At 37.5% G+C, this 144179-nt stretch overlaps 1 protein-coding gene across 9 annotated transcripts; it reads right to left on the reverse strand.

The window, feature by feature from the left end:
* Positions 1 to 18154: 18154 nt before the first annotated feature.
* On the reverse strand, positions 18155 to 105358 carry IKZF1 (IKAROS family zinc finger 1). 9 transcript variants are annotated; one of them, XM_081969797.1, is made up of 9 exons: positions 105181 to 105358; positions 86862 to 86915; positions 70836 to 70955; positions 41603 to 41662; positions 36519 to 36773; positions 27664 to 27831; positions 26321 to 26446; positions 22345 to 22479; positions 18155 to 20037 (listed from the first exon to the last, which is right to left on the reverse strand). In XM_081969797.1, exons 1-9 carry the CDS (start codon positions 105326 to 105328, stop codon positions 19331 to 19333), a joined length of 1773 nt encoding a protein of 590 aa, XP_081825923.1. In that variant the 5' UTR covers positions 105329 to 105358; the 3' UTR covers positions 18155 to 19330. The 9 variants fall into 9 exon arrangements, with proteins under 9 accessions (XP_081825923.1, XP_081825916.1, XP_081825915.1 ...); XM_081969790.1 differs by lacking the exon at positions 41603 to 41662 and having other exon boundaries at positions 22375 to 22479; XM_081969789.1 differs by lacking the exon at positions 41603 to 41662.
* Positions 105359 to 144179: the final 38821 nt, after the last annotated feature.

Raw genomic sequence — 144179 nt, forward strand, 5'->3', positions numbered from 1 at the left:
TAGTTTTCCAGTAAGTTACAGCATATCAATCATTTATCTTTCTCTATCAATTCTCTTCTGTAAAATGCTACTTGAGTTGAGATCCATCGAGGTATTTTGAGACACAGCCTACATTTATATCTGTTCCATATTTTCTTGAAGGAACCTTAGATGTCTTCTAGTTCAATTCCTTGCCCAAGGCAGAAGACTTTATATCACTGCGGATAAATGGTTGCCCAATCTTTTCTTGAAAACCTCTAGTGACGGAACACCCCCAAGTCCAGGAAGCAAGCTGTTTCATTGATCAATCATTCTCATTATCAGGAAATTTCTCCTTAGTTCCAGATTGGTTCTCTCTTTAACAAGCTTCCACTCCTTGCTTCCTGTCTTGTTGTCAGGTGTTTGGGAGAATAAATCACCTGCTCTTTTCTGGGTATGTTATAATTCAGATGACCCAATATACTGATGCAAATATCTCCCCTGCTAGGAGGTATAAAAAGTATATTGACAAATGTTCAGAATGCTCATTTTTATTCACTACTAAAATAAAAAACTTGCTATCCCATGCCTGGGAATTAAGTGAAATATAAAGGAACACATAAAACAGTATCAATATATACTAACCGGCATTTTATTATTGCCTTTTTTCCTCATAAAATAAACATGAGCTTAGAATAAATCTGCACTCTGTGATGATCTTTCACTAATATAAGCATTTTGGTATTGTCTTGTAAGAAGCCATAAAATCTGCTGGTGAAGCTAGTGAAGACAGGTGACTATCTAATATATCTGTATTCCATTATCTCTTATTTAAATGCTACTACAACTGAAAAATAGCATAATTTTGCAAAATATTGACAACTGCCACAAAACAGGATATGATTGCAATTTAAAGGAAATGATGCAGATGAATCTATTTTAATGAATATGTTCAAGAGATGCACAAATATAATTCTTCTTTATTCTTTTTGCCTGATTAAACTTAGAGAATAAATGCAAAACTGTCTTTTATGTGGTTGAATAACACCCAGCACTATCTTTACTCGTACACAATCCCCTTTTCTAAATTGTAATGATTCAGCAGTCTTGGAAAGATGAACTTTCATTAACAATTAAGCTAATTGCTGTATTGGGGTCAGGAGATCCTGAAATAATCTGCATTTTCATTAAAAAAAAAACTAAGTACATTAAGATGCAGAATCAGTATGATAATCCCCCCAATGGCCAGGTTCCTAAAAAACAATAGGTTAAAACTAGAAGATTGTTTGGGCATACTTTGAATGAAATTGAAATATGAAATAGTGAAACTGGCTGCTTCTACAAATATAAATTCATGTTAAATACTGCACATACTTCTTGTTGGTTTGTTAAATCACTGATTTTTCCATGAATTGGATTATTAAATATCAGAAATGTTTCAGATGCTGTATTGGGGTCAGGAGATCCAGATTCTAATCTATCCTCAATTACAGAAACTTTCTGAGTGACTTAAGCCAGTCCAGTGGTAGTTGCCCTTACCGTTGCTGCCAGTACGCTGATTGCAGTTTGTTCATGCACACGCTGGACATGCGCTGTATACGTGCTGGATATGCACTGTGCACGCATGCGCAATCCACCACCCCTGTGACAACCAGCTGCTTGTTGGGGCTCGCGCAGGCACCGCATGCTATGAGCACACTTTGCTGTTTGCCATAAAAACAACTATAGAGTGCAGGCAGGCAGGTGGGCCAAATAAGCCACCGTACCGGTACGTCTCCACTGCTCCTGGCCACTACCGATATGGCCATACCGGGCTGTACCCGAGCAACCCACTTCTGAGCCAGTCACTCTCATAATTCTTGACAGTATTGTTTTGGGGAATAAAATGTAAGATAACTCTCTTGAAAGTGATGTTGAATTCCTTGAGATAGATCGTAAATAAATACGAATAAGTATGGGCTGCTGTACAGATTATGCATGTATTTTGTGTTATTATAATTTTGCCACCTTAGTTTAAATATCTATTTTTTTCTGGAAAAAGCAGAAAAAAGAGAGTAGAAGATCTCCAGAATGAGGATCACCAGTTGACAAGAGGGAATCTTATTTGATTTGCTGTGTGTTCTCTCAGAATTAAATCAAAAGGAATTGTCCTCAATGGAATGGCTTTCATTATTGAATCCAATTAAGACCTTGAGGAAAATGTGAGCCAATTTTGAAATGATCCCATATCAAAAAAAGACTGGCAAACATCACCTGAATACTTCTCATGCTAACATTGTCTATGTTATCAATGCATCTGTCTCCTAGGTGTGTGCTCTAGTCTAATGTAACTGGGAAGTTCTGTGAAGTCACAGTTCCTATAATCAAAATATGATGGATGGCTTTTTCAATTGACTCTTGATTAAGTCTGGTAGATTGTTAGAGCCCAGAACTTTTTCATCCACAACCATTCCTGTAGATGCCTTATGGCTATCTATAAGGAAAGAGGAGAGGAGAAGTGAGGTGAGGAAAGACCACCCTTTTATCCCTCAGCATTTTCTTTCATTTAAAAAGTTAGGAAACAAATTTTTAAAACAAAGTATTTATAATTAAATATACTGAAATTATTTATTCTCTTCTGTGACAACAATTTCAACAAGCAAATGTCAAAAATGCTTCCATAAATGTTGCTTGGAAATTGCCAATCAGCATTTTCCAGCCATCCTATAAGGGAATGCCAAAACAAGGAGTTAGCCTGGCACCGTGACTCCAATCCATCTTTCTCTTGGTTATCTTTCACAGCAATTGGAAGACAAATTAAGCAAAGCCAGCCATTGTTGGGGCATTTAGTATTTAGCAATGGGAAGCTTGAGCAGTTATGAAAAAGGGCTTTCTGCAAATGAGATGCACTGGAAGAAGTGCTGCAGAATTTACCACTGTATTTTCTCTGGACCTTTGTGTTAAAATAGCTGCACCAATTATTTATTTGAGGCTCAACTCATGGTGCGACTCCTCTACAACTGAAGCCCAGATCACCTATTGGCCACCTTTCTGCATACAGGCTCCCCTTCTCAATCTTCACTGGAGCAACATTCTTAGATCCCTCCATGGATCTGAAAAGTGTTGTTTTGCACCAACAACTAATTATCTCCTAAATATCATGAGGCCAGGAATAAATTACTGTTGGAACTAAAGAAGGTAACCACCTTCAGAACAGATGCTTCTTTACATCTATTTGCTGCTTCTTTTCTATTGCCAAATACTTTAGGTACCTAGGAATGCCTAGGAATTTGGTTTAAGTTGTTAAAGTAACTCACATTGCAAAATGTTTTCAAAGTGAAGTGGTCTGATGGAAAAGGCTATAGATTTTTCTGTTTATGTGTGTAGGTTTTGCCATAAGTGACAAGTCTCTCATTTCTAAATTACTGTAACAATTTTGAATAATCTGCCAGCAGATGGAGGCATTTTCTCAAATAAATGCCTTCGGCAGTTACAGGTGCCTGTTAACGTTAAAAGTGCATTAGTTATTTCCATTTTCTACTCTGAAAATAAATGAAAATAGAGGGGAGTGCAAATGAGTGGACTAAAATGAAAAAAAAATAAAGAAATAGAATCAGTATGTTTGTGCACCTGCACAAACAGGAAGCACATCCAAGAAAATTAAGAAGTGAGATTACTGTTACAGAACTTGATGGAACATTTCAAATTTCTGCCAGACTTAACTAACTTAAAAGAACATGCTATACTCGTAGCTCTTAAAAACACAGATTCTTAAAAGTATGTAATTAGCATTGGTTTAGACACTGACTATGAGATTGAAGAATCAGATGAGTACATTTAATAGCAATAGCACTTAAACTTGTATACTGCTTCATAGTGCTCTACAGCACTCCCTAAGTGGTTTACAGAGTCAGCATATTGCCCCCCAAAATCTGGACCCTCATTTTACTGACCTTTGAAGAACAGAAAGCTGAGTCAATCTTGACTCGAGTATAACTTGTTCTAGATTTCACATATTGTTAGAAGTAATTACTAGCTAAAAAAGCCTTCAAGGAAAATGAAACATCTTTGAAGGTGTCCCTTGTCTTTCATCCATATATTTTTTAATGGCTTGGAAACTGATACTAAACTATTTTGCAGGGATGGAGGAAGTGAGCATCCGAAACTAGATACAGTGATGCCAAAGTAGCAAAATGTGTTGTGATGTCATAACTGATGACCAATTCCGCCCTCCCAAAATTGTGTCACAACATCACCTGCAAATGCACAAGGGGCATAGTTGGTGCTCTACATAGTTTAATATAGATTCATAATTTAATCACCTAGGCAGAAACAACAAGAAAACCATTAGGCTGAAATTGCAATAAGAAAGCTTTCAGTTGAGTATTCAGAAGGCCTTTCCTAAAAACATTCTAGAATATAGGCCATGGATGATGACAGCCAGTGGTGGGTTCCGGATCCTGTTGCAACTGGTACAACAGGGCCTGGTGGCCACCACATGAACATGCGCAGCGTGCGCACACACACATGCAGTGCGCACATGCATCTTCACCTCCTGAGACACTCCACGATGCCTCCGTGATGGTGCAGCTGTTCGGCAGAGCATTGCGCAGCGCCATATGCTGCGCACACGTGCGCAATGTCCCGTTTCCTTCAAATATAGGTAAGGAACGAGGGTGGGCAGGTGAGCCCTCTGGAGCACTGTACCGGAATGATACCCGGTGCTCCTGGCAGGCACCGGTACACCTGTACCGGGGCATACTGCCTGCAACCCACCACTGATGAGAGCATTGCTAGAACGCACGGTGGCCAGCTGAGTGCAGCATTTGCCTGTAATGAAATGAAGCAGATTCCATCACAGAATGGGGAACATTGCAGATGGGGGGCGGGATTATTGGTGGTTGGGAGCAGGTGGACAAGGTGCCCTTCAGAAATGATGAGTGGGCATCATTTAAACTTTGCTGGGCAGCTGATTATGTCTTGGAATGCAGCAGTTGGCACTGCTACACTTCTGCTCTTGCAAAGAAGATGCTCTTCTGAATCGTTTCAGAACCCCTATTATATTATATCTAAGATGAAAACATATCCTGTGTTTGGAGATAAATTGTTGGAAAAAATAAAATGAGAGAACTATTATCTTCATGCCCTTTTAATAATATCCCATGAACAGTTGATTTAATCTGAACCTCTGGTATTTAGCATTACGGCAGGCATATAGTTCTTTCTCTTTTTCCTACTCCTTGATTAGCTGACAACTTTTCAGAGAACATCCACAAATATTTACAGATGTATCATAAGCACCAAAAGAATCTCCCGCCTTAACTCTGCACATTATGAAAATTCAGCATAGGAATTCCTATGCAAAGTAATACTTAACCATTCATTTAATATTCTTTGAGGTGTATAACTGCTTTTGCAGAATATATTTTGGATGGATATTTTGGCAGAGAATATTGGTTAACACTGTACAAAATCATTCATACAGAAAAACCTTATTCAATAACCTTTTTGTATGTTAGAATATTTTAGGTGGGTCACCTTGGGATAAAATAGTGAGGTTCCATAAGACATGCTTTGACATTTCCTTTGTGATTGACATGTCTTTTCTGGTGCTACTGTTTCATTGTAAGAGAAGTTGTCCCTGACAAAAGTTTTTATTCAATCAAGTGTTTATACAACTGTGTTTTTCTGAAAATAAGACAGGGTCTTATTTTCTTTTGACTCCCAAAATAAGCACTTGGCCTTATTTTTGGGCAGGTCTTATTATTTTTGAGGTGTAGGAGGCAGCGAGTGTGGTCACCTCGTGGCTGTTGCTGTGTTGCAATATTTTTGGGGAGGGATTATTTTGGGGTGAGGAATTATTTTAGCGCATGCAGATTCGGCTTATTATCTGGGGAGGAAAATAGTAAATGCATATTTTAGTTGATATGCTTAGTGTAAGAATTGTGTTAATGAAACGGTAGCTCAGGTAATTAATGATCGTTTTCACTATCAGCTGCTAAATGTTGTATCATTGTGGTATCTTGTTCATATCAGTATCACTTTACAGAATAACAGAATTGGAAGGGACTTGGAGGTCTTCTAGTCCAAACACCTGCTCAAGCAAGAGACCCTATACCATTTCAGACAAATAGCTATCCAGTCTCTTTTTAAAAGTCTCCAGAGATGGAGCACCCACTAGGTCTGAAGGGAAGGTGTCAGAGGGTATTTTTCCTTAGTTCAATATTGCTTCTCTCCTTGATTAGTTTTCATCTATTGCTTCTTATCTTGTGTTCTGGTTCTTTGGGAAAAAGTTGAATCCCCTCTTCTTTGTGGCAGTTATCCTTCAAATATTGGAACTCTGTTATTATGTCACCTCTAGTCCTTCTAAGTGTAAAACCTTACGTTTCTCTACATTACTATTCTCTACATTTGTTTTCTCTATTGCATTTAATTAGTCTAATACATTACAACATTATATTTAAATACTCTACATTCCTCTACATTATATGTTGTCTACATAATTTTCTCTACATGGTTTGTCTTTTTCCAGCTTTCTAGTTAATTCACGCATTCCTTTCTTTCAATAAGCAACTTTTACATAAACTTTTCATAGGACTCTGTATGGAAGCACTCACAGGAATAGGTATAATAAAAGCTAATTGATACATGAAGTTTAACTTTCAAAGCTTCTAGTAGTACAGGAAATAGCATCATGTGGCTCATTTTTGCATTCAATTTCTGTTATACGCAGCAGAGTATGCAGACCAACAAAACTGGCAAGGTGGCTGCTTAAGTGCAGTCTAAATATTTCATTTCAAATAAAAGGTGTAAACAATGCTTTTAAATAAAAGTTTGTGTTATTAATTAATTATTGAATCACTCTGTTAGAAACAGTGGTGGGATATAAAAGTTTATAATAAAAATATTTTGATCTTACATCTAAACACATTTTGTACCAATCTACAGTGGTACAAGAGACAGAGATTAGATAAAAGACATACAGGAATTATGGGGGGGGGAGCTATAATTAATATATTTATTCCAAACTAGGCAAGGTTCCAAAATATATAAGCCACAATATGTGTGTGGAAATCATGTTCTTTTCAAAAACAACATTTTTTTCTTTGTAAAGGAAATTAGGCAAGCAGTTTCTTTAGGAGAAGCAGAAGCGGAGGGAAGGCTGTTAGGTTATTTTATGCTTCTGTCTCTTTCGTCTAGATCCTGAGGAACGTGACGAATAGGGTGTAAAAAGTTCTTCCCTATTTTCTGGAAGTCCCACCCCTTCTCCCCATAGTTTATCTGAGGTTTCTCTTTTGCCTATTAGCATTTGTCCATTAAAAAAATACCTTAATGCAAGAAAACTAAATACTTAATTCAGTAGCTAAGGTGAGTCACTAATAAAGAAAACTATGGAGTTCATTTTGTAGTGGTACAGTTGAATAGAACCATGGAAAATATAAAGGAAAACAAAGCATAGTATCAGTGGCTCAATGTGGATTAGCAGATAGATAGATAGATAGTTGGCCACCCATGTATGAAACCTTCGTTACTTAATTAAAAGCGTCTTCATTAGCTTCTCATTCTGTCTGTTCAGAAAACTACAATTAGTAACTATAGAACAAACCTCTGTAAAGAACTAATGTCAAATTTTGATTTGATATCTTCTTTGGATCCTGGAAACCATACTTGATCCAAACTGATTTGGATGCAATGGGAACTAATTTGATTTTAGACATTGCGAAACGAGGATCAAAGGCAAGCAAATCACCTTTGGATTTTGGCTTGCTGCATTAAATGTAACATAGCTGTTGTATTAATAAGCGGGAACAAAGAACAAACTGGGCAGTGCATTTTGTTAGTCTATATACAAAATTAGAAATGTTCTATCTAAAAAAAAAACCTGTATGATCTTGGTTTTGTGGTTCTATTTTATCCAGCACATAAAAACAATCCTAAGGTAATTGCATGGTTTAATAGGGCTGTCCAGAAGCAGAGCTAGTAGTGTCAGTAATCCTGCAAATACATTTTTAAAAGATGTTATCCATGACTTGATTTCTACTTTTCAAATCAAAGCAAGAGGAGGGCTGGCTTATTTTTTACTCAGAGATGCTGACAGATGTCTCAATTTTTATTGAAGCATTTAAAAAGCAACTTTCGTAATAGAGGTTTTAATTTGATATTTTTTCTTCAATAGCAGAAAATTGTCCTAAAACTTGGTATTGGGCATCTCTTCTTCATTCATTTCATTCTCACTGTAAGTGACTGTGCTTAATGCGAGAGCAGGGAACTTAAGACCAACCTATCTAGATGAAATGGGCTGAATGGAGTTGCAAAAAGCTTCTGGGAAGCACTTTCAAAGTAGAGAGATGTCCATATGCCTACTATGCCAGGACTTGCTCCACTTGTAAAATATATCTTCAAGCAAAAATAGAAATAAAACTATTTAAAAGTCATATCATAATTCCATACTACATTTGTTTAGAATGGCTAATATGAGGAAAAGTAACTTCTACTGCATATGAGATGTTAATTTTCCACCCAATTTTCTGCAGCTCTCAATTTTCCTTGAGTTCTCTACACTTCCAGTACATTTCTTTCGATTTCAATAGTCAAAATATTGCTCAGTCATTTAAGAGTTAGGCCATAACATCTAATAGAGGTCTTGCAGGACTTTTTTCTCTCCTTTCAGGCATTTAAGATTTATGTCCTGGCCAGGAGCTAATTATTTATTCCTGAAGTGGCCGATTCACTAGGTAGGACTTTTAAAGGAAAAATACATTGTCAGTTTCCCACTCAATAGATTTAAATGTTAGAGGATCATTCTTCGCTTTTTCCAAGAAATGTCAATAATTAAGGTTCTGTGATAAGAACAAGGAATCTGATCTTGACTCACTAAATTCAATTTCAATTTACTTCAGCTTAGGTACAGGTTGCACATGGTGCCAGCCTAAATATATCCAGAAAAAGGACTATTTCTTCCAAACAAATGTTGCTCATAGATCTAACCACAAAGCGTCTTGTACCTTGTACAGTCAAGAACAAACTCTTGCATTGAAATGTAAATGTAAAAGTGTATTATTTGTATTGTGACTTCACTGCATATTCATTTTTTTATCCCATTTTTTTCATGGACATGAAATTAATATGCAAATACTAGAGTAATTTAACCGAAACAGGGATACATACATACATACATACATACATACATACATACATACATAATCACCGTTTCAGTTAAATTACTCTAGTATTTGCCCGTGCACACACACACACACCTTCATTGTTTCCTTGCTTCATCATGCCGTGGTGGCACAATGGTTAGAATGCAGTATTACAGGCTAATTCTGCTGAATGTCAGGTGTTCGATTCACACCGGCTCAAGGTTGACTCAGCCTTCCATCTTTCTAAGGTGGGTAAAATGAGGTTTCAGATTGTTGGGAGCAATATGCTGATTTTGTAAACTGCTTAGAGAAGGATGTAAAGCACTGTGAAGCATTATATAAGTTTAAATGCTATTGCTATCATCCAAATTGGTTTGGATGATCCAAACTTGTATTATGATACAAGAAGACCAAAGTGATGCCTGAATAACAACAATAACATCTCTTTGAAACATATATACAATGAACATATGTTCTCTATTTTATAGGACATTTCTTTATTTCAGAAAGTTGAAATAATTTTAGCTGTCTTTTAAATTTTTTTACTTTTCAGAAGTTCATTTTTGTCTTTTTTTGGTAAGTTAACTTTTACTGTACAAGCAGTACCACTTAATGCAATGTTTTCTACATTTATGTAAAAATATAAAAAATAACTTCTATTTTTGGGGAGAAAGTGCATAAACTATTCAACTTTATATACTTTCATTAGTGGATGCATTTTTGTAATTTTTTCTTGGTTTTGCTTTTGAATTTTCCTTAACTGGTAACTGGTCATAAATTGTTTGCTGCAGTGTAGTGAAACATTGCAGGAGACAGAGAGGAAGGAAAATGGAGAACTGTAAAAATGTTGATATGGTGTTGTAATAGGTGATATGATAGCTGTCTTCCAGAACTTGAATGCTCTCACCGAGGAAAGAGCATCAATTCTCCAAAGCATCTGAGGGCAGAACAAAAAGCAATTGGTGGAAGATCATTAACAAGAGATTGAACCTAGAACTAATGAAAAATTTCTTGACAATTTCTTGATAAGAACAATCAATGGGAGGAATACCTTGCCTCCAGAAGTTATGGGTACACTATCACTGGATGCTTTAAAAAAGAGATTGGAGAGCTATTTGTTCAGAATGATATAGGATCTCCTGCTTGAGCAGAGGGTTGGATTAGAAGACTCCCAAGGATCCTGGCAACCCTAATATTCTATGTTTTGTGTCTAAAACTTAAGGTAAATAGTGTTTAAGTTGCAGCTTATTCTTGAGTGTGTGCCAGGAACATCAGACTTGCTCTGCCCTATTAAAATATTCTTTCATTGTGGGCGAATCATTTGACTCAGATAAAAATTTGATATTGTAACATAATAAGCAATATCAAGTCAAAATATCTCAATATGCCCTCTTTTAATTAATGGAATATTTCCATCCTATCTTTCTTCTTGGCAAATATAAAGATAACTAAAAAACTAACCTGTTGGAGGTTTGGCTTAAACCTTCTCAACCATATTTTTCACCCATCTTCTTTTTCTATCTCTTAGCTTTCTAGCCATCTTGCATGGCATAGATTCCTTGCAAACTTGGAATCTTGTACATCATTTGCTCTAGTAAGATTTGCTGAACTTTATCTACATTCTCCTCAAATTGAAATGCTTGCCTTAGTGCAGTTTATATTCACATGTGTGATAATCTCTGAATTAATTGGTTATATGTAAAGAAATTGAGAAATTCAATCTGACCAAACTCAGTAGGAAACAAGAAGTGAAAAACAGTTGACTGCGCTCAGATCCATGCAGATAATTTCAAGGCGGTAGTTTTGATACCAAATTATCCCTGTTATGCAAATTTTCTCCCCAACTGGCTGGTTCCCAGTTATGCATGCGGAGAAGCAGTGGCCACATCTGCTTCCCGTTTTACCATTTCAGAGAGTAACCATCTGTTGGGCCTCATCCCAAACAGCCTGCACTACGCTGATTAACTTCCTCACCCAGGCAGCCTGAGGCCTGCTATCTACTGCAAGGTGTAGGTTTTTTTTTCTTCTGAACTTCTTACAAACCAGAACCTTATTTTTTCTCTCTCCCAAGGGACAGGAAGGCGTTGGTTTATGATTTGTAGCAGGGAGGACATGGCAGCTGGCTTCTGCTGTACACGATCCTTACGTCTGGTGTGGCCAGATAAAAACTAGGAAACTTCCTATAACTTATAGTTATTCCATGGACTCAGAACATAAAAAGAATTATTTCTCTTAGTTCAATGATTTCATTTGTATGTTTATAACAGTTTGGTAAAAATTATTAAGATATACAAAATATATGACCTTACCTGATATACGTCAAAGAATTGTTTCAAAAATTTATGGGATGCTCATAGATAATTCTTACTAAGTTTGGTTCTAGTCATAGACAGTAAATTAATCCTGAAGGGACAGGTCATCCAGGTTGAAAGATGTTCACATAATATGCATAGCATGCTTTCTGAATTAAGCCATTATGTTGTGCGTGTCTGCCACACCAACCCTCCAGGGCATTCTGGGAGACCTTAAAACATGTCTCCCTCCCCCCAGGTCTTAAAGTAGGGTGGATGGAACTCCCTTGTTAGACATCGTTGTCACATACATTCTGAATCTGCCATTTTCTTTATTCCTCTTATTGTATTTATATTCATTTTGCTGTATTAGTCTTATTTTATACGGTGAGATGCCCAGAATTTGCCTAGAATGAAGTGTAGTGAAAAATAAACAAACAACCCATTTTTATTTGCATAATTATTGGCATTGAAGGTCAAATGATATGTTCTCACAACATGCCTAGAATTAAATGACAGCAAAGAATAGAGAACAAACAATCTTTATTTGTACAGTTATATTGAAGAACAAAGGCTGTGTTCACACAAGAAACTAGCAATATGTGTTCAGTATGTTATGCAGTTGCATGTAGCCACTAGGTTTTAACTGAATCTTTAATTGAACACAGATAGGTAAAGATTTGAAAGGAGCAGGCATAAACAATATTTAGGAATGTTAAAAGTCAGTAATTTAGACATTAAACAATGTGGATGTGAGAAAATTTATATCTAACTTAAAAACGATAATTTCCAGAAATCTGATAATTTTGGCAGGGGCTCCTGGGAATAATATTTCAGCAAGCTCTGAAGTCTGATATTAATTGTTGCTTCTATGATCTTTAGGTTTTTAATACAATGCATCTTGCTAAAATTGTGTATTTGGAATTTCTAATGTTTTACATAACCAGTATAGTAGTTAAAAGCTTTGTGAAGAGCAGAGTTTTGGAAGAGCTTTACACAAAGATTGGGCAGTTGAAACATAGAGACTTACAGCTCTGTAGAGTGCAGGAAGAGAAAAAGGCATCATTTCCCTGATCAGCTAAGCAGGATGGTTAAAGGCAGGATTGTGCCAAATTGCAAAGTAATACAATCAAACTGACTCTGAAGCTGAATTAATTTTGTTCTTGAATGCTCCAAAATTAAAGTGAAAAAAATTACAACAATTATGTTGAAACCATACTGCTTCAAGCTGAATCTGGAAATTATTCATACTGGAACACAACTACATTTTAAAATCAAAATGAGGATATCAAAATGAGAAAGTCCCATAGCATCAGTCCCCAAAAGAATTCATGATTATGGACTCTTTTGGGACTGATGCTGTAATACTGATACATATTTATATCCTGCATTGCCATCTAAGTAGAAAGGACTTCTGAATCTTCAGTCCAAAGCATTAGCAATTCCCCCCCAGATTTTTCATACACAAATTTGATGAGTGCCCCTTAATCCCTTCATCTAGGTCATTTATGAAGATGTTGAAGAGCACTCAAGAACCTTGAGGAACCTCACTGCTTGCTTCTCTTCTTATGGTTCCATTAGGATGACATGCTGAGTGCCATTGGTCAGCCAAACTATAGACAAACTATTAAACAATACTATAATTAATAATGCTAAGGGAAATACATTAAACAGATAACTGCTATCACTTCAATACAGTGCAGGCTTCTGGAATCAATAAGTAGGATTAACTTCAGCGTTATATAGATGGCTACAAAATTATTGAAATATTTGTGCTAAGAATGCCTCCCCGGAGACAGCATTTCAAAAGCTGTATCCCAAAATTAAAAATCGATCCCGTCTCCATTTGCTTCTCTTGATTTTTGTAAACATTCTTTTCTCCAATTCAGAATAGAGCTTGGAGGTCTTCCAGTCCAACTCAAGTAAGAGACCCTATACCATTTCAAACAAATGGCTCTCCTGTCTCCTCTTAAAAATCTCCAATTTATAGAAGCGCCTACAAATTCTGAAGGCTTGTTCCATTGGTTAATTGTTCTCACTGTTACAAAGTTTCTCCTTAATTCTAAGTTGCTTCTTTCTTTGATTAGTTTCCATCCATTGTTTCTTGTCCAGCCTTCTGGTGCTTTGCAAAATAAGTTGACCCCCTCTTCTTTGTGGCAGCCCCTCAAATACTGGCATACTGCTATCATGTCACCTCTAGTCTTTCTTTTCTCTAGACTAGTCAAACTCAAACACTGCAATTGTTCTTCATATGTTTTAGTCTCCAGGCCTTTAATCATATTAGTTGCTTTTCTTTGCACTTTTTCTAGTCTTTTTTGTAATGTGATGACCAAAAGTAGATGCAGTATTCCAGACGTGATCTCTCTAAGTCTTTATATTAAAGAGGTACTAATAATTCACATGATTTTGATTATATGCCTTTGTTTATAGAACCCAAACCCAATCCAATATCTTTTAGATATTGAGGAGTGCTGGGCCTAAGATGGAACCCTGTGTTACCCCACTGCTTCCTTCCTTCCATATAGATGTAGTGCTATTAAGGACTACTTGTTGAGTACAGATTTTTCACCAGTTACAAGTCCATCTGATGGTGATGCTGTCTATCCCACATTTTTCTAGCTTAGATTGTGTAGATTGTAGAAAGTAGATTGTGATATACTTTGTTGAATGTCTAACTGAAATCTAAGTATACTACGTTCACAACATTTCACTGGTCTACTAATTTAGTCATTTGTCAAAGAATGAAATAAGATTGGTTTGGCATGATCTGAGGTAATTTAGTTATAACTAGAACTAAAGTTTTAGTTATAACTTTATTTGTTTCTACATGTATACAGATCTGTTTTTTGATTATCTTTTCCATTTTCTTCCCAGATATTGATATTAGGCTGATTAGTCTGTTGTTTTCTGGATCTGTTTCCCCCACCTTTTTTTTTTTTTTTTGAAGATGGGAACCACATAAACTCTTTTGCAATCCTCTGGTAGTTCCCTGGTGGTCCACAATTTTTGAAAGATATGATACAATGGTTCTGAGATAACCTTTGCCAGCTCTTTCAGGATTCTGGAATGTAATCAGTAATCTCCCGGTGATTTACGTTCATCAAGACCAGAAGATTTGATAGTAGCACCTATAGAAGATCTTTAAAGATGACCACCTGGACAGATATTTATGGAATAAAATATGCTGTGAAGCACTTTGATCTCAAATTCAGGATTTCAAAAATAAGCGCCAGGATTCTAATGTTGGACTTAATAGCGACTGACAATAAACTGGCAAAGAATTGATGTTTCATGATTTTTTTGACCAGTATCCATTAGTATTTGAAGGTTAAATGAAGTTTTGAGATGTTTTTAAAGGAAATAGAACTATAACACATTCTAATAATCCAGTGATAAAATGGGAGAAATGCCAGGCCTTTCCTGATCTGAAAAGGTTGTAGCAGTTGTCTTTAGCTATAAAATAGTCTTTACGTATAAAACCTACCTAATTTTCCACACGTTGATCCATCTAGGTGCCATTTGGGTATGAATGGTTAAGACACTTCTCCCAGGGTAAGGATAGATATGTTGGCGTAAAGAGCAAGAAAAGCAATAATTTGTCTAGGTATACTTTAAATTGTTAGGTTCCGTTTGCTCCATGGAGTCTATTTTAATTTCTTCCTATCCTGATAAAGCAGAAAATAACTGAAAATTTACACCTAAACTGATAGTGATCGAAGAATGACAATAAGCCTAAATGTTAGATCATCTATTTTACCCTTTTCTTGCTTAGATCTGAAAAAAAAGTCATAGAACCATCTATATGTGTTGACTGAGGACATGTTAGTACAGTTCCATGATATATTTAATCATGATTTAAGTCATGACTATCAGTACAGACATCCTTATCATCAGATATTATATGCAAAAGCTGCATGAGAAATCAGTTAAATCCTTACCCTGAACCAAAACTGCAACGTCAGGTATGAATATTCAAAATTGCCTGTAAGCAAGAAGTCTGGAGATGGATATGAAATTTTTAGGTCTCAGTGTCTTTCATCATTGGCTAAGGCCTGCTGTCAATATTAATTAAGTAGCATTTGGAATACCAAGTTCCTCATGCTTTATGTAAATACCGTAAGTTGTTTAGAAATCTTTTTCACTCAGATTAAAGTATATTGTCTAGATACTATTGCAATCATATTATTTAGTACACTTTTTTCTTTTAAATGTATTACTTGATTATTAGGCTTCTTGTCTCCTATTGCTTTACCAAAAGGCAATAGTGGCTTCTGACATCCACTATATTTTTAATTACTAGCTTTCTACGCGAATGTAATCCCTTACATTGCTTCATGAAAACAAAACAGGAAACTGACGAGTGGCTCATTAGTTTATCTTTAAATTAGTCTAAATGTCAATTAAAGCTTTTTTCAAGGTGTGAGTGTATACATACACACACACAGACGTGTGTGCGTGTATGTGTGTGATTGTTGCCTCTTTCTTCTTAAATTAAGAGGAAACTGCTCTTAATAAAATAAAAAGGGGATGATAAGGAATCTTATTGCAATAAAAAAAGCAGTAAAAGGGTAAGGATGAATGCTGTGAGATCTGTGCTGAACAGGAGTAACTTTGATTTCTGGTCAAAACAGTTCAACAGTTTAACTGTAGTTCCATTCTGCAATTTAAATAACACTATTTTAATTATAAATAGCTGTATTAGTCCTTTTACTACTTTTTGTTGATGGTTATTCTGTGAAGCTCCTTGTTCAATGGCCATTTTGTGGCAGTGCCCATTATGCTTTTACAAATATGCCAAATATAACAGTTTAATTCTTCAACTACTTATAGAAACTGCAATTCTTCTCTGGCATTAAAAGACCCTTGGGTAGTATTTGCTTTAGAAATTGCTACCTTGTGTTTGTAATTTCCCCTTTCTTCCCTCTCTCAACACAGTTACATGTATACACACAACCAGAATCTGAAAACTGTTCATCATGTTATACTTTCTATTCCTTAGAATAATGTTCCAAATATTGCAAAATGATTAATCTTTGCTTTCAGACAAAAAGTTACATTTTTTATGAAATTAACTTCATTGTGTTTTAAATACATTGGTCAAAAAAAGTTATTAGGAATACAGTATAAAACCACAGCAAAAATGTGTGTAATACAGGTTTAAAAGCAAGTGCCAAAATAAAGCTGCAATGTAAGCTCTCAAAAGCATTGATCAGTTGCTATTTACAGAAGTGAGGCATTCTATCAAAAGAAACTTAAATTAGTATCAATTTATCAAACTATACATAAAAATAAAAGCCGGGTCATTTATTTTCAAAGAAAACAAGACTTATTTTGAACAGCAGTGTGGCAAATATGACAAATCCAACGATGGGCCTTGTCAGTACAGTGTAGATCACTAATATTATCCCTCCCTAAAGTATATTTGCTTTCAATATTAAAGAGAAAAAACTAGAACAAGAAACACCATAAACTCTGATCATACAATAGTTGATGTCTATTCAAAGACAGAATATATTAACTTTAAATGTACTTATGTCTTGTGGACCACACAAGATTGTTTAGGATTACCTGATCATCGTACTGATGTTCACCTACAAGTTGACCATTTTGTTCAGTGAATGGAGCCAAGCCTCAAATTCCACGGAATGTGAACATATATCAGTCTATACATTTGGGAAAAATCAGTGTGTGCAATGTAATGTGCTTATGAAAAATGATAAATCAAAATGAAGGCTCACCAGTGAAAACCCACTTTTAGATATTACAAATTTAAAAGCTAAATATAGAAGAGGCCAATTAGAAGGGGCAATAGTTTTAGGTGTATGCTTCATTTCTTTAAAATGTTTACTAAAAATGTATGGAGTACAACAAATATTTGGTAAAATGTTCATTGAAGGGCCTTGAAGTGTACCTGAAGTGGTTGTGACTCCCTATTCAACATATACCCCATGACAAACAGTTGATATTTATAACATGTTGACAAACATGTTATATAACATATGAACAATCTTTCACTGTTATCAAATGGATGCATACCAAATTCTTCAAGTTGAAGAACAGAGACAAAACTATTATAAAAAGAAAAATGCGCTTTAAGTGCAAACTGAACAAAGTATGGGGTTTGCAGGAATGATTTAACTTGGTAGTGCAGTGGTACTCGGTACTTGACTGCTTCAAAACTCATTGAATTTGATGAGGAAAATGTTGTTCCGGTACTCATCATTTGTTTGGTGATCATCACAATGCAAAATGGGGGATAGCAGCAGAAAGCATAAAGTTGGGAAAATTGCTGCAAAAGGAAGCGGGAGATAGCTGCAGAGGGCAGCCCGGAAGTCAGCCATGCTGGAAAGTTCACTGACATGGGAAAAAGGAACAGATAAGCTCTTCCTGGCCAAAACAAAAGGTCATGATAAGTCACATAATTTGTTTGATCCTCATCTTTTTAAAGCTTGTTGCACCTCCTGGAAAAAATTAAGGATGAGTTTCAAGGTACCTCTGTATTGAGTTTTTCATAAGAATATCTCCTTCAAATAATCTCAACATTGTAGCTTTCCCTATTTTCTACTAGATGCAGCATTAAAACCACAAAACAACAAAAAAGTGTATTGGTGGAGACTATCATCAGTTTTACAATCAGCAAGAAGTTGGGCCACTTATCTATAATGTGTCAAATTGATCTATAAAAAAGGTGTTATCCTAATTGGGCATGTTTTACATAAAAAGTTTGGATAAGTATGAACAGCCTTATGCAACTGAATCAAATGAAATCAGGCTAACACTGAATTTGTATAGTTTGTTATATATCATTTATCAATATTATCAACTAATAAGACTAAAAGCTACCAGCATCAATATTCAACAAAGTGAACATAAATTTCACACAATAGCCCTAATAAAATGTCCTCCCTTCTTCTATGCCTAAAAGTTGCACAAGTGATGAATATGTGTTTTAAAGAAGAAGAAAAAACATTGTTAACCAGCATCGTTATGTCCTTTCCCAGCTTCCAAGTTGTTTTATAAACTGAATTGCATGAGAAACAGAATACTGCACTGCCATAAGGCAAGAACAGATAAAAATACAGCATATATGTAATTGTTCCAAATTATACAATAGGCTTTCTTTTATATTTCACCAGTCAGATTTTGCAATTGATTTACACTGAATCAGTTTTAAGATTAGTTTGTAGTTGTATCAAAACTGAATCATTGGTCCTTGAAGATATTTTTACTTAAAAGATCTAGATTTGGGCAAAGCACTTTATGCTTTCACAAATTAATTGGTGCAAGTAAATTTTTCTTTAAATAACTCATGAAAATGATATCTACAATTAACATAATAGCATTGGTGCTCTATTTTCAGAGCAACACAACTTTAAATTATTCTGGCCATACTCTGCTTCCATTAACTAAATCGTGGGATCAGAGCATTCACATCTTATAAGTTAGAAAAAAAATTGTTTCTGTTGACACAAAGAGTAGGCAGAAAAATGAGTGGTTTTAACTTGTTCTAAGTCTAGATTGTTGATTTAAGGAACCACCAAATTATTACAAAAATTTTATGGTGTAAAAAGTGTATTTTCAAAACATCTGCATAAAATGTGCTAATTTTATCTTTCCACATTTCAGTCAAATTCAGAGATGAGTGTGCACAATTAACAACCTTAAATGGGAGGGGTGCGGGAGTGGGAGTACACTTGCTAACAAGAAAAAGTTTATTTCACTTAACGAAAAGTTTCTGTTTACTACACTAACATTTTTGTTTACCTACATTTGCAAAAAACCACTATTATCAATATAAAACTGTTTCATGTATGCATGCTATAAGAAGAGCTCATTTCTGGCAGCCCAGCTTTCTGATATGTATTTTTATTGACTACTATCCTGGTCATTGTAGTTTTTTAAAAAAATTCTTTATGGCTGCTGTTCATGTATCTCCAAATACTAACTACTGCAAAAGTTTTAATTCATGTGGAAGCGGTGTTCCCCTCGAGTTATGTGGGAAGAAAACTCATATCTATCCTGGCTGTGATAGCCACACATATTACACTCAAAAGGATTGCGGAACCCATGACAACCCATGTGGATGGTATACATTACATGGTCTAGAAAAAGAATTCTACAGTGTTCACATCTGTAGACTTTTACTTGCTCCCCATTGCCATTGATTACTTTGAAAGCATCTTGGGAGCTGTCATTGCTTCCTCTTAGGACATCATATTGCCTGTGTTCTTCTTTTATGGAGAGGCCATTCCGTGCATGAGGCACTATGTGGTTGGTTAGGTATATTAAACCACTACGTTCTTCATTATTGCTCTCGGTATCAGTAGAATCTTGGCCGCTGTTGCTGGGTGAAGGGTCCCTTTCTGAAGAGATGGACTTGGTTTTAGAAAGTAGCAGTAAGTTTTCCACTGCACTGTCCTGAGCTGCATGATTGGCTCGAGCATGGTTGTCTCCAAGGGGTTTGTGAAGCTGATACATTGGACTGATGACAGACACTCCTTCTGAGCCACCAGGGGGTGTCTGCACCAAAGGGCGCAAAGATTCTGCCCCTAGATAATTGATGGCATTATTAATAGCTTGGTCAATGACATGGGTTTGCATCATATCATTCTCCTTTTCATAATTGGTGGTTGCATCATAGGGCATATCAGAAATACACTTCTCACCTGCAATCCAAAGTATATCAGAGTTAGGCTTAGTTTTGAAATATTTTTCAAAACATCAGGCCTGATCAATAAGAGCTGATAATGACACTGGGAAAATATGAATAATCTGCACACAAAGATAATAAATTGAGAAGGTGTGCACAAAGGCAAAGTATCTAGAATGAAATATTTCTAATACATTTTAGCAGAATCTCTGTTTGGAATTCAATTGAACTTGCCAATTTTCTGGCATGTTTGTGACTATTATTTTGTTTGGTTAATACAAGTCATCATTTGAAGCCTTCCTTCCTGAATAATGTAGGTGCATTTGTATTTTTTAAATTCTTCTTACTAGGAGACAAAACCTGATCCTTTGGAGTATGAGCCTTCACACACTGCACCATACCTGTGAACTGTCAGAATTATCACCCAATGGGAAAAGATATTCTTTCTTGTGACCAAAGCAGAATTGTGGCTACTAAACATCTGAATTACTTGATTTCATTTTGATAACTTCATGTTTTTAGGGCCTAAATCTAGATCTTACTTAAATTCTTGCTGTCATTATTGTTATCTTCCTACACTACACTGTAAATAACTGACAGGAAATAGTACTCTTCTAAGTCTTCATAGCTGGCAAGATTTCTTATTATGACAATAAGGAAGTGAGAGAATGAAAAATGCATCTTCCTCTAGTCCCATGCCAGGACTAATCCATAACCAAAAGTGTTCTTCTCAAAGTTATTGAACATCCCTGTTTGTTCCATATGCATAGATTTTATATTCTGGAAAAATGCATGGCACTTTATTTAGATAGTGTTTCTGAACTTAAGAAAGTATGTGAGTATTTTTTATCTACAATGTGAGATCATCAGATGAGGCTGCCTTTATTACAAAAGTTTCTGGGCAGAAATAGGGAACACTATTGTCACATCTCCTGAATGCCAAGCCTATGCTTCTGGCAACATCATTCTCTTCAGAAATTAGTAATGCTCTTATTCCTGTAGCATGCAATTATGCTCTGCAAGACTAAGAGTTTTATGAGATCATTTTTGTTGTGTATCTGAATTACTACTGAAGTGCTCAAATTTATACTGATGGGACATAAGAATTTTGTATAGTTTTCATCCTGTTTCAGAAGCACTAATAAGAAGCTAGGTATAGTGAACAGGGTGAATAATTTTCAAATATTAATAAAAATTCTGCATATACATGAATATCTTCTGTGGACTAAACACAATAGGTATTGTTTGTTCCATTTCTATGCAACATTATAAAAATTATGTTGGTAAACTTTAGATATAATCAGTAGATTTGGTTGCAAAATCTGAATTTTCTCAATACCTAATGTGTTGCTATTAATTAATTTTCTCTTTTGAGATTAGATAATATTGAACCAATCAGAATAAGCACTGGACCAGTAGTTACTTTAAATTAGAGCCCATGCTGGACTTTTATTTTAAAAAGGGGGACATTATAGGAGACATAAGAGAAAACTATCAAATCAAAAAAAGTGTTTTTGCCCAAGTCAGAAGGCCTTACTTCTCATTCAATTAGTCTAGTATTCTCAGAGGGTCAGAATACTACAAATTTCTCAGAAGTACAATTTTAGGAATGGTGAATCCATGACTCTTCAAGGTGCTGAATTAACTTCAGTCAGTATCAGTTGCCAAGGCAGGAATGGTAGGAGTTGTTCTATTTGAAAAGACATAGATTCAATCTTGGTAAATAATTGATTGATTAATTCCATGTCAGATTAGGTCAATTGCTAAGTTTTTGCATGCCAGAGATTCCCCCCAAGTGCAGACATCATCTTCCCATCTTACATATCTTTCCCTATGTGTGAAACTTCATACTGGAGGTGGTTGGTTAATCAAGTTCAACGCCACCTCCCTCCCATATGTCCAGCATCCTTCTTTGCCATCTTTGTCTCTAAGATTGTTAATGTTTTTTCTGCTGTTTTATACTGAATATTATTAATGTTTCTATTTTTTATATGTTGTAAGTCACTCAGAATCGTTGGATACAAGATGGGTGGAATATACATTTCATAAATAAATAAATAAGCTATTTCTATGTTCATGTTTCTGCTTCCCTCACAGGTCAAATCAGTGGCAGGGGCAAGACACTTTTTGGACACTTTCAATTATGTCAGTGCTGTTTTACTGATTCAAAATCGTTGCATATTTTTTACTTCACCACTACTAAGAGGAGCTTGGAATCCACAATTTTTGATTAATTGTTTTGCTCTTTCTATTGTTACACAGCAATACAATTAAAACTAAAGAATCCAACCAGGAGAAAGAGGGAGCAACATTTAGTTCTTACCAACAAATTTCTGAGGCAGAGAACTCTTACGTTTGGCGACGTTACTTGCTAGTCTGTCCAGCATAAGGGAGCGCTCTGATCCCATCTTACACAGGTCTTCAGCCATTTCACTTTGGCTGGTTTCCTCTTTCATGACTGGAAAAAAAGTGTTAAAGGACACCAGATGTTTTAAGGCACACTTATTTCCAAATTTTTCTGAAACTCTGCTGTCAGGCTCTAAAGCTGAGAAGCAACAAAAAGAAAGGTAGTTTGGGGTATCGGATAACTAAATCCTCTAACACAGAGATGCAAAATCCAAGTACCCATTATCATTTTTAATGCAAGAGAATATGAAATGAATTAAATGGAATGAATAATTCCTACTTTAGTTTGAATTAAGATTCAGTTCAGCTTAGATTTACTTTTTCCTTCTGGTTTCATCCATTTCTTTGTCCCACCTACTTTTTTTAAAAAACAAAGCCCTTCTCTGAAAAACAAATCAACAGTAACAAAAGTGCAGCAGCATAGTTTGTGACAGTGGTAACCAGTGGCTTTGTGAGTGGGCACAGCTGCTATTAAGAAACAACATATAAAAGATAGGCATAGAGCAAAAGTGTGGAGGAAGGAAATGTGACAACTCCCTGTTTCTTCTTTCTTGGGCTCCAGAAGGGAGTAACAAGTCCTACCTAATAAACAAGTGAAATAGGATGTTTTCTCTTTAACCAACAAGCTTTACTGTTCATGTTTCCTGGAGAAACAGAGAAAACTATTTCATTGAATTCTAGTGCAGAGCCTCATTAAGGAAGCCCACCTCACTTTGCTGTGAAGAATATTTATTTTTCTCTAGCTATGTTCATAAGAAATAACAAAGTTGTAGAATAATTATAGAGATGTTATTCTACAGCTTCCTTGTATTTTCGCCAGAGTATGCTAGAGGTGGCTTGTGAAACTCCAGGTTTGAATTTGAAGTGAAGATCAATCAGGAGACTTAATATAAATCAAATAAAGCAATGATCTTTAATAATTTTCTACTTCCCCCTTTCACTGTGTGTGTGTGGGGGGGAATTCTGTTCCTCTCCCATAATAGTTTCTCATCCTTCAAGTTGCTGTTTCATTGTAAAGCAGCTGAAAAAGGTCTGTCCATAGTGTTATTCCAGAAGACAGAGAGATTCTGAAGTTCATTTTTTCATTTCTTTAATACAAACCATTTGTTTTGTGTATTTGCAAAGGAGATACAATCCATTACTCTTATTATGGTTACCTGTTGGCATTCACATACTACTCCTACTCTACTACCCATATTTCCTGTTCTGTGTTGAAATCCATTGTTCTTGTGCAAAATGATGGTTTTGCATCACCCCAACACCTAAATGTTTTCTATTTTCTACTTGATTGTAAATCACTGGCTATCTATTAAAGCATTGTCCTGAATCACTGTTCATTCCACCGAGCTTTCTAAATGTGGGACTTATGTCAACTGATTCCAAATTATTTTCATTTTTTTTGTGCAATCACGGTATTATTGGTTCTCTACAAAGTATTTCCAGTCATCTATACTGAGTTAGAAGTACACATTTGTGTGAAAAAAAAGTCTGTTTTTTTTCTGTTGTGATATTCTGATTTATGTGTCATCTACACTGATTAATAGATATTGTGAGTTCAAATATCTACACATTTGGAATTATTTTGATTGGTCACAATACTATATATATATATATATATATATATATATATATATATATATATATATATATATATATATATATATATATGTGTGTGTGTGTGTGTGTGTGTGTGTGTGTGTGTGTGTGTGTGTTTGTGTGTGTGTGTGTGTGTGTATATATATATATATATATATATATATATATATATATATATATATATATATATATATATATATATAGTTTTTGAAATAAATAGTTTAGTACACAGTCTTATAGATTCTCACTACAATCTAGAAACAAAAGTAACCCTTTGTGAAAATCAATTTTCTGTATTTAAAAGTTCCCCACTTAGCAAAAATGAAAAGGTCTCAAAACATCAACTATTAGAAGTATCCCAGCTGCTTTCCAGCATTACTTTGACAGACATCAACTTTAGATTATCTGAAAATGTGACAGCTATGCAAGCAAAGAGCCATGGTGGTGCAGTGGTAATAATGCAATATTGCAGGCCAACTCACTGCTCACTCCAAGAGTTCAATTCTGAATGGTTCTAGGTGACTCAACCTTCCATCCTTCTGAGGTTGATAAAATGAGGATCTAGATTATTGGGCGCAATATGTTGACTCCATAAATTGCTTATGAAGCAGTCAGTATATAAGTGCTATTGCTATTGCCCAAAACACATTAAATGCGGCATCTGCATATGAGGCCTAAAGCAACATAACCTACTGATGTGCTAATCTACAGAAAGTATCTTCAGGACATCCACCTGATACAACCACTTCATGTGCTATTCTATATCCCAACTGAGCTGATAATCTATTTCTAGATTGAAGGGGTCCTAGTGTCTCCCACATGATGGATCAGCCTACCTGAAAGCTAAGTTACCATAAGCTTTGGCATTATGTTACAAAGTGAAAACAGCAGGACTCTGAACACTACCCATTTTTATGATGCTGATAACCGAAGAAGTTGATGCAGTTGGAAATTATATTATTTTCATTGAGTTACTTCTGTTTTGTGAATTACTATATACTTCTTTATTTATTTGGTGTTTTTTTTTAGATTTGATAATTTTTATTGTAGTCTGCCATGAGTCACATAATTTACTAGCAGAAATATAATTATGAGCAAGCAAAATTTAAAATGCACTGACAGGATCGAAGCAATTTTAATTCTTTTTCATCATACACAGTAATAGGTGTATCAAAAATGTTTTATCTAGTCTTGTTACAGGGACTAGACACAGTCTGTATCCTGAAAGGACCTTACTTGCTACATAGTGTTTGATGGCAATGCTAGGTATTGTGTTTCCAATAATCCAAAGTATGCCTACAGAAAATGTGCAATAGTCTTGTGGGGCCTTCTGGCTTTAAACTTTGCAAAATGAATGTGATATTTTTAAAACAGTATATAAGAAAAGTTGTATATCATTCATATCTAATAAATTCCGATATGCAATTAGTATGCAACTGAAGTGCTCATAACCCACAATTACCTCAACTTTAAGAAACAGTAGTCTTCATCTTTTTCTCTATGCACATTAATGCCTGTCCATATTTTACTGTGCCTTCAGCAAAGATGGAATAAGCATGAATTGTCCCCTTCCTTTCAAATGAATGGCTGCATTCATTTGTGTATGTATGTGTGTTTGTACCTTATAATATACAATCACTGAAATGGTTGATTAGCGAGTGCTGAAATAGGAACAAGAGAAAGAATGTTTCTTCTAAAATAATTTCCATCTTAAAGAACATTTTTTCTTGGAAGATAAAAGTATTGTAGCTCATGTTTGGAGGTTTCCCAGATATTCCTACTTCATATTTTACTCCATGCATCTGATATTGCAAGAGTTAGGAAAGAATTCAGTATTGGAGGGGGGGGGGAGATTGCTGATTGAGAAAGGCAGGGAAGATTGATGACCACACTATTGAACCTGTAAACAGAAAGATGAAATAGCTTCTTGTTGCTATGACAGTAAAATCACTTATAAAATTCTCTGAAAAGATGTAGCTGTTTGAAAGGAAGCAAGGGAAAGAAAGTGGGCAGCAGAAAAGTAGCCATTCAAAGATAAGGCAAAGAAAAAAGGAGGGAATCACTTGCTCAACTTCAACTGAGAAATTGTAACCAGACAAGAGGCAATAACTATTTCTCACATTCAATCTCTTTGTCTTTAGAATTCGGTCAATCTCTTCCACCCTGAACTTATCCGTGCTTTCTGCAGTTCCTAAAAACACTAGTACTCCAGGAGAGCACTGGACTACTCATAGAACTGGGCCTTATAATTTCATCTTATTATGAAGCTAATCTTGCCTTTTGCTTTGTATTCTTACCCGGATAGAGGCCACCTGAAAGATTCATGGTTTGTAAATAGTTGTGGCAGCGCTCCTTATGTTCTTCCAAAGAGCTTCGCTGCTTATAACTCCGACCACAATATCCACATTTATGAGGTTTGCCAACTGCAGGGGGAAATGGAATTTATTGTAGAAACTCAAAGAGATCTGGGATAATATAGTCCAGATAATGTGAATCAAATATGTACAAACAGCCAGACTCAACAGGCATCCTGAAGAATGCAAAGGATATTTTTTACAGCAATTTTTGGGGCATGTAAATCGGTCATGTTGTAATGAAAACAGGTCGATAGGACTCAAAATATCGGGGGAGGGGGAGATGCCATTAATAAGAGGAAAAATTTGTCAAATTAGAATTTGCTCAACTCTGGCTTGAAAGTTTGAGTTTAATACAAATAAATTTAATAATGAATAAAACTTGCCTGATTTTTAAAATAATTTTTAAAAGTTATTTTGCATTGTTTCTACAAGAAAAGCTATAAACAGGAAATTTTGAGTTGAAAACTGTTTAAATGCCAAGGTTCAAAGCTGCATTCTATGCAGGTAATATTAAATGCTTATATCTAATAGTGAATAAATTTTAACTGCTAATTTTGTCCAATATTGCTTCTATCTTTCTAAAACAGATTTATCTAGGGTGGGGTTTTTTACTTATCAAATAAAGCAATGCTCCCCCAATTGAATACAGCATAATAGAGTTGGAAGAGATCTTGGAGGACTTCTAGTCCAACCCTTTACTCAAGCAGGAGACTCTACACCATGTCAGACTAATGGTTGTCCAATTTTGTCTTTAAAACCATTAGTGTTGGCGCACCCACAACTTCTGGAGGCATGTTGTTCCTATATATAAGGATATAAGGAACAACCTATACTGTATAATTATATTTTCAGTTGGGCTCATCTATGGAATTGTTGGCCTTATGTAATAAGTTTGCAAATTTATGATTCATTAGTTTTAGAGTGCTAATACATGGTCAAACATTTATTAAAAATAATAAATAGTTCTGAAGCAAATATATAGTTTGCTTATATGCTTGACAACAAAAGATCATGAGAAAAAAGTATATGGGCTGCTGGCCTGCATACAAATTGCTAGGAAATACATTTTTCCAAGTCTGTTATTCTGTTCTGTTTTGTGCAAGTCTACCTGAAAATTTAACTGAAGTGCAACTAACCAAATGCCTAGTAGGCCCCTGGTTTCAGTTGAGGTTAGAAGAAACCTGAACTAAGTTAGCATTAATCTCAAATCATTTTGTAGATATAATTTGGTTTGGCCAAGTAGCAAGCAAAACCTTTCTAGAATTTTCTACCATGGAACCTACCGGAATGGGTCCTCAGATGGCCCGTAAGAGCATCTCTACGACGGCAAGCATAGTTACACAAGTGGCACTTGAAGGGCTTTTCGCCGGAGTGTAACTTTATGTGGCGGAGAAGGTTGCCCTTTTGAGTAAAGGATGCCCCACACTGATTACACTGGAAGGGGCGTTCGCCTACAGGGAGAATGAGAGGGAAAAATACGTGAGAACAAAACTCTTACAAGGTAATAGGAGGATGATTTCAGTGAGAAAGTTGTTTTCCAACTGGCGCTCTGTGACTTCCACCAGCTGCAGGTTTGATATAACATGAGCCTTTCAGACTAAACCTGCCAGTTCCTTAATGCTTCACTGGCTGGGTCAATTTGATCTGAAAATCTAATTTTTTTTCTAAATCAGAATGGCACATCACAATGCAAATTCAAACTCATTTAAATAAAGTGACTGCAACATTTTGTGTTGAAGAGCCACTCTTCCTGATCAGCAGTTTTGGAATAAACCAATATCCAATTTTGCATGTTGTGGCATTTGGTGGGTTTTTTTAATGTGGCTTTTTTCAAAGGGTCTTTAAAATATGCCACTGAAGCAGCAAAATAAAAAGGAAACTCATTAAAAATGCATTTCAGGATCACAAGTTCATTTCAGCGTTACATTCTTATATTTAAATGAAAGGCACTTCATTATAACAGTTATAATAACTTCTTTTCATTTACATTTTCCCTGTATTTTCCCTTTCAATTTCTTCTCCATTACCTGACTGTCCCTAAGCAGCCAAATCAGGAAAGAGACAGAAAAGTGTGGGGGCAGATGGGCGAGTGAGAGGGTGGGGAAGGGTGGAGTGGGATGGACTAAAAAAAGGAAGTTAAGACAGAGCAAAGGAGACAGCATCTTCCACACAGACCTCCTAACTCTCATTGCCGATATATTATGTCACAGATGGACTGCAGACTTGTTTGTTTTGTTTGCATTGGTTCTTTTGGTTTTGGTTTTAAAAAACAGCCCAGAGTAATTAATGTCTGATTCACATTTTAGGATTTATACATGGAATTGTTTTATTGTTAAAATTATCTTTTGAAGAGAATAGGCTCTTTTGGTTAGACCATATTTTACTACCATTGCCAATTGAGCATTTTAAGAAAACAATATGCTAATTAGTTTGGTAATATTTACATATTAATCACAATTCAAGATAGATGCCTTGCTAGATACTAAAGGAAGCTAGAAAACATTGTCTTGAAGCTAATCAAGCACTCCTGCTTATCTATAACAATTCTTCTGTATTCTTTATTTTGCTAACATGCCAGAACTAAAGTAACTTCAACAAAGGCAAATTTTATTTTCCCTCTTGACCAGTTTAAATTTGTTCTCTCTACATTTTATTAGCCAGATCTGATCAACAGTACAGTAAATCATTCTTTCTTTCCTTTCTCCCATATCCTTTGTGTAACCTCATAGTAATTCAGCTATTACGTAGCAGAGGAATTTAGTAAAGTGCTGTAATAAAATGTGTGGATGACCTTGAAAAACATGGGAAGAGTTGCTGCCTAGAAAACAATCAGACAAGAGAGACCATAATGCCATAATGGTCAGAGAAAGAAACTTAGGAAGGACTCCTCCTAATGGATCAAGCAGTTAAAAATGGTGACAGAATGTTTGTACTTTCAGATTTGCACATTTCTGTTAATATACCTTCACAATAAAGTTGAATTAACTCATCTAGTCATGTTTCCTGTCTGGTTTACTTGGGAGAGCTGACACCACTCTTGCAAATCTGAAAGTACAAGTTTCCTGCCACCACTTTTAACATCTTGATGCATTAGAGCAAGTCTTTCCTAAGTTTCTTTCTCTGACTGCTAAGCTGCCGTGCCTCTCTTGTCCAATTGTTTCCTAGGCAGCATTCCTTTCACTCATTCCACAAGTTCATCTACATTACAGGTGCCCCTGCCTCACCACGACCTAACTCCTTTTCTCTTCTCTATCAATCATTACTCCTGTCAAGCATTACAGGTCCCCATTAAATGCTGAAATATGACATTTTGATATAAACACTTACACCCTGTCTAATAAAGGCAAGAGATCCAATGAGGCAATCAATCTGCATCTAAATAGATCCAAAAAGAAGGGCCATTTCCATAATCCTTTTAAATTATTATTTAAATATTTTTCTGAGAAATTATTAGATATTTCTAGATACATTTATCTTAATAAGCTAATACAACTCAAAATATTTTAGATGTAACCAATAAATGTTTTTGTTCAAAAGGAAAATTTATTCCAAAGGGAAATTTGAATTTAAAATATTGAACTGTTAAAATAATCATTTTGTCAACATTTTTTCTTTTCACTTCTAATCTTATTACTCTAATTGAACAGTATGTTAACGTTTAGCAAGTCATATTCCTTCCTACTCCCATACTGTAGTTTTGGTATTTTTTTTCTTAAAACTAGTTTGATAGATTGGCCAAAAAGTTTATTTTAGAAAATTAATGTTTACTGATTTCTTGGCCATTAAGGCAATGTTATATCCTTCCATAACAAACTATACCTCTGTTCAATCAACTTGATAAGTTATTGTGAGATCCAAAAGAGATATTCTTTATTTAATTTAAAAAGGTTGTCTATAAATGTAATAAACATGTACCGTAGAACGTTTGTGCTAGAGTTATTTGATCAAAAATATTACTTTTTCTCACATTTTTCTCAAATTCTGAGTCTTCAGAATTTAGTCTGTGGTTCAAGGTTTTTAAAATGTGTGGTAGCATTTCACTACAATTCTCAGATCCACAGTTATTATTTAAAAAGTGACAGTAATGTAGAATCATGCCTGGGATTCCATTTCTTGCCATTTATTTCTACAATTTTCTGGAAAGGAACAAACGGATAAGGAGCCAGATGTGCTAATTTTTTTTATTCAGTTCTTACACCTAAAAACATAAGCAGATTGGTTCAGTGGCTAAGTCTTGCTCTCGAAATGATGAGATAGAGTTCAAGTTCTGACTTAGGTGTGAAAGTTGCTGGGTGACTTAGTACTAATGACTCACTTTCAGCCCTTCAAAGGAAACAATGGCAAATCACTTCTGAAAAATGTGCCAGAGAAAATAGTGTAAAGTTGCTTGTGTGATCATCAGGAGTCCAGTCTCATTCAAAGAGTCTAGAATTGGTACAGAAGTGGCATCTTTTAACAAAGTAATATTTTGTGGAAATCTGCATTAGATGTAGGTCTATTTAGCAGGAATTGCACACCATGTTAATCTCTAAAAGGCAGCCCATTCTTTTAAAATTACTCTCCCTACATGTAATGAAACTGGAGAAATACAAAAACCCATTTAATTGGTCTAAGTATAATCTTTATTGTCATTGTACTTAAATACAATGAAATTGTAATATTGTATAGTTCAATATGGATGCAGATAGATGAGGAAATATGTAACATTGCCCCCCTTACTGCAAAGAACATAGAAAATTCTGTGAAAATGTCATGCTTAAAAGGGATTTGGAATATTCCATATTGTTTGGAAAGGTGTAGTGGGGATGAACACTTTGTCAGAAAATATCATCCATATTTCTGTTGCAACATAATGTAAACATCATCAGGGTTGCCAGGTATAAATAAGTTAATCATGTGGCTACTATATAAAACATATGCTGTAGAAATCAGTGAAAAAGAAAATGCACAATTATAGAACAGATAGTACCTGGCTAACTCTAAGAGGGATCTAGGGGTCCTAGTGGACCATCCCTTAAGTAACAGTGAGCAGTGTGCTACCAAAAAAAGCTGCATCAGTGACAGCATCAAGATCATGAGAAGTGACAGTACTACTTTATATCACACTAGTGAGACCACACCTGGAATGCTATATCCATTCTGGTCACCATGATACAAAAAGAATGCTGAGACCCTAGAAAGAGTGCAGAGAAGAACAACAAAGATGATAAGGAGAATGCTGGCTAAATGGTATGAGGGTTAAGGCAACTAGGAATGTCTAGCCTAATGAAAAGAAGGCTTAAGAACAACATAATCATTTCTTCCAATAGTTGAGGGGCTATCACAAAGAAGAGGAGCTTGACTTATTCTCCAAAGCATCTCCGTGTAGGACAAGAAGCAATGGATGGAAGCTCATATAACAATTCAATCTAAAACCAAGAAGAAATTTCCTGACCGTAAGAACAATGAATCAGTGGCATAGTTTGCCCCCTGGGATTGTGGTTACTCCATTGCTGGAGGTTTTCAAGAAAAGATTGGACTGCCATTTCTTCTAGATACAATCCTTTTGCCTTGGGCAAGTAGTTGGATTAGAAGAACTCCAAGGTCTCTTCCAGCCCTATGTTTTAATGATCCTATGATCTATGATTTCTTTATTACTTATCTGCACTCCATGAAGAGCTTCACTAATAAACTTGCAAGTGTCTGTTAGAATAGCAATAGCATTTATATTTATATACCACGCCACAGTATTTTACAGTACACTCTGGATGGTTTACAATGTAAAATAATTTGGGTGGGTCCTAATTTTACCAACCTTGGAAGGATAGAAGGCTGGAGTTAACCTTGAGCCCCATCAGGATCAAACTCCAGGCTGTAGGCAGAGTTTGTCTGTAATACTGCACTTTAACAGAAACTAAAGGCAAAGGAAAAGATTGAGTGGGTGGAGTTCTAGGAAAAAATCAGCTTCCCTAATCAGGAAATTGGAAACAGTAGCAAACTTTGAGGAAAGAATAAGTGCACTTGCACTGTGAAGCCTAGTTTCTGTGGTAGGGACATATACCAAATGGAAGATAATTCTCTGTGCAACTGTAACATTTTGTTTTGATATGCCTTCACATGGGAAAATTATTTGAAAAATAGTTTTGAAAAAGAAAAAAAAAGATAAATATGATAGAATTAGAATATTGAAAAAAGTGTCTTCCTTTGACTAAGGATGTACATTGTGAAAGAGTAAAAACACATGTTGCATAGAAGAAACAGACTGAAGCAAAGTGCTAGAAAGTTGCAACAGTATCCAAAAAAGAAGTTGGCAAATTAATCCTAAAATTGCAATTAAGCAATATCCACACAGAATTCAGATTTTGTACTATAGAAATTTTTCTTTAAGACAACATAACAAAGGACTAAACTGTGGAATGATTTTGAAATGTGCTATAAGCTTTTTAAGAATGAGGAATTTGGTTACAAAGATTGTTTTCTGATGTGGAAAGAACCTTTGTCTTCTGTTTTAAATACTACATTGTAGATTTATTTGTTTGTTTGTTTGTGTTTGTTTGTGTTTGTTTGTTTATTTGGAAGTCAACTTCCAGCTTAACTTACCTCTTGGTGGCTTTTGTATGAAAATTAACAACACTTTCTTGGAATAGCATGGAAATATCTTGCCACTGCCTTTTCTGAAACATTTTTCAACTTAGATGTCATCTACTGATCATTTGCTACTAAAGTCAGAAATAACAGTGAAATCAATGGTGGAAAATGTGGAATTTAAAATCAATATATTTATAGATACTATTATGACCTTGAAAGACCCAGAGCATTTAAAATCAAATATGGTAGTAGTCATTTTATGGTTATGATACTCCCTAGGACTGTTAGAATAAACAAACATATAAATAATATGATCCCCTCTAACAGTATCTATTTAAATATTTCCAACTTACACAGCAATTAGGCCTAAACAAGCTTGTGTGAAGCATTTTAATTAAAAGCAGGCTACTTGGCATTTACAGTCAAGAAAAAGTCTTATGTGCTATGATTTCAATCAACTGCAGAAAGTGTCAGTATGCTAACCTGTCAAGCACTTATGGAAAGAGAAAAAAAATCAGATAATCTCAGTTACATGTAGGACTTTAAAAAAATAGAAGATATCAAGTATTGTTTTGCGGTCAGGGGAGTCAGGGGAGGCAGAGCCTCACCGCTCTCATCATGAAAATAAAAAAAAAAGGGAAAAGGGAAAAGGCGCTGAGGAGCCTTCTGCACACGTGGTCCGGGAATGTGTGCAGGAGGCTCCTCTAGCCTCAGCCTCCCTCCTGCACATGTGGTCCCATTCCCCACCTTCCTGAGTCAACATGAAGGGGACCGCGGAGCGTGAGCCGTGGTCCCGTGGAGCGCGCTCCGTGGTCCCCTTCATGTTGACTCAGGAGTCAGGAAGGAGGGGAATGGGACCACGTGTGCAGGAGGCTGAGGCAGCTTAAGCCTCCTGCACACGTGGTCCCATTCCCTGCCTTCCTGAGTCAACATGAAGGGGACTGCGGCTCGCGCTGATGACGTCACCAGCCTCACCAGCCATAAACCTCACTGCACGTCACTGGTTTTGAATAACCACATCTGGCAGATATATTGAGGATTGGAGTTACACCTTTTAACTCATATCAGTCATTCATTATATTTGCTATGCTTATGCCAGTAAGGTTGAGTAGTTAAGGCACAAGGTTAGAAACAGGAAGGCTCTGAGTTCCAGTCTCAACTTGGACACAAGCCCATCTGGGGGACTTTGGGCCAGTCACTCTATCTTACCTCTGGGAAGAAGGAAAAGGTAAATCTCTTCTGAAAAACCTTCCTAAGAAAATAGAAGGAGGAAATCCAGATAATTGCTAGGAATCAATACTGACTCAGAGGCACCAAAAACCCCTAGATTATGCAGTGCAATGGTTTTGATCTTTAAAGTTGCTTCATAACAAGTGGGACCATGAAAGTTGCAATTGTTTTATTATGTTTATGCTCCCAAACAGCATTATGGAATATTCAGGAGTTATAGTAAATGTTTTAAACTAAACCTCATACTGTTATCTGATACATGCTGAAATCTCACCATGAGATTGCCATGTGTAGTTTTCATATGCTACTGAAAAAGTAGGATTGGAGATAATTATTTTTGCTTTCTTAGGACTAGATATGTACAAAACCTTCAAAAGAGATGCTTGATATGAGGGAATGGTTATCTGCTACGTTGTGGCTACCCCCAGATATCTCCCCATGCCTGAGCATGCACAGCTATTTAGCTTCGCCAGCATATTGAAGCATGGTTACAGGAATCAACAACATCAAACCTCTTTGCCAGGATCTCCCTTCCTACAAGGTTAAAATTTCTCCTCTATTTCAGTGGCCTTTTCAAACAGACAACCATGACCAGAATGAAGTCAAAACAGCACTTCCCACTTGTTGCAGTCCCTCTTGGTACAGATTAGGTTACAAAGGAGAACATAAGCAGATAAGTAATTATTTCGTAGACTAAAACCTAGAGTCAAAAATAGAAACCTGGAGATAAGAATGATATTTATATAATTTGAGGATCAGAAAACAGTGTTGTATAGAAACATGAAACTTGGGTGAGACAGAGGATTGCTGGTGAAATCAAGAAAATTCAGATCACCCAGCAAAGTAGAGTTAAGTTGAAATTATGGAAAGATTACAAAAAATCAGAATTAACTGTTTATGTCTGTAATTTGCAAATAATGCAAGGTATTTTAAGGCTGCATCTTAAATATACGAAGCATGCATGGAGAATATAATATTCAGGAACAGTTGGACAGCAACAACTTTCTATGCATTCCTGTGGAGGTATGGTCAGGCCAAAAATCCTGTAAAAGGATTCGTTTAATAACTTCCCAGATTTTTCTGCAACACACATGGCTCTGCATGGCAGAAGTTCAATGCTTCCTCATAGAAAAACTGATGTGTCATATAAGGAACCCAAAAAGTACCCTTTTAGGTAAAACATATATATAGAAGGAAAGAATGAAGTATCATTGTTAAAACTGTTTAACTGGTAATAGTATAAAAATGATATCCTATAAGACTGCCTTCTCTGGTTATGTCCCCAATTGCAATTTACAGTATGGTATGTTTTTATGTATCATCCAATCATTGTTCTGCCCAAATAACCAATTTATTATTGTTACTGTTGGTCATATTATTATTATTGCAACTGCAGTGAAAACTTAGTGATGTTCTAAAGATGCTATAAATCACTCAGGAGAAATAATCTTGACTTGTTCAAAAACAAGAATAGTTTAGTTGAAATCTAGTGAATACTATATATTCTTGTATTTAAGACCTTTGCCTGGTTTCTGCCTTTTAAATTCCAAGCTCTATCAAAGTCTCTATCAACATTCATGTTTGTATGTGCCCATAACCAAACACTAGTAGTATAAACAACAGTAGTTTATGGTATTGGAAGCAAACATACTCATTGTTTTTTTTTCTAACAGAAAGTACAATGGAGTTCACATAATCCTTACAATTCATGTTATGAATTATGGGGCGGGGGGGGGGTGTAATTTGCCTGCTGACAATAATGCACTGATGCAAATGCCATGAGCAAACTATTTGTCTGTTTAAGATCTGCCACTCACTCCTTGGATCCACCTTTTTCCAGATAAACAGAAACTTTCTGGAAGATTAAAATTGCTATCTGAACCTCGGAATGATTAACTTTAAAGGACTATATTCCCGTTATATTTAAATCTTGGTTAAAAAACATCAGTTTGGATGTTTGATTCTGGCAATTATTATTTTGTTTCTAAAATATGGTTATTGAGTGAATGGAAAAGGATATCATTTCTCAATTTGATAACTGCTATTATTTTGATCTTATGTCTGGCCTGGTTTGAAGACAAGACATAGCCTGATTATTCTATGTGATTTATAAAAGGAACGGATTAGAAATTTAACCTAATTTTTTCCTTGGACTCTTCATGGTGGTATGATACTGGTATTCTTCATATGGTATATAGTACAGTATGGTCTGGGTGTGTTAAGTAATGTATTGTCTGGAAACCTTTTGAGTTTCAGGATGGGAGTGGGCAGCGCAGTACTGGATTAATTCGAATACAAATCTCTAGTAGCTAAAGAAAAAAAAAACTCTGCTAGACCTTACCAGTGTGGCTTCTCTTGTGAACCATAAGAACATTGGGACCGATGCAAATTATCCCACAGACATCACACTTTAGCTTTCCGTTAGGGAGTCGAATGCCTCCAACTCCTGACATGGCTTTGCTGCCACTGTGTGAGCCATTCATTTTGTCTCCAGAGGCATCAAGCATTCGTAAATCCTCCGCACATTCTTCCCCATTCATTTCACAGGCATGCCCATTCTCTTCATCACTCTGTGTCTCTACTTTAATATTACCGGCTGAAAGAAACAATAGAGGATGCCACTCAGTGGTTTTTTTTTTTAAAAAATAAACCAATCAAAATCATTGTGGGGGAAAAAACAGCATAAAGGAAAGCATTTTTCAATAATACACTAACAATATAATTAAGTGACAAATTACTAATGTACTTACATGGGTGGAATGGACTTATTCAAAATACATATACAATATTAAAATATTTACATTTATAACTCTTAAATTTCATATCATGCCCAAATCTCATATCAATATAATGTGCAAACCAGTTAAATTATCAATGTTTCTGTCAGCCACAATAGCTCTTCAATATATGATCTTGGTGGCACACTTGACTGGAGAATGTGGCCAAGTTTTGTTTTATTGATGTAATATTTGTTGCCATGAATTACATTTATTATTATTGATTTTTTATTGCCTTATTATTTAATTTAATTTATTTGATTATTTTTTTCTTTCACCTGGTAGTTTTCACCTTTATGTTTTTCTGTATTACTTTCTTCTCATTTACTATAACAAAAGACTGACTGATATATGACTGGATAAACAAGACCAACCTATCAAACCTTGAGGCAACCTAGCAGAGATTCCATGTATGACAGAGGAAGCAATGGAATATACTTAGTGAGGTATGTCCAAATTCACATACCTGAAGAAAGGTATGACTTGGCTAGAGCCATGGTTCTACCTGAGCCCTAGGTTCCCTAGACAGTCACTGGAGCAGGTGTCAAAATATAAGCTACTTTTAATAATGGTCCTCATTATGACAGATTGCCAACTCTAGAATGATATAACTGTTCTTGCTCAAAATCTGTCAAGAATTCAGGTTGGAGCCATGAAAACTTGTGAGATTCTGTCATTTTCTGTTCCATAAATTCTGTGTTCACCATAGCAGTAGCATATATTACAGTGGTGCCTTGAACTCAAAATAAAGGAAAAAGTTAGAAGTCAGGGATCTAGGGAATGAAAACATAAAGAAAAAGCTGCTTTTCCATATTTGATCTAGCAGATGGGAATTGACGTTGGTGTGGATGGGGCACTTTAAAAAATGAAGGCCACAAGAGGAAACATAACATCATCAGGAAATAGAGCCCAAACATTTTAATTTTTCTTCTTCTTTTACTTTGAACATTTTGCTTTACTATGACTTTATTATTTTATATTTATTTATATTTCATATTTCTTAACCCCCTAACTTCCTTAGAATGTTTATTAGTTGCTAAAATTGTGTCACTAAAATGAATTTTGACAGTGCAATATGGGAGTAGTCTGGGGGCACATGTAATCCACATTGACACATGTAAACCACACTGCAGATTGCTCATTCCAATTCTATCCATTTCTCTTAATTGTAAGAAAATTAAGTGGAAATATAAGTGGAAATTCTTTCATATTTGAAAAGCAGAACAATTCAGAAGAAAGAAAACTATATCAAGAAGAAACGAAGTTAAAAAATGTATTTCTGACATGCCATCTTTTCGTGTATAAAGAGGCTTATTTTCAAATATTTATCTACAGAGGTATTGCTCATTCCAAATATTTTAGAAATCTTTTATATTGGATGGATATAAACATGTCATTCCCACCAATATGTAAGTATGCTTCATGTAGGTAGGATTTTATTCCTTTAATAATACAGGTAATTCTCACCTACCAACTGTATAACTGCATCCAACAATTCCATTGCTAAATAACACAAACATTAAGTGAAATATCACATGATCATTCCAGACTTACAAAATCAGTTTCGCTGTTATTAAGCAACAAAACCAAAGCTTAATAACCCTAGCATGAATCCCAGGACTGCAAATTGCAGCAATCTGCCAGCTATTCTGCTGATTTTGCTTATTAGAAGTTAGATATGAAGGTCACAAATGGCGGTTATAGGATTATGGGACACTGCAACCATTGTAAATGTGCACTAGTTGCAAGACACCTAAATTATGGTCACATCACTACAGGGACCCAGCAATAGTTGCAAGTTTAAGAACCAGTAGGAAACCTACTGTAGGAAATCTACTATTTCAGTGCTTTTGTAACTTAGAACAATCACTGAACTAGGCAATCTGTAATTGAGGACCACCTATATTCTTCCAGGTGACTGACCAAGAAACAACTATTTCTTTTTAGATGCATAATCTATATCAAAATGTTAATCAGAATTTGTTTTCAGCTCTTCAGACCATATAAACAAAGGGGAGGTAGGTGGGTTACAAATGGATAGTAAAAAATGGAACATTACTTCTTCATCATTTTGGGTGGTTTCTTGTGTATTAAAAGTGAATGTACTACCATAAAATTATACAGGGTATGGTCATGGATAATATTTGGGAAGCAAAAATGATTTTCCTGTGATCATACTATGACACTGCTACATGTAAATTTTGTCAACCTCTGCATGTTTGGTAGAACCTAAAATACCCCATCTTCCCATTCTGCTATTTATATTATCATACCAAAACTAGATATTTGAAAATATATATTTAATGGGAGCCAAAATTAATCCATTGAATCAATGGGATAAATAAATCATGATTAATTGATAAGTGTATTGATTTCAGTGTGTCTACCCAAAGCGTGACTACGTGTAGATCAAATTCAGTCTGTTTTTATCTTCTTCCAGTTTTAAAAACAAAACATATATTCTTACTGGGAGTAAACCTCCCTAAGCACAGTGAAACTTCCTTGTATGAAGACATGCTCTGCAATGGTCCTAAAATAATATAGCCTCCTTTTAAGTCAACTTTTGAAAGGTCTTTTTAAGGATCAGCTGCTATGAGCTACAAAAGCCTGATTGGGTCTAAGTTATTAACTCTTAATCATATAAATTTTTTTAAAATGCAGACCCACAGTATCCCAGCTACTCTCACACCTACTGTCAAAGTGATAACAATTGTTATTACAGATAATTGACAATGGGTGAATTATTTTTTTATGAGTCAGATCAAACAGAAGGGATATGAGGAATTTTGCACGTTTTAAGTTCTATTAGCCTTCTGCCAAATCAGACCACTTGTATAGCACTTCTGATTAACTGGCAATGATGTTAGAATGAGAGTCCCCCCCAGTGACGTGCGGTGAGGTTTATGGCTGGTGAGGCTGGTGACATCATCAGGAAGGCGGGGAATGGGACCACGTGTGCTGGAGGCTGAGGCTGCCTCAGCCTCCAGCACACGTGATCCCATTCCCGCCTTCCTGAGCGCGCTCCGCCGGCTCGCGACCTGCGACCCGCAACAGCAGCTGCTTTTCAGTGCTTTTCTGTGCGTCTGGCGTTTAGGACATCCGGCTATCTACCTAAACGCCAGACGCACAGAAAAGCACTGAAAAGCACTTTGCCTCCAAGCCACTTCGTCTTGATGATGTCACCGCAGCTGCTGGGCGCGGCCGGCCAGAGGTAACCAGAGTGGCGCCGAGGGGTCCGGGCGGACGAAAGAGCGAGCGAGCGAGCGATGGAGGATCAGGCAGCCTGATCCTCGGTCGCTTGTCCACCGGGCTGCCTCGGCGCCCCTCTGGCTACTTCCGTCCGTCCGCGCTGGGCAGCTGTGGCGACATCATCAAGATGAAGTCCAGCAGAGGCAGAAATGTTGTCAGTGCTCCCGGACTTCGTGTTGATGACGAAGCCACGAAAGCGACTGGGGAATGACGAGAACCTTCCTGCCTCTGCTGGACTTCGCGCGCTCTTCGCGACTGCAATATATGTCCAGAAGCAGCTTTTGTGGCTAATGGGGTTTGGGCTTCCAGCCCAACAGCCCCTGCCACTTCTGGATGTCTATTGCAGTCGCGAGGAGCGCGCAAAGTACAGCGGAGGCAGGAAGGTTATTCGCGCTTCCGAGAACCCTCCTGCCTCCGCCAGTTGCCCAGCTGGCACCGCCCCGCGTGCGTGCGCTCCTCCTCCTCCCTCCTCTTCCTCTTCACTCCCCAAAGGCTCTTCTCCTTACTGGAGTTTAGCGGGAGCCGTGTAAAAGGGATGGGAGGAAATATATATTATTATTATATATTATTATTTCATGATGAGAGGTGAGGCTCTGCCTCCCCTGCCTCCCCTGACCACACGTCCCTGGTCCCCCCAGTCTTAGTACATAATGCTTTAACAATATGAAGTTTAGCTAGCACTTGAATCTGGGTATTACACGTGTAAGACAAATGCGGTGCCATTCAAATTGTGTCCCCAGGCCTGAAATACTTCAGTGTTGAGAAGAATAGTCTGATCTCATAACCACTTCTATCACTTAGCCACTGCTAGTTTTGACTTAATAACTGCATCATGTGCCTAGTCCTCCATTTTCTGACCTGATTTGCAGTTTCAGGGCCCTAGTTAACCAACCAATGCCTTATTTCTCAATTTTTCCCCACATCCTTATGAAATCTGAAATCAAGGCATAAGAATTATTTTTTCAATCAATCAATCAATCAAACAAACAAACAAACAATAGAATCTTAACCAATGAACCATGCACTTCTATATGTAGAAAAGTAAATATGTACTACTCAAAGTCTTTCTTTTATTTAAATGGTTACAGGGCCTACAAATAGAAGTTACTAAGCATTTAGTTCTCTCTTGATATAAGAGGTATTTTTTCATATGACTCTATAACCAGGCATATACTAGGAATTTTCATTTATTGTATAAATGAATTAGGATTTTCTCTAAGCTAACTGATGTATGTGTAACACTAACATTATTTGAAAAAAAATACTAGGAGGTCAAAGTTAAAGGACAAAAGCAAGAACAAAAAACCAGACACAAAAAGAAATACATGAGTGACAGAAGTTACATGCACAGATGAAAAAGTTAAGCAATATCTAGCCATCATGCCCACAGAATACTTACGAGAAAAAGATTTGGGGTTGATGGTGTGAAAATCCTTAAAGCCTTCAGCCCTATATGCAGCTGCAATAAAGAAGGTAAAGAGGATGCTAGATTGTAAGGTGGTCAAGCAGCACAAGATGAAGAATCATACAGACATTGCTTCTATGAGAGCATCATATAGTATGTAGAATTGGAAAGTGAAGTTAAAATAGAACTTAAAACACAAGAATAATATTTAGAAGACTTATCTTTAATAGTATGGTCGATCTGGGAAAGAATTGTTTTCTTGGTAAGGAAGCTAAACCCTAGAATCATGGGACCAGAAGGGCAATTTAGACAACTACTTATTCATGTAGTAATTTAAATTAAATCATCCAGGTAGTTACCCAATATTTGCTTAAAGACATCCAATAAAGAGGAGCCCACCATCCATCTAGATAATGAATTCTATTGTCTTGTTATTAGATTTTTTCCCCCAAACCAAAATCTGTTTCCTATAATGTAAATCCATTATTCTGGGATATGTGGACTGTATTGATAAAGAATAGGTCTTCTATGTAACATTTTTTGGGTACTTAATTAAGGGCGCAATTTCCCATTCAGTTTTTTTCAAAACTAAATATTTTGCATTTCATACATACATCCTTATAGAACTTAATGTCATATTTCCTAACCCATCCTTATCCATCCTTATCCACCTGAATCAGTTCCTAAAAGATGCTCAGATACTATTTCTCTATTTTGCAGCCACATCCAACTACTGATATATATTTAGTTTGTAATCAGCTACTATTTCAAAATCTTGTCCACATTCATTGTTATTCCTCATTCAATATCTCTACATTTGATTCTGTTTGATAAAGAAGGAACTTTACATTTATTTGTTGAATGTTCATTTTGTAATTTGCAGGTTAATTTCTCAAGATCATGAATTCTATTCATTTATTTTATCTCCTATGCATTTTTTAAAAAAAACCTCACAATTTTGTATCATTTAATACTTCTTACATAGAATAACAAGGTGGAAGGAACTTTGGAAATCTTCTAGTCCAATCTCATGCTTGAGCAAGGGATCTTATACCATTCTAGACCAAAGGTTGTCCAATCTTATTCTTGAAAACATTCATTGATGAATTACTCAAAATTTCTGGAGGGAAGTCATTCCTCTAATTAATTCTCACTGTCAGAAAATTTCTTCTTAGTACTAGGAAGTATCTGTCTTTAATGATATTCCACTATTTAGTTCCTGTCCTGCTCTCAGGTGCTTTGGAGAATATATTGGCTCCCTCTTTTCTGTGAGAACTGCTAAGTCCTGGAAGACTGCTTTCATGTCATCCCTAGTCCTTCTCATCCACCCAAGTAATAACAATATGGCATCTCACCCGATACCTACCACTAGTTTGATGAGGACTCATGTTTTTTCAAGCCAGTTATATATTACTTGTCATATCACTTAGACAATGTCATATTAGTTTTCTATGCAGAAAGTTAGACATTGTCAAGTTCTTTCCTGGAATCAAGATATATTTTGCTTCATTACATTCTCAGAATTTACTAATAAAGATGTGTAATAAAACAAGTACAGGGTTTAGCTTAGAAAGAATTTTTTAAAATATATATACTCACTTCAGGTAACACCCATATTATATGCCACATGTTAAAAACTGATTACTTTTTAATCTACTCCTCAGAGCCCTTGGTTTTAATATCAAGCTCCCTGATTTGTAGTTCCTTTGATCACTGTAAAATTCCTAGAAAATTTGATGAATTCTACGTAGGCAGGAGAAATTATAAAGAGGTTTTGAAGTCTGTGGCTTGTGTCCATACAACTGCTGAAAGGTAAGGAATGCTTTGGGAAGATTATATTATCATAATCATTGACTGTGATTTTCTATAGTTAATTATAATCTAACTAAGGGGTCCTCAAACTTTTTAAACAGGGGCCAATTCACAGTCCCTCACACTGTTGGGGGGGGGGGGACTGGCCAGATGGGTGTGGCTAGGTGGTCATGTGACCAGGTGGCGTGGCTAGGTGGTCATGTGACTGAGTGGGCGTGCCTAGGTGGTTATGTGATTGGCTGATGTGACTAGGTGGTCATGTCACTGGGTGGGCGTGGCCAATGTAGCAGTCCATTAAACAATACACACAAATTAAACTTTAATTTGTTATGCTCCTGGGGATGGAAAGCAGATTAGTGAAGGGAGGTGGATACCTTGATGTGTGTATACATCTCCCTCCCCCCCCTCTCTTCAGAAATGAGCCCATTTTTTGCCTCTTCGGCCTTCAGAATCACTCTGCCATCCAAAACCAGGCACCTTTTTGGCTTCCTCGGCCTCCAGAAAGTGGGTTGGGGGTGGTGGGTAGGTGGAGCAATGTGGGTGGGACAGCCTTTTGGTCCCTCGCAGGCTGGATTAATGGCTTTGGCGGGCCATATCAGGCCCCAGGGCCGTAGTTTGAGGAGCCCTGATCTAACTATTCATTTTGCTTAGTTCTGCTTCCCCCCCCATCATGTTTTAAAAGGGAAAAGGCAACAGCTAACCAAAACTGACTCTTGTTTCCTAAAGTTCTGGATATGAGTTTCCATACAGATATTCTTCTAGAAGGCCATAGGGGATAGCAGAGCCAAAGAACTGTCAAAGAGCCAAAGAGCTGTATTGAAATGGAAGCTGAAGAACATAAAGTTCCCTAGGGAACTAGGAGAGCAAAGCTGAGCCAGCAAATCACTCCTTCCCCCATCTAACTGGAAATCTCAACCTATTGCTTCTTGTTCTCCTGTGCAACATCCACAAAGACAGCAATTCTGGACTTTTGTTGGCTTTTTTTCTTTCTCCATAGTACTTCCCCTTTTCCCCCTTAGCCTTTTCTTCCTCATCAGTTTGAGATGTCTTGGACATTTCCACTTGGCACTGTTTCTACTCCCAACCTTCAGAGCACTTTATTTGCTCTACTATGTGATCACTTCATGCTTGCTGACCTTATTACATAATGAACAGAGAGCACTATAAACCAACCTGATGCTTCCTCCAGTTAAAAAAAAAAGTCAGTCTTTGCACCTGAAATATAAATATCAAGTAAAAGAAATCAATTTGCTTCCATTCTATATAGAAGGAGGAAAGACTAAATGGGTAGTTCTATTGCCCCTCCTTCTGTGTTTTCAATTCAATTTTTTTTTACTAAAAATTTCTGAATTGTTAATAGGAAGGAAAAGATGTCTGGCCATCAAGCTGTTCATATACATATACATAGACATTTCTACTAAGATATTTGATTAAAGCATGATAGAGCAGTTTTGCAGACAAATGTTTTTTCCAACAGTTCTAACCATGTTCGGAGGGAATAGTGTTAAGACTTCTATATATATGCATAGGGATAAGAGAATAATATCTCACTTGAGACCCAATATCAGAATTGGGTTAAGAAAAGAATCTGATATGTTCTCCCTATGCAAGCAAGGAAAATCAAGCTCAAGAATAATATTTCACAGGGGATATGAAACTGCTAGAAGGATTAAGATTGCACTTGCTAATAAGAGTCAATATACTAGAGGGCTCTTAATTCAGAAAGAAGAGTGAGGGAAAAGTTCCACAAATTATTGTTTTGCAGCCTGGACTACAACTCTTTTCCTAAACCAGAAAAAAAATGCTTCCAGGGTTGCAAACATTCTGCAACTTTTTAAAGAAATCATACTTTTTCCAGGATTCCTTAGCAGCTATTAAATATGTCCAGACAAGTGCTTGATAATATTGCTCTGCCACAGGAAGAAGTTCTCCGATAGGAGAAAGAGAATATTCTTTCTCTCTTCGTCTTTTATAATTCTCTTATCTTTCAGTTAGATGAATTGTTCATGACCAAACATCTCAGACATTAAAAGTCCTTAGGCCATCACTGGAAACAAAAAGAGTTGATCAAGTAATGGTACTAGAGGCAATCATTTTTGTTCGCTCTCAGGTATTAAATTCATTAAATTTTCTTGACTTATCTCTGACAGGAGGGAAAGAATCTATTTCAATTATACCTTGTAGATCTCAGTTGATCAGTTAGAGAGGCAGAACCTGAGAATTTCTTTTGTTTTTCTTGCTCTCTTATTGTATCTAGGAAATATAAGGCTAATATTTAGTTCCATGCTTCAGATCCAGACAAAGAAAAGGGAAATGGAAAGGAAAAAGAAAAGCAAGATGAGGAATCTGCTAAATCCTATAACATCCCACCACCAACTAACTTCCAACAAAGAGGGCGTCAACTGTCCTACTCCGAGGCCTAGGAGAGGGGCAAGGCCTTCAAGACCTTTGGAATACTATAAGGCTGTTATAAGGGTTGGAACCATCCAGACCTCGAGAGGAACCTCATTCAAGAAGGAAGATATAGCCGAAGTTTCCTGGATCCTGATAGATGACATTATTTAATTGAAGGAACCTGGAGCATGCCAACCCTATCAACTGCCAACCAGGAAGATAGGCAGTTGTTCAAATAACCAGGCCCTATGCCATGAAAGACTTGTGCCTTTGATAATGGCCTAATTCCTTCATTTGACTTTTGTAACAGTTCTCTCCTTGATGCAGACACAGCATTAACATTCAATAGCAGGGACTCTCGGATACTAGGGGCTGATTTGTAGCTCATAATATAACTGGGTTTCCACATCCTCCTCATATTGCTGAAGAGGAAGAAGCTGCAAATAATGAAATATAGGAATGCAGGAAAAAGAGGAAGCAGCAGGCAGCTGAGAGCCCAACCGAAATACAAAGAATTATGGAGAAGTGACAGAAAGGGAAACCCAGACCAGGAATTACACTTGGTGGCTTATTTAGTTGAAAAACAAAATAACAAGTAGTCTTTTCCACGAAGAACCCAGCCCTCAATATTGAAGGTTTTTCAATGTACAAAAAACCTGTGCAGTATGTTATCAACATAGATTAGGGATCCTCCTTCCAATTCTGTTTACAGTTTATCTCTTTGTTTTTTACAGTGGATGTTTTTGTTCTCAGAGAAATATTTATTTAAAAGCTATCTGTCAACACCTTTTTAAAATATCTCCTCAAATGAATTTACAGCATTGGTTACATATGATCCAAAGTTGTATTTGAGGACAAACTGAGGAATCAGTCAAGAAAATGTTTTGGCACTCTATTAAGACAATGATGATTATTTATCCAAAATAACCATGGCTTCCAGGCACATAGTTTAAAACCCTGTGAAAATGAACAAATCCAGATGTGTAGGGGGCTACTGTAAAGAGTTTGACAGCTGACAGTTTTTGCTGAAGGCAAGGATAAGGATAAGTCCTTATTTTTTTATGAGTGGTAAGAAATAGGATTCTTCTATTAGAGTGATGCACAACAGAATTATAGCTGCCTATGACTAACCAATGAATGGAATAGCCATAAAATCTAGCAAATAGCATGTTCTTGAGCCAACTCAACAGCAATGTTGATGCTGCTTTTCTAGCCAGCTATAATGCTGCAGTCAAAAGTAGGGTTTATTTTTTAGAAAATGCAATACTCAACCATACTATTTATATATTATACTTCGTTAAATGCAAAATCTAGTATATTAATGTGCATAAAGAAAGATGAAAATAAGTGGTCATGCTACTGAACCCAAGAGTGCAAAACAATTTCCACTGAGATTGTGACATTTGGCATCCTGTTCATTCAGAATGAAACTTCCATGCAGCAGGAACGGTTTGCAGATTCTAGCTATGGGTTTCTTCTTCTCTTTTTTTCCAGCACAGGAAAAGAATTAGCTGGAATAAATCTTTTCTTTTAGTGCAATACTTAACCCCCTGTTTACCTTGACATATTTCACTGGGAACAAAGCAAGTATTTTCAGTCTGGCCCTAAATATATATTTTAAGAAAGTACTACAAACAGCTGTTATATTTAGTTAAGGGTATATGGAGATTTTCAGTCATCCAGCCCATAATTGTTCCAAAGGTGCTTTTTCAAGAGGCAATTGGAATTCTTCAGCTCTGAAGAAGCTTCTTGGACAAGAAGCAAAACATCTTCAAAGAAAAAAACATAAAGTAAAGTTGCCTATTGAAAAAGCATCTTTGGTATTCACTTATGTCCCACTAGTATTCTTTCTTTATAAAGAATAGAAAATACTTTTTCAGAAACAGTGTTTGATCTTGTAATGTATCACAAGTTCACACATTTAAAAAGGAGAGAAGTAAATGTGTGATGACTCAATCCTGATTGGTTTGTTTTAGGGCCAACGTACATATGTACATTTATCACTTTTCCTTGCTACAGACATAAACAAACCATCAAAGGTAAAAAATTGCAAAACTAGAACTCATTTCAGTGAGATAAGGCCAATGAAATGCATACACATCTGAAAACATGTGTGGAAGAACTGAGGCTGGATATATGGCAATTTATCTAGCCTCTCATTGTTAGTTCATGTACATATAGATTTATTTAGTTAACCAACAACATACTCAGTTGTATCCCATGAACCAGTCAAAGTTGATAGTTTTTTTTTAAAAAATATTTTGGCCATTTGTTACAAAGAATCTTTTAGAAGTGCCTGATTAAAATTACCTTTTTGAAAAATGACCAAGAAGATAAAAATGCTTAAAAAGAAAAGGAATTTGACTCTCAAGAGTCAAATAAAAATACAAACCTCATAGCATCAGTTCAAGTCATTGTTTCCTTGAGTCTAAGGATTAGGCACCAGGACTTCAGGCTATGGAGTGGGAAAGGATCTCTTTAAACAATAACTATAAGTCATTGTAACCACTTCCACATTTCTACCATTTCAATCTCTACCCCCTCCCCCCTTAAGTATTTGAAATCCAAGACTAACATCACTTCCATGGATGGAACTAGGCCAGTTTGGTCTAGTGGCTAAGGCAGTAGGCTAGAAAGTGGGATAACATGAGTTCTAGCTCTATCTTAGCTATAAAAGCCAACTGGGTGACATTGTGCCACTCACTCAGACCAAATTATTTCATAGAGTTGTTATTGTGGGAAAAATAAGAAAGAGGAGTTAGATGCATTCATTGCCTTGGATTATAATGTAAAAATAATAAAAGTGGGATCTAAATAAATAAATAAATAAACAAAATAAAATGTGGAATGCTGAGATGAGGAGCAAACATCATCATACCATCCCAACCTCCATGGTCACAGAATCCCTGCATCCTTCTTGCTTTTGCAATTGGTGCTGAAGAGAAAGGGGAAACTCACAAGACATTAACCATAGAGGCCGTTCCTTGATTTTCATGTTGAATTCATCACAGAATTACCCTACTCTTAACTAAAATAGACAAAGTCTTGTCAGTGTCAGTCCTGATGAATTATCTGGGCTATTGTGCCCAAACTACAATATTCTCAAGCTGACTCTCCTGGATTTGAAGTAAAGGAACTGGGAGGATGTATGAAGCTAGAGAATGGGGAAATGGCGCTATAGTTTTTCAAAAACCAGCTTTGCTGAAGCTCCAACTCTACTGTAGCCAATTTGAAAATAAAACAGCTCAGCTCTTCAACACTGATGACACTCTGGATGTGTAGAAACTTGAAATTACTCTCCAGCTTGCACAAAATATTTGCATGGAAATGCCACAAAAATGTGAATTTTACAGAAACAAAACAATTGCTGTAACACCCTATTCCTGCCCTAGAAACTGGCTAGCAAATGTGAAAAGAAAATCAATATGAGCTGCTATTAGTCCTTGGGCTGTACTAGTTGCTTTCCAGGACAACTATATAACTTGGGGAAACCAGCATGCCCCACAATCCCTTGCAAATGGATTCCAGTTACTTCAAAGACAATCAGTTGAATTAAATACCCAACTTCCATTGGCTATTCATGGCATATTATGCTGAATCCATCATCCAAGTCTGTGAATACTTGATGTGAGAAAACATTTATTTTAAGTTATTGGACGGGAAAAAGCAAAAAGGCAAAACCAATCCCAGTTCTTAATTACAATTTTTATATACATGCTTTTTCAGCCAGGAAAGAATAAATCAAGCACATATTCTTTCTCTGGTCAATGTATGGATCAATGGAGAGTCTTCTTGCCATGATGTTCTACTTTGTATCTTCCATGGACACTTCTCCATTTTTGAAAACAGGGTCCATGGATGAGAAAGAGTACAGACTAGTTCAGAATGCTACAGGTTGCTTGAGAGGGCTGAAAAGCAGTAGACAAATGTGTCTCCTATATTAGTAAGTACTATTCCAGAGAAATGAGGTATAAGAAAACAGGTAGAATGTTTCTACTATATAGGTAATTAAACAAGAGTGGTAAACCTTCCCTGCATGCCTTTTGCAAGTGCTGTTAGTAGCTGCTTCTGCAGCTGCTATATAAATGTGTAATTTGCTAGAGTTCTACCTCAACATATCTGGTGATCTCTCTCATCCCATGTTTCAGTATGAAAAACATAACTCTAAAAAAGCCACAACCCCAAATTGGAGGATCATTCTGTTCTCAGGAAATGCGCAAATTTGAAAATGTAAGCAGCAAAAGATATAAAAAAAGAAAATGAATGTCACATAGCCATCTTTTATTCACACAGGAAGAATAGGGCTTCCTAGGAGTTCAGGGACTACATCATATGAAACTGTTTGTTCTGCAGGTATCATTTGCTGCCTTGCACCTGCTCTGTACTATAAGGAAGGCCTGTGGTTAGAACTATGTTGGTTGGTTTGTGGGAAACTGCAAGTCAATCTTTTGACTATAACATTACTTTTGGCTGGAAAGATGAGCAGAAATTCATTCAATTTCTGGAAGAATTTTCAGTGCATTCAGATAAACACTGAAAAAGATATATAAAATAGCCAGTTGTTTAGAACACTGAGGGTTTTTTGTGAGTTGTTTTATCTTCGATAGTTATGAAAATTCCATGCCTTCTGAAACCAAATTTGAGCTGAATCCAAAGTTTGTTATGACAATATAGCCTGGAATCAAGGGCAGGTGTGTGTGTTTGTGTGTGTATGTGTGTTCTACTTCAGAGGTCTACAACCTTGGCAACTTTAAGACCTATGTACTTCCACTTCCAGGATTCCCCAGAATTCTGGAAATTGAAGTCCAAAAGTCTTAAATTTGCCAAGGTTGGAGACACCTGTTCTACTTAACTCTAAACAGATTGGAATGTTGCATGAATAACATTTGCACATGTTCTTTTGTACACGTTACATGTTATATGACTATAAGCATTTCATATTAGAAACAAAAGCATTATAAGTGCCACTAATTAAGTATGGTATTACCTAAAGAGAATCAGGATAGGTACAGCTTCTCTTCTTGAAAATTTAAGTTTTTCAAGTGATTGGACAACTATTTATCTAGAATGGTATAAGATCTCCTGCTCTAGCAGGAGGTTGCACTAGAAGAATCTCTTCCAAAGTCCCTTCCTACCCTATTATTCTATATTATCCCCCAAAACATTTAAATTTAAATTCATCAAGTCAGAAAAATATTTTTTGTATATGAGCACTCAGAGGCTTCCCAGCCTTGATATACAAGATATCCTTAGTTAAGACTGTTTTTCTCTTAGAACCACAGGGAAATTTAAAATGGCTAATAAATATGATTTTATTCTCAAATTAATAATAACTAAATTACTTTTTGTATCTTGGTTGTTTAAAGTAGACTAGACACAAGTAGATCTGTAAATATTTTTGTGCTCAGTTAAGTTTTCATGGCTGCTATGAAAAACATGGAATGTAATGCATGCACCTGTGGTTCCCATCCACTTGTCAAATGTTTGTCCTGGTAAGTTATAGGACTTTGTTTGGAGCAGACATGCATAGGACCATATTCTAAAAAAACATTTTACCATGAGCTTAAAATTCAAGGGTCCCTTTCTCCACATATTTACTAGTCTCTTCCCTTCATAGTATACTCTTTCTTTCTTCATCTGCATAACTATTCCAACTATTAAGTTGATTTAAAGAATATTTCTGTGTTCTAATTCTCACAGAAAGACATGTTCAAATTGTCAGGAAATTTCTCATCTCTAGGTTGAATCTCTCCTTGATTAGTTTCCATCCATTACTCATTGTCTGGCTTCAGGTGCCTTGAAAAATAGCTTGACTCATTCCTCTCTGTGGCAGGCCCTCAAATATTGGAACACTGCTATCATGTCTCCCATTGTCCTTCTCTTAACTAGATTAACCATGCCCAGTTCCTATAATCATTCTTCATGCATTATAGTCTGCACTTTTTCTAAAGTCTCAACATCTTTTTTATAGTGTGGTGACTAAAATGTGTGTGTGTGTATGTATATATATATAAAATTTCAAAACAGACACAACACAAAGAATCCTCCTTCTTTACATACTGTAGAAAGTGTACAAAAGACTTTCGTGCATCTCTTCCACAGTCATCAACCATAATTCATATTAACTCAAGTATTTTAACTCAGATATATTTATACATATTACCATCATCATTCCTCCATTTCATTTGACTATAATTGCTTAAACATCTTTCATCATAAAATATATCAAGATTTAAAACATAACCACATACTGGCATTTCATTTGCTATTTCTAATATCCTCCAATAACACTGAATCCTTATGTCCTATTCTGGCTAAACATCCATAATATTTAGTAACAAAAATTTCTAATCCTCCTTTCCAAATCACTGTTTACAATTTACATCCACTTTCCTTATGTTGTACCCATTCATATATATACGTTGTTATCATTATCCCTCTTTTATTTGACTGTGTCCTTTACCATGACATTTCCCCCCCTAATAAACAAAACTTAACTAAATTTAACTTAGTTTTTTAATTAACCTTTATATATAACAAAACAAAATTCTAATCTTCCTTTCCTAGGTACCATTCAATATTCATATCCAATTATTACTTATCATAGCAATACATATGTATACATTATTATCATTATCAATTATTTATTTAACTATATCTATTGTCACTAAATTTCACTAAGTTTAATTAGTTTTAGATTATACCCTTTCATCTATCAACATGTATCATTCCAGTAGCAAAACAATCTCATGTCTTCTGCCATTTGTGGTCTCAGTCCTCTAATCATACCCTTAATCAAATTTGTATGGACTCCTCTTAGCAACTCATTGCTTATTAAGTCTCTCGTGTAATTTCGATGCCCTTCTTCTGTTTCCTTCATTAGCTTATCTTTAATTGTCAGTGGTGTTTTCAATGATGTTGCTAACAACATTTCTCTCTTTAAATCCATACATTCTTTTATTTTTTCTTCTTCTGTATCTTGCCATCTGGGGTAAAGTTTCCCTCCATTTAATTCCTCTTTCTGTATTCTACTCTTTCCATTTCCAGACACAAACCAATCACCATAGACATCAGTGGATTTAATTTCTTTGTAGTCATTTTTCTCTTCGGTTTTTAGGACTCTTTACCTCCACTTTTTCCACTTGATAAATATCTCCAACTTCTTCATTATATTTTACTATTAGATGCTCTAGATTTTCCAACTTCTTCTCCATCCTCTCAAATGTGTTTGATAATTTCTGAATTTCTAACAATATCTTTTGCAAACTTAAAGTTTCTTTCTGCTGTTGAGATTGTGCCATTATCTCCAGCTGCTCTGGCTTGGAAGGTTTTTACAAGATTAAGCATAAATTCACAATAAGGTCTTATTTTCACTTTTCTCTGGTTAAAGATATACTTCAAAGGAACATATGTTTGCTTTTCTTCTTATCACTCTCTATAGACAAAACAGTAAGACCTTGAAGTGCCAAGCCAGAATAATTAGTGAGGAAAGTAAAAGTGTTTTGTTTCCAATACACAAACCTCCAGCCTCCAAGTAGCAGTGTCGTCTTTCCCTCTGTTGTTACAATTTTCTTGCTTTTTGTATCTTTTTTATTCCAAATTTTAAAAAAGTCAAATTCTTGAATGAAATAGAGAAGAAAAGGGGGAAAACACACGCAGTAATGAAGAAGGAGAATTTTAGTCCATAGGTTGCAAAAAATAATAATGAAAAAAGAAGAAAACTTAATCCATTCATTTTAAAAGGCTTGCATAAATTCCATCCATGAAAATAACATTTAAAAAATAAGATAACCCACTGTCCAAAACCATTCAAAGCTTAATTCCGCCGCTTATTTCTTCTGTTCTCAAATTTAAATTGACTTTAAGTTTTTTTATAGGCAGTCTCTTTTAAAACGGTAAAAATTCTTCACTAGCTGGAAACACTTTCTCTTTCCATATTCTTCTATTTCGGAGCCACCCCGACTTCATCAGCCTGTTAGCTGGACTTTTTGTCGCCGGATTGAAGAACTTCTCTTGGATCAATCAGGGACTTTGTGATGTCCCTGAGATCAGCAAGACATATTCTTCCTGTTCACCATCCCTGCGGGATGATTTAGGTCCGATTTTGCCACCCAGTGGCAAAAGTATCAGCTGCGGTCTCGGAGCATCAAGACCGCACGTCCGTATCATTGCGACGTTGGCTCCTCCTCCAATGTGTCCCTCTTTTTTATACTTGTCCTTTTTGTCTTTCAATTTATCACAGAGTTCTTTATGCAGCCATGCTGGTTTGTTTTGAGAGCAGTTATTTTTCTTCTTCATTGGAATTGTGTTAGACTGGGCTTTTATAATCTCAATTTTCAAAATTTCCTAAGCTTCTTGGGTTGTTTTCCCCTTGAGGAGTCCCATCCATGGAATTCTTCCAAAGTTCGTTTTAAGTTTATTGAAATCACATATCTTAAAGTCCAAGACTCTAGTTTGACTTTGTTCTATTGCTTGTGCTTGCATAATGTTGAATTCCAATATTGCATGATCACTCACTCCCAATAACTTCCTATAACTTCAACATCTTCTATCATTTCATCTCTGTGAGTGAGAATTAAGTCCAATATGGTTGACCCTCTAGTTCCCTTGTCTATTTTTGGGGAGACAAAGTTGTCTGCTAGGTTTGTCAGAAATCTGTTTGATTTCCTCTTGGTGCAGAGTTTGTCTCCCAGTTGATGTCCCCATTACTATTGTGATGTACTTCCTACACACCTAGCAAAAAGTTAATCAATTTCCTTTATTTGGCTGGGTGGTCTATATATAGGGCTCCTATTGGTCTCAATGGGGCTTGCTACTGAGTGGATAACAGTAAGATTGAACTATAACTTCTCTATTCTCTATGAGGCTCTGCATTCATAACAAGTGAGGATGAAAAGAAAATTACATACTGTTGTAAGAGGAGCTGCTTGACTTAGTGCTGAATTCAGACATTCAATCTTATAGCAGATGTCATGAAATCAACATTTAACAACTAATAACAACTCTTAATTTCACTAGAAATAAAATTAATAAGTCTAGGTCCAATCACAAGCAAGAAAAGTTAAATTACAGAGAATTATCTCTGATCTGAGTAAAACAGAATTGGATAGATTTTGCAGTCAAGGTAAATCAGGTTATTCTGTGAAGAATTCTTACTGCGATTACTCAAAAAATAAATCTGAATTTATTTTCTTGTTTCAATTGGACACATCAAATAATTATGTTAGAAATATAAGCAATTATGATCAACATAAAGTCCATGATGTGATAGTAGATAGATGCAGCAGAGTTGTAGAGGTAAATTAAGAGAATGCATTGAAGCTTCAGTTATTAAGATTGGAATGAGTCAGCAATAATTCAGATTTGATCAAATAGTCAAGGTTCAAAGAATGCTTCATTAAATTAAAACCTGTGATTATACCTTCAGTAATTATCTAATTCAATTCTATCAGAACTAATATTAACATTTTACCACCTAGAGTCGTTTTGAAGTTAAGAGATGCCAAAATTGAATTAAATGAATTGAATGAATGAATGAATGAATGAATGAATGAATGAATTTGATTCAGAATATGTACTCAGAATATGATGGTGAAACTTTAAAACATGTGAATTTTATGTTTTAAAAATAACAAGAATAATAGATCTTAATTCTGACAAGTTTCAGCCAATTGGCTTCCAATACTGTCTATTATACATTTTAAATATTCCATTCTATATCTTGCAAATCTTTTGTTTTTGCAATCACCATTTTTTAAAAAATTGCTAGTTTGACAAGTCCATGATAATTGTTTCCACCTTTAGGCTGGGAAAATCAAATGCTTCCCCTTCCTTCTAAGTTAAATAAATTTGAGTTGGAAGGTGACAGGATGACGCCTTAGTTAAACTGTGTAGGAGGAAGGTTAGCAATAGTGCAAGATTTGTGTCTACCCTAAACTGTTTCTTAAATAAGTGCAGTGGTGGGTTTCAAAAAATTTTGGAACCTACTCTGTGGGTTTGGCCTCCTTTGTGGGAGTGGCTTGCCGGCCATGTGACTGGGTGGAAGTGGCTTGCCGGCCATGTGACCGGGTGGGAGTGGCTTGCCGGCCAAGTTCAGAGAACACGAAAGGACCCCACAGTCCTCTCCCTCCTTATCTTTTTCCTTTTTGTCCTTCGACTTCTCCTCCTCCTCCTTTCCCCACAACCCCACTCCCTTCTAGCAGTGATGATGTTACCTAGTTTGGTAATGAAATGTCTGTAAAAAAACCACCAAGCTCAGAAAGCAGCAAGGATCCCACTATCCCCCACCTCCTCTTTCTCCCTTTCATTCTGCTTTTTGTCCTTTCTGCTTCTCCCTCCCCACCCCCTTCTAGCACTGATGATGTTACCTAGTTTTGTAAGAAAACCACCAAGCTCAGAAAGCAGCAGGGATCCCAGTATCCCCCACCTCCTCTTTCTCCCTTTCTTTCTCCTTTTTGTCCTTTCTCCTCCTTCCCCCACCCACCCCACCCCCTTCACTTCACCAGCTCAGGCGTGACTGGAGAAGTTTCTCTTCTCAGAAATGTCTTCAGTGGAGCGGTGGCAGCCTGGCAGGCTGAGCCTGCGTCCCTTTCAGGAGCTCCACTGAGGAAACTTCTCCGGTCGCGCCTGAGCTGGTGGAGCGCTGGCAAGCGCCATCCCATCGCCAGGGAGACAGTGAGTGAGATTAATCGCGTGGTTGCTCAGATCACACAGGCCGCAGTCTGAGAAGACATTTCTGAGAAGAGAAACTTCTCCGGTCGGGCTGCGCCTGTGTGATCTGAGCAACCACGTGATTCACCTCACTTGCTGTCTCCCTGGCGATGGGACAGCGCTTGCCGGTGCTCCACCAGCTCGGGCGCAATCGGAGAAGTTTCTCTTCTCAGAAATGTCTTCAGTGGAGCAGTGGCAGCCTGCGTCCCTTTCAGGAGCTCCACTGAGGAAACTTCTCCGGTCGCGCCCAAGCTGGTGGAGTGCAGGCAAGCACCATCCCGTCGCCAGGGAGACAGCAAGTGAGGTGAATCACGTGGTTGCTCAGATCACACGGGCGCAGCCCGAGAAGACATTTCTGAGAAGAGAAACTTCTCCGGTCAGGCTGCGCCCGTGTGATCTGAGCAACCACGCGATTCACCTCACTTGCTGTCTCCCTGGCGACGGGACCGCACTTGCCGGCGCTCCACCAGCTTGGGCGCGACCGGAGAAGTTTCTCTTCTCAGAAATGTCTTCAGTGGAGCGGTGGCAGCCTGCGTCCCTTTCAGGAGCTCCACTAAGGAAACTTCTCCGGTCGCGCCCAAGCTGGTGGAGCACAGGCAAGCGTCGTCCCATCGCCAGGGAGACAGTGAGTGAGGTGAATCGCGTGGTTGCTCAGATCACACGGGCGCAACCCGAGAAGACATTTCTGAGAAGAGAAACTTCTCCGGTCGGGCTGCACCCGTGTGATCCGAGCAACCACGTGGTTCACCTCACTCACTGTCTCCCTGGCGATGGGACGGCACTTGCCTGCGCTCCACCAGCTTGGGCACGACCGGAGAAGTTTCTCTTCTCAGAAATGTCTTCAGTGGAGCGGTGGCAGCCTGCCTGTCCCTTTCAGGAGCTCCACTAAGGAAACTTCTCCGCGCTCTTATCTGCGCTCTCCTCGGCTCCTCACGACTGCAATAGATGTCCAGAATTGGCTTTTAGGGCTAGGGTTTCCGGCTCCTACCGCTTCTGGACATCTATTGCTGTTGCGAGGAGCTGAGGAGCGCGGAGAAGAGCGCGAAGGTTCTTGGCACTCCGGGAAGCTACGAAAGTGGCTGGGAGAGGCGCGCGGCTTGGACATCACAGCAGCAGCCCCAAGTGCGCCGATCTCGCCATTTTTTGCATTGGGGCATACTGCAAGGGGGGGGAGTGAAGACCTTTTCCAGCTGGCGCAAAGGACTTCCCCGGACTTGCTTCAGTGAGCACGGGCCCGCACCTCTACCACCAACAATCCGGAAAAGGTCTTTACTCCCTCTCTCTTGCAGCAAGCCCCGATGCAAAAAATGCCAAGGCCTTGTGAGTGAGTGACAGGGGCGGGGCAGGAACTTACTTCCAGGTTCATTGACCAACCGGATCGCGCGATCTGGTGCGAACCGGCAGAAACCCACCACTGAATTAGTGGTAGTTATCCTCAAGTGGAAGGGACATCTCATGGAGGAAATGGGGCAATCTATAATTACTTGGTTTTGAGAAAAGATCCAGTTTTGAACTGCTACTGCCAAGAAACTATTTTTTGGTGTGTGCATGTGTATGTGGGTAATGGCATTATTTAAGATTGGGAAGTTTGGTAATAGGTTCAAATAATTTAAGAATTATGGATTGTATAGCTAAAGTTAGAATATTTCTGTGTATAAATCTTGCAAATCAAGTCTAATCTGACTTGTTGGTTTGGATCAAATTCCCCTTTCAATAAATAAATTTCATTAAAATGTATCTTTACTGAATCTCTAAATCAAAAATTTATGTAGTGCTGGATAATATCAATGATTGTTACCTCATTTCTAATTTTCCATTACAATAAAAAACCAAAGCCAACAAAACTTCCTCCTCATAAGCAAACACTTCTTAATTTAATGTCTATGTTTTTTAAACAACAATTGTCTTTGGCAAGATGGGTGCCATACAAGTTTAAGAAACCAATCAGCTTATGAAATTAATATTTGTCATAATTGAAAACTTTATAGTTGGTCAAGCTAGAAAGAAATGTAGGTGCTTTGTTTGTGCACACATAATCAGTATTGTGTTAGAAGGATTGCTGGCCCTGCTTTGTCCTAAAACATTGCTAGGTAAATAACCCACTGTGAATGGTACTTTATATGATGTCTATATTTTCCAAAACCAGTGAAGCTATATATATAAATTACAGGAAAGGAGAGGGAGAGGCAATTGTAGGCATGGTTTTGCATACATTTGCCCCATTTTAAATGTAAATCTACATGATAGGAAAACTGTTGACTTACTAAGCTTCTCTGTCATGAATGCCTTCAGGGGGAAAAGGCTAATAAAAAAGAGAAGAAAGCAATGCTTCACAGTTATGGGGAACATGATGGCCACCCTTACAGTGGTGTTAAAAGCATTTGTGATAAATGCTTGCAATAGTTGAAAAGTACAAGAAAAAAGATATCTTCGCCAACCCCTTTTGACATGTGAACAACTCAATGTGTGATAAGTTGTGTTATTTTTTAATAAAATAGTCATATTCCTCAAGATACTGGCTCTATTATTTTTAACTGGTAAAAAATTAGGCAAAAGTTTGAGAGCTAAAGCAAAAAAGTGGGGTGAAAAAATGCTCTACAGTAGGACAAAGTTTGACTGCACAATGAGAATTTCGTTTACAAATAATAAACAAAGAAATTATTAATATATGAGTATCCATGTGTACATTTCTATATTAATATCCTTTTTTCTGTTTTTTATTCCTATTCATGTGAACCAGATTAGAAATAGAAATATCTTAGAAAGATCCTGCTAATACCTCTATCCTATAAGGAGACAAAAAATATAAATCCCACATGGCTTCATATTTATATTAAAGTTTCAGTCTCTCAATCCTTGGGTGGGAATGTGAAAATATTTACTAATACTAACGGAAAAGTTTTACAGATTGATATAATGTTTTGTGTCCATATACTATAAAGCTCCTATTCTGTCAAACTGAATTGTCAGACTGAGATATGGAGTTCAGACAGAATGGAGATGTTGCATATATGGGACCTCCCTAAATAATGCATATGAGCAAGTTATTATTTTTAAATAAATTTCTTCCCATTCGTTTAGAATAGACTTTCTTTTCATTTAGATATTATTTGCATTTTATTATTGCTAAAAATTAATTGAATGAAGTGGTGGTAGACTAGAAACCTGTACCTGCAAGCATAGTGTAGCTGTGTGGTTTGAAGTTGTCCAAGGGTTGGCACTCTGATGACAGAGACTTTGTTGCATTAAAGCAGAAATGTACAACTTGTTCACCAGCATTCTTTAAATTTAACTTTTATTTTTACTCATTTCCCCTGATTTCTCCTACTTTCTCCTAAAATAAACCCTGTATATCTCTTTATTGATTAATCTCTATTAAAATTGCATGCTTTGGAACTTCTCTGATCATTTTTTAAAATGTAGAATTTTAGTAAATGTTCCTATGAACTCAAAGCAATGGCTTCTGAACAAAAAAAGCCTTATTCTTTGAATAATTCATTTTGTAACTAACAGTCTGGAAATAATAGCAATAACTTTAGTAAACTGGCTTCAGTGATAACAGCTTTTCTTTAAGATTGGTCTGGAAAATAAGAGATGTGACTCTCCCAATGTTTGTGAAAGACAGTTACAGGAAAGTCTTGGGCTTATTCAGCCCGGCAAACCTAGAGGTGCCCCCCCCCCCGCCCCACTCTGCAATACTATGGTTAAGCAGTTTTTTTTCTTTGAGCCTTTTTGGCTAAAAGGACCCTTTCCTTGTGACAGGTCCTAAATACCTGAGCTGAACTTGTTGCTGCTGTTAAGCCAGAGATCCTGCTAGATAATTTGAAGTCCCCAGCTAAACAGGACTTATCAGAATGGGAGAGATGTGCTTCACAGATAAAAATGACTTCCTCCCACTGCAGATAACATCAGCAGCCTCATTATCCGAGCTGAAAAAGCCACACAACTGAGCGCACGCTCTCATATCTCCACATTTAGCCAGAACCATCTTTCTTTCCTCCCCTACACAGCACGGAAAGCTGATTTTTTTTTCTTTCCGTTTCTTTCTTTCCTTGAGATCAGTGATAATCATCGGCAAATTTCTCCACTGCTGATGGTGTTACTTGGTTTTAGGATGCATCAATTTTGCACACTTAACAGATACTAAGGAGGGGGTGAGGAATTTTGTTTCACAGGGGTTTTATACAAGCAAGCAACTAATAATGCAATTCTACAGTCACCTGGGTAGCAATAGAACTAATAAGCTTAAACTCACATTCTTGGAACTGGGAAGACATGTAGAATTACACTGCTGGCCCCACTAAATTAAATGAATTTCTACAGAGATACAGATTGGATTGTGCAATAATAAGATACCGGTAACTGCTTGACATATACTTACCATAACATATTTAAAAAATCCTCCCCAACATTTATGTTTTTAGGGGAATTCTGCTCAATTTAATTAACTTACATTAATACAATTCAGCCTTAATCTCTGCCCACTGTATATGTTTGCTTATCTTTCCTTTATTATTCCTCATTTTTAGTCCCTCCATATGATAAGAATTTTTATCCTTTGTTTGTGCTATGAATTGCCATGAGGAACTAAAATGCTGCATAAATCCCATGCTTCAAATGATTTATTTTTGAGGTTATGCCTTATTTTATCTTTTGAACAAATTACAAATCATAGCATCTATTTTTATTCTCAAGCATTTGTTCCCATCTATTGATTTAATTATTAGTAAAATTAAAGCAAAACACACTCAAATACTTGAGCCAGGTCTGTGCCTTCACAACACCTTCAAAATATCAGTGGACCAGGGGCGGGTTTCTGCTGGCATTACTGTCGGTTCAGTGTACGGACGATTTGCATACGCATGCTGTCTTTGCTTGCGCACCTGACACATGCTCTGTGTGCATGCGCAGTTGCTTGTAAGTAGGTCTGCACATGTGCAGAACATTAAAAATTTCAAAAAAAAACCACATCCCACGGCGACCAGGGAACTGGTTCGGGGGCGTGTTGAGCCTGCCGTCCCTACCAGTTCGGCGACCCAGTTGCAATTTCCACTACCGGTTCATACGAACTGGTGCAAACTAATAGCAACCCACCTCTGCAGTGGACAATTACACCAATGAACATACATAATGGAATAGAATAACAAAATATAAGAGTTGGAAGGGACTTTGAAGGTGTTCTAGTCCAACCCCTTCTCAGATAAGAAACCCTATACCATTTCAGACAAATAGTTGTTCAATCTCTTCTTAAAAGCCTCCAGTGTTGGAGTACCCACAACTTCTGGAGGCAAATTTATTCATTTATTTCTTTAGAAAATTTATATTGCTGCCTATTCACACGTGGTGAATTAAGGCATCTTACAAAACATAGAAACACTATACAAAAAATTAAAATAAATAAAATAATTAAAATAATAAGCCCTATCCCGGCGACAACACACATTCATACCAGCCATTTAATGGGCTCCATTCTGCTCTGGGTTCCCCAGACCCGCTGGCAGAACCACTTCTTCAGGGCTTTCAAAAGAGTGTCAGAGTGGGGGGGGGGCACCTAATTTCTGGAAGGATGATGTTCCAGAGGTAGGGAGCCAACATGGAGAAGGCCCTTATTCTGGGTCCTTCCAGATGTATCTCCTTAGGAGACAGGACCCGCAACATTCCTTGCCTCCCCACTCCAGTGGATCGGATATATGTGACCAGTAAGAGACAGTTCCTCAGATAACCTGGTTCCAAGCCATGAAAGGCTTTAAAGGTGACAACCAGCACCTTAGATTGCACCCAGAAACAAATTGACAGCCAATGCAACTCCCACATGACAGGTGAAATATGTGTACACCAAGCTTTGCACAAAATAATGCAGGCTGCTGCACACTGGAGCTTCTGGATGCTTTTCAAGGGCAACCCCTTGTAGAACATGTTGCAATAGTCAAGACAGGAGGTGATTAGGGTATGAATGACTGTAAGTAGGTATTGTTGGTCCAAGAAAGGGCATAATTGGTGCACAACCTGCCGTTATGAAAAGGCTACCACCTGCTCTTTGAGCAGGGGTCGCAAGTCCAAGAGAACCCCCACATTACACACTGGATCTGTTGGGGCAGTGTCACCTCATCCAAGACCAAAGGGGGCCATGGACCAAAGAACCTCAAACCCTGAGCCACTTGGTTCTGCCAGGGTTCAGTTTCAACCTGTTGCTCCCTATCCAGCCCCTAACAGCTTCCAGGCACTGCAAGTATGATGCCATGGCATCACTTAACTCACAACAGGCTGAGATATATAGCTGATTATCACCATCATATTAATGATATCTCAGTCCATGGTGACTGATGATCTCACCCAAGGGCTTCATGTAGAAGTTGAGTAGGAGCAGAGAGAGTACCTAGCCCTGCAGGGCTCTGCAAAGTATTGGGCAAGGACTGGATCTCTCGTCTCCTATTAACACAGACAGAGAGTGGCTATAGGGGAAGGAAGTGAGCCAAGATAGCACAGAGCCTCTCCCAATCCCTGAAGCTGCTCCAGGTGCGTAGATGGTATCAAAAGCCACCAAGAGTTCAAGTAGAGCAAGGATGGATGTTCTACCACCATCCTGCTCCCATCAGAGATCATCAAAAACTGCAACCAATCCTGTTTCTGTCTGTCCCATATTCAGGACTGAATCCTGGCTTTTGTTCCACTGATTAAGTTCTAACGGTCAGGAAATTTCTCCTTAGTTCTAGGTTGCTTCTCTCCTTGATTAGTTTCCATCAGTTGTTTCTTCTCCTGCCTTTGGATGCTTTGAAAAATAGGCTGACTCCTCTTCTTTGTGGCAGCCCCTTAGATAGTGGAACATTGCTATCGTGTGTTCCAATATGAGATGAGCTGTTCCCAATAGAAGAGGCAGAAAAGCTCCATGTGAGGGAGCTTCAATTAGGTTATAATACACTTTGAAGTGATACAAAATTAGGAATCTCTGCCATAAGCCCAGAAGTATATAGGTTTAGACATAAGAAATCATTCTGCTCCACACACCCTCGTATTTATAGCATACGTTGCTTTTGTTAAGTGCCTAGATGAACAGCATTCTTCCCAAATAAATAATCCATATTTCTCAATCAGGAGTAGAACATTTCCTATTTTTCTTTAGCATGTCTGACTTTTTATTTTGTCTGTGGGATGTTGACCTCTATTTCAGATATTCTAAAGGGAAGAAAAAGGAGACAGTAAATGCCTCACTGGATTTCAGCATCAATTCAATTATTTGTTTCCCATATTCCACTTTGTTGTTGTAGTAATATAATAAAAACCCAAGCAACTGTTTTTGGAAAAAAGGACCTTTCCTATTGGAAACAAGAAAGCAACAACACATGCATATTGGCACATAAAATAATATCTGGTCATAATTCCTTTATGGGTTGGATTCAGCACTCTTAAACAGTGCTGGAGTTCTTGATTTTAAGGGAAATTAAAGCTGAATATAAGCAAAGCCTATCTGATAAAAGTGATTTTATCAGAGTAATGATAAGATTGCTTGGGAAAAAGAATTCAAGATAATACTCAAGAATATAAAAGGGAAGAAATTCAACATGCAGTTGCAATGAAGAAAAAAAAAATCAGAAGCCATCCTTTTGCTTACAGAAAAAGCAAATCAACATTTGAAAACAAGAGAGCATACAGGATATAGAAAGAGAGGCAGAACTAGATAATTGAGAACTATAGTGGTGGTCTCAGAAAGGATAAAATTTAAATAGATGAAGGATGCTAAGAATAAGGAAAATGACTTTTTGAAATATTCTCAAAATAATGGAAGAGTTATACTGTATGTTATTAAAATGCAAAAAGTAAAGTAAGAAAAGTCAAAACTATATTTCTTCTATTTTGGCTGTTTTCAATAAAAGACTTTTGCCAGGCACTTGAGAACAGCATAAAGCACAGAACTAAAAATTAAGATTTATAAAGCATGGCCAGGAAGAACATATGTGCTTGAATGAGTTTAAACCACTGGGATCAGATATATTGTATTCTAGAGTACTGATATCTTTAGATATCACATTTGAGAAATCCTGGAGAATGAATGAACTCTTGATGACTGGAAAAGGAAAAAATATATGTGTGCCTATATTTCAAGAGGAAAGCAAAAGATCTACAAAGGTATAGATCAATTAGCTCAACATCAATAATTGGAAATTCATAACATTATTTGTTAAGCACCTTAAAAACACTATGGCGATTACTAGATGTAAACATGGATTTGCCAAAACCAAACATCTAACTTTTAATTGGATATAGTTTGTGAGAATGCTGGAATGCAGAGTATCTTCATTTAAGAAAAGATTTAAGAAGATACCCCATGATATTCTCATGAGCAAGCTATATATGTGTGGATTGGATGACATGACAATCAAATATATAGCTCATTTGAAAACTACCCAGAATTGTTCCTTATTAAACTAGAAGGAATATCCTGTGGAATGCCGTAAGATTCATTCATGGGTCCTTTATGTATGCTAAGAAATGCTTATTTATACAACCGAGATGGCTTCCTTTAATGCTTCTTTAATGATCTGGAAACTATAATTTAAGGGGGAATTGTTATACAAAAATTGGTTGATACTGTCAGCTGCTTATAGAAAGACTATAAATATGTATAATCAATTAATAAATGCATGTAGGAAACATACCACAATAGTAATGGGAGACTTTAATTACCCTGATATCAACTGGGAGACAAACACTTCAGCAAATGAGAGATTCCCAGCAACTTTGTCATCCAAAACAAGAGGAAAACTATACTGGACCTAAATCTTACTAATAGAGAAGAAATAATAGAGGGAGTTAAAGTTGCTAGAACCTTGAGCAAGAGTGACCACGTCATACTGGAATTATATATAATGCAAACATAAGCAATATAATATAATCCAACCAGTGTCTTAAACTTTAAAAAGGCTGATTTTAATAAACTCAGAGAGAGCCTAAGCAAAACATCATGGATATTTATATTAGGATATAAAATCCTAAAGGGGAAAATAACTCAAGAAACAGGGGAAACACTAAAATATTATAATAAAAGCTCAGTCCAACACAATACCACTGAAAAAGAAAAACAAGAAATCCAAGAAGAAACCAGCATGGTTTCACAAACATCTTTCTGATAAACTAAAAGGCAAAAGGATAAGTACAAAAAATGGAAAGAGAGACACAAAACTAAGGCAGAATATCAGCAGATAGTCCAAATCTGCAAAAATGAAGTCAGGAAAGCATAGGCTCAGAATCAACAATGACTCGCAACAAAAGTCAAAGATAATAAAAATAGTTTCTTTCAACATATAAATAACAAGAAAAAAGTCAAGGAAGAAGTCAGTCCATTAAAGAGAGAAGATGGTAAGGAAGTAATAGGTGGTAGGAAGAAAGCAGAGCATCTTAATTCATTTCTTTTCTTGCAAAAAGAGACTATAACCCAACCTACAAAAAACCTAATGGTAAAAGACAGACTAGAAATAAAACTTAAATTAAGCAAGAAAATGGTAAGAGAAGACTTGTCTGACCTTGATGAATATAAATCACCAGGACCTGGTGGATTACATCCCAGAGTTTTGAAGGAGCTGGCAGATGTTATCTCAGAACCATTGTATCATATCTTTAAAAAATCTGGGAACTACCAGAGAATTGGAAAAGAGCTGACATGGTTCCTATCTTCCAAAAAAAAAAAAAAAAGGGGGGGGGAGACCCTGGAAACTACAGACCAATCAGCCTAACATCAATACCTGGGAAGATACTGGAAAAAAATAATCAAAAAACAAATCTATAAACATCTAGAAACAAATAAAGTTGTAACTAGTAGCCAGCATGGGTTCATCAATCTTATTTCATTCTTTAACAAAATGACTAAATTAGTAGACCAGTGAAATGTTGTGGACATAGTATATTTAGACTTCAGGAAGACATTTGAAAAAGTAGACCACAATCTACTTTTTAGAAAACTAGAAAAATGTGGGATAGAGAGTATCAACACCTGATGGATTTGTAACTATATTGAAGGATGGTGGTGGGTTCTGGGTGGTACAGCCTGGTACGGGCATACTGGTGGTAGCTGGGAGCAACGGTTACCATACCGGAACAGTGGGCCATTTTGCCCACCTGCCAGTCCACATTACTTACCACTTTTTGAGGCAAACGGGCCAATTCCACACGCGCCCACAGTGTGCGGTGCTTGCACGATCTCCATCAAGCAACTGAGTGTCACTGGGCAGTGGCGTGCGCATCTGTGCGCAATGCACGTGCCCACCGAGGATGCCTGGCCCCGTTGCAGCGTACCAGTTGCGACATGATCTGGAACCTACTACTGGAGAAGTCTTTTCTGGCACTACATCTACATGGAGGGAACTAAGCTTTGGGGTACCACAAGGTTCCATGTTAGGCCCAGTGCTCTTCAATATTTTCATACATGACTTAGATGAGGAAATAAAAGGAAAATTCATCAAAATTGCATACAACACTAAGCTGACAGGAATAGCCAACACCCCAGAAGACAAGCTCAAGATCCAAAAAGATCTTGACAGACTTGAACAATTGGCCCTATCCAGAGGTGGGTTGCCAATTTTTCACTACCGGTTTGGGTGTGCTCCTGCGAGTGCTCGTGTGCATGTGCAATGCTTCTGTACATGCACAGAAGTGTCTGGTTGAGCCTCCCACTGCCACTACTACTGGTTTGGTTGATCCTGGCTGAACTGGCAGCAACCCACCTCTGGCCCTATACAACAACATAAAATTTAATGTGGAGAAAAGCAAGGTTGTGATACTCTGGCAGGAAAAACCAAAGGTACAAGTACAAATTAGACGAAACCTGGCTCAAAAACAGTAACTGTGAGATGATTATTTAAACATGAGTCAACAGAGTGCAGCACCAGCCAAAAAATCTAATACAATCATTGGTTGTATAAACAGAGGCATAGAATCAAAATCACGTGAATTGTTAGTACTGCTTTATAAAGGTTTAGTAAGGCCACACCTGGAATAATACACCACATTCCAAAAAGATATTGAGATTTTGGAAAAAGTGCAAAGAAGAGCAACTAAGAGGATTATAGGCCTGGAGACTAAAATATATTAAAACCAGTTACAGGTTTGGCTAGTCTAGAGAAACAAAGAACTAGGGGTGTGTGATAGCAATATTCCAGTATTTGATAGGCTGTCTCAAAGAGGAGGGGGTCAATTTATTTTCCAAAGCACCAGAGGGCAGGACAAGGAAAAGGGATGGAAACTAATCAAGGAGAAAAGCAACCTGGAATTAAGGAGAAACAGTGAGGACAATTAACCAGTGGAACAGCTTCCCTTCAGAAGTCGTGGGTCCTTCAATCACTGGAAGTTTTAAAGAAACTGGACAGTCACTTATCTGAAATGGTATAGGGCAGTGATGGCGAACCTTTTAGACACCGAGTGCCCAAATTGTGTGCGTGCCCAAACTGAAAGATGCGCACGCAATGTGCAGACATGCACCCATGAGCAGCAGAGACCCGAAGACCAGCTGGCCAGTGGGAGGCGGGGCATCCCAACACTGGGAGCATGGCATGAGATAAGATCTTTTTCTTTTGTGTGCTTCTGTTTCGTCATTTGCAGGGAAACAGAAGCTCATGAAAGAAACGCCACAGAGATCTGACCTGGGGTGATGGCATGCATGCCAGTAGAGAAGGCTGTGTGTGCCACCTCTGGGATGCATGCCTTAGGTTTTCCATCACAGGTATAGAGTCTCCTGCTTGAGCAGGGCGCTGAACTTTAAGACCTCCCTATTTTGATTGAATTGGGCCCACAATACTTGCTGATGTCATCACTCCATCTTATTGGCCTAGGTATACGTTGCGGAAGAACATCTAGTTCTTCTCCATATATAATTATCTTTCTTTCTTTGAATAATCTAAATAAAAATACTGAACAATTGGTAAACTTCATCTGCCAATGGTAGCACCGACCATATTTAAGATATAATTCTTGCTATTTGTGATGATATATTTATTTGTAAAATCTGAAGAGATAAAATTGTTTTAATCTCAAACTACTATTCTACAAAATAGTGTTAAAAGGAATTCCCAAACCCATAATTCATTTATACATTAGTTCTGCTTGTTCCTATGAAAATAAAGAGTCAAATGTTTTATAGACATTAGCAACTTCATCCATTTGCTCTGTAAGAATGTTTCCTCGTGGCTGTGCTGCAACTGTCATGATAAAATGTTTTGTCTTATCTCTTTTATACTTATCTTGGAATCAAAAGAAACATAGAGTGGGAAGAAACCACACTAATTAGTTCATAGACACATGCACATTCACATGTAGCAAAGCAGGAAATCTCCCAATATGGCCATAACACTATCATAAGGAATTATTTGCATAACTGCACTTTTGGAAGCATGGGGAAATTTGTTTAAGTATGTAAGTACACACACACACACTATATATTATCTATATCCACTATAGGATATAGATAACATATAAAGTATATTGTAAAGTGGTGGTTTGCAGATTCAATCAAAACATAGCAATATTTAAAATAATATGTAGAGGATCCCTACATTTTGTAAAAAAACAAAAATAATAAAGCAGAAAATTTATTTCTTAGGGCCTCTGGAAATGTTGCTACAGGTAGTCTCAACTTACAAGCACAATTGCAACAGGAGCTTGCAGCTTTCATTGCTAAGCAATGTGGTCATTAAATGAATTTCCCGCCCAATTTTATGATCTTTATGTTGCAGTTGTTAAGTGAGTCTTGCAGTCAGTAAGCAAATCCAGCTCCCCCCCCCTTGACTTTGCCTGTTGGAAGACCTCCAGGAAGGTTGCAAATGTTGATCATGTGATCAAAGTATAAGGCATTGCAACCATCATGTTGGTTGGTTGCCAAGCATCCAAATTTTAATCATGTGACCGCAAAGATACTGCAACATTCATGTAAGGACTGTTTGTAAGTAAGTTTTTTTCAGTGCCATTATAATTTTGAATAGCCATTAAACAAATACTTTAAGGACTATCTGTACAGATAACACAGGCCTCCCTAGACAGAAACTACAGAGTCTAGATGCGGCCACTACAAAGGCAGACTCCTCAGTCTGAACAGGATCAATATCAGGCAGATTGAGAACATGTAAGAAGGCCAGACAAATTTTGGGAAATTTATAGGTGAAAAAGTGGTTTTATTTTTACTCTAAACCATTCTGGCTTTTTACCTGGAAAACAAACTGGAAGCCGGGCAAGTTATTTCAATAAAGGAATGACATGCAGCTCTCTTTATGAGCATCTGGTAATAAATGGGCTTCAGTCATCTGGACAAACTGTCAGTCTTGTCCTGTCTGACTTTGCATTTTTCTCTCAATAACAAGATTGATCTCAAGTTACAAGGGTTTTGCTCTGATTTCTGTTGCCAGCAAGCAACAAATAATTGAAGTTTAGGCTTCTGCATAACTAAATTCAGAGTTGTTAGGTAGAGAGTTGTCTGTACACATATGTACATGCTGTATAGATACTGCATACACACATATATGTACACTTTGAGCTTATGCACTGGAGACAAATAAACACACACGCACACACATAAAATTAAGTAGAGGTATGTCTGTATGTGTATATTAGCTGAACTCTTAGCTATCTTTTAAAAAAAATATGGATACGCTCTCTTATTTTGGACACAAATACAGGAAGAAATTCATGACATGGATTTAGATAAGTAGCCTCTATATTTTTTAGGTACTTATAATTATAATTAATCATTAGTAGTTTTCCCCATCTCTTTTTTTCTCTCTCTTTTATCCTCCTCTAATGCAATCTTTTTACTGTTCTCTCCCCATTCCATCTATCCTTTTTCTTTTATCTGACTTCTTTTTTAAAAATGTAAACAATAGAAAAAGCATCAATGAGTGAAGCCAACCGTGAGTTTCAATCCATTAACTGAAGACCAAAAACTTATATGACTTGGCATTACAGATAAGTATTCCAGGTATTCTCTCTATTTAAATTAAAGATGTTAAAATTTTAAAGCATAAGCCAAGTTAGCTCTAGAAAAACTTGTATGTCTTCCAATCCTTTTCCCCTTTTATACATTTAGTTCTTCATTATGACATCATTTTGGAAAAACCGAACTGATGTTTTATATTTAAAAAAATAGTGTTGCCTGATATTTACTTTAAATATCAACTTTTGAATTTTTTTAAAAAAATTAACAGAAAAGAAAAATGAAAAAGAGACTGTCAAAAATAAGAGTACAGACTTAAACATCTTTTTCCCAAGTATAAATGAAACATCTTATGCATGACAGAGCATAAGAGAGAATCACCCCATGTATCAACAACCTTACCCAAAACTCTTTCATTTCTAGAATTTGGCAATCCTCCTGTGCTAGTTGAAAGATCTTCTGGTACAGGCATGGGCTCATCAGTGTCATCTGGAGCATCGCTTACTGGAGGACTTTCTTTCCCTGATAATAAAAGAGCAACCCCACCAAGTTAGAAAAGTTACCTGTTTATTTCTTTTCAAATAAGATACATATAATATTGGTAGTGATTCCAAGACCATAAAAAAAACAAGACAAATCATGATGTTGGCTTTTGATTAGCAAGAATTTTAAAACTAAAGGCAGATTTTGAATTGAACAAAGCCCAAAGATTAGTAAGTATATTTGCCGTGCTCTCCTTTTGTATCAACACAATGCAATGCAAATAATTTTATTAGTCTTTTCAATTCTTTTCTTTCGATTCAATTCTTTTAATACATTGAATTGAAGCCAGGCGATTTTCAATTAAATCCTATTGAAATCAACAAAAATTGTAGTAATGATTAACTTTTTATATTGATTTGTACGTCCCTAACAGCAACAAAGTTAATATATCAGACTGCTGAATAAGGAGAAACAGATGATGGAGAATTTGGAATATCTTTTTGAATTGATTTCTATTTTGACTCTACATTGTTTCATATATTAATCCTCTATATTGAAAGGAAATGTTGAAAAGGACAGATAAGAGAAGCGCACATTCTTTTTCACATTGATATTTCTAACTTTTTGCACATAAATGGCTGAAGTATATTTTTTGGAAGAATACATATATAACATGCACTTTTTAACTACTTATACTATAACAATTACAAGACGTTCGCCTCCTTCTTGTACAAATAGCTTTAGCATCAAAGCAAACACTAGTTTGCTGCTGGGTATTCCTAAATTCTGCTTTAATACTACCTGTCAAATAAATAGATTTTTTTTTTCTAATCTGGGTATTCCTCAGCAAAACCTTCATTTGAAATATATAATCAAGTAAATAAATATATTTTATTTATTGTGCTACATATAGGCTCTTCTCCTGAGCACCAAAGAGTGTTTGGTGTTCACATTTCATGCCTTAACATTGTTTACATTGTTAGACCCAGATAAGTCAGAGTCAGTGACGTGCGGTGAGGTTTATGGCTGGTGAGGCACCGACCCAGTGATGGGTTTCAAATTTTTTTAGACTTGTGGACTTCAACTCCCTGAATTTCACAGCTAGGCATGCTCAGTTCCGATTTAAAGCGGCAGCATTTGTTTTTCTTCTTTTGAGAAAGAAGATTCCTTTTTTCTTTTTCTTTTTCTTTTCCCTTCCCCTCCTTCCTCCCTCTCTCCCTCCCTCCTCCCACTCTCAAACACACACACACACACACACACGTTGGATTGGACTACACACACTTTCCCCCAGCCCCGGAAGGATCCAGCCCAGCTTCACTGATTACAGGTTTGAAAAGGCAATGTGGCTCTGCCTTCTATCAAACTACACTTTGAAGTTTGAAGTTTGAATTCCTCCCCCTCCCTCCGACCCACATGTACCTTTTCCAGCTGTTTCACAGAGGATTTCAACTCTGCTCTTGCCTCGGGTCCTCTGAAGAAGCCCCGCCCAAATGAGTGCCCTCTACTATGAGGCTGGAGAACTGCGTGCCTCACCTATGTCAGGAATTTTTAGGCTTTTAACCCTTGCTTAACTCTGCTCGAGTGATCATAAAACCCCTAAAGTCAGACTAGATGAGGCATGCAGTTCTCCTGCCTCATAGTAGAGGGCGCTTTTTTAGAGGCTTTTTTAAACAGTTAAGCAGAGTCATCCACGGTGAGGCAGCAACTAGCTCAGCCTGACATCAGCTCTCGCCTTTTTCCTTTTACATTTTTTTTCTTTTCATGATGACAGTAGTGAGGCTGTGCCTCCCCTGCCTCACCTGACTGCACATCACTGGTCAGAGTCCCTTTGGGGAGAGGGGGCGGTCTAGAAATCAAATAAATTGAAATTGAATTGAGAGTTGTGTGGCAATTTTAATAGATACATGTAATCACGCTAATATTTTCTAGCAGATGTCTTTCAAAGTGGAAAGATGGGTGAAATAGTAAATCTTCATTTAATTTTTAAGAAGCATGTTAAGAATAATAACTGGAACTGGCTGTGCAATTGCAAACAAAGAAGTTAACACTGGGACCAAATATTTAAATGGCATGCAGGCATCTGAGTCCCCAGTGTGTTTCTTTGCTGCTTGATAAAAACCAGTCCCAAATACATGTTTCAAGTCTGCTCCATGCATTTCATTCACTCTGTTTAGTTAGAGAAATTTTCTTATACAAAACTGTGAGGCTAGTTTTCTGGCAGTGCCACACCTGCTATTGCCATGCCATCTCAGCTTGGCACATCATATTCAAGTAACATCAAACAATTCTTTTAGCCAAAATAAAGTTCCAGAAGGCTGATTTGACAATTCTTTTTGTTATCCAACTAACAGTACCTCAGATACTAGAACTTGGCTGTAAATAACCATTTGATCCCTAAATGGCAGGAAAAACCTTTCTTGCTAACAGTAACAAAACACCTTGATTTCACTCTGTAAGAAAAGACAGATCACAAAATAACAGAGAAGGGTGATATGATAATTTTGGGGGAATAGCAGACAAGCTGTTCCTTGCATACATCTGGTGACCTGCAGAATTTTTGCAGCCTAAGTACAATAGCCATATTCTAATATCCTTAGCCTTCATTTTTCAAAAGGGGCTATAGTTGTACAAACAAGCTAGTCCAAACAAGTTGTAATGCAAGTTGTACGAAAGAGATCCCATTATAATATACTATAGCTAGGTATCTATTTTTCACCAATTAGAACCAAAGCAAAAATTAAGCATACAGAAAGAAGTCACATGAGAAATATTTGCTGCATAAATCAGATAATAAGAGTATACAGAGAGCCCTCCACAATTGGGATCCATCATTAACCAATATTGTAATAAAGCAAGACATAATACGAGCACATCACTTAACAATGGCAATCCTGGCAGGGCCAACAAACATGGTTCATTATGCAAAAACCCACCCATCTCAATCCAAACCATTCTGAACTTGATCACTCCCAGCCCTGAGCCTCAACTATCACTCATATCTGCTTTTTTGGCTGCCCTGCCTTGTGGGGTGGCAAGCAGCTCCAGAACTGTGTGGTTCTGGTGCTGCCTACCACACTCAGGAAAGCCAGTGCTGCCTTAGCCCAGTTCCAGCCACAATAGTCCTTACCATCTGCAGTCTGAAACCCCTGCTGCCCTGCGTTCCATTGCCACAGCTGTACCTGGCCAGGCTGCTATACTGGCTGGGCCTAGGTTTCACTCTATGAAAAAAAGCAATTCTTAGGAGTGTAGCACAATGGAACATTTTGGCATGCCACAACTCTGAAGCAAAGCCCAACCACCACCACTACCCCAGCCCAGCACCCACGCTAGGAACATCTCATCATCAGTGGGAGTAAGAAGACAGTGAAGGTCACCTGGGACAGTGGAGCACAGGAAGGAAGGGGGAGGAAATGCATAGATAGGGGAAAGATAGATAGATGGGGGACCTGAAGCACCTCTGTGATCCTAAGTGCAGGCCGGTTGCCAAGTGCCAAATTTTGATCCTTTAACCATCAGGACTCTTCAGTACATAATTTCAGGTACAGATCGTAAGTTCAGCCTATCTGAAACTTTGATTGAGGAGGGAGGTCAACTTATTTTCCAAAGCAACAGAGGGTAGGATAAGAAACAAAGAGTGAAGCAACCTGGAATTAAGGAGAAACTTCCTAACCAGTGGAACAGCTTGCCTTCAGACACTGTGGGCGATCCATCACTTGAGGCTTTTAAGTAGAGACTGCACAGTCACTAGTCTGAAATGGTATAGGGTCTCCGGCTTGAATAGGAGGTTGGACTAGAAGACTTCAAAGGTCCCTTTCATCTCTATTCTGATTGAATTGAATGGATGTTTACTGAATGGTTATAAATCGAGGACACCCTGTAATCTCTGGGCCTCCCACACTGGTGTGACCTACTGTTGAATTTTCACTGTCATTTAATTTTCAATTGAGTAGGGAAATAGCTCATTTCAAAAAAGACTGCTTTCTGAAATGGAATCGAAGTGTGGACGGGAATCTTATCGTGTAAGAAGCTCATTTCAAATTCTTCTATGGCTGTATATCTGCTATTTTAAATATAAATTTACAGCTATTTTAAGGCACGGAACCATTCTGCTTTTTCCTTTTGTCAGCCAATATGCTATTGAACCTTCTCCTACTTACGCAGGCAAGGGAAGCAGAAGGATTTCCCTGTTGTTCAGTCCCATGTTGTTAGGAAGTTTCTATCTGTTAGGCATTACCTGTTGAATGGCTCATATGTGTTACAATTATTCCTACTTCATAAAGAAAGGATGGATAATGTTGTTGACTCAGAGGGATCTGAATCAGTCATTCAGGGACTATATTTATGACCATGCCTATTTGGACACCTGCATACACAATGCCCCTTCCCACACGCATGTATAAATATCTTAATCTACACATATATACAGGAACATGACAGCTTAACCCAGCGATGGCGAACCTTTTTTGGTTCCCGTGCCACAAGTGGGGGGAGCGCGGGGGGTCGTGTGCGGGCGTGCCGCACCCATAATGCAACGCGCCCCCCAGTGCGCATGCGTGCACAACACGCCCATTTTTGCATGCTTTTTTCACGCTCCCCAGGCTCCAGAGGCTTTATAGGAGCCTGGGAGGGCGAAAAGAGCCTCCCCCGGCCCCCGTAGGCTTCAGGGAACGTCCGGAGGCTTCCCTGAAGCCTTCGGAACGCTTAAAACCACCCTCCGAGCAACCCGGAAGTGACTTCCGGGTTGCTCGGATGGTCGTTTTAAGCGCTCTGAAGGCTTCAGGGAAGCCTTGGGACGGTCCCTGAACAGGCACGAGACATGCGTCTCCATCGCCCGGGCCCGGATTGCCACCGCCGCGCGGCGCCTCGGGCCTGGCGCCTCGGGCCCGGCGTCCTTGCGCCGCTCCGCCCAGCCTCTGCGTGCTCGCCAGGGCCCGGCCTTCACATCACCGCCGCCGCCGCCAGGACGGGCTCGGCCGAAGAGAAGTCCATCAGGCCTCGGCCGCACTGCCCTCGCCACCTCCTCCTCCTCCATTTCTAGCCGCGCCACGCCAGGCAGGCCACGCAGCTGCCTCGATCCCGGCCCCAGGCGGCGCCGCGCCGCGCTCAATAGTTGCAACTCGGCTGCCTGCCACCTTTCCCCTCCTTTGTCACCCAGCCGGGGCGGCCCGCCGCCAAGTTGCGACTATTGCCGCCGCTGCTGCCGCCATTCACAGGACCCGCCTCTCACCCTCTTCCTCCAGTCGGCAGGCTCCGACTTGTTCGCTGCCTGCCGGGCCCCGGCGCAGCGTTCGAGCCAGAGGGGGAAAGGAGGAGAAGGAGAAGGAGGACAACAAAGCCCCCTTCGCTTTCCCTGTCCCCCCCCTTTCGGCTTAATCCTTGCGACGCCTGCGCAAAGCCCCGAGGGGACGGATTCCTGTGCGGGATGCATGGCAGGAAGGCTATAGAGTCCCCCCTCCCTCCGCCGTCCAGACGGTCCCTGAAGCCTTCGGAACGCTTAAAACGACTCTCCGAGTAACCTGGAAGTCACTCCGGTTTGCTCGGAGGGTGGTTTTAAGCGCTCCGAAGGCTTCAGGGAAGCCTCCGGATGGTCCTTGAAGCCTTCGGGGGGGGGGCGGGGGAAGCTCTTTTCGCCCTCCCCAGGCTTCTATAAAGCCTCTGGAGCCTGGGGAAGGCGAAAAATAGCTTTTAAAAAGGTGAATTTAGCTGACAGGGCAGCGCCTCGCGTGCCCTGACAAATGGCTCCGTGTGCCACTTGTGGCACGCGTGCCATAGGTTCGCCATCACGGGCTTAACCTCTTTTAGGAGTAGAAAGAAGTGCTAGAAATAAAATATTATATTACTTATCTGCTATTCCAAATTAAGAAGACAAAACTATGGTGCTTCAGGTATCTTTATCCATAATTTTGGTCTATCTTTTCCTAAACAATGAAATTACAGTGTTTTGTTGCCATTAGTAGCAATAAATTAGCCTCAGGTGATAAGGAAGAAGAAATTATTAATTTATTATTTAGTTATTAAATATGGATTATTACTCAAAACCTATTAAAGAGTGCACATGATGACAGGCATAGCATATAGCATAAAATATGCAAATTTCCAAGCAGACACATTGATTAAATGTGATGAATATGCACACTGAGTTATTGTATATTTTATCTGTTAACATGTATTAACATGGGACTTAACATGTATTCATCTTAATTATATGATGTGTAGATCATCTAACATCTTAGATACTCCTGGATTCTAATATTTTTTGAGAAGCATTTTTTCTGACACTATGTATAATTCTATATATATCAACATTATCTTACTTCACTCATTTTGTAAACTAAAACCACAAATTATTGTAATTTTTATTGATAATAATTCTTCCAACTCCTTCATAAAGAATGTTCTTTCGAGGTGAGATGACAAGTTTTCACAAGTCATGACTTTTATATGCCTGTGTCAGACATCAGGTTCATCACACCCATTTATGTTGTCACTTTGATGAAATCACAGTTTACTAAAGATGCCACTTGTAATGAAAATGATTGACGGGAGTACAATAATGACGGATTTATTTTTGATTTCTTGCCTAATGATATCTGGATGTTCTACTTTTCTGTTGTTCCCCACGTTATTTGCTGTGTGTGTGTGTGTGTAAGTATGTATGTATCAGTGACGTGCGGTGAGGTTTATGGCTGGTGAGGCTGGTGACATCATCAGGAAGGCGGGGAATGGGACCACGTGTGCTGGAGGCTGAGGCTGCCTCAGCCTCCAGCACACGTGATCCCATTCCCCGCCTTCCTGAGCGTGCTCCGTCGGCTCGTGCTCCGCAGTCCTCGAAAGCGACTGGGGAACGACGAGAACCTTCCTGCCTCTGCTGGACTTTGCGCAAGCTACTTGCGGGATCGCATCCTACCACATACTTCCCTGCGACTGATTCGCTCTCACAGGGAGGGACTCCTCCTGGTGCCGTCCACTAAGCAATGCCAACGGGTGGCGCCTAGGAGTAGAGCCTTCTCTGTGATGGGCCCAACCCTCTGGAATGACCTCCCCCCCGATATCAGAATCACCACCGACTTCCGCTCCTTCCGACAAAAACTGAAGACTCACCTGTTTCGTTTAGCCGGCTTGGCCCATTCATAGTCTTATCTTACCTCCTGGCAGATATTTTTAACTGGGTATTTTTAGGGGTTATTTTTAAACATTGTTTTTAATTGCTTTACTTTAGATACAGTTTTTACAGCCTCCTCTTTTGTATTTAGTATTTATTTATGTTTGTATTTATTCCTATGTACTTATGTGTTTTAATCTGACTGTACACCGCCCCGAGTCCCTTTTGGGAGAGGGGGCGGTATAATAAGTTTGAAATAAAGTAAAGTAAAGTAAAGTAAAGTGGCAGAAAGGTTCTCGTCGTTCCCCAGTCGCTTTCGTGGCTTCGTCATCTGGGAGCGCCGACAACATTTCTGCCTCCGCAGCTCGCAGGCGCAGACGGACGGAGGTAGCCAGAGTGGCGCCGAGGCAGTCCGGTGGGCGAGCGACCAAGGATCAGGCTGCCTGATCCTCCATCGCTCGCTCGCTCGCTCGCTCTTTCGTCCGCCTGGACCGCCTCTGTGTCGCTCTGGCTACATCCGTCCAGCTGCGCCCGGGAGCTGCGGAGGCAGAAATGTTGTCGGCGCTCCCGGATGACGAAGCCATGAAAGCGACTGGGGAATGACGAGAACCTTCCCCCAGTCGCTTTCGTGGCTTCGTTATCCGGGAGCGCCGACAACATTTCTGCCTCCGCAGCTCCTGGTCGCGGCCGGACGGATGTATATAATATTATAATATTATATATATATATATATATATATATATATATATATATATATATATATATATATATATATATAGTATATAATATTATATACTATTATTTCATGAAGAGAGGTGAGGCTCTGCCTCCCTTGCCTCCCCTGACCGCACGTCCCTGGTATGTATGTATGTATGTATGTGTGTATATATATTTATGCACACACACGTATACACACACACACACACACACATTTCCCCAGTGCTCATTCTCACAAAGCATCTTACAAAAACAGACACCTTAACAAGTAAATAGATAGCAACATTAAAACATATAGAATGGTATAATCTGCTTTGAAATATACATTCTGAATCCTCCTCTAAACAAAAAAAGGACCAGTCCTGGCTCAGCTGCAATACCAGGTGGTTTCTGAACATAGAGCCAAAATTACTAATGATTATCAATTTAATGTTATTTGTATCGTGATTAACAAAAGGCATTAGATTGAAGATTTGAGCATAGATTGGCCTGTATAGGAATAGGCAATCTAGTTGGTAACTTGGGCTAAGTCATGTAAGGTTCTGTATGCTGAAGACAGCACAATTTCACTGAACTATTTCCATCCTCTCTTAGACCAAATGCTTTTTGTAATCCATCACTGTTGCTGTTGACCCTATCATTTAGTATGTGAACCTGTAATGGGAGGAGACTCCCCAACCAAAGCACTTGCTAAGGGATGAAATAGATTTCCCCCTCCGTTCTCCATGTGACGGACTTCAGGTGCTTAGGAGAGACCTGATCAAGGGAAATGCTATTCTACCTTTCTTAGCAATAACTTTCATAAACTGGGGCAATAACTTTCATTTTTTCAAAAAATGTCCTTCCACTCAAATTAATACCTGGCACTCAATGAAATGTCATATGGAAGGAGACAGATTTCTTTCAAGTAGTTACAGAGGCAAAGCAGTTCCAGCCTTGAAATAGGAACCACATGCCATCCAGATAATTTACCTCTCTGTCGTTCCCCCAACTGTCAATAAGAAATGGGCATTTCTCTCTTCCTGACCCACTGCCCTTCTGGCTTTCTCAGGGTAAAAAGAACAAGATCTCCTTTGACCTGGACAGTCGAAGGTTTTTTAATAAAAGTATATTTCTGTGTTTTTTTCATATACTTGTGCAATTTGGAAGAGAGAATACTTGTTTCGATACTATAAATGTTTGTACAAATAATAGGACTGTAATGCAAGGATCAATAGGCAGGAGGATGGGTGCTTATTAACCCCTACTCTGCTAAGCTTAGTAACTTTCCTCTGCATGTAGTACAATTTATTTCTCCAGTAATTTACTGCAGCTGCACAGAACAATTAAAAAAAACTATGAAAAAATGGGAAATGGGATGTGTGTGGGAGAACTGCAGATGGGCAAGTATTCAGAATTTCTCTACTAAATTTCCCCTGAAAGTAGATCAGCACTTTGCTCTATCTGGTAAACATGGACTGCAAGGCATATAAAAGTTGTGTTCAAACACAGGCTAAGGTTTATAAGCAAAAACTACATCCTTTATCAGCCAATTGAATTTATCTACTTGGTAAAGAGCAAGGAAAATTATTTAATATGAATATGCTGTTGAATAAGCTGTTATCTGGACAGAAGAGACTGAAACTTTTTTTTAAAGTTCAAAACAGATAATAGTCAAAGGTGGTTCGGGCATATGCCTCCCCGATTCACTGAAGTATAAGAAGGGAGATAATAAACAACACAGACCTCCAAGATTCTGTTATTATACCCAATCCCAATAAAAGTAGTGTTAGCCTTTCTTGTGGCTTTCCTAGTCAGGTTTAGCCAAAGGGGCTGACTAGCCTACTTACAATGTTAAACTTGATTTTTATGGGAAATAACTGGCAACATTAATTATCTTTTCTTTTTATTTGCATTGCCTCTGGTGAAAACAAGCTACTTGTCATAAATATTGTACTGCCCATAATACCGTGTTTCCCCGAAAATACGACAGGGTCTTATTTTCTTTTTACCTACAAAATATGGCTTGGGCTTTATTATGGGGGGAGGGTTTATTGTTTTGGGGTTGCCGGGCGGCTGCTCTCTTGCGAGCGGGCTCCCAAAGAGCTGGGCACAGCCTCAGGGGCGAATGGCTGTGTTGCGCTGTCGCAGCAGCGCAACACAGCAGCCATGAAGCAACCACGCCCATGAGCAGCCATCCGGGAAACCCCCTTTGCAACCGGGCACAGCGCCATTCAGTGACCTAGGGGTATCGCCAAGCCGCATGAGCACCGGTTCATCGCCGCCCAGCTCCCGTGGCTTGGCACCTTCCAAATGCCAGTGAATGGCACTCTGCACGGCTGGAGAGGGGGGTTGCACGAGCGGCTGTCCTGCTCTCGCTCACCCGCCTCCCAGCCTCACGATGCATGGCCCAGCTCTCATTACGGAGCCAGGGCACCTCCGCCGCCGCCGCCATCCCAGCTTCCAACCCGAGTCTTTTGGCAGTGGCTGCTCTGGGTGCATGCTCCATAGTTGTGGGCCAGCTGCCTGCAGAGCGTACAACCATTGAGCGTGTGCCAAGAGCGGCCACTGCCGAAAGACTCGGGTTGGAAGCCACAGAAAAAGCCAGGCTGGGATGGCAGCAGCGGCAGCGGTGGAGGTGCCCTAGCTCTGTAATGAGAGCTGGGCCATGCATTGGGAGGTGGGTGAGTGAGAGCGGAACAGCCTCTCGTGCAACTCCCGTCTCCAGCCATGCAGAGCACCATTCACTGGCATTTGGAAGGCACCAAGCCGCGGAAGCCAGGCGGCAGCGAACAGGCGCTCACGTGGCTTGGCGATACCCCTAGTTCAGTGAATGGCACTGTACCCGGCTGCAAAGGGGGTTTGCCAGGTGGCTGCTCGTGAGCATGGTCGCTTCATGGCTGTTGCGTTGCGCTGCTGCAACAACGCAACACAGCCATTCGCCCATGAGGCTGTGCCCGGCTCTTTGGGAGCCCGCTCGCAAGAGAGCAGCTGCCTGGCAACCCCCCTCTTCAGCTAGGCACAGCGCTGCTCACCAACCTAGCGGTATCCTGAAGGCGCCAAGCAACGCAATCACCTCTGCCTCCCCCCAGGTTCCCGCGGCTTGGCACCTTCAGGATACTGCTAGGTTGGTGAGCAGTGCTCTGCCTGGCTGGAGGTGGGGGGTTGTCCAGGGGGCTTATATGTGGGGGGGGGGGGCTTATGTTTTTGCCCACCAGAAAAATGTGGCATGGCTGTATTATGAGGACGCCGTATTTTCGGGGAAACACGGTATACAAAGGAAATCTTAGTAAAGAAAGCAGTTTTATTCTGTCTTGCTTAAAATAATCAGTAACTTCATAATGAATTCAGATTATGTCTTCCTGCAGGCAAGGTGCATTGCCTTTTCCAACTTGTGAGTTGAAGCATTCACCAATCCCATAATGAATGAGGCCATAATGGATGAGTGCAGTGGTTCTATTTTTATCCAGCATTCAGTATTATAAATATATACAGTTTACATCATTTCATGCTGAATATCCAATTCAAGTAGTCCTCAGCTTATGACTCTAATTGAGCCCAAAATTTATGTTGTTAAGTGAGAAATTTGTTAAGTGAGTTTGCTCCATTTTGCAACTTTTCTTGCCTCATTTGTTAAGTGAATCATTGCAGTTCTTAAATTAGTCACAGGCTAATTAGGCACACACAGTGAGGTCTGGCTTCCTCATTGACTTTGCTTGCCAGAAGATCACAAAAGGAGATGACATGACTCTGCGACACTGCAACCATCATAAACATGAGTCAGTTGCCAAGCCCCTGAATGTAAATCACATGACCATGCGGATGCTGCAAAGGTCGTAAGAGTGAAAAATGGTCATAAACCACTTTTTTCAGGGCCGTTGTAACTTTGAACAGTCACTAAATGAACTGTTGTAAGTCGAGGACTACCTGTACTAGACATGGGTATCTAGTTCTTTCTGTGATGCTTACAAGCTTCATATGTGCCCAGCCTAGTGTCTCTCTCCTGCAGTTGGAATTCAGAAAATTATTTTTTTGTTAAATGGAAATCCCATTAATCTTGATCTCATTTTCTCTATTAATTTGTTCCAATTTTTTATATCAAATCTTAGAGAAAAATAAGTGATGTCACAAGTCAGTTGTCCTTCTCCTAACATCCGGCTTACTAAAGACTTGCTAAAAACTTAATTCTTACTCCACCCAAGCCCTATCCTGCTTTCTGATGCAGGTGTTTTTACAGGAAACCACACACATGAGATACTGCAGAAATTGAATTTCATTTCCTCCTCAATTTGGTTTTAGCTGAATTTGCCACTTATATATAAATACAAGATTTTAAAATTCTTTAGGTTCCTTTTTCAAACCTCCCTCTCTACATTAAATTTTATATTAATATAGGCCTATGGAAAGGGAAACACAAAGTAAACATAAATCGAACATAATTATGTAGGCCTAGATTAGAAACACAACTCTAGGCCAGATCTAGTGATATCACAGGCAGGAAGTTAGCAAGTAGGGTATAATTTATATTGGAGAAATTTAAAGCAATTTAACACAGCCACTGCTAGTTTTCCACAAACCTTCAATAAACCTTCAGAACTATTGAACAATGGTCCATAATTACTTTCATTGAAGATACCAAGGACTTCATGAAAGAGAAATCAGCCCAGCAATGAAAAGTGCCACAGAAGCATTCTGGCTGGGGTACACTAAAGTGTTGAGGAATGGGTTAAGGCAGGAGTTTCTGCAGCAAGGAAAGCAATGTACCCCAAGTTGCCTATAATTCCATTGTCACAGATTGAAATCTGAAAATGTATGTATGTATGTATGTATGTATGTATGTATGTATGTATGTATGTATGTATGTATACATGCATGCATGCATGCATGCATTTATTTAATTTCTATCACACCTTTATTATTTCTTCAATAAACAACTCAATACAGTGAAGATACTTAATAATCCTCCCTTCTCCTATTTTTTTCCACAACAATAACCTTAGGCTGAGAGACAGTGACTGGCCAATGGTCAACCAGCTGGCTTTTATGGCTAAGGGGGGACTAGAGCTCATAGTCTCTCACTTTCTCTCCAGGTGCCCTAATCACTAGACCAAACTGTGTTTAATAACTCATTTTGACATACATAACCAAACTGGAAGTAAACAGGCTCTCTATCTCATAACAATATCAACAATCTGGGATCACAGTGGCTGGAAACATAGCTAAGAAGCATCCTAAATGCTAATTTATGAACTGTGCCAAGAAAAACCCAGGCTGCCCTACTAAAGGTTTGTACAGAACTCTACAGATCTTACAGAAGAATCATATCTATTGCACCATTTGAAAAAGACAATCTGAAAAGTCTTATACAATTGTCACATCACATGCTTTTAAGGACATTCATTCTTTTTCAAAATGCAATTTAAAAAAGTAATCTGGGGTTTCTCAGAAACAACCTTATTAAAAAGCCTAAACAATAAAGAACCTAAGGGTGTCTAACATAAAGAGAAGACCAGTAATACTTGCTGACATTCTTAAGATTATACTCTGCCTTGTTATATTGTTATGTTGTTATGCAGTTGGCTAACTATCCACACTTCAATGGAGTAGATCTGGTTGAGGGAAGAATACAGTGGATTATCTAAGGTTTCATCTTAGACCCAGTACAGTTCTATTTTTAGGCAAGAAAAACCAAATACCGAAGTATGGAATAGGCGGTAGCTTGCTCAATAATAGTAACAGTGAGATGGATCTTGGAGTCTTAGTTATTCTAGTATTCTGTGGTAAATATAAGCCAGAAGTGTGCAGCAACTACCAAAACAGCCAAAGCAGTCCTAGGCTGCATTAACAGAGGGATAGAATCAACATCATATGAAGTGTTAATACTGCTTTGTAATGCCTTAGTAAGACCACACTTGTAAAAGTGGATCCAGTTTTGGTCACAATATTAAAAAGATGTTGAGACTCTAGAAAAATTCAGAGAACAACAACAAAGACAATTAGGGGACTAAAGGCTAAAACATATGAAGAATGGTTTCAAAAATTGGGTATGTCTAGTTTAATGAAAAGAAGGATTAGTGGTGATAGGGTAGCAATGTTGAAAGATCTAAGGGGCTGCCACAAAGAGGGAGTCAACTTATTTTCTAAAGCACCCGAGGGAAGGATAGAAGCAATGGAAACTATTAAAGGAGAGAAAATAACTAAAAAGAAATTTTCTGACAGTTAGAACAATTAATCATTGGAACAACTTGCTTCCAGAAACTTGTGGATGCTCCAACACTAGAGGTTTTTTAAGAAGAGATTGGACAGCCATTAGTCTGAAATGGTATTGGGTTTCTTGCTTTAGCAGGGGATTAGACTAGAAGATCTCCAAGGTCCCTTCTCCCTTCTAACTCTGTTATTTTCTTATTCAACATCTTCATAAATGACTTAGATGAGGAGATTGAAGGGGCACTATCAAATTTGTGGATGACACCAAACTGGAGGGAAATGCCAACACTTTGGAACATATACTCAAGATTCAGAAGGACATTGAAGTCCATGCAATAAGATACAGTTTGATGGTATAAATATCAATCGGAATAGAGCTGGAAGGGACTGAGCTGGAAGGGACTTTAGAGGTCTTCTAGTTCAACCCCCTACTCAAGCAGGAGATCCTATACCATTTGAGACAAGTGATTGTCCAGTAATTTAGGCAGGAAAAACAAGAACGGGTACAGAAACAGGAGTAATGTGAGAGTGTTTACAGTAGTGCCCATGAGAGTCCTAGTGGACCATTAGTTAAGTATAAATCAGTAGTGTGCTGCAGTTACCAAAAACCCAATAATGTCCTAGACTGCATCAATGGAGGGATAATATCAAGATCACAAGAAGTGATAGTACTTGGAATACTGCATACAGGTCTGGTCACCACAATACAAATAGATGTTGGCACCCCAAAAAGTATGCAGAGAAGAGCAGGAAAGATGATAAGGGAGTCTAAATCGCATGAGGTAATGGTTATTGGAACTAGGCATATTTAGCTTTTAAAAGAGAAAATTTATAGGTGACATGCTCGCCTCGTCTAATACTTGAAGGGCTGTCAGAGGGAAGGGGGGGGTTAATTTATTCTCCATAGCACTTGAGAGCAGGATAAGAAGTAAAGGATGGAAGATTATCAAAGAGAGATCCAGCCTAGAACAGTGAGAACAATTAACCAGTGGGAACAGCTTGCCTCATAGAGTTGTGCATGCCCCACCAGTGGAGGTTTTCAAGAAAAATTGTAAAATTATTTGTCCAGGCTTATATAAGTATTCCTGCCTTGGGCAGGTGGTTGGACTGGAAGGCTGTATTTTTAAAATTCTACAATTCTGTGATTATGTTCTCTATTAGTTAGCTACAATAAAATCTTAATTTTGTCTTCTGCATTTGGGTCAAGGTATTATTTACTCTTTAATATGTACATTTTAATGACCAGCTCTTTAATGTTTTATACAGTTTTTAGAAATATATATTGTAGAGATATCTAGAAGGATTAAAATTCCAGCTCTAATGGACTACGAAATACCCAGGTCTTTAGTAGATCTCCAATTACATGTTATTTTCTGTCTTCTCATACAGTAATGCTCCTTCAAGTGCCCACCTTACAATTGTTGCACAAAACAAACTGTGTAAGACAATTTCATTGCATAAAAATAAAAATTCAAGTCTAAGGAAATCTAAGCAAGGAAATCTGTTCAGTCTTAGGCTAATTATAAAACTAAAGATCATTAAGTTTAGAAAAATATTGATTGATAGTACTTGATAGATAAAATAAGAATTATTTATCTGGTTTATATTTGCTGTGTTTCATATAAAAAATTGTAATCTGTCTGGCTTTGAATTTAAAATGTGTCACATAGGCTCCTTGTTCTGTGAGAGAAAGGAAGATATATGCATACCAACAGGTATACGTCCCCTATTTCAGTTTTTCCCCAAATTTTGTTTTTAAAATCCATTACTAGGCTTGATATGAAATGGTAAGCCTAAATCCTGATCTGCATTCAATCATTTCAAAATATTGAAGCACCTGTCCTGACAATAACAAAAATGCTATGGTCTTAATAAATTTGAAGTCGGATGGGAGATTCCCCACTTTCTAAAAGTCATATTCTTTATATATCCCATCTCACCAGAAACTTGGGACATATCTTGAGCCTCATCTGTTTCCATTTTCCTCAAATTATCTGGAAAAAAAAGAGAAAAAGAAAAACCTTAAGCTTAATGTGAAATATAAAATCACAGGAGAGAACTGAGAAAGAGAAGGGAGTTGCTATTTAACTATGAGATTATCTGCCAGGACTAATATCCCCCCCCCCTTTCTTTCCTATACTGCATATTTGTGGGGTATCAGCCTGGTGCAGACCTTGATCCTTTTAAAAAGAGCATTACAAAGATTTATAAAAATATCATTACAAGCACAGGAGGACCAAATTTGTTATTTATTGTTAATTTCCTACTGCATAATAACCCAAAATGCAAACTGACTGCAACAAAATTAAGCAGAAAATTAAATGGCCCTGGGTCATTGTAGGCAAAGAATTCATTCTCTTGGCTGATCCATAGTTATGTTCTTTCTAATTTACTGAGCATGCATCGATGAACCTTGAGTCAGCTTGGTGACACGCGTACAATCAGCAATCAAAAACCGAAGCAATTTGCTGAAGAATGTCTCATTTACCCAGGCAGGCCTGCATATCTGAACAGCAACCGCTACTACCTCCATTAATAATGAATACACCTCAAGCAGTGGCAGATGGGCAAAACAGCAGCTTCAGTCTTTTGGCCCTCTCTTTTTCAACCATATTTGCTTCAAACCATACCAGCTTTCTTCCACATGGGGAATGGAAGCCCTCTCCAAAATAACAAACTGAACCCTGGAGAGAAAAGGTACTTAGGTTTTTCTGTTATACTGACAGATGGCTTGACTCCACAGATATGCAACAAATAGTGGGAATCTGCTTGCCCTTCTGTTACAACATGTAATGTTCCAAAGAATAAAGTTGCATAGTGGTCACAAACACCAGGGAGAAGCATGCCCAAGGTAGTGAGGCAGAAATAAAGCCTAGCTCTGGCCTTTGAGCATAGAGGTCTGAGTTCTCTAGAGTCTGCATAGACATCTGTTGGCTCTTTGGCAAATAAAAAAAAATCAGGTATTCTCAGCACACATAAGAATGAACTCATTCAGTAACATAGGTAACCTTGTTTCAGAAATGCAGTTCAGGCTCCCTTAGCCTTCTCACCTTCTTTAAACTACTAAGGGCTTTATCCAGTTTTTTTTTTTCAGGCACTTACAGAATTGTAACTTGATAGAATTGTCACAGAAACTTTGGAAACTATCTTTGAAGATTTATACAAATCTATTTATAGAAATCCTACAAATGATTTCTAATAGTTATGCCGCTCTAAGCTGTTGGATCTGAATGTTGGGAGGGCTATATTGAATTCTGTACAAAAGATTATGACTTGGTCTGAACTAAGGGGATTTCTGTAACTCCAAAGTGTAGAATGTAGCAGTCAGGAATGGCTTGTGGAATCCATTTAACACCAGTTTGAAAGAAACCATAGGCCTTTGTTCAAGACATTTAAAATTCTAAATGGTTTGGAATATGTAGTACCTGAGCAAAAAATGTTCTCCCCTTGGACTGAATAATTGACATTATCTAAATAATCAAGTTTTGAATTGAGGCAATCATTCCTGAGTGCTGCTTTTAGTATTTTGGTTTTTGTATTAAAAATGATAACATTATAGTGAGGGTAATTGTTTGGTATTTTTAAAATTAATTAAATTATTTTCAATTATGTTGAATTATTTTGTTGAGTCTATCTCATGCTAAAATTCACAGTACTGGGGTCACTTTTTTAATGAATAAAATGAATAATAAAATACAGCTCAGAATTCCTTTAAAGAAGACATGATACAAGAATTACATAGACCTTTAGACCTGAGACAGACCAATCTCTATTTTCTACTTCAATTTTCCTCAATTGCCACTGTTTTGTTCAGACAGATACTTCTGAAACTATTATGGATTTTTCACACCTACATTGTCCAAGGTGTGGATATTTTTAACACACATTTCTTTTGGGCAGTGGTAAATGTTTAGCAAACATTTATCTGGCAAATGCCTATACAGAGTTCAGAAGGAGAAAGTGTAGAGTTTTTTCTCTTGCTGAAAGTTAAGCCCATTGACATCCTACATATAGATGGCACCAGTGGCTAAATTCAAAATGTTTTACTACCAGTTCTGTGGGCGTGGCTTGGTGGGCGTGGCATGGGAAGGATACTGCAAAATCCCCATTCCCTCCCCACTCTGGGGCCAGCCAGAGGTGGTATTTGCCAGTTCTCTGAATTACTCAAAATTTATGCTACCGGTTCTCCAGAACCTGTTAGAATCTGCTGAATTTCAGCCCTGGATGGCAGAAAATGAAGAACAGACTACTCCATAGCTTGAAAAAAGGAGTGTTGACCTATGATTTAAAATACCAAAAACCCATAAATAAAAGAGATGAGGATGCATAAAAACTTGTACACTTCACTATCAGCAACACAACAGCACTCTCTATCAGCTGAGGACAGGAGCCTTGTTTAGAACAGCAAGCCAGCTCCTCATTGTCCTCAACAATAGGAATAGTTGCATATGGAAAGATTCACAGGAACAGACATGTTCATATGAGGATGGTATATATGTTATATTCATGCCATCAGATATCCATATGGATCATTGTGCATTTAATATTAAGCACTTGTAAGTGATTAATTCAACATGAGTTAAACTATTTAACAATGAATGTAAAATGTTCATATTTCCATTCCAGTCTTCTACTTTGCTTCTATCCATAATATTTTCACTAGCATAAAGGATCAATATGTTTAGATATAAGAATGATGCAGATATGCCTTCTTTATTGTTGTTCCTGACTTTTGATAGACTTCAGAAAGATCTGGTTTTTCTGACCAGAATGCTAAATGAGTCCATTTTATGAAAGTGTACATTATCATCAGTGACCGTCGGTATATGTTCTTATAATATATATTAGTTATTCTTGACTTACAACAGTTTATTTAGTGATTGTTCAAAGTTACAATGACACTGAAAAAAGTGAGTTATGACCATTTTTTACACTTACAACCTTTGCAGCATCCCCATGGTCACATGATTTGCATTCGAATGCTTAACAACCAGTTCATATTTATAACAGTTGCAAAGTCCAGAGGTCATGTGATCACCTTTTGCAATCTTCTGACAAGCAAAGTCAATGGAGAAACAAGATCCACTTAACAACCATGTTATTACTTGAACAACTGCAGTGATTCACTTAACATAAGTGGCAAGAAAAGTGATAAAATGGGGTAAAACTCAATTAACAAATTTCTCACTTAGCAACAGAAACTTTGGGCTCAACTGTAATCATAAGTCGAGGACTACGTGTATTTGCTTTCTTGTGTTGTTTTCACTTTTCCTTTTTTGGATCTTGATTTTCTTTTTATCTTTATTGTTGTATGCCAGCCAGAGTCACAAACTGTGATAAGAGATCTTTATAATTTTTAAAAATCAATAAATAATAAAATAAAAGTTTATTTTTCTATAGATATAGAGCTTGAGCCATCACAGTTGTGCATACAAAACCAGCTTTGTTTCTGCAGCTTTCACTTTACTATACCTGTCTTGTAATAAATATTCCAAACTAGCAGGCAAACAGAAGGAAATAGCTCTCATTATCACAATGTTAAAAAAGCTACAATGAACCTTGATGTCCATGGGAGTGTTGTAAATATGCAATACTCTTATACTGAAGTCAAGAAACTTAAAACAGTTTATCTTTGGTAATATCATAGATGGTTTTTTTTTTTAGATTAGATGTTTTTCCAGAATCTTCTGACAACTGAAATGATATATTTTGTTATAAATGTACATCAATTAAGTTGTACATAAACAGAAAAGATCCACTGTTTCAACATTATTGCTTTCCTTCTTGTGCTATGGATAAATAATAATTATGTTATTATTGTTCTGTCTTTCTGATAGTTCTTGTTATTACATTTAAGGATAGGATACAAATGTATTTAAAACATCCACAGCCAAAACTGCAATATATGAAGCTGGAACTGAATATTTCAAATTTTGTTTTCTACAATATACAGCAAATTTCATGCACAACTTTCCCATAAAGGAAAATACATAATTTTAAAATGTAAGTAAATGTAAAATCTTGGAGTAATAAAGACTGCTAGATTTTTGTCACCCAGTTCTGCAGTTCAGGTCTCTGACTAAACTGGGATTCACCAAAAATTAGATTTGAAACATTTATTCTATTAGTAGTTACATACTTGAGCAGGGCGAGCACTTTATCATAGATAAATTGGTATCTAGGCAATGACCAAAGGCTAAAATTCCATAGTGTCCATCCCAAGATTCTCACCCAATTCTAGTTAAGAACAAAGAAAACATCAAAAACTATTTGATCATGAGATGTAACATTATTAATATCCAGGTAAGGGAGTGTCACATATTAAGAATATTTCATACACCAAAATACTCTATTTTTGCATATATGTATTGAATTCAACCAGAATAAGTTGCATCTCTATTTGTAGTTTTAGATCTGTTGCTATATAAGTTCCAATCAATGCCAAGAAAACATTCCTTGAATTTCTCAGTATATTTAAAGATTGGAATAATATGATCCTCCACCCAAGTCATTTGGAACATTGAAGTCTATTACCTTAATTTAAACAAGATTTGCACTGCATTTTTTGTGCTTTCTCCATTTTCAGTGGAGCTTATTTGCAATCTATAGTATTGTTAGTAAGCTTCATTAAATGCAGTAAGAATTTTTCTACATAAATGTGTATTACCAATCAGTTTGACAATCCTGTCTACCTAGATAATACTCTATCAAAGCAGATACAATCTCTAACCATTTAAGAGAGAAACAATTATCCTTACATTATCCTTAACTCAAATGTGAAAATATGAGTTTATTCTTCAAAGAAAAAGGAATATATGCTAAGTGGAGAATGAAGAGAAAATAAAAATTCACTTTACAACAATACCTTTATTTCAAAGATCACAAAACATTGCATTAGTACTGTAAAGCAAATAAGTTACAAAAGGGGAAAGGCTTATTTGACTTAAGCAACACAGCACCTTATCTCCATAAAAACTCTATGTAAACTTCATGATATTACCATTAATTTGCATGTTTTTCTTTAATTTGTGCTAAAATGGCCATTAGAATTCAACTTGCAGAGTTGATGATAAATATGTTTATATTCTGCCTACTACACTGATGGTTTTGCCTGTTGAAAAAATGGGAATGAATTGCAAAGACATAGTCCACAGTACAGATGTGTATTCTTACCACTTGTGTGAAGGAACTTTACACAATTTATCATACCCAAGCCAGAACTCAGATGCACAAATTGTCACCAGACTTTTCCCAATTTGATTCACTTGAAAATATTTTTCCAAAATATTGGAAAAATATTTCAATAGTTAATAGTGAATTACAGCAGAATGAATGGCAATCATGGGTATTATCTGGAGGAAACTTGGTTTCCCTAACCTTATTCACAGAACTCTACATGTATTTGAGGGGGGGGGGAGAGTAAAGACACAGGAAATAGGCAATGAATAGCAATCTTTCAAAACAAAAAAAGCATTGAATTTATATCTAGAAATTTGAAATTTAATCAAATTAATAACAACAAATAAATTATTAACCATTCATGGAACTATCTTGAGTCTGTCCGACGTTGAAAGAATCTACTGCTATCATTTTTCATTTTTCAAAAAGTTTCTTTTTAAAATCATTCTTTAAAAAATTATAGCAAACATTGTGTGACATCTAGTGGGCTCCATTTAAACATGAGTTTAGTTAGGGTATAGGGATGTACAAAACTGTTAAAACTTGCCCAATACAAATTGTCACCCAGTACAAACTCTGAATGGATAAAAGGAAAAACTGTGATACATATCAGTGAATATAGAATTCAATGCCTTAAGAGTTGATGACAGCCAGCTATTTTAAGAAAGTATTAAGCAAGTATATTTATAGATTATAGGATATTGAGAATATGATTGACTTACATTCCTTTGTAGCAGGAAAAAAACAGTTCCCCTTTATTTTATTTTATTTTGCCTTTTTCTCTGCTTTATTAGCAGTTGTGGTCAATATGCTGATTTGAAAGGTTTTTCTTCAGAGCAAACCATTTTGGATAAGAAAACTTAGTACAGATATCAAAAGTTTATTACGATGCAGTATCTTTACCATCAAGGCATATCACTCAGTGAACCCAGTCATTGTTGCGCAGAACTGCATCAGCCATCTTAATAAATGTGAGAAAGGTTTGTGTGGCCTATAGGTTTACTGGAATTTCAAAGGCAAGTGATCACTTCTTCTTCTTGTTGCTGCTACAGGAGGCATAGCTATTTTGAAAAGGCTATTTGCTTTCTGGCTATTTGCCAGAAAGGTTACCGTATCCATCCCATTTTCTGCCCACCGAAGATGTTCACTGCCATTCTAAATTGTTTTTATTACCTTTTTCAGATTGACATCATATTACATTTTCTAATATTGTCTATGTATTGGTTAATGGTTTTTTAAAGAATGAGAAGCAGGCACTTTGCTTTGCAGGATTCCAGTTTTTGTTTTTTACAGATAGTCCTCAACTTATGACCAGTGGCCAGTGACATTTGAAATTCTGATGTACCCTCCCTATGTCCCATGACTGCATTTTGGGCATTTGGAAACTGGCCCACATTTATGGCTATTTACAGTGCCCTGCAGTCTCATGATTATGATTTATGATGTTTTTGTCAGAAACTGGCATTTTACTTATGGTTTCTGGCAAAAATTGCCCAGTAGCAAACAACAGATTTGCTTAACAACGGCTCTGTTCCTTTACAAACCACTGCATTTGCTCAATGACCTCCACATGTGCTTAACCACCATTGCAAAAAAAGATTGTAAAAATCAGGTCTGGTCATGTGGTGACCTGCTTTACAACTGTCATGACTTACAATCCTAATTGCAGAGCTCAATTATGATCATAAATTGAGGATTACCTGTAAAATAGATAACACAGGTGGATAATGCATTGGGAAGAATCACAAGGGACATTTACTTGTCAATCTACCACCAGAATCATCACACTGCACTCTTCTAATTTACAGTGCTGGCACTGTTCCAAACAAAGAACACCAGTCTTATTACCTGGTCCCAAAGTTTTGATTTGTCTAAAATCTCCTCAGAACAAGATGTCAGTATTCGTCAGCTGTTCTGGAAAACCTTTAGCCATTTCCTGTTCAGGAAGTTGCTACAGCACTCAAACAGTGATGGGATCTTCAAAAAGCAGGTCTATACAACATGCAGTCTACCCTGCACCCTCAGGCAGCCCACTAGCAGTTTTAAAAAGTAACACATTTGTCCCTGCCACCCCAACAGATTTTGCTCAATAGCAGCAACTGCATGATAAATAGCATCAGCTGAAAAATTAAGTGGTGGCATTTTGGGGGGGGGGGGGGGCAACAGACAGGGACAGAGGCAAGAGCTTCCAGCCTTCTCAGTTTGGTCTCCCTGGTTTGTGGAAGGGTCACTCTCTCCTGGAGAGCAGAGCTTGGGAAGATATCTTAATAATGACAATAAATGAGAAGTGCTTGGGCTCTTACATTACAGTTTGCTGTGACAGTTAAGGCTAGAAACCGGGATACTGTGAGCTCTAGCACAAAACCAGCCTAAGGGTCAGTCACTCTCCTAAGAAGGAGGTAATGGGAAACCACTTCTAGAAAACCTTGCCAAGAAAACTGCAAGGATTAGTCCAGGTAGTTGTCGGGAGTCAACACTGACTTGAAAAAATAATAAAATAAAATAAAATAAAATAAAATAAAATCCAGGCTTTTAATATCTTAATGGCTCTACCAATCCATATAGACCCAGACATGCATTTATAACTTTGGACAGTCCTACACTTAGACAATTTTGCCGAACTAAATACAGATTCTTATGGATGAATGCACTGAAAACCTTTGTCCAAAATTGAAAACTGTCTTTAATTAAAAGTATTCAATATCTCTACTAGCAGCTGATAATTAACTTTATTACTGGAATTTAATAAAGTAGACCTCTCAATCCCTATGAAAGATTCTACTTTAGAACCATTTTAATTCTATTTTTAATTTCCTCTCCAGCATACTACATACTATACAAATAATAACTAACAAAAAAGTCCTTTCTAGAAACAAAAACTGAGAAACATAGTAGTCTTTCTTTCTCAAATTTCCATTAAGTAAGTTTTCTCTCCAAGATTATCAAGATGTGCAAGAAACAAAGTTTATAATTAAGATCAATTCATTTCCTCCTCTGCAGTGTTAACACATCTATATGGAACTTTTCTGTAGAAAAAAAGGGATCATATTTAGTCATAGTTTCTTTTCTCAGGAAGTTAGATGAATTGACGGTTATAGTAATAAGCATACTGTTTCACATCAGGCTTCTACCTACCTAATGAATCCAATTTGTATCCTTCTTTTTGCACACACACCCAATTTGAATATGACTAAAATTACAGTCCTATCCATGAAAGGAAACTCCACTTTCAAGGGCCACAAATTTGAAGCTTTTGTGTGTTTCTATTTTTTAAAACAAATTAAAAATTACACATATAAACACAAATATGTCCAGAAAATCATTATAATTCATTATTCTGGATTAATCTCTTATCACCAAATTCACATGTGAGCAAGATGTTCTGTGAAAATAATGCATTAAAAACATTTCCTTCTTTTTGGATTAATTCACATTACATCCTGTTGAAAGAAAACATAGTTCCCTTTATAAATGGCATTTAAATTATCTTATTTGCTCTTCACATTTTAATATTTGAAATATGTTATGGAAAAAATATTACAAATGCCACATATTCAAGAAAGCTATATAAATTAACCCAATCCTATGCAAGTTTATTTGTGTCTAAATATAGTGACATCAGTAACTGTATGCAGGTCTAACTCTGCAAACTATTATAATCTCAATCATTTTCCCAGGATGTCAATCATTTTCCCAGGATAAAGAAATTTGTTTCATGCAGCATGAATTTGAGATCAGTACACTTTCCTATTGAAGTAGTTTTTCCTAGTCTTTGATTATGTGCAAATTCCATAAGTATTGCTTTTATTTCAATTTAATAGGTAAAGTCAACGTCATACTAAGTGGGATAATCAGATGCAAAGGTGATTAGATTTTTGAACATTTGGATAAAAGAAGACATTTTGATACATACAGCTTATGATACAGGAGTAAAATAATGTATTTGCCACCTGCTAATTCAGTACAAAGATCAGGGATAAAGAAGTCCCATTTTGCCCTCACTACGGTCACAATGTTTCCAATCCAGAAAAGTATCGTTTCAAGACTATCTTAGTTTGAAAAGAGCCTGCTAGCACTCTCTTTAAAGAAGTGGCCGTATTTGGATCACAAAAAGGTCGCATAAAAGGTAAGATTTTAAAGAAATTACAAGACATTCTGACATAACAATAACAGTGAACCTGTTTTATTCGTATTCCAATATGTTTAATGGAATGCATTCAATAATTCCTTCTAATTTCTCAAGACTGTTTAAGGAATTCCAGGTTAAAAAGAAAACAATCTTAGATTTCTGCACTTCAGATAGGTGAAAGGATTCCTAAAATGAGTTAATCAATTTACCTTCTCCTTGGGCCAGCTCTTTCAAGTTAACTTATTTTAGGAACTAACTCTAATTCCAAGTCAGAGTGAAATGAGTGACATCCCATTAATTTCAATGGGATGGATTAAAAATGATTAATGCTATGGTCTCTGACCAGGCATCAGTCCTTTTCACTATTTCAATTAGCCACAAAGAAAGATTCATTCTTGATGAGGGAAGGGAAAAGACATGTTCATTTTAAATCTTTCCCACAAACGTAAGTTAAGCTACTTAAATATTTGTTTTCTGTATTCGGTATTACTTGTTTCATTTGAATTAACCTATGTTTCCCTTTAATGTGTCATTTTTCAGATTAAGAACATGCCAAAGTATAGGCAGGACCAGGAGGAAAAGTTTATTTGCTTTAAATTAATTTAAGTGAAAATTAATTAAATTATTTGTATTTAACCCAAAATTTAGTGGTTACCTCTTGGGTAGTGATATATAACTTTGGGGTCTGTATAGGGCTTAGGGGTATCAGCTGATAGTAGAATAATACTGCAGTTGGGGGAAAACTATAAATAGCTTTTCTTCCAACTGCAACTCAATCTCAAGTCAAGCAACGAATTGTGCAAAAGTTGGTGCATCAATTCCTGTTCTAGAAAAATCTTCAAGTGATAACGGCATACTTTATAGTACTATTGGCATGATTCCAAGTTCATAAAGGGCCACTATTGGACCATTAGGAATTATGTCCACAATATATTCAGTTGTTCATAATTATATAATAATACATTGTGAATATAATTAATGATGGTATTTTAATCTGTAAATGTAATCTAATTTATTTGTACTTTTCTCTGTTTATTGTTTCTTTTTTGGGCTTGTTTATTCTTAGAATTTCTACCAATAATAATTTAAACAAAGAATAATATCTGAGTGTCCAACAAAATGTATTTTTCTTTTTAAAAAATATGAAAGCAGCAGCTCAATAAAAAAGGAATGCTCAAGCAATGTTAAGTGGGTAAAATGGGTGTGAGAGACATATGCACATGAACTGATATCTCCAACTCTAAGAATACAGGAAAAAAACTAAGGCAGTGATGTCTAATGATGCCTGCAGTTAAAACTATGTTGGCACCCGTCTTACCAATAGTGACTTAGTAAGCTCTATTTCAGAGTAGTATTTATCAAATGTTGCACTTTTATTTGCAAGCAGGCAATCATCTTTGAATTAAACTTATAGAGTCACAGGGCTGGAAGGAATTTAGAGGTCTTCTAGTCCAACCCATTGCCTGGCAGGAAAACATGTGTTATCCTAGACAAATAGTTGTCCAATGTTTGTCTTGAAAATCTCCAACAATGGAGCACCCACAACTTTAATTATTCTCACTGTCAGTAAGTTTCTCCTAGTTCCAGGTTGGTTCTCTCTTAAATGATTTCGTACCTATTGCTTCTTGTTTTGCACTCAGGTGCTTTGGAGAATAAGTCAACCCTCTCTTCTCTGGCAAAGGTGCCAGTTGGCCCATGGAAGAAACACAACACTGATCTAGAAATGCATGTGGTGTACCGCAGCAAGATTCATTTGCTGTGCATTTTGGATACCATATATTTGATTGCCTGCAATAAGTAAGCATTCCACACAGATTAATTAATAAGAAATATTTGTATTGTATTTATTTAAAGTGACATTTCTATTTCTGATTTTTTAAAACTGTAAAGGCTTTATATAAACAATCTGCTATTCTAAAGTGTATATGGCAGAGACTATTCACTGAGAAATCTTCTTTACATACCATGACTCCTGTGGCATTTCCTTATTATGGGTGAATGCAACATAGCTTTATTTAAGCAGCATTCATAGAAACAAATTGGGTTGATCAACTAGCACTGGCATGCAGCTGAAAACCCCCTTTTTCTTCCTCTCCTGAATTCCCTGCAATTACGTCCACTGAAACTGAATTGGCAAACTGATGAACAAATATCTACAGTTCACCCCATAAAACAAGACACCATGATCATATTTTAATTTTGGTGTAGATTAAGCACTTATTGCAAGTAGTTCTGTATGAACATAGAGTAGAAATCTCCTAGAAAGTTATAGGCAGTTATAGACATTTGTGCACATGAGCTTCAATGCTGTTATAGACATAAAGTTTAAATAATTGAGTTTAACAAGCCACAGAAGTTAATGCTTCACATTTATTTCCTCCGTAGTTATTCAGGTGACACAAAACTAATTAAGTTTTCCAGGAACACATCTTAATCAAGGAAAATTGGACTTGATTGAGACTGAAGAGGACACTGAATTTTGAAGGGGTATATAATGTCCTAAGTGATTTTAGGAGAGATGACAAATAGTGATAGATATTAATAGAAACTATAGGATTATTGATTTAAAAATGATTTTGTAAATTTCACAGAAATATAAACTACACACCAAAATCAAGGTATCTAAATATTTTGAGGATTTCTGCATTCCAGTTATTAACTTCATACTTGTTCAACCATGGAGGCTTTCACCACCACCCCCTTTGGTAATATTCCTTACGGAAGTGAATCTAACCCAAATATTGATCGGTAATTACTTTTTAATTTTACTTTGAATTGAACAAGGGCTGGAAATACAGACACAATAATCTATGTATGTCTGCATCGTTTTCTACTTCTACTGCAGGGTGATTGAAATGGCCTATTTCAATTGATCTCACAGAGCAAGCAACGAAAGCAGAGTTTAGAGCAAGATTTATTTTTAATACATGTACTTTGGTGTGGGAGGAGTTATTTGGATTTCAGGTTGCAAAGTAGTTGGCTAAATTTGTTCCATTGTCTTGATTTTTCATACAAGAATGAGCAGAGGGACTTACTGGAACCCTTCTGTGAAGGGTTATTGTGTGGAAGAAGGTTTCAGAATCTACTGTCCATCTCTTTGGAGAATCACTTCCACATAGACACTGATCTTGCGTCTCTTATCTTTGCAACATTTTCACACTGTTTAGGCAAGTATCTTCGCAACTTGTGCTCCAATCAACAGCAGCATTCCTTCTGATCTACTTAGGAAGGTCTCAAAAACCAGGTGTGACATGGCACCCCATCTTTATTTTTCCTTCGCTATCTTTTCATTTCACAAAAAAATAAATAAGTTTTTGTAAAACTTCAAGTAAATTGCCATGACACCCTGTAGAGGAAAGGGAGGGAAATCCCAGGAGGCAAGCGGAGTTTACACAAATGAAAAATTCTGTGTCCTTTAGTTCTAGAGGAAACACTGCAAAGATGTCTTTGGTTCTCTCAGTCAGCTTACATTTCTAACCTCCACATAAGTCCTGCAATATTATGAGGCCACATTCTCAAAAAATCATCTACACAAAAGGGCTTCAGGAAAGAAACATTTCTCTTAACAAACTGATCTGTTATTGCATATGAATACCTAAACAGAATTTTAAAAAGTAGATATTGTTTACATCTAATCTCAGTAGAAAGGGCTGGACGTAAGTGTGGCTTTAATACAGGAGAAAAAGGACATATTGAATATAGTTCAATGAATTAAATACTATATGTTACCTAGAAATTTAAACTGCCGCATACCTGTAGACCTGATCCAATGTTTATTTAAACAGGTATCTATTAATTAAAACTAAAATAGTTGAAGTTTTTTTTCCCCTGTGGAGCTAACTCTCCAATACAAAGTTGAAAATCTTATGTGCCAACATGCAAATGTCAAACCATCTACAGCATGATGAAATTATAAACGAACATTTTCATTTAATTGTTCTTCATTTCAATATTCAATTATTACAGTATAAATCATGATATACGAATATTTTAAGGCAGAAAATGAACCTGAATGTGTATGTATTGATTTTGGGGAACATAAAGAACCATGCTTCTATCTAGAGTAAATAATGTAAAATTGACACATACCAATGGTTGTTTAGGTCTAACAAAATTCAGATTCAAATCTTGCCTCAATTATGAAGCAAATTTGTGCAGCAATCTCTACATTCAGAGAGAACACACTCAACTGTAGGCACTTTTTGCTAATGAAATAAAGGAGGACTGCTGTCTTACACCTTTTTCTGCAACTCAGAGCATCTCTAAAGATGGACATTACCCAGGTTCTTCAACTTGTTTGCATGACCCAAAGTCAAGCATTCTCCCTTAACCCAATTAAACATTTGGTAATGATATGAGCCTAAAATATTTGAATAATTTTGATTAAAGGATATAGATACATGTCATTAATAAAGAAAACCCCAGAAAGTTAGAGTCAGCAGCTTGTATTTCTGCAAGTAATGTAAAAAGAATTTATTTTCCCATATTTTACATTATAAAAAGTCAGTTTTAATCTAGTTAATAAAGTTAGGTTATGAAGCAAATTCAAGTAATCCTTCAAATTGGGAAATCAGAAATAATTAAGGAAACCATGCCACATATCCTAACATGGGTTATACTGGACCACAACAATTCATAAATGGCTGATATCTTTTATGATGAAATAGTGCCAAACTACCTTTGAACATTTTGTCTTTGACTTTCCTATCATCATAACTTTCAGAATACTTGAACACAATGCTGTTGTACCTATGTAATGAAAATGATTCATTTTTAACCAAAAACAAACTGAAGCCTTTTTCCTTATTTGAAAAGTTCCTATTGACATTAAAAACAACTAACTTCTCTAAGTGATCATCCTTTTGAGTTTCAATGCTTGCTTTGTTCTCTTCACCTTCAGAAGTCAAAGTTCAGAACTTGACTCATAGATTTTCACTTTGGCTCTGCAAAAATGAACTTATTCTCTGAAAAGAGATAGCTAAATATCAGAAAACTTTCTAATATCTTCTAATAAAATACCTGCACTACAGAGAATGGAATTTATATGTTTCATTACGTCTTCCCATTATATATATATATGTATGTATGCATTTATGTATGTATGTATGTATGTATGTATGTATGTATGTATGTATGTATGTATCCTTTTAGTATTGGATACTTAATGTATTTACCCCTTTTACAGGGTATTATAATTTAATATGAATTAGATATTGATATTAAACTCATACTTCTTTTCTGACAACATAAATTAAGTATACTTTTGTTTTAAGCAATGAATAAATTGTCTTGTTTTAATGTATGGAATATTATATTTTCATATTTCTGTTTTACGGTGGCTTGCCTTATGTTGTGCAGGTTTATTTGATGTACTAGCTTATTTAAAAGAGATGGTAATGAACCAAATATATTTGACAGGCTTAAAAAGATCTAACTCTACCTATGAAAGATCAACTATCTTGGTGCGTCAGCATTCAACCAATCTGAGAAAGTCTGGGACACCAATACTTGAATTCACAGTAAGAGCAAAATGTCCTGAATCTACTTACACATTTCACTCACTAAATATGCTGTTGTGTTATATGCAATTCTATTTGTTCAAGCTACTGTATATTAATTTGCATGATACATTTCCAAGAAGAAATGTAAGCCTGACTCCCATATTGCAACTAAATTACAATTCTAAGAATGATGATTAAATCTTAAAATGTTAAGATTTAATGTTATGTTTAATTTAAAAATTAGCTTTTTGTTTAAAAAAATCAAAATTATAGGTTTGTGATACAAAATAACAATATGTTTTCAGTGTAAAACATTTGGAGTTAGCAGTGCAGTTAGAAAAAAAACTTTTCAAAATATGCTCATAGAAGATATTTATCATGATTCCCAAAGCTTCCCTTCATTGCTACTGTGGATTACTTGTGTGAAAAGAAAATTTATTTTGAATCTATGCAGATATAAAGGGAAACCTTTGCAGGGATGGGGTACAGAACAAACACTTCTCACAAACATCAATATTTCTACATGAACATTCATGGCTTTTTTTTTGAAGGGATACAGTTCAATGCTTTGTGTCTAAAAACTACTTTACTCCTGGTGCACTAATAGTAAATCTTTATATGGACTATGACGTAAAATAAATCATGTTCATTTTTCTAAGTTGGTGCATGATCTTAAAAAAATGAAAAAGCTGCAAAAATTTGCATCACAACTACTATACCACCTCTTACTACAACTATTATTATTACCTTTACTATTGCATTAATTCTTTAAACCAAGCATTTTATAAGTATGTTTTCCATTCAATTACTATAAAACACATTTGTCTGGCAAGAATATTTGAGAAAATAAAGTTAAATCAGGGACTCCAAATAGAATTCAGGGCATAAATAAATAGCTGAGAACTGTATAATGCAGAGACTCAAAGACCTTACTGAACTCACTTTTTGGTGCTGCTGAATTATTATTATGGTTACTGTCATTCCATGCCTATTCTTATTTGGAATAAATCTCAATCGCCTCCAGGAATATTTTATACTAGCTGAATTCAAGCAAAAGGTGGTTAAGGACTGTTAATTCAGCTTCTCTTGAGCAGGACTTTCATTAAAAAAAATCTGGGCATGCAGACAATCCTGTTTTTTTTTAAACTTCCCATTTGATGTTGAATTTATGTGTGTGCAATTGTTTGTGTAACTTAACTATGCATTTCAATTTAATGCATTTTTCTTAATTCATAAGTCACACTGGATTCAGAAGATGTTCTGCGAAAGAAGAGTGCACAAAATTGCTTTATTCATTTGCCTGAAGTTTAATTTTAGTACTCAGTATATGTTAAGACTGAATTAAATAGTACAAATTAAATGTTTCCTGTTCATAGATTCAGAGATATAGCTTTATAAATGGGAAGGTGGTAGGGGAAGATTATTAGAAACCTTTAACCATAGTTCTATTTCAATCCCTCCCAGTAAAAATGTTTAGGTTTGGCTTCTCCCAGTAAAAATGTTTAGGGCTCACTGGAGATTTATGCAAGCTAGTCCCATTGTCTTTTAAGGAGGCTTATAGCATATTTACGATTGCAATTTAATGAATTTCTCAGAGGCTGAATTTCTAAAGTTAATCTTGCTTTGACTATGAAGAAATTCTTATTACCCAGCTAATCATGTATTTTTCCTGATGTCTTATTGACAAATACAGTGGATTACTCACTTTTTCATTGTTTTTTATATATAAACATCAGGAAAGATCGGTAGAACTGCATTGCATTGCCCATGGAAAGTAAGCTTTCTTTGTACAATAATTCTGTTTTTAAAATGCAGATTTAATAGTTACATCCTGAATCAATTTTATTTTTTGGTTCAGTGATTAATACAGTTTTAGAAATGCTAATTTCATACTCATGGCTGGCCTTATAAAGTGTAGAGAATCTATAAAAATAAAAAATTCTCTATTGGGACAAATATATTCCTAATTGAAAACTTAAATCTCCCTTTCTTTCAATAACTAAATTTGCTGATTAGAGCATAAAATGCTACATTTCAGTCTTCACTGTCCAGCATATAACTTTCCAAACCTAACTTGTTTGTTTAAGCAAATTTACTAGTAATAAGCAGCCATTAAGTAGAAAAGGGAGACACTTTTTTTCAGTAAAATGAAAATAAATAAATTTAAAAACATGCTATCAGTACTTGATTATATTTTCTATGTGTTGCATTACTGTAATACATTCATTTGATGCAGTCTTTAATACATAAGTTTAAAGAGCCCTTAATTTTATTTTTCTTGTGGAATAAGTATTAACAGATTATTTATAGCTAACACTGGAAGTGCATGCCTGCAACTCATGGACGGTTTGACTGCAAACAAAGTGTTACATGGGGATTTTGTGGAAATTTGGGGCCCAACATTTGGGTATCTTAAGAATCCTTGATTTTTTTACTTCTTGTTTTTTGGGAGGGTGGGAGAGAGTGCAATTGTAAAGTTCAGGAAAAAAACGTTCAGCTTCTTGTATTTGGGTGTTGCAACAGCTTAAAAAGAGGGAGAAATTGTCCCAATTAATGACAGAAAATATTTCCGAAAATAGCTTTTATTTTTTTCAGCTTAATGTTTTTTATAGTCCTCAACTCAGCACTTCAGCTTTGAATTTGTTTTGAATTTCTTATCATTTCCCCTTAGAGTTTAAAACGCAAGTATACAGAAATCCCTTTGCTTATCTCTTTCAGAAATTCAGGCTTTTGGGAGCAACAGCAAAACTTCATAATCTCTTTTTCACAGATTACAACTAACGGGTCAATTTGTAATGGGAAAAGAAAAAGTAGTAAACTCGGTCCAAGAAACAACTATCTTCTCAGGTTTAGAGCCAGACTGGCGCTTTAAAAAATTTCCCTCTTCCGAATAGAGTATTCAGCGCGATATTTGTTAATTATACATTTGTGTGTATGTGTGTGTGAGAGAGAGAGAGAGGAGAGCGCGAGCTCTAGCACTTGTTCGAAGCGCACGCACTTCACTCTTCTCCGTTTGTTTCTGACTACTCAATAAAACTTCTGCTTTTTACACCCTTCCCAAAAAAGTTTACAGCCATAGAGTAAACAGCTCCGAAAGAAATATAAAATGAAAAAGGAAAGGAAAGGAAAAAGAAAAAGAAGGAAGGGGGGGAGAGAACAAATGAAAGAGAGACAGAGACAGAGAGAGAGATAGAGAGGGAGAGAGAGAAAGAGAGAGAGAGAGAGTGGGAGGGAGAGAGAGAAAGAGAGAGAGAGAGATAGAGAGGGAGAGAGAGAAAGAGAGAGAGAGAGAGAGAGAGAGAAAGAAAGAAAGAAAGAAAGAAAGAAAGAAAGAAAGAAAGAAAGAAAGAAAGAAAGAAAGAAAGAAAGAAAGAAAGAAAGCCGCTGTCAAAACAGCAGAATAAGACAGGCCAATTTAGATGGGCGCGCTCTGGCGCGAAAATACGGTACCTGCTCTGGCCGGAGCTGGATGCAAAGAACTCGCCCAGATCTCTCCACTTCCATGTGCAGCGGCTCCTCGGCCAAGCAGAGCGACAGGAGGCAGCTCCGCTCTCAGTCCCTCCCCTCGCCACTCCACTTCCTCATTCCAGTGCAACATCTTTGCAAACGGCCGGTGGCTCCTGCGGGCATTTCGCCCCTGCACTGGGGTTTACGGAGCTTTTTCATTTGTGGGCAGGAGGGAGAGAGCGCGGGGGACTTGTCGTGCCTGTCAGATGATGAAGGCAACACCCCTTCTGCGGCTACCAAAGGTTCCTAAGCAGGACAAGGGCACACTTTGCCTTCTTGGATCCTGATGGAAGTATTGATTTATTTGGTGAAAAAAAAAACCCAAAGAGAAAGATAGGTCTATTTTCCTTCAATAGTGAGCCTGGAAAAAAGGAGCCTTCACCACTAGTATACCTTAGAGCCCAAGATGATGTGGGGTTGCCTTTATATCCTGATAAGTAGAAGTATAATCTTTATTGTCATTGTACTTAAATTGGTTGTTAAAAAACTACCCTTATTAGTCTATCATTTTTCTCTGAATAGTCTTGGAAATGATGTCCCAGTTCTAAACCCAGTTAGCTTGAAAAAAGCTAATAGTATAAGATCCAAATTGAGTGATAGCTTTAGTCTTCAGATTAAAATAGGTCTTCTCTAGGTAGGTCTGTGTTTGGATCCAACTTATTGAATTCAGTTAAATGCACTTAAGACTACACATTTTGCATATTCCAATATTCCCATATGGGAAGTATTATTAAGAATTATTGTTATATCTATAAACTGTCAAATAGTGGTGATGGCGTGTTGAACTTGTTCCAGAAAGTTACTTCTAATTTCTGTTACTGATTTCTATACATAGTATCAGAGATGGGTTGCTCCTGGTTTGGCCCAGATCAGGCGAACTGGTAGCGGCAGCGGCAAGAGGCTCTGCCCACCAGCCCGGATGTTTCTGCACAAGCGCAGAAGTCTTGTGCCCGAGCGCACCGGTAGTAAAATTAATGGAAACCCACCACTGCATAGTATGTCAAGGCAAAGTAGCTATGCAGTCATGATAATTTACCAAGAAAAATCCTTTTTCTGTTGAGTTTTTAATTGTTCTTTTGAGTGGATCCTGTTTAATGGATAAATGCTTAAATGACCCAATAATTTTATTTATTCATTTATCAAATTTATGTGCAAACATTTTAATTGTGATTCATTCTGTGTTAGTTAAAATTCTCAAAGGTAGGCAAAAATATATCAACATTAAGCACTATATGGACACTTAGTAGAAATGGGATTGGTGCTTATTCCATGGGGGAAAAATAACCCAATTAAGTCCTCGGTGGGTGGGGCAGGGGAAGGATACTACAAAATCTCCATTTCCAGCACGCTCTGGGGCCAGCCAGAGGTGGTATTTTCCAGTTCTCTGAACTACTCAAAATCTCCACTACCGGCTCTCCAGAATCTGTCAGAACCTGCTGGATTTCACCACTGCTTTAGGGCTAGTCACAATCTTGCAGACCATAATAGAAATCTTGCATCAGAATAAAAAAAATAAAGGACACACAGACCCAAACATCTCAATTACAAACCCCCAAAATATATAAAAACTCATGTACTGACCAGACCAATTTGCCATCTATCTCCAGAAACACTTGCTGTTGTCACTGCTGTCTCTGGGCCAGTTCAGTTCATGGGACTTATCTGGGTGTCAGTCATGGAATTTGTTAGGCAGTTTGAGGACTTTAATTTGATGGGAATCAGCCTATTCGGTTTCTAAGGGGAAAAGTCTTTCCAGGATACCAAGTAATGGGTTTTTCTTTGATGTAGACAAGAGTCCAAAATGTCTTTGACTTCAAAGTTCTGCTATATTATAATGGAGTTGGGAGGTGGTTGCAGTTTGGGGTGCTAGTAAGATGTGATTTCTGGTTTCAATAGGCTACAATGAAACACTGGGTGTATGCCAGAGGTGGTATTCAGCCAGTTCTGACAGGTGCTGGAGAACCGGTAGCCAAAATTTTGAGTAGTTCAGAGAACTGGCAAATAGGTTGGCCCCGCCCCCCACTGCCTCCCAGCTGATCTTCTTTTTTTTGCCCTGAACAGGAGAACTGAGCTAGTTGGGGTTTCATTTTGATTTGTGCTCAGATGGTGACTGGAGTCGCCAGTTGCCTGGAGGGGATGACTGGTTTAATCACATCTGGCTTTAAACTATTGTCTTGCAGCAGCCTGGATAAAGCATCTGCTAGAAAGTTTCTCCTTCATGGGAGATATAACATGAACTTGAATCAGTTAAAGTACTGGGTCCATGGGGCCTGTTTGGATGATAGTCTCTAGGAGTTTTTCAAGGTTTCTAAGTTTTTATGGCCTCCCCATATTCAAATGGGATTTTCCCTCTTTCTAGAAAATGCCTCCAAGTTAGGAGCACCCAGTGCACTTCTCCCAGACTTTCCATTTCTGCCCCATCTCATTTAGTTTTTTAGAAGTGTTAGGTGCATGGCTTTAATACCTCTGGATTGTTTTCCTATAGAAACACTGCACTCACTGCACAATCACTGGCATCAACCTGCATGACGAAGGGAGAGTTGGGAGTCTGGATGTTTCAGAAATGGTTCTGCTGTGATCAGGTGCTTAAGCTTTCTGAATCCAGCCTGGCATTCTATAGTCCATTTAAGTGGCATACACCTTTTGTCTTTAGAAGATGGAGAGAGCTATCTGGGCAAAAGAGGGGATGAATTGGCGGTAAATGTTTGCAAATCCAGAAAGTTTTGTAGTTGCTTCCAGGTGTGGGAAGGAGCCCACTCTAGCATGGCCAGTACCTTTTGGGGGTTGATTTCTATCTCCTTGTGGGAAATGTGGTAGCCCAGATAATAAATTTTACTCCAGTGGAATTCACATTTGGACAGCTTGGCATATAGTTTGACTGCTCAAAGCTTCTTCAGCACAGCTCTAACTAGTTTTATATGTTCAGTCATGGTCTCAGTATAGATTAAAATGTGATTCAGTTAAACTAACATTCCCTTATACTAGTGTTCATATTGCACTTTGTTTATTAGCTGCATAAACATAGCAGAGGCCCCTTGCAGTCCAAAAGAGGGAACCCAGAATTAAACCATCCTAAGGGGAAATTGAAAGTCATTTTCCACCCATCCTCTGCTTTGATCCTTACTCAGTAGTACGCCTCCTGCAAATCCAACTTGGTGAAGACATTTCCCTTGACAGGGCATAATTGACCAAGCATCTGGTGAACCCCGAGTCCAGGACGGCTATTAGATTCCCTTTGTGCCCAGAGGATTGGATCACCAATTCTTTGGGGAATGGTCACTGGTTGACTGGACAACTTACCGAGGGATGATCATTGTAGCCTCATTCGTTTTCCACTGGGCTGTCCACTGGGTCTGTTAGAGTTCTCCCACCCTCTTTGGGGAATGGGGAGAACTCTAAGACTTCTACTTGCGTGCTCACATTTGCAAACTGGTAGAGAAGGTAAGTGTATGCCACCCATGGACCAACCAAATAGTCAGGAGAAGGAAGGAAGGTTGAAGGGATTCTTTAACTATTCTGTTAACCCTCTCCTTCCCTGTTAAAAATACTACAGGGAAATTGATGGAACTTTTATGTAACTGTTAAATGTCTGTAATCACTAGAGACAAGATTTTTAAATTCTGTTAGAGAAAAAAATGTTAAAATAAGCCATAAAAAGAAAATACCTTCACCCTATTTTGCCTGGCCAGCAAAACAAGGTGAAGAGAACAGTGTTCCCTTTTTCTTCCCTGTACTTTAAGAAGCTTGTCAGGAGGGAATGTTTTAAACTCATTTAGAAGAAAAGTTTTATTTTTTGCATTTACTGTATATGTTGTAAGTGGATTTTATCTGTCTATCCTTCTTCTAAAGTATGAGATATGTCCATCGACAGGAGCCTCATAAACTCAAGTTTGCTTGTGTAGGGAAATAATCTTTTTCTAATTAAGTTACTTTTCATCTTCTCAGTAGTCAATAAAATTCCTATAGAATAATCCTGATACATATGGCATAAGCACTTTTCAATCTCTAAAACAATGTGGTCTTTTCATCTGTATATTGACAACACTGGGCCAAATGCTGCCAGGATGTTTAAATATTTTTAAAGTAGGCTCTCCCTGCCCTTCACAAATGGTACAAGGTAAAATATTATGCTTATAAACTTATTTGGAACGTTCAGCATTCTTAAGCTGCCATCCCTTAAGATGCCATCCCTTAATATGTACTTTACCAACATTTGTTACATTTGTTCATTTTCAGAGGTTGTCTTTTCTTGTTCTCTTCCATCACTAGACATCTTTTTATTATTACCAGAATATAGCTTTTCTATCTTTTTTATCTGTGGTGTTCCCATTTTTTTTGCAACAGGTTTATCTGGGTTTTTTTTTTTAACAACTGAAGTGTTCATGTCTTGTGTGGGTCTCTACCTCACTCCACCTCTTCATCTCTTCTCTGTTCTCCATTTCTCCTGTCAGACTAACAACCCCTCCTCTGGGATGGTGACCCACAAAGGGAGAGTTGATCTTGTCCTTATATCTTTCACTCCTGCCCAGATAACTCCACAACCTGTGGAAGCAGAGTGCATTGATCCAGACACTGCTTCTAGAGGAGACTCTCCATCCATTGGAATCATGGGATTTTATTTGGGTCAAGTCATTTGCAAAAAAAAAAAAAAAAAGGGGGGGGGGCTCCTGGATCCATTGGTCCCACATAAAGCCAGCCATAAGATTAAGATAACCTTTCTTGTCAATTTTTACTGTGAGCACTGTACACATTAAAAAGGAAATTCTGTTTCCTGCTCTCAAAATAAAAAATATTTCTATACTTTATATTTTTTTAAATACTTATATACTTTATATATATATTTCTATTATTTCAAAGTATATATCTACCCATAAACATACATTACACATATATACCCAGGGTATATACATATAGCATTAACAATAGCAATTCTATTCTATTCTATTCTATTCTATTCTATTCTATTCTATATATAGCTATATATAGCTATATATAGCTTCATAGCCTTCTCTAAGTGATTTACAGAGTCAGCATATTGCCCCCAACAATCTGGGTCATAATTTTACTGGAAGGAACTAAATGGAAGGAAGGATGGAAATTAGTATACTTCCTTATGGCTGGAAATGGGATATCTGAAGGCAATTAATGACTGTATCTTCATAAAACTGCAGTATGATCTTCAGATATTTTTGCCATTTAAAATACCACCTAGTGGTGTCACAATTTGTGGAGACTTCCTCAGGGAAACTCTTATGTTTCATTTGAATGTTACTTTAGTGTCAGAAAAAGATTATATGCTTATATTTATTTTACTTATTTATTAGATTTTTATCCTGCCTTGATTACCTTATGTACTGCACTACATACGTGTGTACAGTGCATAAGGTACACACAGAAATTGGATGTCTGGATTTTTGTAATTTTTAAGTTTTACTTTTACTATTGAAATGAAACAAACAATAGCAAAAAATACATTAACGCTTTAACAGTAAAAATAGTCCATTCATTTTAAACAATTTTCAGCGCTGAAAGTTACATTTGATTATTAGTAGATAATTACATGTTGATTATAAATTACATAAGTGCCGCTGTGGAATAACCAGAGAGGAAATAACTAGAGTTTTATGAAAATTGTGGTTTAAACAAGGATTTGACCTTTTAGAAAATATATATGTATGTATATGTATATGTATATGTATATGCATATGTATATGTATATGTGTACAGTATATGTATGTATATATATGCCACATGACCATGGAAGCATCTTCAGACAATGCTGGCTCCCTCACCTAAGAAACAGAGATGAGCACTGCCTTCTGTGTCTTTCTGTTTCTCTGTTTAGCTAAGGAAATATCTCTGTAATAAGGATGTGTAGTTCTTATTGCAGTGTTCCCTGACACCTTCACTTGACGCAGTTCTCAGTGTCAAAGCCCAGGAAACTTGCAAGGAGAAAAACCAAAGGAAATCGTGTGACCTTGATTGGTAGCCGAAGCATGGCAGTGGGTTTAGACTTCCAACTTGCTTCTTGGAAAGCTTGTAGAAAGAAACTCAATGGGGTATCTTGCAGGGAAGATTGCAAGTTGTTTGGATAAATCTCTCCAGTCTGGTCACTTTTGGCCAGTTCATATCACTCAAGTCATCCTTCAGTCACTTAACAGATCACAGATTTTTTAGTTGAAAACAAAAGGCATCTATGGCTGGACAAAATTAAATTTACGAACCCTCAATTTTTTTCTAGATTTTTTCAGTGCAGACATGCTATTCCTTTATAAGTTAATTTTTAAGATAAATTCTTACATGATAAAATAATGCAATACATTCAGAGCAATAAAATTCCTGAAGAAAGAAATTCTCTCTCCCACGTTATTAGTCTCATACAAAACAAAACAAAAAACAACTCATATGTGGTGCTATTGTCCTTCAGAGAATGAAACATTTTGTAGACCTCAGAAATAAGTAGAAAAGAATCCCCCCATACCCAAGAAATTAAAAAATGAAATAAGAGAAAGAAAACATAACCACCTTACTTAAATACCCTTCACATTTTTTTCTGTTCTTAAAGCTATCCAATGGCATTTCATATTGTTTTCCTTCTTTAAATTTCTTAACTCTCTCATTTTACTCAATTTAAAGATAGTCCTCAACTTATGGTCCTTTAAAAGTTATGATGACTTTTAGTTAAACTATCATGCTGCCCATCCTAGGATCATGTGGTAATCGTCTGGTGGTTGACAATCTGTTCACACTTCTTATTGGTTGCCTAGTAAGTGCCCAATAAACACCCAGCAATTATGTGGTCACAATCAGCTATTCTCTCTTCTGGCTTCCCCAGAAAGTCAAAGGGGAAGCTGGTGGGAAAAATTGCAATATGCTGCCACCTGCTGAGAGGACCGACTCTCATATCTGGCCACTGGCCAAAAGAGCTACCTGCCAAGGGGTGGAGAATAGAGCACAGATCCTGAAGATCTGAACTCTGCCTGCACCTTTCCAAAGAAGTTGCCTTCCACATGCAGAAGACAGCTAAACTCCTTTAGTGAGAAGGAGAAATGGAACATGATCTTGATATTTTAAAATCTCTTTTTGCACCTGCAGAAGGTCCTTCATCCTCATTTTTTAGCAATCATATTATTACATGCATTTTCTCTCGTCCATAACTTGTGTTATTGCACTTCCATACTGCCCACTAATGAAACTCTTGGTACTTCTGCAAAATTTTGTCACAACCCAGATTTGATCCAGTCAAGACACAGATATTGTTGGTGGATGTTTTGTCTGTCCAGCTGAATTGTGCCTTGCCTACCCTGGAGAGATCTGCACTTACATTAAAGTAATGTAAGTGCAGATCTCTTATAATGCAATGCGTTATATGTGGAGGTGCCTTTGAAAATTGTCTGCAAACTTCCTTTGGTTTAAAATAGAGCAGTTAAACTGCTCACTGGGGCTGACCAATGCAATTCTATTATGGCATTTCTTAGTTATCCACTCTGGCCGCTTCTAGACCTAATTCAAAGTATTGATTTTGACCTTTCACGTTTTGAACACTTCAGGACCAGGTTACTTGAAGAAGTGTCTTCTATACATGCATCCCAGTTTTCAAGATTTTCCAATAAGACCTTCAGAAGTGAAGTGGACTGCTGTAAATGGTAGAGCTTTTTCTATGGTGCCCCCCCCACCCCGTAATGCCACAGCATTATCTCTCCAGAGAAATTCAACTGATGCGCACACTAGCATTACTTTAATGATAGCGGAAGACCTTCCTATTTTCCCCTTGTTTTTAATTGCCTCTTAATTATATTTTCTATTTTGTGTTATATTTTAATCCATATAGCTGCCTAGCTTATATGATATTCTTAATTTCACATTTGTTTAATTTTATTATATATATTTTTAATTCAAAATGCTTCTTTATGGTAAATTTGTACTACATATTTCCCTTTTCTTGTATTTCATAGACAAACAATATGCAGGTTTTTATTTGATTCATTTTATTTGTTAACATATACTTTAATGTTACGTCTCCTTAAAGTTGCAGTACCATACAAAAAGTGGTCATCACTGAATGGGCTCATTATAGCTTTCTCTGATTGAGGCTTTTTCATAATGTTTTTCATAAGATCAATGAAGTTTAGCTTAGCAGCCTTAATTGTATTCATGCCATATGCAACATTTCCTACTAATGGTAAAGCTAGTACTGATCACTTTTGGAATATATTAATCACTACACTACACTACAATCAGAAACCAGCTTTATTCCAAGCATACTTACACTACTCTATGCCAGCTATAACGTCTGTTCTAGATATTACCATTGCATGACAACACTGTTCCCCTCACCATACTGCCTAAAAGGTGCTATATGCACAGTGCACTGACATACTTTTAGGATTGCAAAACTACGTATGAAAATTGAAAGCTGATGAAAAGGCCATCAGAGTGCTATCAAATGATGCCCAGGGAAATAGTATTCCAGGATTCAGTCACAAGAAATTTCTAGTTGTACCTAGAGAATGATAACACTATATGTTTACATTGTAAATGCTTAACTTAAGTTTGCTACAAGAAAGTCATAGAAGTGTTCATCACCACAACATAAACAACTACATGCAAAGAACAAGATTGCAGTGGCTGTTATAAGATAAGACAAGCAGGATGAAAAGTTTATTTTATGAATTCTGAAGAAAAAGAATTTGTGTTAATGGGAAGTGACAAACTGGGAGTGTACTGAACTTTATTTGCAGCAAACTTTATTATGCAATATTTGCAAGCAAGTATTGAAGTTGTTTTGTTTTGCCTATAGCTAGCCACACTTACTCATGTGCCTGGATTACTATCCATTGCCTGGAACAATATGTGAATAATTTTATACTGTACGTGTTATCAAAGGAGATTTAGCACCACTATTTGTGCAAAATATTACATGTGTCCTTCATATTTTTCAGAATATTTAAAATATTACATGTTCTTAAACAGAATAAAGGAATCTATTGTGTGAGTTGCATAGCATTTGAAATGACTATCATGTGTCATAGTAGAAGCTATAAAATGTTGAATTACAAAACAGAATCATTCGGTCTAGTATTATAGTGTAGAAACCAAGGGACAGTAGTTCTCCAATAGTCCTGCCTTTAGGCATGACAGTATCCTGGATGACTTTGTGCCAATAACCTTATCTCAGTTCATGATGTCAGGCTGAAATGATAATCAAGTCAAAAATGAAGGCAATCTAGGCAAGTTTGCACTCTCTCCAGAGTCTCAGCATTTGTTTTTTTTTAAATATGGTGACCAAAACTGGATGAAATATTCTAAATTTAGAATATTGCATCCAGTTTTGATCACCATATTATAAAAAATATATTGAGACTCTGGAAAGAGTGCAGAAAAGAACAACAAAGATGACTATAAGGGACTGGAGGCTATAACATATGAAGAACAGTTACAGGAATTGGATATATCTAGTCTAGTGAAAAGAACTAGGGGTGACATGATAGCAGTGTTCCAATATCTTCAATACTTCCTTAATAATTAAATAATTATTTTATTTAAATTATTTAAAATTAAACCATTAAATTTTATTAAATTATGTTTTACAAATTATATTAATATAATTATTAAAATTAATAATTCAATATTCCAATATGGTCTCAAAGAGATTGCTATTTTTCCATATGTTGTCTCATCTGAAGAAATTAAACTTCATTCAAATAAAGTAGAAGCTATTCCACAACTGCTGGGCGCTAGAGTGTCTATCTGATGAAAATTATTGCTAATTACATGAATATTTCAAAACTTGACTGTGAAAGGAATTGCTTAGGACTAGACTGAGATAGCTAACTGCATTTCAGCAAGTGTAAGATGCATTGAATTCTGGTTTGTAATCCAAAGGCACCAACTTTTGTAGTGACTGGTCAGTCCTGTGGGAATTGCTGCCATCTCAATGCAAATTGGAAGACAGATTAAAGAAACCTGTTTTCTATGCGTTAGTTTTTCTTTTCTTCTCTGTTCTGCTCTATTATTATTTTTGCCTATTAAACAGTTAATCAGGGAAATTCTCCAGCTGAACAGACGTGGGGGGTGTCAGCTCTGAAGAGCCTCACAGGAACCCTGTCTGAAAAACCAATTCCAAGATCCTTTTTGGATCAGAACTCCCCTGGAAGGGGGGGCAAAGAAGGGGCAGCATCTTATCAGACCCAGAGGATGGCAACAGGTCCCTCACAGGTCGGAGATTTGCTCTCTGAATCAGAGTAGGGGCAGCAGCATAGCAACATGGCTGCACAAGAAGCTGGCTTCCAGCCAAAGCAACTGAGCCCGGACCATACAGGACGAGATGGTAGACTGTTAAGAAGATCTAATCAACCCACAGTCATAAATCAAAACCTGGAAAAGGCAAAGAATCTTGAGAGTATAAATAAAATTAATGGACAGATCGGGATTTTGGCAAAAAAGAAAAAAGAAAGAAAGAAAGGAAGGGGAAAATGAAGGGTTGAATCACTAGCCCCCCAAAAGCTATTTGCTTGAAAACAATGGACAGAAAAGGAGAAAGTAGAGAAGTGACAAACCCATTCAAATATAAACTCTAAATTTGATTTTGGATTTGAAATAGAAACCAAACATACCAAGGAGATTTACTTCATCCAAATTTCTTCTAACTAACATAGCTTAAGCAACTCCAATTAATGAGAGGTGGAATGTAACAAGGGAAAAAATCAAGAAAAAAGCACTATCTTCTCACTGATAACTGATAACCTAATCTTGCCTGTGCGGTAAGTTTAAATTAACCAACTGCCATAAATCAGAACTTGGAAAAGAAGGAGGTGAAGAGAAACATACCTAAGTTTGGCTGTATGCAGGTTTGTTCCAATTAATATATTGAGAGCAACTATAGCCAACGAGAGGTGGAAGGTAACAAGAGAAAAATAATAATCAAATCAAGAACTGGGAAAATCCGAAGTTTTTTTTTTCTTTGCAAAGGATCAGCTAAATTTAAGGTAGACTTTGAAATAAGAACTGTATAACTAACTGCAATTTTGGAACTGGACATTAAGGAAGAACAAAAGACTAAGATGGCTCCCACCGCTCTTCTTCTCTATATCAGTTGAACTAGCTAAATTTAAGGTGGACCAGAATTCTGAAATAAGAACTGTATAATTAACGGTAACTTTGGAATTGGATATTATGGAAAGGTTGGAATTTGAAGAACTACATGAAATTATAAAAAAATATGCATAAATCATTAAAATCAAGTCTAAATAGAATTCTGAACTCAGAAAAGCAGGAACTGAAGGAAGAAGTAAAGGAAGAAGGGGGAAGGGATAATGAATGGTTATAAGAAATGGTGGGAAATAAAAAGCAGACAAAAAACTTCATTGGCTTCGACAGTAATATAGGGAAAATTGAAAAGGGGGGATGTGTCCCAACAAAAGGAAATAAAAAGCAAACAAAAGATCTCACTGAAATTGACAATGGCATAGGGAAAACTGAAGAGGGGGATTACACCCCAACAAAGGGAACTATAAAAGATTTCTTTGGGTTTGATAGTCACGTGGGGAAAATTGAAGAGGGTGGATGTGTCAAAACAAAGAAAAGGGAGAAGGAAAAAATCAGACAATTAGAAATTGTTATATGGGGAAATATAAAGCTGAGGTATGTGGTTTACTCTTAAACATGACAATAAAGTTGAGTTGCTAATGGTTTGAATATGATAATGGAAAGATAATTAAATAAAGGTTAAAATATATGGAATACGGATAAATATGAAACTTTTATGGGGAGATTGTAAAGCAGAGGTTTGTGATGCACTTTTATACATGATAATTAAACTGAGTTGCTAATTGATTGAATATGACAATGGAAGGACAATTAAGCATGGGTTAAAATATACGAAACATGGACATATATAGAACTCCTAAGATGATGAACAAAGAGAGATGTGTACTGCTTGTTATTCTATATAGTAGATTAAGGGAATTGTAATGAACATTGAACAGTAAAGATTGTTATTTAAACACAATTAAGGGTAATCTAAGCCAAGATATGGAAAAATGGAGAGGGAACATGAAATATACTTACAATGGGAAATTATTAAGATTTGAAGACAGAATCACATGTTTGGGGCATGTAAGGATGCATAATTATATAAATATAATGATGAGAATAGCTGGGAATTGTAACCAGGTCTACATCTCGGCCAAAAATAGGCTGGGGTTGGTGGGTTTAAAAACACAATTACTATATATGTATACTTCCCCCCCTCTCTTTTAAAAAAGGAGGAAGATATATGTTAAAATTAAATATGTATATTGAAAAGGAATTATAAATACCACCAACATAAAATGGAGCTTGCTCGGAAGCTGAAATACACCAAGTAAATGAGATGAAGTGTGAAGTAGAGGAGAGAGGTAAGGGAAGAAGAGGGGGATAGGAGAGAGGGCAGGGGGGAAGAGGAGGAGAGAAAGAAGGAGTGGAAAGGGGAGAAAGGAGAAGGAGAAAGGAAGGGGAAGGAGAGAAGAGAAGGATGACAGAGGGAAGAAAAGAGGTAGGGAAGAGGAGGAGAGAGGGAGAAGAAAGGGATGGATAAGATACAAATATGGTGTATGGAGAGCAGAAGAGCCAATAATTGTTTAATTGTTCTTGGGAGTTGATGATAAGATGAATTGATGTAAACATTTAATAATATAATACGATGTTGGCTATGTAATAGTATACATGTGGTTATATGTTATAAAAATGAAAAAATAAAAAACTTTATATATAAAAAATAAATAAACAGTTAATCAGTTCTTTACTTTAAGGTTATGCTTTGGTCCTTTAAATAAATTAGCAGTTAGCCTAACTCTGGACAGCATTTAACTCTTCATTTAGGAACAATACTTAGCTCTCTAAAATATTTTTTGCCAAATGATATAGGTTTACCATATTACTACCACAAATGAAAAAAGACCCTTTTTTGACAAGATATCTACTATTTATAAGAATATTTTTGATATATATGTGCCAATCTAACAGGAGTCCAGTGCTGATGATGTATAATTCTCCACTACAGTTCTTGCACTGAAGCTGTAATGAATTCATCCAGTTTCCATAACTTCTACCAACTTGTTTCCTGAATGGTTCAGTATCCCAAGGTTCAGTATCCCAAACATCCTCTAATCCAGTGATGGCGAACCTTTTTTGGCTCACGTGCCATAAGTGAGGGGAGCGCAGGGGGATCGTGTGCAGGCATGCCGAACCCATAATGCAATGCGTGACCCCCGCAGTACACATGCGCACACTACAGGCGCGACCCCCCATTTTTGCAAGCTTTTTTCACCCTCCCCAGCCTCCAGAGGCTTTATAAGAGCATGGGGAGGGTGAAAACAGCCTCCCCTGGTCCCCAGGAAGCCCCCCAGAGGCTTCAGGGACCTTCAGGAGGCTTCCCTGAAGCCTCCGAAGCAGTCAAAATGACCCTCTGAGCAAACCGGAAGTCACTTCTGGTTTGCTCGGAGGGTCATTTTAAGCGCTCCGAAGGCTTCAGGGACCGTCCAGAGGCTTCCCTGAAGCCTTCAGAGTGCTCAAAACAATCCTCCGAGCAAACCGGAAGTGTGTTCCTAAACTTCCGGTTTGCCCGTAGGGCCGGGTTTTTTTGCGCTCCGGAGGCTTCAGGGAAACTCATGAAGCCTCCGGGAGGGGGAGGGGTCTTTTTTCGCCCTCCCCAGGCTCCTATAAAGCCTCTGGAGCCTGGGGAGGGCGAAAAATGGCTTTAAAAAAGACTGAACTCAGCTGACAAATGGCTCCATGTGCCACCTGTGGCACGCGTGCCATAGGTTTGCCATCACTGCTCTAATCCATAGGGCAGATCTCCTATTTCTAATTACAGTAATAACTCTTAAATGTTTGAGACTGTTCCTTTCGATGTTTTTTTAAAAATATATTAAATTCTCACAATTAGTATCTGATGATTTCCTGGACATACTCATATAGCCTGGAAGTGGTTTGTCATTATAGGTAATCCTTGATTTATGACCACAATTGAGACTAAAAAATTCAGTCATAAGTTGCTGCAGCCATAAGACATAAATTGAGTCTAACAGGCAAATAAGAATGCTGCTACTGATCATATAGGCAAGGAGGCAGGGAATGTTGTAGGTCCCATCCCCCAAGGGAAATACACCTGGTGGGACACAGAAGAAGGGTCTTCTCCGTGGTAGCTCCCTCTCTCTGGAACAGTATTCCCCCAGAGATTAGAGCAGCCCCCACTCTAATAGTCTTCCGGAAGGTGCTGAAGACCTGGTTCTGCCCGCGGACCTGGGGAACCCGAGAAAGGGATGGAGCCCATTAAATGGCTCATGTGATCGGCTGTCACTGGAGTGGGAGGTGGGAGGTGGGGGTGATTTTATTACATTAATTTTATTTGATTTTTTATTCGTTTTACTGTTTTTAGATGTAGTTTTTTATATTCTGTAAGCCGCCATGGGCGAATAGGCAGCAATATAAATTTAAGGATAAATAAATAAATAAAATAAAAAATAAAGATGAACTGGTTGCCAGGGATCTGAAATATGGTAATGTGATTAGGTGGGGAAGAGGGCTGAATCTAGCGCTATAATTTCCCAGTTTAATTTACAGCTGCAAGAGTTTTCCATCCAAGTGTTAATAATGTACTAGTCCTGCTTTAGATACAAAGTCATCTGAATCTCTCTCTGTCTCTCTCAGGCCTAGGAAGGAGGCAATGGTAAACCCATTGTGAAAAAACTTGCCAAGAAAACTAAAAAGATTTATTCAGGCAGTTGCCAGGAGTCAACACTGGCTCTAACACACATGCTTATAGTTTTTTGTAGTATTACAAGTGCTAGATTATGCCTAATTTAGGATCCTGTATCATTTTCATAAGAGAGAGAGGGAGGGGGAGAGAGAGAGATTTTAAATGAAGCTCTTGGTTTTTGGGCTTTTTTAAAAAGAGAAAATGAATTTCATATTAGGTTAAATTCACTGGCAACCTAAGAATATGTGGAACATCCATGTTAAGTCTCTTTCCTTCCTCCACCCATGCAGAATGGTGAGGGTTGAGATGGATATTGGAATATGCAATAGGTGATGGCAAGTTGAAGAAGAGTGGTGGTGTGGCGGAAGTCAAGAAAGATGCACAAGGGTGTGCAAGAAATGCTCTGAGAATTGGGTGTGTGTGCCGATGTGCAGGGCAGAGCAGGAAGAGTGTGCAGAGATACACAGGGGTGCGCAAATGTTCCACACAGGTCAGTGAGGGCATAGAGACATGAGAAATATCACCTAACTTGGGGAATGCATGTGGCGGGGGGCAACATGGAGGTTTTTAAGAGGAGATTGGGCAGCCATTTGTCCAGAATAGTACAGGATCTCCTGCTTGAGCAAGGGTTTAACTAGAAGACTGCAAGTTTCCTTCCAACTCAGTTATTCTGTAATCTGTATTTCTAAAGCAACCACTTTCGTCTAGTGGTCAAGGTGCTGGCCCAGAAACCAGGAAACAGTGAGTTCTAGTCCCACCTTAGTCATGAAAGCCAGCTGGGTAACTGTAGGCCTGTCACTCTGGCTGAGCTCAACCCAGGAAAAATGAAGAGGAAGGAGAATTAGGTATGTTAGCAATTTCAGTTATTTATAAAAAAAAATATCAAGATGGTATATAAACATTCAGCTGTGGAATTTTCATAAGCTCCAAAGATTTGGAGCTGTAGGCTATTTTGACTCTTTTTATTTAATAGATGAATGAAATTAATGGGGACTAGCATTAAAAAGGTGAATATGATGCCATCAGTACATTGATGATATTCAATTTTATTTCTCTATTCCTTTAGCCTCAGAATAACTTGTTCAGTGGCAGGTTTGATAGCTTGAAACAGTAATGGCTGGATAAGAGTCATTAAAGTTAAATCCTGGCAAGATAGAGGCATTGTGATAATACACTTCTCAGGTCTGGATATTAGAGACATTTCCTATTCTAGTTGGGACCAGCACCTAATCAAGTGATATTTCTTAAATTAAGAGTACAAACTAGACACAAGAGTATAAACATCTCCATGGGTTCCTCTAAGAAACAATGTAATATAACAATGCATATAAAAATGATAGCAATAAACTATTCCTAAATAAGGAGAGGTTTAAAAGAACATTGAAAAATGTGTGTGTTGTAGTGATAGAACAGTTGGAGCAACCAAAGTTCAGGCCCATCTTCAGCATTGAGCCAGTCATTCTCTCCCAGCCCAATTTATGTCACAGAATTATTGTTATGGGGGAAATCAGCAAATAACTAAAATCAAAATCAAACAAAGAAAAAGTGTCCTTTTTTGAGAAAGAAATGATTGTTGATTTTATTAAATGGCAAATTAGGAAAACAAATATTAAAAATCCAGGAAATTTAAATGTGCAACAGAAAGAATGTACATAATAATCAACAATCATTATGGTATGCCAGATGGTAGGGGTTTATACCATAGGAATGAGAGTGACCAACACGTCAAGGCTTTATGATGGAAACATTCAGATTATATATGGGGCCTATGAACTGCATTATCAAATGGTCATGGATTCTTTCACTTGCTTAAATTAAGAAGTGGCCAAATTTGTGTAATATCCTGCTATCTCTCTTCAGAGATGTGCAAATCCCTGACTTCTCCACTTCAACTCATTCCTCAAGGACCTCCTCCCATTGGCCATTTCCTAATCAGGTAGGCGGCAGAGAAATTTTCAGAAAATTAATAGAGAAATAGGTCCAGGTGCTTGTACCAACAGAAACAGCTCAAAAGCATTAGCAAAGTGTATTCATAAGGAATAATTTCTGTAGTATCATAAGACTGATGTTTTGGTTTTATAGAGTGCTTTAAAATATACTTGATTTGTGATTCATCTAATCACTGTAGACTCAATACATTGATATTCTGAATTAACACTTATGAACTGGGGTACCATCATTAATACAAAATAATAAAAATGAAGCCCAGAATTTTTATTTTCCTTTAATCCTAGAAAACTCAATAGACTGGCAAAGTATTTTTAAACACTTTTTCCACTGGACATGTTTCTCTGGATCTGATGTCATTGCAAGAAAGATTCTCAAAATATTTTAACAAGAAAGATTCCTCAATCTCTACAGGCAATCTTTTTTCGTTGCTTAACTCACAATTTCTGGAATTATGAAATTTTTCTGGATAAACAAGTTGAGTCGTACTTTCTTCAGTCAGCTTTACTTCCTTAGTGGCAAAGCAAGAACAATTGCTTCATACTATGTTCTGAAAGTGGTTAAGTTAGTTTCTTTGGGTTAAATGCAACCTACTCTTTAGATTCCCATCACATGTTACACTTTCATAACATGTGTTTTCTCACCTCTAAACACGTTCCAACTTCCTATTTGTGTGGTAATTAAATCTACACTTAGTTGCATAACTCTGCAGTTTTCCTTAGAAGATCCCAAATTGCTTTATTACAAATGACCAAGCACATTTCATGTCATTTGGGAGTGTCACTTTACTTTCTATCAGAGTAGAGTTCAGGACCTCTGTTTATCTCAAAGCAAAGGAAATAATTGCCTTTGTTTATGTCGGAAAATGCTGGGCAATTGTTGATATGTCTTTTTGAATATAAGGGTTTCTGTTAAGTCCTTGACCTGCGTCCGGTCCTGAAGTCCTCGACTTACAACCGGCCACAGGTCCTCGACTTATGACTGACAGCCGGCAACAGCCAAGCCGCGCCTGATTGGCTAAAGCGTGGTTGGCTGAGGGTGGGCTGCCAGAAGCCTTACTATTGGGCGCCTGCTTGACAGCTGAGTATAAATAACTGTCAAGCAGGGCAAGCCTCACTTTTTTTTCCTTCTGTAGCATTTAGGACGCAAAATAAGAACAATATGTGGACAGCCAATGGTCAGGAAAGAGGCCAAAGAGTGAATATCAAACAATAGAAGAATCAAGGGACCCTTTTAGCAACAATTCACCTAGACTAGAAGAGGAAATAGAACCAATCTCTTTATAATAGCTAGTGGCATTCCAGATTTATGCAACTACTCAGTTGAACCATCAGTAAATCTAGGTGTTCTGGGTACAAATCAGGGTCTTAGACAAAGAGATCCAAGTGACTTATGCCTATGAAGATATGATAAATTGAAAAATGCATGAGGAGCATCTCTCCATTTACCCCTTCTGTCTAGAATGTAGACTTTGTGGAATGTGGACAGAGAAGACTATTGGTTTGAAAGCGGAGTAAAAAAGGCTTTCAGTGTTAAAATTGAGCAGTCCTCTCAACAGAGGGGGAGGGATAAGACATCGCTTATCTCCTGTCTACAATGCAATCCTTTCAGCAATTCTAAGAAGATTACACACCCATTTGCACTTTGATTCATGTAGATGCATACGAAACCATCCTCCCCACTGCAGCCAGCTGCTGCTGGTGGTGGTGGTCTGTGGAGTCAGAAAGGTTGGGGACTGCTATTGTATTACATTTAGAAGTCAGCACACACCAAATTTTTAAAAAATACAGAATTGGGGACAAACTAATTATACAAGACAATAGTGCATAGCTAAATGTCTATGGAGAACCTGAGGACACCGATAATCTCCCAAATGTTTCAATGGCTCTGAGAGAGAGTGCTAATGACCAGATCCCTGCAAAGAAATATGATCCTTCAATTCCAACCCCTCCCCAATCCTGTCAGAACTGATGAAGTTTCTTGAATGAGAAGTGAAACTTCTTCAAAGAATAAAGTCCAGTTGCCTTTTGATAAAAAGCACCTTTTAGACAACCATGACTTGTATGACTGAGAATCCCGATAGACATTTAGCCATAAACTATTATCCTATGTAATTAGCTTGAATCCAATTCTGGTTTTTTTTGTAAATTTGGTATGTGCTTATTTCTAAAGGCAATATAACAGTGGTCCCCAAACTTTCTGGCTCCACCAACCAGTGGCAGCGAAGGTGGCAGTGGGGAGGATGGTTTTGTATGCACAACCTACATCTTGCTCACAAGAAAGCTTTGCACACGCAACTGCTGCTTGTGTGGTCTGGTTCCCAACAGGCAGTGGTCTGGAAGTTGAGGATCACTGCAATACAAGATCGATTTTTTTCCATTCAACAATCTATGTTTATTGTCATCCTGGTGCTCTAGAGTTCAAATGATCCTTGACTTATGACCACAATTGAGCCCAACATTTCTGTTAAGTGAGTTTTGCTCCATTTTACGACCTTTGTTGCCACAGTTGTTAAATGAATAGCTGCAGTTGATAAGCTAGCAACCTTGTTGTTAGGTGAATCTGCCTTCCCCATTGACTTTGCTTGTCAGAAGGTAAAAAAAGGTGATCACATTACCTTGGAAAACAGTCATAAAATATGAATCAGTTGCCAAGCATCTGAATGTTGATCACATGATCATGGGGATGCTGCAAAGGTCCCAATTGTGAAAAATTGTCATAGGTCACATTTTTCAGGGCTGTTGTAACTTTGAACAGTCACTAAATGAACAGTTACACTGTTGTAAGTGTAAAGGTAAGTGCAACACCTGTGTTAGTGCACTTAATACCTTTAACAAAATGCAAATTCCTCATTCCAACACCTTCAGCTTTACTTTGTGTTTTTTTCCTTCACTTTTCTCCTACTGCCATCAAATAACTGGCTAGAGAAGAAATCGATTTTACATATAATCAGAACAGAAGAAAACCTGTGCTGAAAGATTCATGTTATATGAACTGGCCATCTATTAGAGCTGTGAATCCAGTGATATTAATTCTTCAGTATTTCAAGACCTGATGACTATATGAAAGGTAGAAAATGATTTACTTCATGCTCTCTATTTGTCTGCTACTTTGCCTTTTAGTCCAAGAGATTACTAATTTGAGGTCATTGATCCTGTCTTTCTTTCCAGGCACAAATGCACCAAAAAGGATGTTCTTAGACTTCCCATCTGATAATTAGCTGGGTAATAGGCTAATTGTCTAGAATGGGATTTAACTCAGCATATAAATCAAATAAAGAAACGTTGCAAATCATTTTGGGAAGCTAAACAAACACGTAGAAAAAGAAATATTAGTTGTCTTCATCTGAAATTCATTACTTAACTGATACCAAGCTATGTTACATATAATATAATTAAAAATAGAAAGTAGATCTTAATTTCAGGTTAAATAGTTTATAAACCTGTAATCTGCCTAAATATGAAGAGTAAAATGCAATTCTCTATAGGATCGGGAGAAGAAGAAAAAAGGAAATGTTTTATTTGCAATGGCTTTGACTATTTACAAACCAACTATCTTAGAAAAATCAAACGTTTCAGACTGCATTCCACTGATGATAATTCACCACAATCCATGAAAAAAAGAGCCAGGAAGAACAAATGCCAGAATAAATGGATTAACAAATGCCAATTTTGCAGCAATTTCTAATTTTATTAAAGATAAAAAAAGGTTTACAGAACTCGGCAAATGAACAAAATAGTACCTCAGTCTGGGGAGAATGAGTTTGTTAGTCAAAGAAGAGGCGTTCAATTTTACAATTAAAGATGCCTTATATTTATCTCATTGGGAGCTAGTTTGCTCTTTGTAATTATATAATCGTTTTATGGTCACTGACCAGCAAATGTGTAATTATGTGTACAGTAATTATGTCATAGAAAAATATTATGTAAGATTTAAATGTAATCATTATTATGTGACTGAGGATAGAGAATTGCATATAAAGGACACCTCCAGAAAAATGGACTTCTTGCAATAATCTGCCATAACATAAAACAAGGGAAACAAATAATTCCAGCTCTAAACATTGAATACATCCATGGTAATGAAGAATAAGATGCAGAAATGCAGGTGTTGTTTATGAATTAGAGATTTTAACCAAAGGGTTAAAATTATATCTTTGTGAATTGATCAATGCACAGGCTATATAAAAGGCAAAGGTATTAAGCCCAATGAATATGAGGAGGCAGGGAGAGCTGAAATGCCAGGCAAAGTCAGAGGGATGCAAGTTTACATATACAATTTGCTGGGAAGAAAGCATGGTGTGTGCCTGCACACTCCTAGTTTGCTGAAAATGGTAGGTGAAATTTTGAGCAAAGTCAAGTGATTTGAGATCAGAGAGTGTAGAGAAGGGAATGGTAATTATATTTTATCCAGCCGCTATTGACAATAATCCGGTATATCTTTCCAGGATGGGAGCGACTTTTTGGATGATAGCAAGGAAGATATGTGGTTTTCAAAGCCTAGAAAAGAAACCAGTAATTTATAAGGTATTATAAATCCAGAACATTTGCATAATTTTAGGGAATCATATTGCAACCTCTTCAATGGTTCAAGAGGTAATCAGCAAGATGATTAAAGAAGCTATGTCCTAGCAAATTTACTGATAAATATGATGCCAAACTCCACATAGCTAGTTTGCAGGGTTCTTAATCCTTACCATTTTATATATATTCTGAGAATCTAGCCTTCTGGATGGTGTGTTTGTTAGAGATCTGGTAAATTTTTAATACCATATATCCACATTCTCATTTTTGTCCATTGTAATTTTTGATTGATTTATATTTATTTAATTTATCTTTATATATCAAATTTATATGGCCACCGATTTTATAAGGAATTATTCTGAGAGGTATAGAACAAAAATATAAAATAAACAATTACATGTTATAATTGTTTAATTGTTGACTCTTACTGACCCCATAGATGGATTTTCTCCATGAAGATCTGTCTATCTTGGTCATTCAGGTCTTTCATTGGCACCCACTCCTACAGTAACTCAGTTCATCCATCTTGCTGCTCATCATTCTCTTCTTTCCTCTTCTCATCCTCTTCTACCTCTTCTCATCCTCTTCTACCTTTCCAAATATTAGAGTCTTTTCCAGAGACCTTGATGAAGTGGGATAATTTGAGACAACTAATTTGTGCCTGGAGTGAGAACTTTTAATTGATTTTGATTTTTCAATTATCCATTTCTTTGTGTTCTTGGCTGTCCACAATATTCTCAGGAGTATTCTCCAAAAACAACATTCAAAGGTCTCAAGTACACTTCAAGGTTCAAGGTTTCAAGGTCCAATGTTTCATGTCCATAGAGTGTCATAGGAAATACCAAGTATATGGAATTTGTACATGATTAATGCTAATTTCAGAAGATAACTTTTTTCTACTTTTTGTAGAAGAATATCATGCTTAATTTTTTTTTAGTTAAAAACAATGCAGATCATAAATTTATATGATTTAGCATCTGACAGGATATTTCAATATTAAAACAGCTTAAGCAAAATTTAAAAGAAGGAAGGGGGAGGATTAGGACTATGGCATTTCCACTAGCTCCCTCTCTCAAAAAGCTGATGAACAAAATTGTAGCTGTGTTTCAGCCACTTAGAAAAATAGTCCTAAACTCTTTAATAAAGTTGAACTTCCATTACAAAACAGTCCTAATGTGCCACATTTTCCTGTTGTTTATTTGTTTAAACATGAAACACAGCACATTAGCTGAAAAACATCCAAAACATTTAAATTAAAAAAGAACAATTTACTGTGTATTATTTACATAATCCAAAAGCAATGCAGCACCAATATAATCATAAAACTCAATGTTTCATTTCCGTTTTATAGCACAATTATTCTTTCTCCCTAGATATTTCTTTAAATCGTCTTTATTCTCATGGGAGACTATTTACCTGGATTGGGGTACTATCTATTTGGGCAACAACTGGTAGATGTATAATTCTCCCATATGGAACCAGAATTTGTTTTTCTTCAGACCTAGAGGTAGAAACTGCCTCATGTATACTATTAAAATGTTCACAGTACAACCCAGAAGTGATCAAATTTAATAGTTTTATGTGCTAATAGGACAGGAAGCTGTTACTCTCCTTCTGGGTAATATCTTCAGAAACCTTTAAGAAATTCTTATCATAGCCACAAATGTTAGAAGCCATTAGATCCCTCTTTCATGTTATTAATTGTTAGTTGTTAATTGTTTTAGGATTTTCTCACAATTGAGGCTCCCCTTGAGATGCACCCGAAGGCTGCAGTTGGTTCAGAATGCGGCCGCGCGGACAATTGCGGGAGTCACTAGATACTCCCACGTAACACCTCTCCTGCACGGGCTGCACTGGCTACCTGTGGCTTTCCGGGTGCGTTTCAAGGTGTTGGTTATCATCTTTAAAGCGCTCCATGGCACAGGACCTAGCTATTTGCGGGATCGTATCCTGCCCCATACATCCCTTCGGCCGATCTGCTCTCACAGAGAGGGACTCCTCCGGGTGCCGTCCACTAGACAGTGCCAGCGGGCGACGCCCAGGAGTAGGGCCTTCTCTGTGATGGGCCCGACCCTCTGGAATGACCTCCCCCCTGATATCAGAACCACCACCGATCTCCGCTCCTTCCGTAAGAAGCTTAAAACCCACCTGTTCAATTTAGCTGGCCTGGCCTAATCCCAGTTTAGTCCCTCAAGTCTGCATTTTTAAATGTTTAGGGGTGAGTTTTACGTTGATTTTTAACTTTTATTATCCTGTACAGCTGTTAGGTTTAATTCGATTTTAAGGGTATTTAAGGGTATTTATTTTTTGTATTTGGTTTTTAATGAGATGCCTGTACACTGCCCCGAGTCCCTTCGGGGAGAGGAGGCGGTCTATAAATCTTGAAAATAAATAAATAAATAAATAATTTAATAATGTTTTTATAGCTATTGTACTGTTGGTCTTTTTCTTGTGTTTGATCTTGAACTATAAATAAAATTTTGAATACTTGTTACACATTAATGTGGTACTACGTGGAGTTTATGAATTATCTTCAAAAGCTATCCTAAATATAACATATTGAAATAATCTTACAAGATTATAAAATATTGTGATTAAATTACCTTTTTTCTAGCTAAGGACCAGTGGTGGGTTTCAAAAATTTTTAGAACCTTTTCTGTAGGTGTGGCCTGCTTTGTGGGAGTGGCTTGCTGACCATTTGACCAGGTGGGTGTGGCTTGCTGGCCATGTGACTGAGTGTGAGTGGCTTGGCAGTCATGTGGCTGAGTGGGCATGGCCACCTTGTAAAATGTGGTGAAACTCACTTAACAACGCTCTTGCTTAGCAACCAAAATGTGGGCTCAGGAACTCTGGCATTGAAGTATGCAAGTCTTAAAGCTGTCAAGTTACAAGACCCTTGCACCCCTAACCCTTTAGAAAAAAAACCCCAGGAGTGTTCAAACTTGACAGCTTTAAGACTTGTGGACTTCAGCTCCCAAAATTCCCCCTCTCTCTCTTCATCTTGATGATGTGTGAACGGATGGGGGGGGAGAGAGCTGGAACCGGTTCTAAACTGCACTATATATTTGTGGAACCTCGTCTATAGAAGAGGTTAGAACTGGCAGGAACCCACCCCTGCTAAGGACGTAGCTGGCACTTCATTTTATATTTCATTTCATGTCATGTCATGTTATTTTCTCATTTGCCTTTCAAAGGCAAGCACTCACAAGAGATCACCCTTAATGCTTGCTAAGGACACCAACCTCTTTTAGAATAGACTAAACGTCCTCCTCCTGAAGAGACAAAACATCCATCAGTTGTTTGGTCTGATGTAGATTAAGTTCACTAGCTTTTTCCCTGTCCATTAGTTTAATCATATATTAAGCACTAAATGTCCAGATTATCTCAACCAGTGGTTTGATGTATCTGTTAAACACCATACAGGAAAATATCAGGAGTTGAATAGATATTTTCAGAGTCTTGAAATACTAATCCAAATCTCAGCAGTACTACCATACATTTGTTCTATCCAACCCCAATCTAAATAGCCCCTCAAGGAAAATGTCATGTCTGATGATCCCCAAAATGACAAGTCCAGAAGCAACAACAGGATTGTTCTCTTTCTCTCTGTTTCAGCAAATGCAATCCCAAAGGTGACTGAAATGGAACTATAGGAAAAATTTATGCATTTGTAATTCAGCATTTATAGAAAAATATTAACAAGAAAGTAGATTTGGGCTTTTATAGAGAATAATCCCTAGGGGAAAGGGATAAGCCAGTGGCTGGTCAGTGGACCATAGATTGTAAAATTATTTTTCCCTTTTCTTCTTTTCCCTATGTCCTTTAATTCAAATTTGAACTTCTGAACTTTTCCCCCCAGGAGTCATTTTAAACTCATTATATAATTTAGGTAATATAGCTAATTCTTAATTATTTTGGTACTAGAATTATTATCTTGGACATGAATGTTCAAAACTGTCAAACATAAATAGTACAAAATAAAAATGGCAAAGTTTTATGAGGTAGCTTCTTTTTTGGAGGATGAATGGATATTGATTGCAAGATGCAATAGAAATGTTCTCTTGCTACATCTGTATAGATCCATCTCTTCAGCCCATCTATTCAAAACTTTCCTATTCCAAGACATGTATAGACATCAAAGACTATGACTTTCCTTTACTCCTTATGCAGGTTTATTTACAGCAGTTTTAACAGGCATATTATCAAGCTTCTTGTATCACTTCCTGAAAATCTAGCTTTGCAGAAAACAATGACTTTCTCTACTAAGAATGTGGCTGTTTATTTTTATAGAACATGCTTGTATGTATCCCAGAAGCAATAAAATTAATGAAGAATGGTACAGTTTCTCATATCATACCAGTACGAATCATTTTGGCTTGTGCTCCTTGGCTAGCATGATGAGGGAGAGTTTTATGAAGAGGAAATTAGTTGCAGAAAGAAAATCAGCAGATGATGATTAATATAATATTGGGACTATTAGAAGGTAGAGAGTAAATGTCAGAAAAAGAAATAGTTACTACAACTGCCCCATTACACTATAATTAGTTTATATAATTCAAACTTACTTCTATGTAATTTGTATGAGAGGAAAACTAGAAGTGCCTGAGTGGATGAATCACATGAGAACACAGCTATTGAGTTGCTGGACTTACCTTCAAACAAGCAAATAATCTTGAGGTTACCTACTCACACTGTATTGTGCTGACAAATGGATCTTGACAGCTCACAGCTGAATTTGGTGAAAAATATTATTCATCTGAAAAGTCATGAATAGTAATTATTTTCCCTGTTTCTCTGACTTCATCTTCCTGTGTGAAGGCTAGAGTGAAAAAAACAACACCAAAAGAAAGTCCATCAAACATTGCAGCCTTGAAAATTAGCAAACCTGGGTTATAATACCTCTCTCTGCTTTCTTTTTTTTTTTTTACCCTGTGTTCATTTACTATGTTAATCTTATATTTATATTTATTGGCTCATGTAAAATCAGATAAAGTAGAAATTTTCCATCATAATTGTCTTGTTTGCAGAAGAAACAAGGATACCAAGGTCACATTTAGATCCAGTATTGAATTTGGCCAATTTTCTGATGACTTTTCTGATGACATGGTCCTTTAGGATATACTCAAATTTTCTGTTGGACTAGTCAGATCAGATGAAGAATTAATTTTATGTTCCAGAAATGAAAAATACATGTAACATACAAAAGTAAAATTTTGGTGCCATTGTGAAGGGCAGAGTATTTAAGTGTGCCAATAGTACTTTCAATGGAGGGCATAAAAATACGATACAAATATTTTGGGGTGGTTAAAGATTGATCTATGAATTTATTGTATCAGAAATGTGAGGTGTTAATTTATCCTTTCACAGATCAAAATCTAGAATTTCCTGTTTGATCTCATTTTAACCTTTAGGTCTAGTTCAGATAAAGAGAGTAGAATAAACAGACAGATGTAATTTGATTTTTCCATGGGGAATTATATCTGTTTATCAATTCAAATGGACTGGAGACTCATGTCCATATTTTTGTTTGAAACAACAGTTTTGCTTGCCCTCAATAGAGTCACATCAAAGTTCAAACTGGAAACTTTGACCTTCATGCTGCAACAGAAAAACTACTAATGTGATAAATTGACATATACCAGTAAACTGTAAGATTCATGATTATGTGTCTGCAGCTTTCCAATTATTTGAACTTAATTTGCTAAGTCTTTTGTAGTATGGCACACATTGTTGTATGAGTAAGGTTATCACTGCATTAGGAGTCCAGTATAAATTCCCAAGATTTATGCTCCAAGTTCCTACCTTAATTGGAAATACACTATACTAACAAAGGTTGTTGTTCTTATGAGGAACATAAAATCTGGTGTACTTAAACCTCTGCCCTTATCACTACTGTTACCACTTCTACTTCGGCTAAAATATTTAAACTGTACAACTAATATGTATTGTAAACATTCTAGGAATACATCAGGGGTTGCATGCCAGAAATGTGCAAGGCAAAGTTGATTGGTAACTCTATGGCAAGCTTGTAGTCCAGGATGTGGTTCCTTAGAGTGACACTCTAACATTCTTTGGGGAGCGGGTGGGAATCCCTCTCAAGTCAAGGCAATTGCATTCTAAAACAGGAAGAGAGTTCTTGGGCTTGGCTCCTTTCTCACTAATAGCAACACCTTCTCCTACACATATACTATGGTGCTACTTAAAACTAAACCGGTAAAACTATTCAAATCTTTCAATATGGAAAAAGCTTTTTTCTCCTCACAGTACTAAACTTTTTTTTCTCCTAAGGGCCTAAAGAGAGCCTTAGGGAAGAGGATTATAAATTGGATATTCATGGGTTTAAATTCTATCAATTTTAAATTCATGTACATATGTGAAGCAACTTCAGTATTGCATCCTGTTGAAACCAATAAACTGTTAAATGGTAGACTATTCAGGTAGGAAGAGAATTTTGAGCTACTATCATAACTTAGCTTCTGATATGCAATATCTACTGGCATATTAAAATATCTCTGCTGCATGGTGACCTGAGAGGTGTGTTTATTATGACATAAACGTTTGTGAACTTCATTAGATATGGAAAATATCACTCTGAATTATCATATCTATAGAAGTATACAAATAAAAGTCTCTCTGTATTTATCCATTACTCAAACATAAATTAAGTTCTATGTTTTTGGAAGGGGGTAGTGGTATAATGAGTCTTATATATATGAATGAATGCTGATTAAGTGACATCAAGTTGCTGTCAATTCTTAGTGCTCATATGGATAGATGTCTTCAATCTGACTTTTAAGTCTCTCAATGGCGCATTCATTGATATTGTAATTAAGTCCATCTACCTTGCCACCGACTATCCTTTTCTTATTTTCTTTTGATTTTTCTATTACAGATTTCTTGATGGAACTGGATTTCTACATTATGTGTCTAAATATTGATATTCAGCGCTTCAAATGAGAATTTTGGTTATTAGTGCTTCAAATGAGAATTTTGGTTATTAGCGCTTCAAATGAGAATTTGGGCTTGATTCATTTATCTGTTTTCTTGGCTTGCCATGGTATCCTTAAAAATGTTATTCATCATCAAAGTTCAAATGTGAAGCTCTTTCTGTCGAGCTTCTTCCACATTACAGAGTGTCATGGGGGAAAAAGGCTGAGCAATTCTTAGTTAGCGTGGACATATCACTGTATTTGAATATCCTTTCCAAAGTCTTAATTGCAACCCTGCAAGTGCTTACCTATGGTAAATTAATCAAGCAAGCAAGCAAGCAAGCCAGCCAGCCAGCAAGCGCAACTCCCTCCTCAAACAGGAGGAGGGAGTTGCGCTTGCAACTCCTGTATCAGATAGGTGGCTGTCCAGACTTTTCTTAAAAACTTCCAGTGATGGAACACATACAACCTCTGAAAGCAAGTTGTTCCACTGGTAAATTGTCCTTGCAGTTTCTCCTTAATTCCAGGTTGCTTTTCTCCTTAATTAATTTCCATCCATTGTTTCTTCCATTGCCTTCTGGTGCTTTGAAAAAGAAGTTGACTCCCTCTTCTTTGTGGTAACCCCTCAAATATTGGAATACTGATATGTCACCCCCTAGTCCTTCTTTTCTCTAGACTGGCCAAACCCAATTCTTGCAACCATTCTTCATATGTTTTTGTCTCCAGGCCTTTAATCGTCTTAGTTGTTTTTGCACATTTTTCAAAGTCTCAACCTCTTTTTTTAATATTGTGACCAAAACTGGATGTATTATTACAGGTGTGGCTCTACTAAGGCTTTATAAAGCAGTATTAATACTTCACATGATTTTGATTCTATGCCTCTATTTATACAAGCAAGGATTGAGAAACACCGTAGTTATAACTTTATTTGTTTCTAGATATTCACAGATCTGTTTTTTGATTATTTTTTCCAGTATCTTCCCAAGTATTGATGTTAGGCTGATTGGTCTGCAGTTTTCTGGGTTTATTTTTTTTCCTTTTCCTTTTCCTTTTTTGAAGCTGAGAACCACATCAACTCTTTTTCCAATCCTCTAGTAGTTCCTTGGTGCTACAGGATTTTTTAAAGATGTGGTACAATGGTTCTGAGATAACATCTGACAGCTCCTTCAGAATTCTAGGATATTATCTATTAGGTCCCAGTGATCTATATTCATCAAGATCAGACAGGTGTTCTCTTACCATTTTCTAGCTTGTTTTAATTTCCCCCCTGTGGTCTGTGTTTTATATTTATGTGTTTGGGCTATAGTTTCTTTTTATGTGAAGACTGATACAAAGAATGAGTTAAGCAGTTCTGCTTTCTCTCTACTGCCAATTACTCTCTTGCCATCTTCTTTCTATTTCTATTTATTTCTGTATATTTATGGGATGGATCCTTTGCTGTTGATGATCAAACCTAAAAGATATAAGATAGCCACCATTTCAATGTTTTTGTTATGAGTAATGAAGTTAATGTGAAGTTTCCAAAGGATCTAATTAATTTACGAGCCCCGAGACAAAGTTCAAAAGAAATCCAGTCATTTAGTAGGAGCAACATTTTGGCATGTTCTTCTCTGGAGTTGAAACGGATTTCCAGTTAATGGTCTCTTAACTTTACCCCTGTGTCTCCCCTCCCATCAGTCTGTGTCATAAATCATATGCACCAATGAGGTGCTGCAGCAGGCTGTGAACTTTGCACCTTACATGCCTGCTGTAGAAATGTGAGATCCAACTTTGGTCAAAGGTATGCATGGAATTCTCCCTCCCATGTCAACTGTATAATAGTCATGGAAATGCTTTACAAGTTGACATTCAGCTCCCCTCCCTTCCCGAAAGTGACCTACGTGAAACAAAAACAATTTGAGTACAGGTATATAATTTAGGAATGCATCCCTCCCCCAGGCTTGCTTGGATTTTCTGTATGGAATTTTGCTATAAGGCGATCAGCCTGGATTTTCCTACTTTTTACCCAAGATGCCTGTGATAAGGGATAGCCCTTCCACTTGATTAAGTATTGGAGCTGTCTCTTGTGTCACCTTGAATCAAGGACTCGTTGAACCTCATAATGGATTTGGCCCCCTATGTCCACAGGGCCCAGGGGCTCCCGGGCTAGTCGTCTCAGAGCGGATCTGATTACGGGTTTTAAGAGGCTACTATGGAATGCCAGGTGTATCTTCCACAGAAATCAAGGCAGTTTCAATTGCACTGTGACTGGGTTGATTATCTTTATTATGGGGAATGGCCCCCTAAACTTTGGCCTCAGTTTCTTGCTAGGCAATTTTAATCTCAAATATTTTGTGGAGAGGTAAACCTCTCCAGCATTATTGTACGTGAACTCAGCAAAAGATAAGTCGTCTCCCCAATTGGACTGCTGATAGTTCATGTAGCACCTCAGGTACTGCTCTACCATGGCATTGAGTCTCTCTATCGCTCCATTGGTGCTTGGATGAAAAGCTGAGCTCAGACCCTGGGATGACCCAATGGACCGCAGGAACTCCCTCCAGAACTGAACCCCTCTGTCTGAGATAAATCTTCAGTTTTAGTTTCGGGGCTGGGGTTGAACACACAGATTCCATGTGGCCCATCTCCCCACATCTGTAGCATCTCAATGAACTTTGAGAGAGGGCTGGTCTCAGGGCTCACTGTGGTACTGCGGTTCCCTGTCAGTTGAGCAGTTTTAGGTCAGATTGACCTCTCTCTTTTGTGTCCGGTTGCTTTCTCATGTTAATGGCACGCAGCCCGCTGTCAACTTTTGTTGCTCCTTGGAACCACTAAGAGAATCAATTTGGAATGTCATGGTATACGGTTACCTGGGTAATTTGCTTATCCAGGCTTGTTCTGAAAAAATGCACCAGCAGTCGCTCTGGTAAAGGGGGTAGCCTTCCAATGACCCTCCTAAATTCACGAATGTGCTCTTTGATGGGGCGACCCCTCTGCTTTAGGTTGCTGAGTTCCTCTTCCGCATATGGGTCCTCCTCCTCCTCCTCAAATCTGGCCTCTAGCAGTTGCAGGAAGTCATCTATGTCTTGCAGTTGGGAGACTCTTCTCTTGTGGAGAGCTGCTAACCATACCCTTGCTTCTCCCTCTAGCCCCTCTGTGATGATATTCACCATGGCTATGGGGGATGGGTAGAGGTGCCCATAGCATTCTAGGTGGATATCTGCTGAATCAAGGAATAGAACTAGCTGGTCTGAGTCCCCATCAAACTTTCCCCTAAATTGGGGCAGGTCATTCAGTCCTACTCCTCCAACCTCCTGTTGGCCTCTGTATGCTTGCACCTGATATGGCTGGCCATCTTCATCATCTCTAGTTCGGAGAGAGGGAGGGGGTTGCCTGCCCTGGGCAGCCTGCTGCTGCATGGGAGAGGCACTGGTTGCAGTTTTGGGTTCCTTCTATTGGGTGGAGGAGGGGGGCTGCACTCCAGTCTGTGTCTGCTCCCTTCAACAAGATCAGATGTCCCTCCTCTCTCTTTTGGGCAGCAAAAGATGGTCCCTCATCATGAAGGGTGGTCCAGTCAAAATTTGGGAGCCTGGCTTGTGCCCAGTCCCACATCCAGTCCACCCTTGCCAGCTCGCTAGAGTCCATTCCTTTTATCTGGGAATTGGGGTAAGGGAACTCAACTTCAACTGCCTTAGGGGATAATTTCCACCAGTACTCATCCTTTCTTGCTTCTGCCGCTGGGAAAGGCATCACAGCTTGGACGTCTGGAGCTTTGATGTCTGGAACTGGCTGCATTCCTCCAACTATCATCAGGCTCTTTTCTGCTGTGGTTGCCTGATGTTCCCTCCAAGCACCCCAAATATCGGGAAGTGATTGGAGAGCCTGGGATTCAGGAAACCCAGAAATCTTGATAGATTTTAAAAGTCAGTTTTGGCTCTCCGTGAAGTTTCCAAAGGATGCCCTAATTAATTTATAAGCCTTGAGACAAAGTTCAAAAGAAAACCAGTCATTTATTAGGAGCAACATTTTGCCATGTTCTTCTATGGAGCTGAAACTGATATCTGGTTAATGGTCTCTGAACTTTACCCCTGTGTCTCCCCTTGCCTCAGTCTGTGTCATAAATCATATCCACCAATGAGGTGCTGCAGCAGGCTGTGAACTTTGTGCCTCACACGCCTGTAGAAACCTGAGATCGAACTCTTGTCAAGGTATGCATGGAATTCTCCCTCCCACGTCAACTTGATAATAGTCATGGAAACGCTTTACAAGTTGACAGTTAATGTTGATTCAGCTTACTGTTCCTGTTGTCATTAGTTTAGTTATCATTACATTTATTATTGGTCCCACTACAATGGGGTCTAAAGTGATTCACTATAACCTTTGATTTTCATTACTAACACTTGCAGATTTTCTACCTTCTCACCTATCAAACTATTGACCTTATTGATTCTATATCCTCCAAATGTTACATTCAGTTTCTATCAGTAACTGTTTTCTATCTTAGTAGAGAGAGAATATCCACTCTTATTTTATTCCATTGTCAACCTAGAACCAAAATGATTTGCCATATTCTGTCCTGTTTGTGGCTTCTTCTCCTGGTATAGGTTCCACATAAAAAGAATGAGATGTTTTAATAAGATAGATAAGGACAAGAACTGACTCCACAGGAAGAAGAAAACTATATTTTTTTGAGGTAGGTTATAAAAGGAGAATCTTGTGAGTCTGTCTTTGCTTTCACTTCCCTTCTTATGTGCCAGAAAGTCAGGGGAGAGGCAGTTTAAATTTTTTTCTAGTAGTTTCCTGCCTCCCTGGGCTTAACTCATACTTCAGGACCTGTTGTCCTTATGGCTTTTGGAGATCTTTCCCAAGATCGTCTTCATAACTCCATACACCACTGCCCACACTAGACTTAATCTTCTCTCATTTGTGTAAAGAAAGTTAAAAAATGGGAACACACTGCTGATTTAATCTTTTCCTCTGTCTCTCAGTAGTTCCTTGTGATCACAAATAAGTGACAGGCAAATCAACCAGAACCACTAGAAAATGGTAAAATAATATTGAAGGAAGATTGGCAGAATCAGGGAGAAAAGTCAAGCAATCAGTTAAATCAGTTTAGAATCTCAACATAGTCACAAGCAGAGGTGGTATTCAGCCAGTTCTGACTGGTTCTAGAGAACCGGTAGTGGCAATTTTGAGTAATCCAGAAAACCAGCAAATATCATCTCTGGCTGGCTCTGCCTCCATCTATTCGCTGCCTCCCAAGTCCCAGCTGATTGGCTGGGTCTTCTTCTGTTGCCCTGCACAGGAGAACAGAGCTACAAAGCAGGTTAGTGGAGTGGGGAGGGAATGTAGATTTTACAGTATTCTTCCCTTGGGGTGGGGTGGAAATGGAGATTTTGCAGTATCCTCTCTCTGCCATGCATATCAAGCCACGCCCACTAAGCCATGCCCACCAAGCCATGCCATGGCCACGGAACCGGTAGTAAAAAAAATTTGAATCCCACCACTGGTGACAAGAATTCGAATCCAACCCCTTGATTGCCATTGAACCTTATCTAGTTTTATCCAGGTCCAATCCATTAGTCTGAGAAAATTCCTGTGCATAGCCTTGAACAATAAATCAGTAATTTTGAACACTCTACCTGTGGACTTGGTTGTTTCTGCCTGACATGTAAACAATTTTGTTATCTTTTACCCATTTTATAAGAATCTCCATAGATTGCTTGCATTTCCCTGGGAATGACCAGAGGAGGCTTCATGGATCTTGGGGGAGGTCAAGCTTATCCACTTATGCAATGAATCCAAGCTGGGTCTCTGCTTGAACTGTCCTTCCATCATGGCTGGCAGCTTCCCAACAACAGTCCCTTTTATGTAGAGGTAGAATGCCTCCCCTTCTTGTGTTATATGTGCCAACATTCATTGTCTTCTCCCAACCTTTTTTTCAACCAACTTGCAATCCTGCAACCAGAAGTAGATGGGTCTGGAGAGTCTATCCTTTCAGAGGCTAATCTCTCATCTCTTCTGATGGGCCATGCTGGGAATTCTCTTCATTCTGAGATCGACATCTGCAAAGTCTGAGTATTTTCCTGACAAGACAGGAGAGTCACCAGGTGTATATGCCTATGGAGAAGATGAAAGTGAAAAGCTTCTAACCAGACATTTTAGGGATGGAAAATAAATTTCTTCTTCACAGAACTCATGTATATTATGTAACTGTAGCCAGTTAATATGTAACACAACAAGAATCTGTGCTACGCAGAGTGACAAGAGTTCTGTGTGACGCTCAATAGATATTCTGTATGTGGTTTTTTAGCTGTGTTTGTACACCGCCCCGAGTCCCTTCGGGGAAAGGGAGCGGTTTATAAATGTAATAAATAAATAGATAGATAGATAGATAGATAGATAGATAGATAGATAGATAGATAGATAGATAAATAAATAAATAAATAAATAAATAAATAAATAAATAAATAAATAAATAAATGGTGCTAAGAACACTGACACTACAACATTGGGCTCAGCTAATACCATTTTCCTATTTTTTTTCTGTCAGCATTGGTCTTTCTAGTGTCTGAATAGATAAATTAAACTTTTGCACTATGATCTCATCTACTAAATTAACTGAGTCCCCCTCTCCCCACAACCCTGAGGGCAAAGAGTTGTATATTCCAGCATGAGATCTAAAGAAAAGGTAACAGAAGCAATATGAATTGCTTGTCCGCTGTCAGAGCCCAATTGTTTAAAGCTTCCCCACAGAGTTCTACTGAAATTTCCTCAGAATCATGGAAGTGAAATCATCCCACTCTCAAAGAAATTGCAGCAGAAAGGAAACAGATCTTCACAAGGTAAGTGAGTCAATTGTGGCAAGGTGAGGTAGTGGAGCAATTGTGGGGAGCAGGGGGAGAATAGGCAGGCTGAATGTTGCAGTACCTCTGTGGTCATTCATAAGGTAAATGATTGCCATAGTGTTGCAACATTAGTAATTTTGGGACTGTGTTATAAATACACAGGTTATCCCAAAACTTTGAATGGTCACTAAGTGAGCTATCATAACTCAAAGATTACCTGTAACATCAAGAGTCTGGATGAAGATGATCATTGCAAATATCTGGGCATCCTTCAAGCCAACCATATCAAGCACACTGAAGTCAAATAGAAGATTAAAACCGAATACCTTATAAGAATGAAGAAAATTAAATCAAATATTTTCATTACAGTCTTTGACCATCCATTGCAATAAAAAATGTGCAATAAAAGTGAAATAGTTTAACACAACAAATTTATTGTTGTGGAATGGAAAAAATAATAGGACAATAAAACAATATATTGGATATATCTTCTTCTCTATGAAGTCTAAACTCATTGAAGAAATGTCCTCAAAGCAATTAATATCTTGGCAATTCAGTAATTAGATATACAGCTGGAACAGTGGACTGGACTCAAACAAAACTAAAAACCCTGGATAAGAAGACCAGAAAAATAATGATAATGAATCATGCCCTTCATTCACACAGTGATACTGATAACTGTACCTATCAAAGAAAATAGATGAGCACGGGATGTTGCAAGTAAACCAGACAGTTGTAAAAAAAAATGAAGAAGGATGTTGGAAGCATGTCTGAAGGACAATGAAGAACATGCACTGAAGCTAGTACACTATAAAAGTTTATTGAGTTGCAGAGAGACAAAAGTGGCCAGCCAAATGAAAAACAGAAAAGAGACATAGCAAAGCAATGTGGCCAGTACATTAAAAGAATTTTTTTAAAAAAAATTGCGGGCAAAGCAGATAACACCAAGACATGGCAACAACTAAGAGGAGGAAAATTGAAGAAAGAGTCAGAGGCCAATTGCAATGCCTACAATCTCCCGAGGTTCTGGAAAGTCCTTAAGACCTGGCTTGACCCCAGGCGTGGTTCAGTGTGTTGAAGGGACCTGCTGATATGGATATGAATTCCTGCTATTGTTATGACTGTTTCAGTCCAGGCTGTCTGTTCTGTTTTGTTTTTAACTGTTTTTACTGTTTAAAGGTTTTGTAACCTTAAACCTCCAGAGTCTGCTGGAGTAGGGCTATAACAGATTATTATTATGGTTGATTGCATAGTCAACCAGATGTTTACACTGGATTTGACATTTTATCCACTAATGAGTCCTTCCCAAGGACCTGGCAGATGTTGTTGTTTGATGATATTAAAGGTATCATTGCAGGATTTAAGCTGTTCAAAGTAAAGCTGCATGTAATGGCTCTTGCACATTTCTTTGAAGGCCATCTTCCTTATACTCTACACTGGTTGATATTCCCAGTCACAGAATTGTGAGTATAATTGGAATAGAATAAAGGGAAAGCCTCCATTTAATCTACCTTTAGGTACTATAGAAAATAAAGAATATAAATCTCACAAATATTGTGGGTACTTTTCAAAATTGTATATAATATTTAGTCAGATCGAGGCTATGATATTGGACAGCAGAAATCTGAATAGCAAATAGAGGCAGCACATATTCTCTTTGCTGCCATTTAATGGTCATCATGATTTTTGCAGTCCTCACTTAGCCACTTTTTTAAAAATAGTTTTTATGTAACACTATTATTCAACATTTCTGCATGCTATTTTCAACATTCCTGATTTTTTTTTCAGATGAGCAACATTTCTTTTAAGTAGTTAATTAATTCTGAAGATACTTTTAGGATCTCCATTTTTTGAATGACATAAGCCTGAATAAATAAAAATGCTTCTAGGATAGGCAAACAACTTCCCATAACAATTTTAGTCTGCAAGCTGCAAATATACCAAAAGTTGCAAGATTGTGTTGTTGTCTCCTTTCCCATCCATCAAATCTTTCTTTCAAAATCTTGTACAGGAATCAAGGTTGTAGCACTAAAAAAAATAAGATGGCTGCATACAAGCCGATACTGAAGTCTTAGGATGATATTCATTTTATTTTGTGCATCTTCTAGACAGTGATTTTAATGTTATGTAAATACATCTGGCAATTTCTAATCTTTATTGAAATGCAAGTGTCAGACCTCTTCTGTAGTATAGGCTACCAATGATAAAAACAAGATTTGCTTTTATACAAGGGAGAGCATGATTACCAGCTTTAGAAATGCAGTTTTTTCCAACTTCGTTACAAATTTAAACTAAGACAAGACGCTGCAATAGAAATGGGGGGGGGGGAGCATCAAAAAAGCAAGCATTGTTTTTTTTAAAGGTTTGACAGGAATTGTTTTCCTTCTTTCCCTGAATTCATCAAGATATACCAGAACTCTGTTGCATGGAGAAAGCCCCTATTAATTGTCTAGATTAATACATTTAAAACTGAGAGGGATAGCCAACATCCCAGAAGAAAGATTTAAGATCCATATAAATCTTGACACAATTTTTTTTCAATAATGGGCCATATCTAACAAAATAAAATTCAATGGTGAGAAAAGGTTTTACACTTAGGCAAGAAAAACTAGATGTACAGGTACAGATAAGGTGAAACCTGACTCAATAGAAGTAACTCTGAGAGGGCCCTGAAGGCCTAGTGGACAATCACTTAAACATGAGCCAACAGTGTGCAGCAGCAACCCAAAAAAGCCAATGCAACCCTAGGCTGCACTAATGGAGGGAAGAATCAAGATCACATGAAGTGTTAGTAATGCTTTATAAAGTCTTACTATAACTATCCCTTTATAAAGCCTTAGTAAGACCACACTTAGAATGCTGCATCCGGTTTTTGTCACCATTGCATAAAAAAGACGTTGAGACTTTGGAAAAAATGTGTCAAGTTTTCAAAAGATGGAGTGATTCATAATAATCGAGCCAATGTTTTAATACAAAAACCAGTGATTTATTGATAGCTTCATTAGGGAAGATTTATTCGCAGCCAAATCTTTGCTTTGTTTATCTGCTTCTGAACTGAACAGGGAAGGGCCTTGTTCCTTCCCTCCCCTCAGTCTGTGTCATAAATCATGTTACCCAATAGATACACCCGTCCCAGCAGGCAGCGGTAATCTGAGATCCCTTTGCAGCCGGCAGTATGCATGGAATTTGTTAGATATTAACATATATCGTAGCAAGTCTCCTCTCTGGTCCGCCGCTACGGCGGGAAACAGGTATCGCTCTGATTGGTCGAGAGGCGTACCCGATTCCTATAAAAGGGGAACCCTCCGACCACAGAGCAAGCTGGATCACTACTACTACTAATAAAGAGCTGTTAAGTCACTTCGTGTCCGCAGTCTGTTCTCTCGTTGCCCAGATCTAACATTGGCGACGAGGGTGGGATCGAGAGACAGATAGGACAAAGATCGCTACTTCAGAATCTCAGGATTCGATCCAGCCCAGGAATTTGGCAGAAATTCCGGCAGCCATCTCAGGACACCGCAGCGCGGCAAATTCAAACGATAGAAGATCGCGATGCACACTCCCCCCGCTCCATTCGACCCAGCGAACGACGAATGGGAGGCATTCATGATTCGTTTCGAGTGTTTTCTCGAAGCGAACGAAAAGACGGGGATAACCGACACCCGAAAGAAAAACATATTCCTCGGCTACTGTGGAAAAGAAGTCTTCAACACGGCCAGAGACCTTACCGCGCCTACTCCGATACAAGCAGTATCATGGACGGCGTTGCAACAGACCCTACAGACTCATTACGCGCCAAAACCTTCCCGCCACATTTGCCGCCAGGAATTCAACACGCGGAACCAGAAGGCGGGAGAATCAATCAACCAATATGTTGCAGCCCTACGTAAGGCATCAACTAACTGCGAGTTCAGGGATCTGGACGAGCATATCCTGGCGCAATTTGTTTGTGGGTTAAGAGACATTTCGCTACAAAAAA

The sequence above is a fragment of the Natrix helvetica genome (assembly GCF_964273705.1).
Source record: "Natrix helvetica genome assembly, chromosome: Z".
NCBI lineage: Eukaryota > Metazoa > Chordata > Lepidosauria > Squamata > Natricidae > Natrix > Natrix helvetica.

Excerpts from the sequence above, each read along its gene's own strand:
- IKZF1 (XM_081969797.1), bottom strand. The coding sequence starts at position 105,328 with ATGTTGCACTGGAATGAGGAAGTGGAGTGGCGAGGGGAGGGACTGAGA. Across the intron at positions 70,956-86,861 it reads AGATATGTCCCAAGTTTCTG|GGAAAGAAAGTCCTCCAGTA; the intron begins GTGAGATGGGAT and ends TTTTATTATCAG. Across the intron at positions 20,038-22,344 it reads TCTGCCTCAGAAATTTGTTG|GTGAGAAGTGTATTTCTGAT; the intron begins GTAAGAACTAAA and ends TTTGGATTGCAG.